Source organism: Nymphaea colorata, chromosome 2 (assembly GCF_008831285.2).
Source record: "Nymphaea colorata isolate Beijing-Zhang1983 chromosome 2, ASM883128v2, whole genome shotgun sequence".
Taxonomy (NCBI): Eukaryota; Viridiplantae; Streptophyta; class Magnoliopsida; order Nymphaeales; family Nymphaeaceae; genus Nymphaea; species Nymphaea colorata.
Genome location: NC_045139.1, coordinates 7534840 through 7649963, shown reverse-complemented (window position 1 = coordinate 7649963; position 115124 = coordinate 7534840). Strand labels below are relative to the sequence as shown.

Below are 115124 nucleotides of genomic sequence, written 5' to 3'. Positions count from 1 at the left end.
AAAATGAATTTTTAAATGTTAGCTACTTAACAACTGTACAAGCACAGACGTACACAGCTGAGTAATGGCAATTGAAATGGCGATGGTAATGGGGACAACGAGAAGAGATAAATGATAATGGACTCAGAATAGACGATGGAGCAAGGAAATGGACCAATCCGTAAGTGTTCTACTTGGATCAGCTTATGAAAGCTCAATTATAAGCATCCCAGAAACAAATTAAAAATCTCAAGAGAGACAAACTCGTCCACGCATCATACTAACCAACTCAAGTACATATATTGTCGTGTATAAGGTCGTCAGTGTATGCTCTATGTACAAAAGATGCAAACATTATATTACACTATCATATAAAAAACCACATAGCAATACTATGGTCTGAACAAAAGGTTTCATAATGAGCTCAGTATACGGTGGAGCCATGACCAGTTCACTTCAGCTTGTTTACCGGCTGTAGTGAGTCCATGCACGCTGGAGGCAATGACAGTGGTAGAAATGGCAACAACCTAACAAAGGGCTACAGAAGCCCCGCTCAAACAGTAAAAACAGACCAAATCTAGCCCCGTTGCGTTCAGACTTGAGTCCAAGGGCATGATTTCTGCAACAACCGAATAAAAGACGGCCAGTCTGAGGTCTGCGTTTATGTTCAAATTTAAATGAAGTAGAAACTTGAACCTAAATAAAAATGACTGTACTCTGGTCTGCGTTTATGTTCAAATTTAAATGAAGTAGAAACTTGAACCTAAATAAAAATGACTATACTAAATCAGATCCAATTTGCTACACCAAATCCTATAGAATTTAGACTCAGGTTGGCAGATAGATAGACCCAAACCTTCCAAGTCAGTAAAAAAACGACCTCAACGTCATAGCACCGCTGCCAATGATCATGATAGATTTTTCTTGCATGAAAGCGATTAAAGAACTGAAAGCACGCCTAAAAGAAGAACAAGGATGTTTAAACCAAGGTTTTCTAAACTTCCTACCAAGAGCCATTGACATATTGGTCAACACCTTGTAACCATTACAAAATCATCCCCACCTCTAGCATTTCAACTTAGACCTAGGATTGAGTTTGCCAACAAAAAGGTAAATGGCCGGAGATTATCTTCGAAAGATGAAAGGAGAGAAGTTATACAAATAGAATGGCGAATAAATACTTACAACATAGCATAGACTTATTTACTAAGCACATAATTAGATAAGCAGCCAACCATGGCCAGTGTAGCAAAAAAAACAGAATTTTCCTTGGAAATCAAATGCCAAAATAGGTTTGTGAATCACAATTAAACATTGATGACATTACGTGCATTTAGATAAGCAAAAAAAGTGTCATCCTGGAACACAAATTCTTGTTTGATAAAGGGGGATGTTCTAAATGTTGTTCTTAAAACAACAATCAAATGCTGGACACAATCACATCATATTTCCTAAACCAAGAAAATGATGTTCATGTTTGGAATGTGTTTCAAGAACACAACAACCTTATTCTCAAACACCATCTTAGGCTAGATAGGCACACCAACTTAAACAGACGAGATCTGGACCAAATTTGCACATATCTGGACCCAAGAGAACCCAGCTCTTTTCGCACCCTTACGCTGCATCATGATCTAACTAAATCTGATTTGGAAAAAATAAGCACCTTTATTTCAACAACCTTCATCCAAGATATTTCAATCTTCATCCAAGATATTTCAGAAATAAAAGCAAACACAACCAAATTACACTCTTCTAGTGCACTATTGAAAATGTGCAGGCAAAAATGCACTTGAATGAATTACCATTTCGAACTGCCATCTAAATTTCCATCACCAACAAGGCAATCAGATTCACATGCATATATCACACAAAGCAATCAAAGAATCACAAAAATTGATACATATCCTTGTTTGGTCACTTCTACTCCCAATACGTCAGTGAGCATGTCCCACCAAATAGTTCAATGGTAAAGAATCCTTTATCCCCAAAATAGTAAAAATCAGCCAACTACTAATAAAGAGAAAAGAAAGAAGATTTTGCAGTCTTAATCACTACAACAGACCCAACCAAGCCAACGACATGGCGATCACAGAATTTTACCTGTACAAGCAGTACAAAAATGATGCAGACACTAGGAAAAAAACAATTGAACTCATGAGCTACAACAAGGAATGTCATTGAATTGTGACTGTGAAGCCAATAGTTGCCAGCATGGCCCTACAGTGATCATGCCTTTGGCACTGAACGGATATCATCACCAGATTCCAGAAACAAATGAAGCAATCATGAATCTTCGCAGAGGAATGCAGACAAACAAAGTGCACAGGCTGACAGAAAGGTAAACAACAGCCAGTTACAAACTTATCCCAAAAGTTACAGGGCACCACATTACATAAACTCCCATTTACAACAGCAGTCCCTCGTTTCTGACCTTACATGGACGGGGAATACAAATGAGCAGGTATTTTAAAGCTATACAAAATCAAGAACATAATAGCATCTACGTTCAGAATCCAAGTACAAAGCAAAGTAGGCTCCAGCCTTAGTATAAAAGAATCCATAAGCATGTACAATTGATTTCCAACAGTGGCTCAAAGTACATAACCGATCACTGTATCTCCAGATTAGTGGTAATACCAGCTATCCAGACAGTGCATGATATCTTCCTTCCCGAACTTACAAGATCCCAAACCACCTTAACAACAAAGACAGGAAAAGAGTACAAATCCCACCCAGATAGCGTGCTATATATATATTAGGAGGGCAAATGATCAGTCACGTACATATATAACCCAATGGTAACCCTGAATCCAATTACAAGGCAACCCAGACACCCATCTTTGTTGGGAGGAGGGATCACAAACATCATGGTGCCTGACCCTACACACCAAGTGTCAAAGAACACTACATGGCAATTGGAACATTACATACAATTTGTCGGATGTCTCGGAAGAGACAGAACAGTACATATAATTGGAGGAAAGATGTACAATCTCTGACATTTCCACATCCCATATTACTGCGGTCAGCACAAACCCACATCTAGTAAGATGCAAGATAGAGAGGAAGCCCTGAAAAGACTCTCAGACATCCAGAGAGCAAATCTAAACAGGGTTGGACATGCAATCATCCAGATTGACAGAAATGAAGCCACTCAGTAAGGCATTGTAAGGAGCATGCCGAAAGAAACGCCAAAAGAAATGAGGTACTTAAAAGGCCAGTTTGTGAAAAACTGAAAACAGAAATGCAGTAAACATGCATAGATGAATAAGAAAATATTCTATAGATAAAAAGATTATCTAAAACAGCCAGAACCATTTTAAAATTTAAAAATTTCAATCACAATAGAGGAGTGGAATATGAACACCATAAAGGTGAATGCAATTACAAGTTTTTCAAGCTTTAACTATAGAATAGTCGAACCTTAATGAACATCATTTTTTCAAAAACTCCTTTAACCACTCTACAGTTGCAAAGCTTAAGCAACCAGCATCCCAACCTTGGATAGGGTCTCAATTATCATTTCACAGTATTGCCAAAAAACTCTCACAAAACCACTATCATAAATGAGAAGCCATAAGAGATGTAATACCATCTTCTTGGCATGGCTCATAGTCGTGTAAAGTTTTTTTACTTTAGATCATCAACATAATTTAAAAAAGGCTGGATGCTCATGATATGCTATTGAACAGGAAGGTCTAGTAAGATCAAAGATCATCCCCTTGCTTGAAAGTAAAAAAATTAAATAAGTAAATACAATGATAGAGAAATATTTAATAGAATAGAACATTGCAAATGGCCACTTATTGATAGTGAACATAAAATCAGTGCTCCAGTCAAGAAGGCATCAACTGCCAAGTCTTTAAGAGAAGTTACACTCGTTAAATTCAGCAAAAACAACAGCACCGCACACTGGCTAGGACCCACCAATGTTAACCAAAAGACACATAAAGGAGTTGACTTGGACAGATGAACCAGCCTGGACTAACTTATATTGCCCCATTGTGAATCATGAAATGGGGTTCAGAAGCAGATCAACATGCTGATATTAATGTATTCCAGTCACAACATAGCTTAGATTACTAAAAGTAGTCTCAGAATTCCTGGAGCTTCTCTTCCAAGTAAATTATAATATTTGTAAGCCGAGAAAGTGCACTTATTTTGTGAAACGAAAATAAACAAATAAATAAATATATTTTACCAAGCGTCATATAATTCATAAAACAAAAGGAACCAAGGCAATCTATTGCTACCCCCATATAAACAGGGTTGGACATGCAACAACCCAGCCCACTCCCACACCAAACCCAGACACTTGGTCTGGCAGATCTCACCAACTCTCTAGCAGCTTTAGTTCCAACCCCAATAAGGCTAGGAACCAAGGCAACCTATCGCTACCCCCATATAAGCCTTTGAGGATTTATAATAAACTTCAGTAAGGGACTAAATTCCCCACACATGAGGTGTTACGAACTTGCAATCCACCCCCTTAGGATGCGCATCCAACGCATGTGGAGCCCTAGGTCAAGGTGTTGAACTGTGCTTTAATCGGGTTTGGGTTCCTAGTTTGGCGGATCCCAACCCGCCTCATAGCAGCATCCATTGCAACCTCAAAAAGGCTACAAACCATGACAACTTATTGCTAAACCAACCTTCTTATAATCACTTGAAGATTTTCAATAATCTTCAATACATGACTAAACTCCCCACCAGCCACAATTCAAAAAGCCAGAGGATTTATGACAATCACAAGGCTTCCATATATGATGATTAAAAAGAGATATCACCCATGGGACAACCATGATAGTATAGTCTTACCCTAACAAATAATTGACCATGTACTACAACAACTCATTAATAGGTACAGAACAAAAATTAACTACCAGTGCACTGTCCATCAATGAGTTTACAACTGATTCATCTGTCACCAAGAAGACAGGAAAGAGGGCACAAGATATCTTCTTTCTACATATCATAAAGAAACATATCATCTGAACAGAAACAAGGTAGAAGCAACCATCCGAATAGAACGTGAGAAGAAAAAAGGGAAAACATGAAATTACTAACATTTTGGTTCTCCTACAAACTCCAGAAAATCGCAAAACAATAATAGGAAACAAGAAGCAGCCGTTGTAGACAGCATAGTAGCCTATTATATTCAAGAACTAGCTGGTAGCCACCTCCATTTTCAAATAAACGGAAGTTTCTCATTTGATATTATTGGTTCTTTTGTAGGCTGCAACTTGTGGAGTGACAAAAATATATGTACAAGAGAATAAAACAAGAAATTAAACTCTTTCATTTAGAAGCAAAGCAACACAATATCACAAAATGAAACCATTAATTATATACTAAAGTGTAAAGAGATTGCACATGGTGAAAGGAAATCCATGGCAAGTGGAATCTAAGTTGCTGCATCACTAAAGGAATACTCTCCCACGACTAGAAATATGGCTAAAAATTACATACAGCTTGAAAAAACACCTGCATTGAATCATTGTGCATCTCAGACAAATGAAATAATGAAACAACCTAAAATATATTGGAGATCATAGCTCAACATCTTCAGTAGAAAGTTCAGCGATTACCAAATAATAGATGCAGCAATACCAATAAGCAGCTCAATTCCACATTCCTTTAAAAAAATGGTACAAAGCCACCATGTGCTTTCTTCAAATATGCTACATTAGAATGCACTTAGTTCAACTTCCACATTCAAAAGTGAATCTGATTTGCAATCAAGTAAGCATCCTACATGCCTAGTTTGCCAATATTCAAAAAGTGAAGGGCAAAAAGGCGTTGGAACATACAATGACCATTAACAATATGGAAGGAGAGAGCAGAATTATGTGACCGTTCACAGATTACATATGTTTAAGTTCCAGCTTATGAACCTGGCGCAGAAACCCCAGTTTTAGATCAGAACCAAACCGTAGATAAAGCAAGTAGACTACTGCCCAAGCCAACACTAGTAAATCAAATACACTAACTGTTTGAAACTACCAAGTACCTCCATCACTCAAGTCCATCAGCTGGGTTCATGTAATGTTTTGGATGAAGATAAAAGAAATAACTAGCAAAGAGAGATGCACCCTCTCTAGCAACACTATGAGAAACTTAGTGTTTGAACCCTGATGCAACAATTCTGCCGACTGTGTTGCCACCAGAAGTCAGCAGGAAGGAGCAAGTTCGTCTTGCCACCAAGGAAGATTGAAGCCTCGAAAGTCACTCTCACCACCCTGGCAGCAGTAAAAAAGTTGGTGCAGTGAGCAAGTGGAACTTAAGGGAAATACTGCTACCCTCTCACATGATTATGATAGACCGTCAGCCCAAATATGACCAAAACTGAGAAATTCTTCATTCAGATGGCAGGCGTCTCCTCTTCACATAGTCTACATCCTTAGGTCGAGACCGTTTTTCTTCTTCTTGCGACATCCTAGTTTTGCTTCTAGATCTTGTGGAGGAAGACCTTCCTCCCTCCCAAACTTCCTCGTTGTCCCAATCTCGTTCTCTGTGTCCATGAGAGCGTTTTTCTTCTTCTTGTGACATCCTAGTTTTGCTTCTAGACCTTGAAGAGGAAGACCTTCCCTTATCCCAATCTTCCCCGTTGTCCCAATCTCGTTCTCTGTGTCTGTGATCCGAATACCCTTCTTTGTCGTCCCTGTATCTATGACGGTCCCAATCTGCCTCTTTATCAGCACGGTGTCTCCTATCAGAATCACACTCCGAACCAGCTCTCTCCTTGTCTCTTGACGTGTTTCCTGATCTTCCACCTCTGTCCTGGCTCTCGCCATACGCATGATCAGAAGCTCCATCGTCGCCATAGCTAGACTCCCTCGTTCTTCCATGCTCCTCATGTGTCCACCCTCCCATTGATGGATCAGTCCACATCCCGGCAGGATGCCCGTCCATTCCAGGAGTACCCATCATCCCCATTCCATTAGCAGCCATTCCACGACCAAAGAATGCCGGGTTGACATGAGGCGCCACACCAGGAAGAGCGACAGCATTGTTGACGGCTGGAAATGTCGGCATCATCCCGGGAAATCCAGGGGCAGGGAAACCACCATAGATACCTCCCCGGCCCATGTGTGAACCGTATGTTGGATCAAAACCAGGTCCCATCAGCCCCTGCGGATGCATCAAGGCGGCCGGCGGGCCACCCACTGCAGGGCCACCAAAAGCACCAGCCATCATGCTTTTCCCAACACCAGAACCACCACTGCCTCCGCCCGCGCCGCCACCACCCATATTTCCTTTAGCCCTGTTTTGCATATAATTCCCACCTTGACCTCTGTTCTGCATCCCCTGCCCACCTCTTCCAGAACCCATCCTGCCGTAGTTCCGGTTATCACCATTGCCTCCTTGATAATTCCACCCACCATTCCTATTACCATCGTTGTTGTTAGCACCAACCCGCCTTCCCTGCTGCTGACCTTGAGCCTGTGCCTGCGTCTTGTTGAGATAAGCAGCGCCCATCTGCCTCAGATTCTGCTGGGTAGCGAAGACGACGACGCAAGCGCGGCCATTGAAGACGTGGCTGTTCATCCCTTCCTTACAAGCAGCAGCTGCTGCAGCGTCGTAAAACTCTACCTGGCAGTATCCTTTGGACTTGCCACTAGCTCTCTCGTCAAAGAATTTGATCTCTTTAACCTTCCCATACTTAGAAAGCTCGCTCTCGAGCTCCGCGTCCGTCGTCCACCAATGCAATTCCCCGACGAACAGCATCGTGTTGCCATTGCTCTCCACAATCGGCGGCATCTGCTGCTGCTGCTGCTGCTGCTGCTGGGGCGGTAGCGGCGGCGGCAGCTGCTGCATCTGCTGTTGCGGCTGCATCTGCTGCTGAGGCTGCTGCTGGGGCTGCATCTGCATTTGCATATGTATCTGCTGTGGCTGCTGCATCTGCTGCAGTGTCGGCCGGCTAGCAACAATGCCAGGACCTCTGTTGACCCCTCCGGGCATAGATGCCGGCCCCCCAGCCATGTTGTCCCCTTGCTCAGGGACCCCAGCACCCATCGGCTTTACCTGAGGAATGGATCCACGATGCTCCAAATTCCCAGTCAATGGATCAAGAGGAATTTCCGACGCCCTAGCTTTCGGGGCAGCGTAATTGTTATTAACGGAGGAGAACACACCGACGCCGCCGATGCCGGTGTTCGAGCCCTTCCCATCATGAAACCCAACGCCTGGAATGTTGACTCCCCCTCCTGGGGGTTCCGAAGGCCTAAATCCGGAGTTACCGACAACAGATGATGACGGATCAACAAGGGGTGCAGGAGGGGGTTGAAGTCCATTCGGCATAGGATGTAGTTTGGAGCGATTAGGGTTAGGGTTGGGAGGATGGTGCTGCTGGATGGAGTTCATAAAACCCTCGCCGACGTTGACGTCGTTGTATAGATCGTCGTAGTCATCGTCCTCGCCGAGAAGCTCGTCCTCCGCCAGCGCCGAGATGGCGCCGCCACCGGGATACTGGAGCTTCTGGCCTCTGCCGGAGGCATAGTCCTCGTCCTCGTAGTCCAATTGCTCCTCCGACATCGGGTCCATTGTCGGTTGCGGAGAACAGGTGAAAAGGTAAGATAGAAGGAGCAAGGGAGCCGAAGAGAGGGATCAGAAGAGAGAGAAAGACAAACAAGGCGAGAGAGAGCTAGAGGATGGTAGGCGCTTTCTCTCCTCAACCATTTTCCCTTGTACCAACTTCCGGATTAGTGCTCTCCTTGTTTACCGTGGTTCCTCTTCCACATCGTTGAAGGAGGAAAGAGGTATCGGACGATGGATTGGAGGTGGTGGGACCGGGACGGATAGGTGTCTGCGCAGTTGGTATTACAGGCGATCGATCAGCGAAGGGAAGTGAAGAAGAAGACTTTGACGGACTTTGAAATCTTATGCTCTCTCCCCACTTATTCTCTCAACCTAAGTTCGGACCCAAATCTCGTTTTTGGGAGACCAAGATTGAAGGGAGGAAGCTGTTCTTAATAATTTCGGGCTTTTCTAAGAAAACATGATATATCACAAATTAGTAAACGACCTAGAAACAAGCATAGCTCCTGAGTTTATGCCGTTGACATCTCCAAAATTTCAAACAATAAAATTTTTAAATCTATATTCTTAAAAATCATATGTGAATCTTTGCTTGAAAGAACCTTTAATTCTTTTTTTCCATATTTGAAAAACACGATTTTGACAACGTTTATAAAATGATGTGAATAATGGGTCTACAAATAGGGCAGGACAGTTTTTTATATAAATTAAACTAAAATTTTTGAAATTTATATATAAACTTTAGAAGTTTTTAAAATCTAAGGTGGAGCCTGCCGGCCCCCTGCCTCCGCCCATGTGAAACAAGTTTGGCAACGCTAGAAAATGCATGCAAAGTTACAAGTTCTTGGTTGTGGCCTTCTACACAACCGTATATAGTACTGACTGCCTACTGATACATACTCATTGATGACGTCACCATATGAGATAGTGATATTTCATATTTAAATCCACTCATATTGGACGTTAGATGCTTCCGAATGACTAAAATTTAAAATTTTATCACAAATAAAAGTTGACACATTCGCATTGACGATGGTTTATGGCAAAACAATGGTTTAATGATTTATAGTCCCTTTGACAACAAAATTAAAATTTAGCTATCTAGCAACTATCCAACATCCGGCAGCATTAACTTTTCTACGTATGAATATATAAAATAAATAAAATTTTAGGGAAAGTGAAATTAATCATCAACCAATTACACCCACTAATCTAACCAAACGAGGCATCACTCTTCTTCATACACACATTGAACCAAAACAACAAGCACCTACTGAATGTTGACCTATTGAAACTAGTAACCAGTCGCTTACTAGCCATTGACCCGAGCTAGTGTATCAACCCGAGAGGGCGTCGCTGTGTCAAGAACGTCAATCTATTGTAACGCAAAAAGGTAACGCAAAAAGGAGGTCATTGATCTGCAAATTGAACTATATTATGGGTAGTATTTCAAAGCACCAAAAACATGTCCTATGTCATATATTATAGAAGGACAAAAAGTTAGAGAATAGCTTAATAATCTATATTTAGTGGTGAATGTCTTTAAGTTCACTAAAAAATAGAACAAATGGTCTTACTTTTCTGTTTTTAATAGATATGGAGTTATGATTACTTATAACATTCATATACTGTTTTTCAAATTATAAAATTGATAGATATGGAGTACTTATAACATTCATATACTGTTTTTCAAATTATGAAAGTGACGCTAAGAAGGATAAGAAACATGATAATCAACATGACCGATACAAGATTTGATGGTTCATTTATCGCTAGATTCAAAACACTTTTCCAAGTCAAAATTTACTTGATAATTCAATTGCTATTTCAATTAGCTTTGGATAAGGTTTTTCGTTGGTTTTAAAAAACATGATCATCACAAGTAAGAATAATCATGATCTGTTTGGTAAGATTAGTTAAGAGGAGGCTTGCCTTTTCGAGTACGGATTTGGATTAGCTAGCTTGATGCTATATATATATATATATATATATTATTTTATTTAAAAATACATATGTAATAATAAAATTGTTTTAGTTGTTTTGCAAACGTTCAGCTAATTATTCCAATGGCATATATATATATATATTTGATTAAAAAACATATTTTGATAACATTGATAAGACAACATCAATATTACATTCTTAAAATTCCACCCATATGGTGTTTACATTAGCTAATAGGATCCCGCCTTTTTAAGAACAGTAATATACATGTTTATTTCACTAAAAAATACTTTAAAAGCACTAATTTATGCAGATTCTATTCTAATTGGCCAGGTACGACTCACCAGAATCCAACAAACCGGCTACAACAAAATCATACTGTTCCGGTTCGTATTTTTTGAACTAACTTGTTGTTTTTGTATACACCAGTAGACGGAGATAGGCATTGAATCTTTGTCAAAGCGAAGCCGTCACTGGCGACCCAGTTACTCGGCGTGAATTGACGGCTTCTCCGCTTTTTTGTTCTCTTCAGACGTTCGAGGTTCTCTCTCGCACCAGTGTCGCGCCCTTTTCTTTCGCTCTACATCGTCTTCTTCTTCCTCCTCTTAATAAGGTAGGCGCTCTTCTATTTTTCCCTTATTTGGGTGATTACGATGGGGCTTTGAAAATGGGGAGTACCAGTCCCGTTTTGGACCGTCGGCCTTATTGCGTACTGTACAACAACGAGTCTGCTTAAATGCAGAATATTTGCAGACTATGGCGTATTTCTTCCATTCTGTCTCTCACAACTATATTTTCTTTAACTCTCTCGATTTTTCTCTGCGTAAATGGGATGATTGAGGAAAAAAATGAGCATCCTCTCAGTTTTGAGGAAGAAAGAAGCGTTTAGAGCTGCAAATGGGTCGGATTTGGTGTTGAAGATTCTGTCATTTTTTGCTGTGTTGAATGTATTTCAACCCTACTTGCAACTGTGTAAAAGTTTTATAAACATTCGAACGTTTTTTCATTTTATAATTAGTAAACCAGCTTTGAAAGGGGTAAGTTTCTCGCACAAAATGGTAATTCTGTACCGGCTGCTTTGTTTGGTATGAGCCGTGTCTTGATTTTTTTCTTTTTGTTGCGCAGTAAATAGATAAATGATCGAAGCATCGAACTTTGGTGCATTCTGAGCCATTGATTTCAAACCAGAAATGTTTTTGTTAAATTAACAATTATGGGAAAACACTCTTGAACCCATGTGAGAGTGGTGGAGAAACCCTCGAAGCCCCCCTCAACTTCAAGAGGTACCACTCAGCTTTGGGCAAGAGCAACGGTACTCATGAAAAGAGATTTATTTACAATCAGTTGAAATATCTCAAAGAGGGTTATAGCATATCTGGGTCTCAGCAAAACTTCGGTGGGAGATCAAGATCTTCGTAACATCTTAAAAGAACTTCCTGTCCTTGACGAAATTTGTTTACTGCATATGGAATAAAAATTTTCTAAAGGTGGGTGACATCTGGTTTTAACATATCTGGTTCATGCTCTTACACTTTAGATCCTTTGTTTCTAGTTTCCTTTATGTCCTTTCTACATCATTTGACAGAATTGATGATGAATGTGTCATATTCTGCTAGGTTTATTTTTTATGAATATGCCATATTCTGCTAGGTTTATTTTTTTCAATTTCTATTTAGTTGACAGGTTGCTGGCAACGGTAACCGTTTTTGTCCTGAATTTTTTGTCTTCGGCGATCAAACTGTAGATATTTGTCTATAGATTTTTGTGTCTTCCCATCACACACAGGTAGGATATTTTTGTCTGTGGACTTTTGTATGTGTCATCCATTGTATTTTATTCATAGATTTCTATCCATGGGTTTCCGACTGTGGCCATCAAATGCCACCATGCTCTCTTCCACTTACCACGACCACCACCACCACCACCGTCCTGCCTTCCCTCCTCTGGGCACTATTGCTGATGATTCTCTGTTCCCACAGTCCTGCCTCCTCTCTTCTTGGTGCCTTGGAAACATCCATATGTACTTTTCTCCATAACTTTAGTTAGTTTTATGTTCATTTGGGCATGTACAGGAAACTACTCTCAGCTCCCATCTGAAGCCCTTCGCCTTGCTACTGCCCATGTGTTGATTTTCCAAGAAACAGTTGAAAAAGTACTCGTGGCCGGTGAGCATTTCGGCCTCTGCTTTTCAATGGAAGAGAAGAGTGAAAAAAAGCCCTCCCCTTTTACTTCTTCGTCAGTGTATAAGGACAACAGCAAAACTGTGGAAGAGTGTCAAGACATGATCCAGAGGAGCTTCCGGAGTAATACCCTTATCGTCATTCTCCTTCTATCCTTCAATTTATTTGTTTGTTTGTTTCTTCTTCTTATGGTAATGATAGCAAGTAAATTCCCATTCTGTTTTATGGTAGTTCTAGACAGTTACCATAGTCATGGGATGTACTTGTTGACACAAGCATTGGTTATTGTCTTCTTCATCGTTTAGGCCCAACGGTGAAGTTCCTGAGGGAGCATCTGGAGAAGTCAGGGTGTCATGTGCAGGATAGATTCATCAAAGCAGTTGAGTGTGATAAGAAGATAAGTGGCGGGTATGTTCGAGGCGAAGGGGTATGTGTTATCTCTTGCATTGCACTCTTGAATCTCGTTGCCTTCAAGGCTTTGTGTCATTTAGGAATAGATTGCAAGGTGATCTGAAAGTGAAAATCGATATATTGTTTACTTGGGAGATATGGTTAAGCATTTTTATGCCAATTGTTTTGGCCACCTGACTCAATGCTTGCTCCTGCCTGGTTCACGCTTATTTCTCTAGCCAAAAGAGTCCACACATGAATCAAAAGGTACAACATGGGAAGTTAGTGTGATTAAGCCATTAAGACAAAAAGTCAAAAGATCAGACCCCATGCTTTGTCGACTAAACACCAAAACCTGGTCTGAAATCTATGGGGGCAACTTAAAACCAAGTTTCCAGATCAGCTTTTTGAGAATCCAAGTTTCCAACATGTTGTCCGAGGGACTCTATGGCTGAATCAGCTTGCAATGAGTTGCAGACAAGTCTTTGAATCTTAACGCAACAACACATATACAATATCAAACAAATGCATTTGATTTATTTTTTGTCATCTAATTGCAGAATGTATTTTCGTTTTGGTGTGAGTTACTGGCTTTTGTTTATATATATATATATATATCCTTAACTACATCGTTTAAGAGGTGACAAGGTAACCCTTTCCTTTTTTTTTTCCTTAGATCTTGGTTTGCAGTAACCATCTGAGCCTCCAAGACGAGGTTGACCAAGTGGTGATCCATGAATTGATTCATGCATATGATGATTGTCGGGCTGCAAACTTGGACTGGACAAACTGTGCTCATCATGCATGCAGTGAGGTACTGGCTTAAAGGACAATCCCTTTTTAGTGGCAGTATCTGATGTATATTCCCATGCATAATTTTTTGCTTTCTCTTCAATTAAAATTTGAGAATATATCAAGTAATAAAATTTTTTGGAACTCACTTCTTTCTCTTAATATTTCTTGGGTGGATGTCAGATACGTGCAGGTCATCTAAGTGGTGATTGTCACTACAAACGTGAATTTTTGAGGGGATATATGAAAATACGAGGCCATGAACCAGTATGTACATATACTTGGAGCTTAATATGTGTGATGTTTTTCAGAATGTCTTATATATTCCATGAAAGCACCAAACATATCAGTTAATGAAAAGCTAAATGAATTGTGTGCAACTTTGGTTAAAGGACATCTATCAGTTAAAACATTTTTGGAGAACTTAATTCTGTCTGTCTTAAACAGCAATAACTTACCTTAAATTGCTGTTGATTGCTTGAGCTTTATTCCATGCCATCTGAATTTATTGTAAAGAGTTTTATTTTGTTTCAGCTTTTCCTGTCTCAATGGTATATAATATGTTACATGCACCACTTAAACTTTGTAAAGATGGACTAGCAAATAGTCTGAGCCCGAAGAAAATCTTGCCCTATTCACTCTTGGACTTCTTCATGTTTCCTGTTATTATAATTGAGTAAATCTAAGTTTCTGCTTTTTATGCTAGTCTTTTGGAGTCTATAATATTGGCATAAGTTATAGACAGCAAATTTTTAAAGCACCTTTCATTCTCCTATCATGGGAGTTTCTTCTATATGTAATATCATATTTGATTCTTTCATCTGCCTTTAAATAATGTGATGCACTGCAGCTGACTTGCTCATTTTGAACCTCTTTCAATTTGGAATTTTGCTATCTCTGTTCCACTTTTCCTGCTGGAACTGTTAGTACTTTTCTTTTTTCTGTTCCAGATGTAAAATTTGCCAACCTTTGTAGTGTCTCAATTTTGCTAAAAGCTGCATCACCTGTAAGGGAAATTAGTTATAGGACCAGAATGGCAGCACGTAAGTTGCATTTTCTATAAAGTAATATGCTCAGAGGATCTATTTTGCTAATCAGCATTTTCAGTATTGTAGACATGATGTGGAAATCCATGCATAGAATGTTGCTAGTTACTGAATTAGATAAAGTTAAAAGTAAAACTTGATTGAACATTTAGAAGCTTGAATAAGTTTTACAACAGGAAAAGAGGAAAAGGAAAAAGGATACTAATATATATTTATCTAAAATTTGAAACTAATGTTAGAAAAGCTACTGAAGTGATGAAACACATTAGATATCTGTCTTTTTTCTTGTGAAGCACACACATACAAGTAAGACTGGCATGGAATTGAAGAAAAAAGAGAAGAAGAAGGATTTCTGGTGCTGATCTCAAAAATATTCTTGCCTAAATTGTGCTTGTGTATTTTGGCCGTGGTGAGGCAGTTTATGAGTTGCCCCAGCAAATTCTACCTAGGTCCTTTCTTTAATTAGCTGCTTATTCCTGCTCTTATGTTCTCATCTTTGGTTATGTAAATAAATCCTTTATGCCATCAAAGCTAAGCTTGACCTTCAAGTTGATCTCTGGGGCTCCTAATAGCATTGCCATTTGCCACATATATCGTGTACGGGTATTATACGGCAATGAATTTCTCGGGTATAATACAGTAAATTTATATATCTTAGGAAAATCTTGGCAAATTTTTTAAAAATCTAAAACATTTAATAAATCCTGAAAATTATAAAAAAATAAAAATTAATAAAAATACAAAAAAACATTTAAAATATGTGTTTTTCACTTTTTTTATTTTCTGGCATTTAAAAAAAAAGACGTATCTTGCTGTTTTATACAGCTGACTTATTTTTCGTGTATTATACACATTTTTTTTTAAAAAAATGCGTTTTTTGTGACAATGCGGCTGATAGTCACTAAAATCTACTGTTTCATCTCTTTCTTGCCAGATTCTCATTTCATTAATCTCTTTGTAGTCCTTTTGTCATTATTTTTCTTAGACGAAAGAGATCGAGCATTGGACTTTTTATGAACTAAAATTTTTATAATAGACACATTTTTCAAAAGCACTGATCTTCATAGCTTATGATGCATCATGATAAAAGTGTTGTTAGCAGCTTTACCTCCGTATCGTCCTATTTCTTGCAAATCCTAGTGGGAATTTGCTCATCTTGGACATTGAACATTGCATTTTTATGTTGCAAAGGTGATCAAAGACTTGGTGCCTGGAAATGTTGTACAGACTACAGAGGTTATTGTACAATACTTGCCTTAAGACCCAAAAAGGGCATTATGTTACAGCCCCAAATCTAGATACGGGGATGTCCCATAAATCACGTATCATATGATACAGGTTCAATGGATAGAAAAGGAGACCCAATATCCCATCACTTTGGGCTTTAAAAAGCCCTTTTCTCCTTGTAAACACCATTAGGAGTCGAATGAGGGTAATCTCTTGCTGGTTTAAGGTAGAAAACATCAATTTGATGAAAGATTTGCACACAAGAAATGTGTGTGGCAGATGGATGGTCTAATACATAGTATAACATTGATAAACTCTTATATGCTATTGTGTTCTTGAAATGAATTAATTACTAGATACTCCCAAGACTTGTGATGTTTGATTCATGGTTTTGATGATATTGTGAAAGAAGTTGGCTGGACAACATTGTGCAGTTTATTACAGATAATGTGACAAATTATTGAGTTGCAGGTAAATTGTTGACCGACGAATATGGGTCATTCTTTTGGACTTCAGGTGCTGATTATTGTGTGAATCTAATGCTTAATAATCATGTGAGATGAAATCAATTGTTGAAAGATGTTAAGATGTCAAAAGATACATCTGTAGTCATGCTTATGTGTTGAATCTGATAAAAAAAATTTAAACATGGAGCCAAATTGATTAGACCTGCACAAACTAGATTTGCTACAACTGTATGAAGTGTAGTCAAGTAAGAAAATCCTTTAAATCAGATGTTCTCCAGTAATGAACGGGCTGCCACATGCCCATAAGAGAAAGTTTTGTGCTGTTGTGGATATATTATCCCCGATGGATGTTGGGCATCATGTGTGAAGTTATTGAACTTCAATATCCTGTTGCTCAAAATCCTCAGGTTTGTTGATAGTGGAGACAAGCCTGTCATAGGGTACCTCTACGAAGCTGTGGAAAAACAAAAGAGATCATGAGGTAGAACTTGGAGGGAAAAAGATGTTATGCATACCTTTATGAAACGTTATAAATCGGAGGTGAACTGGGCAACTTCATCAATCCCTTCATGTACCTTGAGATATTCTTCCACATTGAAAAAAAACAGAGAGGTTACCAAAGGCTTGTTATACTGTATCAAAATATTAGCGATAGAACCTAGCGAGCTTTAAGCACTAAATTATGAAATTAAGAAAGTGATACATTGACCGCTGCAACAGTTAAGCAAAGCAACATATAATTAGGTTCAAGATTATAATTTTCTTATGCTACTCTCCAGAACAGAAGAGTGTTCAAAAGTCAGTCTTCAGGTTTAACTTACCGAGTAAAACATGCCAAGGCATAGGTGAAGAAAATTCAGTTTCAATTGTGGGGCAGCTGTTTTTAGGGGATTGACCTGGATAAGCGCTAATGCAAATGGATCAAAACAAGAGTAATGGTGGTGAGAAGGAAGTAGATGAAACAGGTTCATTTAGGTATTCAAGGATGTGGTTAGCTGCAGACTTTTCTCGATGTGTGATGGTAGAGCATTTTGAAGTTTGAAGCTTGTATCATCTCCAATTCTGTCTTACTGTGGCTTTTTACTCTGACAGCCAAGCTGAAATTTCCATTGTGGCCATTAGGGGCTGACATACAGTGTAATGGTGAAGTAGATCTGAGATCAAAGGTCCATTTTTGAAAGAGTATCAAAATCTGTATTCCACTTGGGATTTGGTTCTGTAGGATGTAAAGCTTGTTTGGGTGAAAACTCTTGGCTTATGTAACACGGAGCTGCTGAAAGAAATGCTGCACTTGCTTCATGTCAGATGCCACTTGGTGCGATGCACCACAGGTGCTTATCGCCATCTTCAGAGGTTCACCTTCCTCATGATTCACCAGCAGCTTCCATCTCATCTCTCTTTGCTTCTGGCGTCCGACTACATCACTGTGAAAGGCGTCATCTCTCCCACTCTCTTGTTGCGCCCCCCTTCTCAGTTTCCCTTTCATCCCGTTGTCCCTCTTTTTAGAAGGACAAGACCTTCATGCATCTCTCTCTCTCTCTCTCATTTTTCCCATTCTTTAGAAGGTTGACGCCCTCACACCCTCAAATAACATAAAAGTTTGGATTAAAATGGCCCTAGGAAAAATGTTTATTTACAACCCTGGTGTCAAAAGAGAATAAAACATGGATAAATAAGGTGATGAAATAGTTATAGGACAGATTGTATACATAAGTAGACAGAAAGGGGTTGGAATTTGTGGATAATTTCACACACACACACATATATACATACATCCTCATCATACCTGCACCCAAGTTTGTTTGAAAATTACTGCATCCACACCCCACACCTTTGGGACATAGCTCTTGGCAACATACAAGTTCCTTTTAAGAAGACAGTGGGGTAGGTTTATCTAGGACTTAACTAAATTGTCATATAGGATGCATTTGATATCCAGGTTGCTCAACTGCCTATCAGGGGAAGATCTTTAAATGACTGACGTCTATCATTTGCTTACTTTTCAAACAACGCTTTTTCTGCCCAAGGCAAGAATGTAGTTGTGAAGTGAAGATGGGATGGTCAATTGATAGGTCAAATGGGAATAAACCAATAAAATTACATTTGATTTCATAAATGTGATTATCTCATTAAATAACGGAGCCCATGGCAATCTGAAGAAATCTTTATCTTGTGCTTGATCGGTCATTTTCAAATGTTGAAATAAAATGCCAATACTGTTTTTGGAAGGAATTTCACTTTGCAATTTGCACCATTGACCATTGCTCTTGTTAGACAGTTTATCGTTCCTTGCCAATTAAATCTTAGTTAGATCTAACAATTTCTGGATTACATGACTATCTGGGAAACATTATGACGGGCAGAGGCAAGGACTGCCTCAGTGTTTCAGGAATTGGTGGCCAAACTTCTGCAGGGTGCAGTTATGGGGTTTTCTCTTTTTTGGTTAAGCCTTTCTGAAATTTTGAGCTGATGTCTTAAAGATGTCAAATTGCAGTGAACTGGACCAAATAAAACTCTCTTTTAAAGCCCTAAGGTTGTCATTCAGTAAACTGGACTGAAGAAAACTAGCCCTTCAAGTCCTACATGCTCTTCTAGGATGTAAACTTTAAATTTTCAGCTTTGTCATCATATCTACATCCATTTGCACAAAGACCTCCTATGATCAATAACCTTAGCTAGGAGTCCAATGGAACTCTTCAACAGTTGAATATTAGATCTTGCTGTAAACTACTTCTGCTGACCTCTACACACAGTAAATTTATGAATAATAAGACGGGAAACTGTCCTAAGCATTTAAATTGTTTATATGAAACTATGTAATTTTTCTTTCTTGTAATCCTGGCGAGTGCTAGTGAACGTGTTTTGGCTTAAACTTGGACGAATGTTACTTCTAACTTTCATGATGTTTCCCATGTGCAAAGGAATGTGTGCGAAGACGTGTTCTGAAGTCTGTACTGGCAAACCCGTATTGTTCAGAATCAGCTGCCAAGGATGCAATGGATGCCGTTTGGGATGTCTGTTACAATGATACAAAGCCATTTGACAGGGCTCCATAGGATTCATGTTGTGTCCAAGCTACATGCAGTTGCAGCAGCTTTGTTTTGTGGCACTTCATTGAAACCCCAATTTTTCCCTTGATGCCTGATGGAGTTTTCATCTGCACATAAAATTGCTGACATTTATTCTTTCTCCCATTTTTGCAAAATTATTTTGGCTTCATCTCACATAGTCCATTTATTGGTCAATTGTATTTTCTGCAACACTAAATCATCTTGAATTTTGTGAGCCTATAGGGAGTATCTTTGAGAAGTGTTGACATACAGATGCATGTATTTATGCTGAGGTTCTTTGCTGAGGGCTCGTTTATGCAACTATTGATAGCTTTTTATTTACCTTCTGCTGGTATCTTCACATGTCATTACCTTTCGTTCCCTTTTAAGGATAATAATAGATCCACTGCAGACATACCTTGCTATAATTGTTTCATATTTATGGTTCTGCTTTAAATTTCAAGAAGTCATTTTCGTGGAAAATTTTCTCCAAGTGTTATTGCCGCCTCAAGCAAGTTCTTGCTTGTTTAAGCTTTCAAACTCTTGCTGATTTTGCCCAGGCTTCCAACAAGGATTTGTTTAAGCTTTTTGATCTGTAACGTACTAATGAATGTAGGGGCTTAAAAGAGGTAGGCTTCATGTCCAATTCCGATATTAGAGTTTTAATCAGATCTGAAATTTAGGTTTGGAGTGCGTCATCTAAAATAAAGTTTTGGATTCAAATTTTCTATATATTTGTGAATTCAAATCCATTTGTAGTCTTACATTACATGTAAAAGTAGATGCCAAATGTGCAATGGGATCTCATTTGAAGTTTTTACTATTTAATCAAACTGGACGGCTGGGTTGGTTCTCAAACTTTACCAATCGGTTCAATTCATGATGATGGGTCTCATGGTCATTTTCTTTGAAGTTGACACCAAGTATTTAGTTCTTGCCTCCTGAGCTGGGTTGCCTCCTGAGCTGGGCTGCCGATGGGTACCCAATATCTGGCCTGACATGGGCCCAGGCTTGGGTACCGTCGTGGATTAGACGGGTTTCAACTTTCAACCCGTCTAGCTTTGCCCGGCCTTCAAGGGCCCAGTTGGCCGGTTAGGTCGAATTGACCTCAACGATTTCTGTTTCACTTCACGTTGTGTGAAGAACAGAGAAAGCAAAGGAGTTCTTGCTGCCGTCAACTCCTCTCCCCCTTTCAATTTGCATGCTGGCCTCGCCGTCACCACCATCAGCGCTTGACGTTGCTGCCTCTCATCCTTCCCCCATTCTCATTTCCCTCGCCTAATTCCCTCATCCTGACTGTCTGTGGGCTTGCGGCTACTGCCGGCGTCGCCACTCACCAGGCTGGGCTGGGCGAGGCCTATCTTGGGGTTCTCCTTCAGATTTGGCCATTTTATGAAGTCTTTGGTAGCGACTTAGTGACCTTTTCCACCTTTTGCGGCTATCCTATGGATCCATACCCCGTTTTTCAAAGATCGAGTGCTTTGATCTATTTATTTATTTTTGGCTCTGCACTACTTACACTGATCACATCATCCACACTAATCTAATGACTTACAGAGCATTGGTTTGCCATTTCCACTTGATTTATTTCTTTACCCTTTTCACTTCCTGGTGACGATTAAGGTCCTTCAACTACCCTTCGCACCACCATTTTTATTAATTTGATTCAGTTGCAGGATGGTTGAACAAATTGTATGCAATTATACTCAGAAGCGAATGTTTTAATCTGGAAAGTTAGACGGCGTGGTCAACGTTCAAATCGATTAGGATTTTGATAACACGAAGATTAGTTGTCATATAATCCATAGAACAGTCGGTAAAAAGATCATTAAAAGTAATTTATTACTTCAAGAACCTTGTGTAGCTAGATAATGATCATCCACAATGCCGATGCTTTGCATAAAGGTTACATATCCATGGCCCGTATGCAAATTGCAGACTGCATCCAACTTTGCCGTTGAGTCTGCTCATGCGTCTGTGCAATCTTAGTGTTGGAAACATAAAATATGCGTAAAATAGTGCTTCTCAGATATACAAAAAAAAAATTTAAGGGCCAGTAAAACATGAAAGAGTATGAAGCATGAGATCGCACTAGTGGCCATCTGTCAAAGCTGATCATCTCATGAAGTTGCCTCTAAGCTGCCCGCATTAAAAGTCAGTTTATCAAATCAAAGGGCTATTTAATTTTTCTACCTGTCATTAGAAGCATCCATGTGGACCAAGTCATAAGAGAGGAAAGAAAGGCGCGTGAAATCGTTGACCCCTTAACGAGACCAACAATCAATAATAATAATTTTGGCAGTCTCTCTCCCTCTCTCTCCTTCTCTCGGTAAACAAGACCAGTAAATAAACATATATTTAACTAATGGCACTTGTACAGTAATACTCTGACCCAACCAAGCTGAACAATAAAAATCTCCAGCTCAGTTTACTAAATGAGCTGCTTCTTCCCGGCATAATCACTACGTGAAACCTCTTAACTGGGGACTAGCAACCACGATTTATTACCTGACAAAGAATATGGATGAAGCAGACCGAATCGAACTGAAGCCTTATACACCTAGATGAACAGCTATAGTACAACCCCCCCGAGGGCCCAACCTTCATTAGAAAAAAATATAATTAGAAAGCCTCTCTCACAAGGATGTAGCTCCACACGGACAAAATTGTCTATTTTCAGAACTGGTGATCAGTTGCAGGCATCAGCCATTTCAGCATCAATACATCCCCTTGAACACTGGATTTGTACGGCAGATACTTGCACCATATTCCTCATACTCGGCTTTGGTATGGCAAGCCTGTCCACAAGAGGATCCTTCAGTTAAGCTTTTCCAAAGTCATATGGTCATTAGTTAAGGTAGTTTGAAATCCTATTGAAATAAAGAACTGAAGATCCACAATGATCTAAACTCTAAAGAATGTCAAAAAATGAATTGAAGATAAAAGCTTGGGTATCAGTCCTTCACTGAAGCAGAGAAATTTATCATTTCTAGCTGTCTAAATAGGAAACATGGATCCAGAGGTATCCAATTAAAATACATGACAGCCAGAGTATATGCTCCAGGTAGAGGGTGTTTAAATTGAGAGAAAATGGTAGAACTGGAACTCTGCCATTCCACAGTGCTCCTCGGAGAACAGAAATGGGCCAGTCTGTGCATTTTCCTGCTTCATGTAGAATGTGTTCTTGGCATTACAGGGTTCCAAATTGATGCACCTGCACCATTCTGTGAACACAAGGAACTGGATGTCAGTTCCTTGCATCCTGCAGAATTGGTTTCAAATGCCCTCTAAGAGTTTATAGAATTTCAAACTGTTAATATACACATGGCAGGTTTAAAACATCAAGATAGACAAAAAAGACTATCAGAGGATATGAAACTTACATTGTAAAATTCAGGTGTTGATGCAAGAACTGAACCTCCGAACCACACAGCAAACCGCTGGATTGGATGGCTTACTACATTGACTTCTAATGGCTGTGACTGGAAGAAGAAATCCAATAGTGAGAACATTCACATGGAAACAAGCACATCACAACCAAGAATATAGGAAACAAATGCTCACTTTCACTTCAGTTCCAAGTCGAGCATTGGATGCAGTTACACGAGCATCTACAATCTTCTTTATGTCGCGCTGCAACCTCCTATGGAAGTCCTTGAACATGGTTGATCCTCCAGATAATACAATGTTCTGTGACCATGTTTTCAGATCAAGTAATTGTCGAATAGTGAAACAAATTCAGTAAATCAACCTGGCCATAGCATTCACCCCAGACATTGAACACCAACCTTATAGAGGGCCCTTCTAGTGTCAATTGGTGATGACTGTATACACTTGTCAATTACAACAGGTAAAGGGGTGGCGAATTCACTACTATAAATCTCAGGATGAAAGAAAACCTGCATAGTTATACAAAAGCTAAATCTCAATGTTCATGGTATATCAATGCAATGACTTGCACTACAGGAGGCTTTTTTTTTTTTCTCTCTCTCTCTCTTCTTTTTTCCCCCCAAATCTAATGATAAAAACGTGAACTCCATGGGAAAATAAAACATACCATCTACATGATTTTGACATATATATTGGATTTTATAAACATTTAAAACGTAACAGTCAGAATTTTCAGCCTATAAAATCCAATCAACATGTAGAATCTATTTACATGGTTAAATTTGCAAAAAATGAAACAAAATAAGGATCAATGTTGTGGTTGTCATCGTATGATGAACATGATCTACTAAGATAATATCAAGAACAAGATAAAGGTGGGTCAGTACCTCAGGACCCAGAAAGCGCTCATATCCAATATCACATGAATATGGTGCACCTGTCTTTGATTTAACACCAGTCCATCGTTTAATATGCTTAGAGGGCTCACGATCATGTTTTCCAAACTCCTGCAATTATGTAGAACAATTAAACATTGTTATGTATGAGTTTCCAGAACAAAGGACATTAAACATGTCTCCAGGTGGTAGAATTTAAGATGATATGGAAGGGTCAAATATTTTTCTGGAGCAAAAACAAAGAGATGGGCCAATAGAACAAACTAATAAAACCATGTAACCTGTAAGCAGATTGAATTTCCAAAAAACTTGGTCTCTTAAAAGTATGTCTCAGACATGATAATAACAAGTAAAATACCTTGACAATATCTGAACAAGTGTAGCAATATGTTTCTTTCACCTTTCGGGCTACTTCCAATGAATCTTCAGGTGGTATATGCTCCCCCCTTTCCTATAAATGAGTTCCATACATGCCACATTAGTTATATAAAGAGCACAAAAGAAATACACCAACACTCAAATAAGTGGACACAGCCGGAGCAAAGACATCTAACATTTGAAGCAGAAAGGGAAAGAGATCCTAAAAAACTTATCTTGCTGGATCATAACTAGTTAAAAAAAAAGGTGATAGCTGTACATATTTGATCAACCTTGTAGCTTACACAGGAAATGTGCACTAGATTAGGTAATTTTTATGTTTAGTTTTTTGACTTTTTTGCCAAAACTGGTGTTTTTCACCAGATGAAATTTCTGAATATTCAGATCAAGCAAAAAAACCCACTTGAATCTTGAAGTGGTTAGAATGGTAAGAGGACAAACTGGTCAGAACTAACAATTGCAATAACATAGAACTGTACAATATCATGTATTCAACTTCTTGGCTTATTATATGAAAAGGTTGAAATTGATGCCTAATAGATAAAGACAGGTTACCTAATGGATAAAGACAGGTTACCAAGCTGTTATATAAAATGGATTACTTTTGTAGAAAGGACCACCACTGTAATGTGTTCATTTTGAGGTGAATGAAGTTAAGATCTACATCCATGGCATCCGATAAAAGAAAAGGGAAATAAGATACAGAATGTGAGGCAATAAAGTTAAACTAGATAACAACAGTAGCAGTAAATGACTGAACCCGAAATAAATTTTGGCTATGAAACTACAAAATTGTAGAACGCCATTTTGATTTTAACCCTTTGAAGTGTAGACTGCAGAATCAGGGAACCCAATTAAAATATGCAAAAAATCACAGAAAAACACATTGAATATAGAAAGAGTACCACAAAAAAAAAGAGAAAAATTAAATACTATGCATGATGATAAAGATGGTGAACACCATTATCTGCTTGATATACAATGATGATGACAATTCCATTATCTTACTCATCAAGAGATCATTTCAGCATCCATAGCCAAAGAGAAAAAGCTAGTGTCAGTTAATGGTAACTACCCATATTGCAAATCCCACCACACATAAATGGATTAAATAATTTCAAATCTTATCAGAGGCCATGCTGGAGCTGCGTCCTTTTCTAACTCAATCTTCTTTCACAACCTTCGCATTTAAGCAAACCTCAGGATAACTATCCTAATGTAACATAAGCTGAAGGTTATGAAACAAAGAACATGCATGCGACTTACATCTTGCACTTACTACACCTAGTAAAAGACAGGCATAACAAAGAAAGGAAAAGATAGTATTGCTGTTTCAGTTGAAATATGTCATACATTACAAACCAACGACCAACGGGAACCTCTGCACATGAATGTAACTGCAGAGAGAACATTGTCATGAACTCCAATATGACTTGTATACATAAGGCCACGTTTGATGGCCTGGATTTTTTTGGGGGGGAATTTTTTCAAGGGTAAATTCTCCACGGTAAACTGACAGAAAGGAAAATTTCCCTTTTTCTTGTTTCAGGCCATGTTTGATGGCATCAAGAAATTAAAAAAATATCATAACAAATATGCATATCAGGAATGTTAACCAGCTGAGGGGGAAGGGCGAGATAGAGAGAGACAGCATCACACCTAGACTGCAAAATGAAAATCTTTGATGAATGGCGTCATGGTTGCAGGTAGAAGCAGGTCGTCGGAGGAAAAGGGACAACGAACGATGAAAGAACAACAATTCAGAGTTGCTTCCTTTCACCCCCAAAATCACAAAAAGAGACATCGGATATCAAAATCAGGTCTTCAAAGTAGAAACAATGGCGAAGTGGACAATGTCGCCGGAGGAGGAAAATAACAAGCCGCTGGGAATAGTAGCAGGGTATTTTGCTGGAACAGCACAATGCCGCCGGAAGAGGGATAAAACACGGCAATCCAACCCTAGATAGTCCAATAGATGCATTTATCTCCGGAAACAGATGGGTCGATCATCGGAAGCTGAGGAACAAGCTCCGAATCGATGTTTGGAACAATAGCTTTTGCGGAGAAAAGGAGAACGAAGTAGAGATGGGGCGAAAGAGGGGAATGGAACGAGCTTACCTGTGAAGAAATGCGATCGCCCAACCGGCTCTGTGATGAGAAGAGAATCGAAGGAGCTCGGTTCGAACGGAGGAGGAAGATGTGATAGCGAGGGAGAAAGTGCTCGGTCGATCGGCAGATGAAGAGGCCGGCTTTGTGATGAAAAGGGGATAGAAGAAGCTCCGTCGATCGAAGGAGGAAGCAGCAGTAGCGAGGGAGAAAGAGCTCGGTCGATCGGCGGTGGCGAGGGAGAGGAGCGCGCACGATGGAAGAAGCCCCAACGGACAAAAAAAAAATCGTCGAAAAAAAGTCGGACCCCCACGGGTCCGACTTTTTTCCGGGGTAAATTTACCCTGAAAATCGACTTTTAGCACGGTAAATTTTCTCACGTTTGATGGTGCTGGTTGAAACCGTACAAAAAAGAAAAAACCCCCTCGATGAACAGTATTTTTCTTAGCCATCAAACGTGGCCTAAGGGAATACAGTAATTGAAGTAAAACTGGAAAATCTGCATAAAAAATTGGATACTTATACACGGAGGAAGAATGCTAGCAATAAACATTGATCATAAAGAGATTCTAAAAGATAACATTATCAAAGCAAAACTCCTAAAAAAAATACCCTGATAACATTGTGAATTTCAGTTCTGCCATGTACCAGATGATTGCAGTTCACAAAAATAAGATCTCTACCTTCAATAGTTGTTGAATAAAAAGGGTTATATCTTTTCCAGTAATAGGAATAGACTTGATACTGCTCCCAATGACATATCCGTCTGCTACCGGCACAATGTGCGTAGCTCCATCACCAACATCGACAACAACACCAGTCATCTCACACTGATAAAGCAAGACCGATAAACAGTCAAGAAACATATATCTATGAAAGTGTGTAAGATTTTTGAGTATATGTGAAAACTGAATATGCATAAAAAATATTAGTGAAGGAAGCACTAATTTTAGATCTTGACAGTCATTGAAACAAGAACAAGTTTTTGAGTCATAAGGCAATGAAGAGTAACTACTTAGGAAATATGCAAAATAAACACGGTTAGCATGCATTTATCATTATACGCCAGCCCAATGGAAAGAGTAAACATGTCTTTGTTATCCTAATTATTTCTCCAGAAGTTGGAAGGGAGCTGCAAGAATCACATGCACCCATTGATGTGGGAAAGTAGTGAGCACCTACTCAATAACTTATTTTTCACCAAGTATCTTGGCCCCTAATGGGCCAGCAGTAACCTGATATCCACTCCAAGAAACTCTGCAATTAAAAGAACACATTTATATGGATCTACCAATTAATGAAACCTTTAAGATATCAAATCTCTAAAATGACGAGCCAACAATGATCATATGCCCAGTAAATTGTCATATAAACACTTAATTATTGCTTTCCTTAACAAAGTTAAATAGATGGATTTTGATAGCACAGACAATAATGTCTCACGTGTGACAAGACACAAACACTATGTAAGATGCCTACAGCCTATTACTAACCTTTGAAGTTGTATATCCAGCAGCAAGAGCAAGGACAGGCTGCACTGCAATGTAAAGTCCAGGGACATTAAATGTTTCAAACATGATTTCTCCTGTATATTCTCGGTTTTCAGGAGCAGTCAATGGGCTCTCTGTCAACAGAAAGTAGTGATCCTCCGGATCGCAGCGCAAATAGTTGAATATACATTGCTGCCAGAACCTCTCCATTGTGTCCCAATTCTCTACCTAAGAGGAAGCTTAAGGTCAACAAAGCATTCAAGAACAAAATAAAAAAAAATTGCCTGCAGATATCCATCCAAAGAACAATGCATTAACCATGTGGTTTGTCAATCTAAAATGTGAAATCCACTACCTGGCCATAATGAATAGGGTAACTGAGATTGTACGTGCTGCTTGCTTTAGCTCTTTGCAAGGCTTCCTCACCAATGAAGAAATCAAGATCTGCCATAACACCTGCATTGTGTTGCGCTAACCAGTTCCCTTTACCAGAACTCCTCGATGGATTTAAAAAGGACTCATTTACAGCCACGACCGTAGGAATGATGAAAGAAGGCTCAACATTACCAGCAAAACCCATCTTGGTATACCTGATAAGAGAATCATCAATAGATTTACAAGGAAAAAAAAGACAAGTGCAGTAGAAAATAGAAACAGTTGACAATTCAAATGACAAAATGCATATAATTGCAATTGTACAGAAAACGAAGAGAGATGCATGAAAAATCGACTAAAGCATTCCATGAGATAGATGCACAAAAAACTCATGTGAAATAATCAACTGACAATGAGAAAGTGTGTACAAGTTCAATGGAAAATTTTCAAAGGCAAAAATACTTTTGTTTAACCCAAGTTGATGCAGCACTAAAAGCCAAAAAAGTAGCAAAAACCTAATATAAAACAGTATTTAGACTCAGACTGTGACATGCATATTTTGTAGATATGGGAACACAACCACATTTCTTCAGGACTTTTCTGTTACAAACAGAAAAAATTGAGGAAAACCTAAGTTGTCAAAGAGCTTGTTCAAGATCCTAAAAGACTAGCAGACAACAAAGCGGACTGCTTAACTAATTCGACCAAATAGTTGCTGGCCAGAACATAGATTGGGACAGTCAACTCAATCGCCTAGTTGGACTAGTAGGTAGAATAATCGGGATTTTGACTACCAAGCATTGTCATAAAGATATTTTTTTTAAGAAAAAATAGAAAAAGCAAAATAAACCCAAAAAAGTGAAAGAAAATAATGATATTTTGAAACAAACGCCAAATTGGAATCACATTTTTTTATCTTTATTCATAAAAATAAAATATATTTCAATTTTTTTTAGGACAAATAAATTTCTTGATTAGTACCCAAGAAAAAACTATCCAATGTATCCATCACAAACCCAAGAACAACATTTGTGATAATGCTACAAAGACATAAACATGCTCAATATTTCGTGGTATAAAAAAACATGCTTAAGTTCGGACTTATTTTATTTAACCACCTAATTACATCTGAAACATGAAGTTAAATGAAAGAAATTCAAACTGAATGGTGTCCAGCTAAGAGTTGAGTTTTCCATAAAAAAATTATTGCAAATACAGGGTATAGAGATTGAGAAGGAACACACATCTTCATGCCATATAGGCTTGAAGGGGAATCAAACAGAAAATGTAGATTTTCCCTTCTCTTGAAGTTCTGGAATTAAAAGGAAATGCTGGAAGCCATAGGTTTCCAAGTGAAAAGGCAACATAAAAGCAGAGAAACATTAAAAGGTGAATCCAAAAAACTCAGATTGAGAAGTACAAAGAAACAATGGGAACACACGTTAGGTTGACTAACTATTGTCCAAACTCCATGCGCAAAATTTTATACCATCACAATGCCATCTAGAGAAATTGTAGGTCTTGTCTTTTGCAACAATCTGATTATATACAAATTTGTGTTGCATATGGATTGACCACCAAAACAAAGCCTATGAGCATCCTAGATCCAGTAAAGACATTATCTCCTAATGCTCTGGTATACTTGCAAGCAACAGATAAACTCTAATCCTAAAATTAATGATTTCTGCAGACATTCTCATGGAATGCGGCATGTGAGCATATATGTTTCTTATAATGAGAACAAGCTCCCAGTGTACATTTTATTGATCCATTTTTTAACAGATTTTCTGAAGACCCTTTGTTTCACAAATAGTATTGTTGGAGTTACCTTTTCAAAGGAATCACAGTTTCTTAGTTACAGAACCATGTTGCTTTTAGTAGAAGAGCACTTCTCATCTTCCCCATTCCATGAAATGGAGCATAATTGAATTACATGCTATGTAACACCAATGCTTCTATAAATGCAGAAGGCTGAGTTCATATATACAGGTGAAGTTGCAGACAATGAGGATCCCATAGTTGAATATATTAAAAGGTCTTACAGTTAAACATTTGACAGTCCATCAGTTTCATTATTTTTCTTTTCTTTCTTTTTATAATTGTTCTTCTTCCTCTTCCTTTTCCATATTAAACATAGTCCAAGTTTTGATCTCAATCATTCAGGTTGATAATGAGACTAGACATATTCTATTTATCATTATTGTGTTTTTATGTTATGCACCTGTGCCTGTCCATATACTCATCCTATACCCCTATACCCATGTTTTTAAGTCAGCATGTAGCAACACTTGCACCTGCACCCACAACCGCGGTGCTACCTATGTGACATAGATAATATATGAAGCAAGCATTTTGACAGCATTCAAGCTTCCATCTTCATACATAGTTTAAGAACTTCATGTAACCATGTAAATATGAAAGAGAAAACATCCTCCAATATCAAGCTTTTAAGAACTCATGTAACCAAGTAAATATGAAAGAGAAAACATTTATTGCAGGAGCAGAGACACACAAACTAGGGTTGGCACAAACTAAACCAGTAACAGCACTCTCAAGTACAACCACATAATGAACAAATCTCAAGTCCTTGCACATGCCATTTGAGGCCAATTAAAACGAAAAAAATATGCTGCTTCCAACACCATAACACAAAAATGAAAGAAAATAATGCAGGTCACTGTATTCTAGGTCCAAAACAATTATTTTCACCAACCTCATACATCAAGAAACAACTGAAGTGAAGGTGGTCTGCACTTTGGTATTCTAAAATCCTCAACATGGTCCCACTCAAAATAAATAATATTTCTTTCTAGGTCATGTCAGGAGCTGTATATACAAGCAATCCATTTTTTTCCCTTGAAGCTTTTTCAAATTAAAACATGTGCCTCAATGGGTCAAGTTAGCACATGCATTCTGAAGCTTGAGCACAAAAATTGCAGCTTCAAGGTGGTGGAGACACACAAATTATTGATCAAAGTTAGGGTGGGCAACTACACACCCAGACTTGAAGTATTCAGTTCTTTTGCATCTTCTACTGTAGGAAGTTGAAGTAATCTGCAGCATTTTTTTCATTATCCTCTTAAATGAACTTGAAGAATTTGATACGGAAGAAATCAGAAACTGGATTATTCTCAAACTGACTTTTTAGGAACCTATCAGGCTTTCCTTCTTTAGGCCATAGTTTCATTAAGTTGATACTCACAGGGAGTTAAGAAATGCAACCAGTGGTGAAAAAGGCACAACAAATGTTTTCAGTTCAAAGTTCCTTGAGTATCAGATAAGTTGCAGCTACCATCAGTAAGCTTTAAGTAGCCTACTGGACTGGCATAAGAAAAGCTACTAAAACATGCAAATAATGAACATATGACTTAATTCATTCATGAAGTCTTCCCATTCGTAGCGAAACAAAATATCCGAAGGGCCTCCCAGCATATAACAAGCATTCCGCTCTACAGATCCCTCAAACCCCACTAACCAGCCATACAGTAAATGCGAGAGAAGTTACATGAATTATCATTTCCGATGCCTACTTTTCTGTTTTCCTCGTTTCTTTATGTACTCTATTATAAGGCATAAAACGCCACACATTTCAATGAGAACTTTCAAATCGAGAAACAAAATCAAGTACATCAGACCACAACTCTGAGCCATCTCTAGTCGATTTCAAACAAAAGCAGGTGGCGTGAATTAAAATAGAAGCATTATATACTGTCATCTGCGCGTTTCAGTTTGTCCAAATACCAGAAACTTCTTTGAAAATACGCTCAAGGAGAGAGATTGATCTCCCCGAGATTTCCACTAGAAGTTCAGCGGAGCAATATCTACTCCTACTCAACGAACCAATTCTCCTATTCGACAAAAATCAGGAAGAATTCTCAAAAAACGAGAAGAAAGAAGAAAGCAGGCATGCTCATAAATGGCGGAAAACCCTAAGCCCAGCGCAAAATTACACCCAAAAGCGACGAATCTCAATTCAGGAGAACGAAAACGACGTCAAGAAAGAAGCAACGGAAGGCGAAACTCACCCGGTTCCATTATCAATGACGACGGCAGGGCGAGTGGTGGCGTCCATCCAGATTCAGAGAGGTTGAGGAAGACCCTGGATCTATGGTCGAGATGCAGAGTTGGTCGACGGCGGCGGCGGTGGTGCTGCTGCTGCTATGAACCAACCAAAGCATCTGTCGGCTCAAATTCAGGCCGAACTCTTTACCAGAATCGAGAAGCTCTCCTCCCAACCAAACACCACCAGGAGATCTTGCCTTCGACTCCACGCAAACCCATCAACCCCCCACCAAAGAAAAATCACAATCTCTTGACGTCTCCTCCGCTTTCTCTTTCTCTTTCGTCCTCTGCTTTTCCCCTTTCGAGTGATCCCCAATACGTTCCCATCTGCATTACAACACCCTTTTTCGAATATTTTATTCTAAACCGAATCTCTTCTTTCCATTTTTGTCTCTCTCCCCCGCTGTCTCCCTGCTGAATCTGTGAATTAGCAAGGACTAGAAGTAGAACCAATCAACCACTCTCTCTCTTCGTGGAATCCTGTTCTTGATGTTGGTAGGGAAGAGGATTGATTCTGTTGGCCTGTAAAGGCAAGAGAAGGGCGAAGAAAAGAGGAACACGACTAGATCACTTGTCGCCGTTCTAATTTCTGAGTTTGGTGATGTAACCCCAGCAGCCACCCTGCCAAGTCTACCATCACTTTTTCTCTCCTCACCACGTCTACCACCTCCCCCTCTCTCATCTGAATTTTCGTCGGAATCTTTTCAGGGAGGATCGTCACAAGGACACGTGAACAGAAAAGGACATCTGCTCGACTCGGAAATTCGAGTTCTTTAGCTCAAAGTGGAGTCTGTTCAAATCTTAAGAGCGTTTAATCCACTGCATAGGGCAAAGCAGATCTATGCTCTGAGCAAGAGAATTCTCGATTTCTAGGAATGCCGAAAAGGAATTGTTTACATCTTAAGGAAAAAAAAGGGTATTCTTTCTCCAAGCAGAACGCCCTCTTATTTTACGATTTTGAACAGACGACAAAGTTTGTGTGATTTCTCACATAATAAATGAAAAAGTCGAAAGTTCGATTCCGCAATGGGACACATAAAATTCTTAAGAAGTTTCTCAGTGGCCAAGAAAAAATATCTATCCATATCATTGTGCCCGTGAAATGTACTTGATGAAAAATCAGACCAACAAAATAGCCAAGCATGTCAGACCATATTTATTTTATCTATCTCAGACTAAAAAAATATCTGTGAAACTATCCCCAAGTTAAAATATGATCGAAGTTGACGACTGTAAATCAACTTCAACTTGACGTAAACTTTTTATGTTATTATCTTCTTGGTGGTACGAATTCATCTTTGTCATTAAACAAAAATTAAAACGAAACCTACGCTGATCCGGCTTCACGTGATATAAAACTTTTTTTTTTTAATTAAAAGGGGAGGTTTGATTTTAGAGGGCCACATATCTTTGGCATCCTTGTAGAACATTATGCTTTTGATATGAGACTTTTAAAACTGAAAAATATATATGCCGTGGGAAAGGCAATTTTTAAGATAAATACTTATTACCGTTGTTTCTAAAATAGATTATAGATAGCTTGAATCGCTTGGCTCGAATCAATATACTTGTAGGAAAAAAACATCTTCAAATGATGGTATGAATTAGGCAGTATTCTATATTTCCGGTGAGCAATAGGTTCAATATTACCACTTGACATGAGGCTTGAAGGATCCTTACTCATCAAAAAAAAAAAAAAACCTTAACTTTAACTTTTTGATCTACATTGGTATTGGTCAGTACACTTTTCAACTTAAATGTCGCGCCCTACCATTAATGTATAAGAGCATAGCATCGATATGAATCAAATTTAAGACTTATCTTCCTACATGCCCATAACTTGACTAGTTACGCTATGCCTTTTGAAACTAATCTTTATCGATATTAAAATTGACCCTTCTTCCCTTTATCAGTTTGTTTATAATTAATACGTAATATTGGTCATATATCTTCCTCATTCAATGATTAATTTCGACATTTAAAGATAAGAGTTCCTAACTTATATTTTAATATCAGCTGGCCGACAATACATGTCAGCTGATATGAGCCTATATAATGTGAACGGATACGGGCCGTGTCATACGATGTTACTATAATGATATTTGGGACTAACCATAGAGCAGGGCAGGGGCAGAATCAAGTGTGGCAATTGCCCACACGGAGTTACAGGAAAAAAAAACTCATTTTTATATTGACACTTTAAGGTCATTTTTTTCATTTCTTTAAAAATTTAAAATTTATTACTGATGCCGTATAATATATATATTTTTTTACTGTGCCCCTGCCATAAACATAAATCTAATAAGTAGAATGAAATTAATGACTGGCTGATTGACTGGCAGCAACGTTATCGAACATGCGCAGCTACCACCTGTTTGATGAGGCAGCCCTGATTCCAATCAGGTCATCTATTGGATGACTTCTATGAAGGTCAAAAAATGTAGTTGATATATTGAAAGGAAGATGGAAACCAATTATGCTGCGAGAACCTTTAACATGCATGGGGACGCCATTTTTTTTTCTAGTTCTATTTATTTTTTTGTCAAGCTGGAAAGAAACTCGACGTACGGTGGACTCCCTTAGGACCAATAATGAAAAATATTCATTGGTTTCCTTTGGTTGTATAGAGAGAGATCATGTTTAAGGATATCAATGGATCAGATTCAGATTGATTATACTACCAAATTGTGTCACAAAACTCGGATATGAAAATAAGTTTTTAATCAATCGGATCAGATTAAGATTTAGAAAGTGACATCTCACTGATTCCATCGAATTCGAATTCAGATTTGGTTTTAGATAGATGCGAATATGATACATTTTGGAAGTTGTTTTTTGATATATAATGATGCGGTTCATATTTGGTTCTTATTCAAAAATAAGATTCGAATTTGGCTATGAATTTAAGTCGGATTCAAATTGAAATGTCGGATTTCAAATTTATAATCGAATTCAGACATGGTATAAACTTTTTCTTAATTCACGTTCAAATTTGAATATGTAAATGCCCAATAAATCAAATATGGTAAAGAGTATGCCTAAATGCACATATAACTTCGGTTTATGTAAGGAGTAAATCACATGAGAATTGAACTATGTATGCGTGCCTCACGGTAGAACCCCACTGAGGCAAGCATTTTGAGTCGCAATCAAAGAATTCAATCAACTGATTGCTTCACATATTAACACAACTGTCACTTGAGGCAGTTTACTACTACGGCCTAGTTCATGACATAAAGGATAGTCAATACCAATAGGTTGTTTGACAAGAAAAACATTAATGTGTTATAAAAACTTATGCTCCTACAACACATCTTGCAAGAATATTGTATTCATGTTCTAGGAAATGTCATGGTTTAGTTGGGCATGTTCCAACCTGCTCTCTAACAGCTTCAAGTTTTCACCTAAAAAAACTACAAATTAGGACAATCAATGGTTCAATTCATGTCTAAACTTTTGGAATGTTAAAAAAAATATATGATACTTACGAAGTATGTTCTTAGATCCAACAATTAAATAATCACCCCATATTTTTCAAAACATAAATAGTGTCCTTAGAATATATACTTCAAAAATGCAATATTCTTCTTATTAAAAACAGTGTTTGTATTTTTGGGTAGGAAGGAAATGACACGAGGGGGAGGGGGGGTGTTCAGTCATTTTTGAAAACAGTGTTTTCCGAAAACCAATTTTTCTGAAAACTCTGTCTTCAGGTCCCCCAACAGGTTGAAAAATGAGTTTTGCAAGCAAAACAGCTCCAAAACTCCTTTTTTTTATCATGCATCCAAACACACCTTAAGACAAGCGACATCACCTATATTCTTATGTGTTAGCAGGAAAATCAAACTGAAACATGATTCTTGCACTTGGAGAGGACAGTATTCGAGATTCTAAACAGGTAGGCACCTTCAGCGCAGGGGACTCTTAGCACGAGCAAAACCAAAGAAAGAAAAAAATGTCACCGAATCGATCATAAAATAAGTAAATGTGTTCACCTAACTGATCGATTAACTAGGTGGAGTATCCGAGCACTCTCTCATATATAAAACACAGCCATTTATATGTCAACTCTGGGAATAGTTGATTCTCCACAGAGGAGGTGATTCCCCTGATCCAGCACTCGATTCTTGTAGTTTACGGTGCTTCTCGAGTCACATCCATGTGGTGAACAGGCGGCCGTCTTCTTACACCCGAGTAGTCCTGCGACCACCAACTACCAGCGCCCATCGTCTCCTTCCTCCCTCCTCCCTGCTTGCCTCCTAGTGCAGGTTGAACATGTTCCTGCTGGTGCTGGTGCTGGTGCTGAGCCCTCTCTAGCGCCACTGATCCATCTGCATGGACACCAACTAACAGAAAATATATATATATAGAAACTTAATATGAGAGAGATCTAGAGAGAGACAGAGGTACCTCTTCCTGCTTCAATGGTAGACAGTGGCAGACTTAGCAGAAGGCCTAGAATGAAAATGTTTGCTACCATCATCAAAGGATGGATTGCTTACACTTTCTTTAGAAAATTTTTGGCACTACTCTTGCCAACTATATAAAATTTGTAACCTTGGCAGTACCTATATCCGTAGCTTCCTAAGGCCTGCGGATGCTCAATATAATATCTTCTGCAGTTCTTTCCAATGCGGCTCGGGCTTGGCGCCAGTCACACTATAAAATTCGATTGATTAGGTGCAAAAGTGTTCTTGAAGATCATGTTCTGACCAAAGTAGGGATCTGTGAACGCTCGGATCCCGATAATTTTGTATGCTTAAGGCGAAACTTAAATTGAACAATTGGTCCAAAAAACAAACTATTCCATCATGAAATCCTATTGATCACGTTCCAAATACAAGCCTCGGAAACAAGCTTCGACCAACCTATAAGATGTACTAATCCGCTCATATTTGGATACCAAGTTGCGGAGATTCATGAGAACTGGTGTGGGCAATTCATTGAAATGCTTGAAATTACAACATGATAACTCAAAAATTAAAATAAGATGCTTACACTAGACATGTGCTAGTAACTCAAGTATTCCTTAGCGACAAAATCCTGGCTCCGTGTAGCTAAGTTTAAATACACTAAAAAAGAAATTTGGATGAACTGGGTACATCCAAATATCCTAATAATTTAGGCCCATGCACCAAAGACACAGAATATGGTTTATAGGGACCGGCAATATTTGTTTGTTTTAGTTACTGATTTTCAATTCAGGACCATTTGTTAACCGAATATTCTGTGTCACGGGTCACCAACTTCTTCCAAATATCAGAAGTAGACTAATGCCAGCTTCTCAGAAAAAGCTGCCAGATTAAACTTGATGGATGGTATCCATTTCGACTGTGTTTGTATTTTACCTCATTCACTATAAACACACTATTGTTTCAAACAAAAAGGATCCGTGCACCCTTGAACAACACTGACCGGGTCCAGGACTTTTCAAGTCTGGATTTTTCGCTGTTTTTATTACTAAAATTACTTTATTGTGCTTTCAAACACGTTAAGAAACAAAGGTTATATTACCATCTCAGGAAAAGAACTAGCTAACTGGTTCGGTTGTTGAGAGCAACGGTGGCAAAAGATGGGTCATTACCTATGCACTCTGAAAGAGTACTTGTCACTCATCAAGTTATTAATGACTGGACGAAACAAAGAAATAACCCCTCACGTGCAAAATTATAGAAGATCTCCTTTAAGATCAAACAATTCCATCGAATTGAGTATGATTGTATTTGTAATAGCATCTACTATACCAGGAATATCAATGAACCCAATTATTGCAATTGCTCAGGATACCCTACCCGGTTACGGATTTTGACTGACAAGTAATAAACAACCTTGTTAGTTTGATTCTTATGGGTGCTACTTTTCTAAATTACAAACAGTGGTGGGTACGTGATGCTTAGTTGACGGTTGTTCCGCTTCCTGCACAGATCCTAAATCAACTCTAACCTTGATGGCAAAAAGAAAATGAGAAGGGCTTCGGCTATTGGGGGTGTCCCATACCCCACTATTAGGAATATTTGAAAAAAAAAAGATATCCCTCCTGAATTGCAGGAATCTTTCTTTGTCTTTCAGGATATTGTAATTATATCAATACCGGCAATTCATCTTACAAATCATATTGAGGACAACAGGTGAGGGGGTCCTGCCAAATAGATGAATCCAAAATAAAATCTGAGAATAGCTAAAATTCAAAAAATATGATAAAAATAATAGGATCAGCATCTATCTGGAGCTGTCTCTATTGATAACAGGTTTACCTAATTTCACTCTTTCCACAAGAAATGAAAAACAAATAGTTATTTGATTTTGAATTTATTGACTTAATTTTTTTTTCTTGGGATATGGGTATTAAGCTAGCAATGAGGCGACTGGTAGTGGAACCAAACAGACTTGACGATCTTCATCACCCTCAACAGTCACTAAAGCATGTCTATTGTTTGTTTGTTCAATGGTGATAGCCACCCAAGTCCAAAAAGTATTTACTTTTAGCCTTCAAAGCATTATTGATATGCTTGCATGTGCCAGCCTCATAGATGAAAGAATATTCAAGGATAAACCCACTTGATCTCTAGGCATGTGATGGGCAATCAACAGCATGAGGAGAATATGGTGAGGCTTTGCATGTGATAGCTTGTTGGTGACATGTCAAAGGAGGTAAAAAGCACCCACTTAAAAGATTTTTTTTTTTTTCGTTTGCATGGTTTCTTTTTAGATGAATAGAGCAAACATTGAGGATCCAATGCAACATGTATAATTGGTGACTCAACAGTTTGTCGCCCCTTGCCATGGTTGGGACCCACATTGGCATGTTGGAAGGTTCTTATATTGCCATGACATGCACTTCAAGATAAAACAAGTGAGAACCATAGTGCATCTAATCATTTCGCAGTCAAGGATTGCACTTTTGAATCTAGGGATGTTAATGGTTTAGATATTGTTGGATGTTAGATCCGAAAATACTTGGTACAAACACAAATCTGATTATGCTTGAATTAATCAAAGTTGGTACAGGAGAATATCTTTTGTTAAATCTGATGGATATCAGGATTTGGTGACATGAAAAACTTCAAATTGAATTGCACATTTATACATTTGGATCTAAACCTAACCTAATTGAGTCTGGTTAGGGCCCAAGATCTAAACGCAGCGATTGATGGGTACTTCAGTTTCCTTTACATGTGAACCTAGTTTGGTACCCGCACACTAGATGAGAATATTTGGTGGGTGTTTGAAATGCTTCTACATTGTGTTTGACAACCAAACATATTGTTGAGTGAGTAGGAGTATTTCATCCTACAGCCCAATTAGAGACCCAAAGTTTTCATCTTTCATCCTATCCTCATAAGGTTTTAGGCATGCTTTTAGTGCTTTGAGGTGACACTTTTGCTATACTTCAACCTACAAATTAAATTCATGGATTCATTCATCAAACGAAGGAATTCAAAAATCCATAATTGAGTTTTTCAATTTTGTTGTTTTCACTTTCATATGAGAATAGCAAAAGGAGAAGGTTTACAGGATTTGCAATGCTGAGATCTAATATTAGATATGGTGAGTAGGGCTGTTCAACGTTGAATCGCTCGATAAACTCAACTCGTTTATTAAACCAGTCGAGTTCGATTTAAGAAATGAACTCGACAACCTAAACAAGTCGAGCTCGAGTTAAGTGGACTCGGCTCTATTAAACTCGGTTAAGCTTGAGAAAAAAAGTATACAAAATACATCTAATAAAATTATAAAAAAAAAAAAACAGATTGTTCAAATGGATATGTTGGTGATTGGAATGTGAGAGACTTCATATTCAAATCTATATGCTGCCTCTTGTTTTTAGAAAATAAACTTTTAATGAAATGTTTGGCTCAAGTTGGAGTTTTAATAACTCTATCAAGTGGAACTCAAGCTAATGAAATCAAACTCGACTCCGGTTCAAACCAAGTTGGAGTTTCTTTTCAAACAGTCAGCGGAGTTGGCTCGATCATGAACAGCCCTAGAGTGGTGAGACAGTAATGAAACATCCCCTAGGAGCTTTAGATAGGACAATAGCTATCATATAGAATTAAGAAATGAAAGCAGAAAACGAAGAAAGTGTACTGGTGAAAAAGAAAAAGACATCTGGGGCATCTTTCAAAAGCCATGTACAGAACAGCATTCAAATCCGTCGGTAGTATGTGACAAAAAGGGGATGTCGTACTACTGACTATGCATTTAATTGTCCGTTTCATAATTATTGGTTCGGAAAGTTTACTCCGTACTTGCAACATGGGTGGTTAGGAGAGTCTAATCGCAACAGGGGACTCGGACTCAAAGAGTTGGAAACACTCTTTTGCTTTGTTTTCATGCTTCGAATTTCAGATCCGGATGATTTGAGATCTTCACATCTCAAATTCAGAGTTTTGAACCAAAATAAGTAATTTTCTTGTTTGAATTGAAAAATGCCGTAGTTACAACAGAAATTTGTGACCAATGTATTTTTAATCAAGGGTTTTAGGAAAGAAACTGTTTTTTTTCGTACACCTTAAATATATAGCTAACAAATTTTCAATTGATCATGAGACATGAGACAGTGACTTGAATATAACTAAACTCAAGTTCACTCAAGTTTTAACACTAAATTAATGTTTCAAAGAGTGAGATACGCACACAGACACCTCGTTTGCCTCCATCCTTAATGGGCTCCTCTCTTGTTGTCTCCTCTCTGTCGCTGTCTACGGGCACCGCTTGTCTTCAGCCGTTGTTTAATCTCCCCCATCCTCATCTTCTCTCCCCCACTCTCCTCTCCTCCTATACTCTTTCTTTGTTGTTTTCTTTCCTTTGTGTTGTTTTTCTCCCTTTTTGTACTTCAATGACTTCTTTGTCACCAAAGCTCAATGAACTTGACCGGCACAAGCTTGACTCATTTAAAGTCAAGTTCAAGCAAAACCATTAACCTCGGTAACTTAAATGAAGGTACCTTGAGCTAAGTAAGCTTGCATAATTTAAGCTCGATTAAGATCGTTTGAAGGTATACAAATATATATGCTTTGAACGTATTTTGTATGAGGCGTTTTTGGTGCAATGGGTGTCCTTAAGCATCGTATGCGACGAGCCTAGCATGCACCCAGAACCTGCATTGTCGTTGTACCTCACCCAGCTCAAATTCCCCTTATTTGGCTGTTACTGGGCTCAGTTCAGACTTGATCTACATTGAGTTTGATCGAGCATGGCTGGACTTGAACTGCAGCCCTATATGGTTTTTATATTTCAACACGTGTGCTATGGTGTTATTTTTTCAAACAGCTTGATTATCCAAAACTTCCCCAAGGGGCATTGCACAAATGAGTGGGCTTGGGGGCGCGTTGAAGACACATCTCCAGTTTGAAACCCGGCTATGTTTTTTGTACAATGAAGGGGTTGAGTCCTTTATACAAGTTCAAGTGTGCAGTAGAATAACTCTCTCAATCACCCGAAACTAGATTATTCAAAATTACAAGAGCTTTTTCGTCGGCACATAGAGCCGTTGCGTATGGAATGATCACAAATGTTCGAAGAGGGAACATGGATGAATTTATTTTCCATATACTTAAATCATAAAATTATAAAAGCACAATAAGTGATACATAAGACATGTTAACCACGAAGAAATGGAAGTAATACAACAATGAGAACGCAACTTGGTAGGAGCCTTAAAAGCACACAATCTTGAGTACTAGTATACCACCCTTAACTAAGAAGCACACTATGTTTGGACATGATCGCTTGCATGTCTATGCTTCATTATGTATAAAACAACATTTGATGAAACCAGCTTTAATGCTTCTTCGTGGTCAATATTAAGACCTGGGAACTTGATTATTAGCGGCCACAGATGTGGAGTTCTTGACAGGATAAGAGGCTTGCATGGCTATGCCGCAAAGGCCGCGCTTGTCCGAGATCCCACGAGCCATTTTTATGTATCCTTGCTCCCCCCACCCAACTCCCCATGAGTTCTTCACAATCCAGTACTTGTCTCCGAGATCGGTTGCCCCATAGCCCACAACTGCAACCCCATGATCCAACTCAGTTCCACAATCTCCTGTGAACACCCCCTGCATGGAAACAACATGCCTGTTACTTGTGTTCAATTAATTGAGATGTCCAGGACACTTTGAAGAGTAATTGAGTTTTAATTTCATGAGCTCATTCTTTTGAATGAAAAAGGTCAGAGTTTGTGCAGTGACGTAAAATAAGAACCTAATTAAGCTCTCCACAAGCAAAGAAATTCAATCCAAGTCCTGTCTTGAGAAAAACTATATGGACTTTAATCTGAAGAAGGTCATTCATTTTCAGAGAATTATGCCATTGAATTCGGAGGTATTGTATACATGTATGTATTAGAATGTCAAATCATATGACTACTTGTGGCACATATGTACATTATTTTGCAAACTCAAAAGCTTCTAATAAGACCAGAATTTGTCCTTTTATACTAAAGCATTAATAATATTTTTGCATATTAACAGAAGGTGTTACCTCCTAAGACATGAGGTTGAGGAATCGTAGATGTGATTAGCTTGAGTTTGAAAAACCTTTGCTTTCATTGTTTGTTTGGTGTAACTTGTGGAGGTTGTTTAGCAGTGAGAACACTTTGTTAGTGTTTCACCTCAGTCTTTTGGGTAGATTTAAGGAACACTTGTTTTAGTATTTCATAAGCCAAATCCTTGATGTTTCTCCTTTTTAATATTTAACACACACACTCAGACACATGGGCTTGCAGAAGGGTGGAAATCAGTTGACAAAGTAAACTTGCCCTAGGATGGGTTCAGTCTGATACCTCAGAGTAGAATTGGAAGGCAGAGCCGCTGGCGTCGATTGCGACAGAGATAGGTTGATGAGCGGCGGCCTGCATCAGTGCTGCCTCGTTGTTCGTGGGCACATTTTGATGTCCATCAATGGTCACATCATGCATATTCATCTATGAAAAATATACATACACATATTCATATCAATGAGAAGGCCTTATGTCGATTTGGAAATAACGAAGAGCACTAAAGATGACGGCAGTGAAGAAGGTCAGCAGTCTGTATTGGAGCTGATAATTAACTTTTGTACTTACCTTGAGTGCATCACATTTGCCATTCTGAGCCTTGTATGGGTAGTTCTCCTCTGTCGTGATCCCCCCATTTTGCTTGATGAACTCAAAAGCATACTCCATGAGCCCTCCATTGCAACCTTGGTTGGCCTTGTTATCGCAGTCGATCAGTTCCTGCTCGGACAGGGACACCAACTTGTTGGTTTTTATCTGATTAATGCCCTCCACGGCGACGACAGTCGAAAACGCCCAGCAGCTCCCTGATTCATCCAGTCACAATTTGCTCAATATATGATCAATTATATTCCACATATAATTAAAGTGGCAACCAACTATAATAAACTTGAGTGTGTGGAGAATTGATAGCCAAACTAAATGATTCAGTTCACCATCTGTCTGCTCGAACCAAGCAAACTTTGTAACAAATTTCTCTATTACGAAAGGTGCTCGCAAGATGTTCAAGTTAAAAGAGGTCAATAATATGATATTGATGATATATATCTCTCCTGGTATATATGACCTAGCTACTAGGGTTTGATGAAGAAATGACTACTAGTGGCGAGGATATCATCTGATAAGATAACTATTTTAAGGTCAGAAATATGCTAAGAGTGCCCAAAATATGATTACATGTTATGAACTAATTAACTAATTAGAGAGATTCATGCCGACCCCAGAAACAGCATGAACTATAGGAGTGAATAACTAACAGCATGGATAGGTTTCCCTCTCTAGTTATGGCTTCTTGTTATTCAAAAAATGATAATAAATTGAACTGTAACATGGTATTGGAAAAGGATAAAAACTCACCACAGTGCCCCTGGTCCTTTACTCCAGTAACAGCTCCACGGGCCCTCCAGTCGATGGACGGCGGGAGGTTGTCGGCTTCCGCGTACATGAAGCTGTCATCGCCATGTGGAGCCTCCGGCGCTGCCCTGAGCCTATTGACTCTCGACCCGGCATAGAACCGCCTGAACTCCTCGTTGGTCATGTCGCCGAACCGGTTGAGCTGAAGCTTGTAAGAGGCGCCACCCTTCTTATTGAAAGAGTGCACAAACTTCGCATTTTGCTTGAAAACATTGAACCTCTTGTGCTTCTCATAGTAACCTCGTGACACATTGTGGTGGCTCCTCCACCTGTCATACAATCCCCAAACGCTCTCGTCGCTTGTCAAATCATTTTCGTCGATCCGGAAGCCGAGACCGACTTCAAAACCAATGAGAGCAAAGCACAACAAGAGCAAAACAAGCCTCCCCATTTGGACCCCTTGAGAGGAGAAACAAGAGGAATTGGTATAGATAAGAATTGGGGAGAGGGGATTGATAGAATAAATAATTGAAGTATAGAGAGGGAGATGGGTGTTGGGTGGTGGGGATCTGCAATGGCTAGTGCTGCATTTATATAGGGAAGAACCAATGGCCCTTACTGGTGAATGAGGACACTCCTCTATAGTGTGCAATAAATGAGGGTTAGTGTGAAGATTCCTTGTATAGGGCAAGGAATGGCATCTCTTGTTGGTTAAGTAAAAGATGAGTGGATTCTCTTGGGGAGTGAGGTCAGTGAAGCTACTGGTTTGTGGAATTGGTTGTTGGGATTTGGAGGATGCGAGGGAGAGATGATGCAGGGGCTTCTAGTTTCTACCTTTAGAACGAGACCTACAGTGGCCACGACAGTTTACAGGACGTAGCTCTCTGTTGTGCAGAGCTAAGCGCTTCCGTTACGCCGTTGCGCAACAATAGCCGCAAAAGGTGACCGCTCTCTCGGACTGAGTTGCCTCTATTTGGACACCTTACGCCTTCAATGTTGGCGTCATGCTTCCGGCTGGCTTTAAATTTGGTTTCTTGTGAGAGAGAGGGATTGTGAGAGAGAGGGAGAGAGATTCAGTTATGTTAATTGAGTTGCCAAAATTGTAAAGTCCATGAAGGGAGAAAATGGGGTAAAAGGAGTAAGTCTAGTCTTAATCCTCATTGGAGCAACAGTAAAAGCCTTTGAGGTTTGACTTGCCATCCCAACGGCAGTTGGTGGCATGAAAATCGGCAGCAGATCTCACTGTCCTGACTCTTTTCCTACTGACATGTTTAGTAGATGGAATGTTAAAGATTGTGGTTAGTGTGGTTTCTTTTTTTGGATGACGGTAGGAGACCCATATACTCTATGGGTACAATGTTTGTTTTTGTTGTCTCAGGGTACTACCTTCTTGCGTTTTAGTATGCAAGTTGGTTAAGGTTGGGCGTCGGGTCTGGTACTTAGAACTTGGCCTGACTTGGGCCCGGGCTTGGGCTCAAAAAAAAAAAAGAAACCGGTTTGGCTCCATAAGTTATCTGGTTGGTTCCGGTGGGCCCAACTAAGCTCGGTTTAGCCCGATAAGATTTTTCTAATACATATTTTATTGATTTATAAATATAATTATATTATTACGATGAATTATATTTATATATTATTTTATATTAAAAATATATATTCTTTAATTTAACCAGGCTAAACTCGGGCTCAGGTTTTAAGTGTCAGGCCGGACCAGCTCAATGCCCAACCTGTAACCCTTCTTTTGCAACATAAAAAAAAGTTAAATTTTAGAATATTTGAAATGAAATTGGCTATCTATCAGTCCCTGCCTGCCTGTTGGGTTGTGCCAACCCTTTTAAAAAAACTAGTATGGTTTTTTTTTTTCTTTTATGGTATTTAGTGGATGTACTCAACGCCCTAAATAGACCAATTTGGGGATCATCCACAACCCAAGTGGCAGGATTATGCAGTCCTAGAAAATAGACCAACTTGGGATCACCCACAATCCAAGTGGTAGGCTACTCCTTAACATAGAGACATTGATCTATTAATAAAAAGGAATATCGAACTGGAAATAAAGACAATTGAGACCTAAACTGAAAAGAAGTGGGATATCAATGGTAGGAGTGCAACTAATTGGAAATGTAATTTGAATTTGAATCCAAGGAGATCCGATCGAAATTCACGTTTGTTAAGTAAAGCACCAACTCATTGAAACGGCAGCCTCGCCGACTCTGTTCACAAACCGAATTTTATAACAGTGGGTGAAGTGCAACCCTCTTGGAATGAGTTGGATAAGGGTTTTATTTGTGACAACCAAACTACTCAAAATAAAACAGGTAATACCATATAGTATATTGTAGAACTGATAATCAGTTAAAATTAATTAATTTCTTACATATATAAGTATCATATGTGTATTTTTAGATGTTTGAGATATCCTTCTCGAGCTCCTTTAACCTTGTTTCTGCTTACATGGTCAAGGTGCTCTGTATTGTATCCTTAGTTGGGCATGGTCGTATGTATTATATTTTTTTAAATTAGTTGGACATGGTCGTATATATCATATTTTCTTAAACAAGAATTGGTATTTTCCAACGCATGTTAGCAGAATATAGTACTGTTCTTGCCTTTAAGAGGGTTGGTACAATGGTTGAAACAGCGGCCAGTTTTCGTTGAAACATGGTATAAGGGCAGCACCCGGGAGATAAAAAATTGGGTAGAAGCTTGGTTATGATATGATAAAATGTTCATTATCCTCACCCAAAAGAACTCAGTGCTTTTCTTATTGAATGACCCCCATAAAGCTACAGCAAAGACTAACAAGCCTCTCTTTAACCACTATTTTATTCCCTTCTAATTACCACATGTCAAGAGTTTTTAAACCGTAGTTGCAGGCCTACGTATGCTGGCATAACTCATTTTCTAATACAAACAAAGCATATTCAATAACCGCACAGCAGAAAATGGTTTTGGAGTTTCCTCATCAAGATAAACAAGGGCCACATGCCTCCAAAGATGCAGATTACAATCCCAGTGAAGGATCTGTGGATTCTTGCAATTAGCAGCTGAGGAAGAAGACATGAAGCTATGCAGAGCAGGATGCCATCATCCACCTCCGGAAGTGAACAGAGTTTGTTATATATCGGCTGCTAACGACACAGACACAACCGTATATGCATTATACAGATGACCCATGTGAGCATGACTCAAGCAGTGAGCTAAAGCTAGGCCTACCATATCTACATACAAAGTATCTGCCGGAAAGGAGTCGGTCTGTCGATTTTTACCGGTTACCGGCACGTATCCAACCGTGTCAGTTTGGTAAACGAAAACAAACAGTATCCAATTAAATAATCAGATCTGAGACGACGTAGAATCTTTTATCTGACTCTGACAGAAATGCTGATTCCGGCGAATATAGAGAACTGAATATAAAATAGTTAGTCACATTCAGTTGCTGACTTTAACCATGCCGACCTGATTGATATGGAAATGGATGCATTCGACGTGTTTGCATCTCTGTGAATACATATAAACGAGAATTAGTAGAGAAAGCACAAGACAACGCAAAATTTAGTTTGATCTTTGTCCTTCATTTCACCTTTAGCTGTTTGATTGTTACAGTTGTCTCTGATAAGATGATGGTGAACTAAGAATATTTCATCATCTATTTTAGCAGAGGTCCAAAAAAGACCTGTACAGATACAGAAACACAGTTTTTCAGTTTTTAACCTTTTGTGATCTCTCGGACCACAGAAGCAGAAGATTGTGATAAGATTTGAACCAATAACCTGATCTTTATGAGCATAAATCTTGATGCCATGTTGAAAGGTGATGAGGCCTTCATAAATGCATCTCGAGATTGAAGTTATAAGGACGTTGGCAGTATAGGTGTCGTAGGTGAATCTTTTGACCTCGCGTGAGTAGGCCCCTATTGATCGTTTCGAATCAATGCGATTGCTCTTTTCGAAAAGCTAGGGATGTCAACAGATATAATACTATCTATGTACTGAGTACCAATTCAATTGGTCGAATGCGATCAGAAAATGATATGAATATGATTTTCTTACGGAATTCATTATTTGATCCTGATGAACATTCAAGTCTAGTTACATGTATAGAAACACCAAGTGGGTTTTGTACTTTATACGTCCCCAATCTAAATCCAAGCCGAAGTCCGAACATAGTATCGTGTGTAAATCAACGTGATATAGAACAAGGTAATAATGATAGAACTGAAGGAGAGAGAGAGATTAGGGCTGCCTTGGAAGAAAGTTTAGGTTAGCAAGAGGCAGAATGGAAAAATAAAACCAAGACGAAATGGTTAAGAGAGGGAGATGAGAACACAACATTCTTTCCAGCCATTGCAAAAGGTAGAAAGAGAAAAAGAAAATATCTAAGTTGTTAGTGAATGATAACACTATCATGGAGGAAGATCAGATTACGGAAGTAGTCACGAGTTTCCTTGAATCTTTCCTGACTTTGGACGTGGCCTCGGGTAACTGTGAATGTTTCAGAGGGTGAGAACAGAATGCTGGCTGCTCCGGTGACTAATAAGGAGATTTGGGAGGTGGTGAAGAGCCTTATAAGGATAGCTCAGCAGTACCAGATGGATTTCTGAACTTTTTCTATCAACAAATGTGAGATACGATTGGGAACAATGTTCGTAAGGAGCATAAATCATACAAATATTATGTTGGTAGCTATGTTTGAAGGGGCTCAGAAGAGAGTGGAAGATTATAGGCCAATCTCAATATGCAATAGCACATATAAAATAATTTCGAAAGTTATTGTGAATAGGATGAAGGAGGTCTTGAGACAGATCATTAGTGACAACCAAGGAGAGTTTGTTAAGGGCAGGGTCATCCATGACCAGATTTTTATGGCTCAAGATATCATTCACTGGTCCTGTAGTAGAAGGGAGGAAGTGGCCACTTTGAAAATGGATTTGGCCAAAGAATGTGATAGTATTTCATCGCCATTCTGGTGTGGGCAACAATATGTGCTTCCACCGCTATTCATAACATGCCCAATTTGATGTAGGCTAGGTTCCGTGTTAGGTACAGGTTCATATGAAAGGTATTTTCATCTTTTTATGTAAAATCATTTTGTAATTTCACCTTTTTATCCTTTAAAGGGGCCCTTCTGGTTTACCATCAAAGACATTTTTTGTTATTTCCAACCCCTAATATGCTATCGAGCCTAACATATAACTTACTCTTCTTTTGATGCATAAACTATGCAAATGTCAATGGTAGAGTTAGAAACTAAAGGCAGAAGCCACATATTTTGCGTTGATCTGATTTATAAATTAAAAACCACAAAATAACATGTTTATGCATGTGTGTCAACAATTTTGGCAAGTCTATGTGATGCCGGAGCCAAGGAGGGACGGGCAGGGGTCACGACCCCACCACCAAATTAAAAAAAATGCATATAATTTTAAAAAAGCTTATGAAAACACTATTGTTGTGCTCTTTCCAAATCTACCACCAACAGCTAATGAGCGAAGAATGCCAATAAAGAAAACCAAGACAAGAAGGCGAGAATAAGAGCAACTGACGGGGGATGTGAGGCCAGCAGGTGATATTTCTGCCAATTTGGAGTCGGCTGACTTGCTGATTCAGGTGGATCGGTTGTGAATCGGTCAGGAATATTAAAAATTATTTTAAAAAGTAAATGAGAATAATATTTTTATAAAAAAGTTTTAAAATTTATTTGTAAAATAGTCGAAACGTGGCACGCGGCATCTATGAATCGGCCATGGAATTGAATCCCTTTGCCACCAATTTTATTTGAATTGAACGATTCTGGTCAATTCTGATAACACTGGCTACATGAGATTTTCCACCGGTGTTGTCCTCGTTAGGTTCGATTGATGGAACTCAACCACATGATTAAAAATAAAACATGAAATAACGAGCTATGGAGCTCCACTTTTAACACATGTAAAAAGAAAATAAATCTTATTAAACAAGAACCGTGAGTTGGTTGTGCCTTTAATGTAATATCTTCATATGATCAATTATACTCAATGCAATTTAAACAGCATTAGCATATCATTAACATGATATTTACAACTAAAGCTGGTGAGGAGCGGTCAATGAAGTGAAGACCTTAAATCAAAGTCCAACCCTTTTATTTAGCACCATGACCCTTTTTCTCACAAAAGGAATAGTTAAATCGAATTCTCATATATATATATATATATTCAGGTGTCTTCAGTGTGCTTCGCAATGCTACTCTACTATACTTTAATTTGCATATTAGTGACCTTCTTTTCGCAACACAAAGGTTGGATGCTCTTACACTCGAACTAGAGACTAGCTGCGAACAACAAGCCGTTGCACCATAAATTATACATCATCAATATATAGAGAAAATCCAAGAAAGTTGAAATTAATACGTATCATGCCAAACAGATTTTTGGACAGGTCTTTAAACAGTATGAATTTTTAGCATCCTGTCCAAATCCAATATGTACTTGGATCTAATTCTGCCCACCTTTCGTAATGGCGCTTGGATCTGGCCCTTAGTATTCAGGTCATTATTCTCATGGGTGAAATTCTCTTGGACAAGGTTGAATTTCCATGGTTCGATTTTTGTATGGATAGCGTGGGAATTTTCTATTGACTGCACCGCTAACTTATAATAAGTGAAAAGAGCGTTAGTAAAATAGTTGGCTTTACCGCCACATACATCTTTGTCAGTAAAATACAATAATTTACTGACATATTTATACCTGGATGTTTCAAAAATGTACACTGACGAGGTAGGCCGTCGGTCAGAATTAGAGATAATATTGAAGTCAGCTGCGTTGGTAAAACTAGCAACGGGCGCTGACGACTACTTGCATCAGTAAAAATCGACGTTTATTGACGACATGAAACCTTCAGTGATGCGCGCTTATAGTAACGAATTTCACAAAACATCAGTAAATATTTATTGACGTTTTTGCTTGTTTTACCAATGTTTTTCATACGTCAATAAAACCCCTTCTTTTGTAATGAACAGTGTTATGAATATTGTTCCAATGGAAGCATATGATTGGCTGATACATGTCGGGTTTGATATATATGGTTTTCATGTTTTTCAATTTTTTGTTTTCTAGATCAATTTAGAACACTTTAATTATTATTTAAATTCAAAAAATTGAAAGTAAGGTGACATATATCGATACATATCCATACTTATGGCTATATGGATGAGCAAACAAATATGGCGCTGACATGGATATTTACGATAAAGGGCGAAAAGGGTCAGTGAGAGAGAGGTCAAAACTTTCTTCACTTGATTTTAGAAGGTGCTTGATAACAAAAACATTGTCTACTTGGAACCCATGTTTTCATAATAAATAATGCAAAATGCTATTTTTGCTTCCTATGAAACTCTATGTGATTACAGATATTAGTTCAAATTTAACAGTGAAAACACTAAACATAATGACACCATGTTTCTTAAAACAATACGGTATTATTGAAACACACTTTATAAGAACATGTGCTCCATTATTTGAGGGCATTTGGCACCAGTAACAATTTGTTACTATTTTAACAAATATTTCATGAATCTACTGTAATCTTTGAGGCATATTCATACAACAAAAAGAAACTGTTACCATGGCAGACGACCCTAATAAACTCAAGTCCAAATACTTTGATAGAAAACTGTAACTATTCGCTCCAAACTAAGTGCCACTATTATGGACCTAACCTCATCTTATTACTAACTTCAATTCACATTCCTAAAAGAACTATAAACCAAGAACATTTCGTGATTAAAATACTCTTTAAAACTTCCCAAAATCTAAAATGTAAAGCCATTTTCTTCGTGGGATACACATGAGGTCTTACTTACAAACTGAAAATCAGTGTCATCTAGAGTTGTACTTTCTTAATCCAACTTACTGCCAAAACTATGTATTCATGGATGCAAGCAATGTCTAAAATCTCAAATCTATTCATGGGTGCAATCAATGTTGAAAAATATCAGATCTATTCTAATTTCTGGACTAATTTTACAAGTTGAAATAACTTCAGGGTCCCATTTCTAGGCCCTGAAATTCTAGTTCAGCATATGCCAAGGCACTCCAGAGAATTCCAGACGATTCAAATGACGAGTATGCGATTGCCAATGTGAGGCTATCATAAATCTTGGAGATCGAATGTGAGGCTGCCATTAATCTTGAAGATGAGGCTGTGGATAAGGTGGGAATCCACTCATCGGCTGTCCATTGGACGCCCTCAGCCCACGTTGGAATAACAACCCCTTCCTCTTGCCTCCTATCCCTACAACCAGAGTTTTGAAGCCCTTCAAGCCAAAAAACCAGAGAGGTGGTGGAGAGGCAGCAGAGGTTGCAGAGAGGTAGAGGAGGAAGATAATCTGCAGCTGATCACTGCTGAAACTTAGGAGGGGGAAGCAACCATCCAATGGCCACCATGATCACCTCATCCATCCTCAACCCCAAGTCCCTGGCTGCACCAAACACACCCCCCACCAACTCCAAACCCATTAAGATCCAACCAGCAGGCCTGGTCCTCCCCCTCCAGAACCTCCCCAAGCCGCTTACCAGCTTGAAAACAGCAACGGGAGCAGTAATTGCCACCTCCCTCCTTTCGCCGCTTTCCGCCTCTGCCGCCGAACAGATCGCCGACGTCGCCGCAGCTGCCGGCGGCGAAGACAACCGCGGTCTGGCTCTCCTCCTCCCCATTATCCCAGCGATTGGGTGGGTGCTCTTCAACATCCTGCAGCCTGCCCTGAACCAGCTCAACAGAATGAGGGAGACCAAGGGGTTGATTGCGGGTGTTGGCATTTCTGCTGCTGCTGCTGCATCTGGGCTGCTCTACGCACCAACCTCAGATGCCCTTGAGATTGCTCAGATCGCTGAGGCTTCTTCCGAAGACAACAGGGGCCTGTTGCTGCTCTTTGTGGTCAGCCCTGCCCTTGCATGGGTGCTCTACAACATCTTGCAGCCCGCGTTGAATCAGCTCAACAGGATGAGATCTGAATGATCTTTGTACTGCTGTGATCTCTGCATGATCTTGAAAAGGAACTTTTTAGGACATTTTGGGGAGTTTTGCATCTGTGAATTTACATGGCTTTCTGGTTAAGCATGACCCTTTCGTCTCGATTACTTCTTGAATTTCTCTGTATATCATGACCTTGAAAGTGCTTTTGTAATATATCAATCATGTCTACTTTTTCCTTTTTCCAAATAATCTGTACCACCTTTCGGGCTCTAAAACTTTGAAGATAAAGACATCACTTAAGAGAAAACTAAGAAGAATGCACAATTCGGTTTGCTTAGTGAAATGTTGAAAACTTGAAGCCTCATTGGGTTATTTAGTCAATCGGGAAAGTCCCAAGTGCATCGAACAGAGAAAGGTTGATCTTACTGCCTTCAACTATGCAGAAGTGGCGATTCCAACAGAATCTCATATTTATGTACATCGAAATAGAGATATAATGAATGCGTCACATCTTCATCGAGCATCACCAAGTCAACCCTTGGCCTTCTCTTGAGATCATAAGGCCGTAAACGTTCGTTCTTTGAAATCTAAGGAAGATTGAAGTCTCTAATGAAGCATAGAATTCAATATGCATGGCCTTTATTTCTTTGCCATAATGTCGAAGCAAGGCCAACAGTTCTCTAGTTGGGAACGGATCGTTACCATAAAAATACTCAATCATTTCTCCCATCATCACCATTGACTACCTCAAGAAGATCAAGTAGGCAGAGTAAGAAATAAGTGTAAGAAGCAGTGCAAAACCCATTAAATGTACTACAAGCTTAAGGGCTTGTTTGGCCATAGAAATAGGCTGTTACTGTCCCCTGAATTTGCCTCAAAGCTTGGGGCGATTCATGAAATACAGTAATATAAGGTTCTATGAATCTACCCTAAGATGCAAAATTATTGCCAAATGTTTTTTAAAGGATCATTTGGTAATGAGAATAATAATAATATATTGTTTCATATATCTACTTAAAAATGGGAAAAATTCAACCAAACAATGCTCTATGAATCTACCCTATTGGCATACAACCGCTAAAAGTTCATGTGCAAACCATTCAGGACATGTTGGGGAGGTGAGACAATTGATTGGACATGTTTGGGAAATAAAGAAATTTTTATGATATTCTCTATAAAACCAGGAAAACTGTTGTATGGCACAAAAATATTGGAGATTTAAAGGCCAAGGGGGCTGATGCGGCTTCTCGTATTACTTTTTATTAAAAATGTTCAATCATTATTATTAGGTTCAGCAGCAAAAAAGAAACGTTTATGAAAAGAGAATGCTATTGCTCTATCAGAAGTGCAACTTTAAAATAGAAAAGCTCAGTTCTCGAGTTAGAAAAAACAAGCTTTTCAAGAAGTTTCAAACGCGTGGAAAAGCATGCAGTTCCGTGCGTTGAAAGCCAGCTTCTGGAAGTTCTAAATTACATGACAGGCTACAGCAAGCGAAAGCTAGCCCAGCCTCTAACAGGATGCTGATAACCTTCTACCCAAGCCAAGGCTTGGCTGATGTCGATTGTCAAAGCCTCAGCAAACAGGCTCAACGTAATCTGGGTTTGCTCCCAATGACGCCGCACCAGATGATGAGCAAATTGCATTGAAGCTACCAATGGAAGAATAAAGGTTTATGCCAGCAATCACCTGGAAAAGAAACATAAAACAACCATGAGCCAAGTTTCTGGTGTGCACTTCATGATGCACATGCGAAACTAAGTTGTGGTTGCGTTCGATTACTGCCAGCTGCAATCTTTACCGTCAAAAAGATCGCAAGATAGCACGGAGGGGTATCAATTAGCATATTCTATGGTCGCCCAGTTACTCCAGCATAATCTTTCACTTGAACAGCAATCTATGTAAGATTTTTTGAGCGCATAGAATACATGAACAATCCTGAAGGCCTTTAATATGTCGGAAACAACTTCTTCTTTTCAGTAAAAGTCAACATGTCATAACCAAGCAACTATGTCCTGCCCTTGTAAAGCTCAGAGAATCATGTTGGCTAAGCAACAAATAAAGAGGTACATGTCAAGAAACGTCTGCAAGTGTTCACAATGAGAATATGGCTTCCTGCAATCAGGCACAACCGCATCAGCTGTTCTCTCTAGACGTCTGCATTGAAGATTTCGTCAAAGCCCCATTGTCAACAAATGCATCCAGCAGCGATTGATCTTTCCAGAATCCAGAGTCAACCAAGTTAATAAAAAGCTTAGGATACATAAGCATAAGCTGGCAAGAAAGCCTTTTCCTTTCTGTATTTAAGGATTTTCCATTTTCCACCTTCTATCGTTGTATAAGATCATCCTCAATCAACCGGTACAAGAATTAACTCAACTCCCACTTTTTTCTTATCAGTTTACTTTTCACTGGATGTTTTATATGAATCACTTTTTGCGTTCCTGAACTTGACCTTTTCGGAACATGAAAGCTCAACGGGGTGGACAAGATGTTACTTCTGCTTCCTTCCTTTTGGTGAACCGCCTGTCTTCCTCATACTCAAGGGCTTGGCATACTGAATCAAATGTCAAACCTACAGTGTTCCTAATAGCAAAAAGTGTACCCACAAAATCATCCCACGAATCTGGAAGAGAATACAGGATAACATGTATTTTTAGATCTTCGTTAAAATCATGTCCAGCAAGAGAAATATCATTAAGTAGGCCCTTCATCGCTGAAATATGCTCCTTAACTGAACCACCTGCCTGCAATTTCAGACAATTGAACTTCCTCATTAGTTCGTTCTTCTCATAGATGGAGAAAGCCGGGTACTTCTTGCCACCTTCTTCATGCATATTTCTTAGTGTATCAGTTCCTTAAACAGTTCTTGAACTGAATGTGGTTACTTCAGAACCAATCTGCACAAACTGTAGATGTATGAATGCATATTATTAGTTGCATGGCAATCAACAAACAGCAGTCACTGTAATGTAGTTATTCTCACAAAAGTATGATACGTAGAGTTAATTCCTTAATCAAATTAGCTAGTCAATTGGAAGGCTGACGGCCATATCTTGTTAACAGCAGTAAAACATAACAGTCTGACCAAGTTAGTAATATGTCCACAACTTCTACCAGCTGTGGACCATGGTGAGGAACAACAGTAAAAGAACCAACCATCTACTTTATTTAGTAATGCAATGAGAAGAATGAAACTTTAACTGTGGGACTCCAATGTCAATGATTCAAGTTTTGTCTTGCAACAACCTTGTACAAACCTGATAATGTCTGGTTATGGTGAAGGAGACCAAACTAAATTTTGATCGACGGTTTCCATCTTTTTGATTGGTATAAGAAGCTGAGTATGGTCGACAAGCCTTCATACAAGACCCTACTACGAACAGACTACAAAGGTGCCATTGAGATCTGCAATTTCTAGATGCCAAAACGTAGAAAGAAAAACTATCACTTTACTGAGTATGGATTGGATCTGGTCCATGTAGTCCTTTATACAATTATTACCCTTGTTTTTTCCCTTCTTAGTAGGTCCAGCCAGACCAGAAAATGGACCTGGTATCAAGATCCAAGCTATGGAACAGTGCTGCAACCTCAACTACACACAAAATATGCTCAAATTTTCATCCAACTGTCATCAGTTTTTTTTTCAAATATGATGGCAAAAAATGATCAAAAAACGAATCACATATGAGAAATAGTACAGCTAGTGATGATCGTTCTGTTCTTTCAATTCTTCAAGCTCAACCACATCATGGAAAACAGCATAGCTCAACCTGCTTACAGATCTAAGAGAAAAACAAAAATTCATGAAGAAGGGTTCGAAAATTCACATCCAAATTCAAAGCTTCAACTCAAGACTATGAAGGAAAGGAAGAAACAAGGTAAAAGAAAAAAAAAAGCAAGAAAGAAAAGGTGGATGAGGAAAACAGAGAGGGAGGGAGACAGATCAGTCCATCAAGCATGAGAAGAAGAAGAAGAACAACGACAAAAGATAGACTGCTATGGAGGCAAGAAGCAGATTAAAGCAAAACACCAAGAAGATGCCGATAACGAAGAAAGCGATCGCACTAAACTAAACGGAGCAAAGTGTAAAATATGTCATTCGCCAATATGCTTACGTCCATTCTGAAGGAAGAGCAGGATTTTCTTATAAAGCAAAGAGACTATAGAGGCGCCACAAAGAAGACAATAAAAGAGAAACTAACAATAAAAGAGAAACTAACAATAAAAGAGATTGAACTCCGATAGAAACATCAACAAAGAAGACAATAAAAGAGATGGATGACATATCACTTTTGCCAAAAGGAAGAGAAGCAGAGAGAATACTGAAGAGATGTCTCAACCTTCAATTACGCACTTCATATGAAAACCAGAAACTCTTCTTTCTTTATCAAAAACCCCCAAAAGCTCATGCATAGAAGAAAAGGAGTCCCATTTCATTCTTTTCTTTTTCTTTCCATCTTTCTTTTCCGGTTGTTGGCTTCTTCAAATAAGCTCCTGAAAACTTAAAAACATGTGGTTCACATTCAAGGCATATTTAACAGAGTTTGCGTACCTCTTTCCTCTCTTTCTTGTTCTTACTTTCCATTTCTTCTCTTCCTTTTATGCTCTGAGAGAGAGAGAACAGAGAGACACAGAAAGAGAATGAAGGCGTCCCCTTGTTAAGTCATCGTCCCTCCATTAACCGTAATAAACCTGCAACGCATAGTGGGAGGTGTTCGCTTATTAAGGAAGGAGGAGGATCAAGCGAAGATTTCTCTTGATGAATCTATCAGATTGGCAACAAATCTGAAAATGGAGATTAATGGGATAGACTGTAATCTAAGTTTTTCTCGATAAGGATTAATTACTAGAGTATCTCTAGGTGGATAAGGATTTGTTAACCTTTTCTCTCTGTCTTTTTTCCTGCCTATCTCGAGTATCTCTCGGTGGCTAAGGATTTGTTAACCTTAGCTCTGTCTATTCTTTGCCTATATAAAGAAGAGCTTGTAACAAAGCATTGTAACATAGGGAAGAACAATAAACAAAGTTTTCTCTCTTTCCTGATGCCGAACCACTTAATATTGTATATTGTGTGCTTCTTTGTCTCTCTAATCTCGTATTACTCTTTGTTTCTCTCCCATTCCATGATTTTAACAGGAGGAGCCGCTGACGGCTTGTTGATCGAAATAGAATGATGTCCACTTCAAACAAGACAAACGGGTCTAAATATCCATACTTCTCAGTGTCTCAGACTCTACTTGATGGAACCCATGTTTTGAGTTGCAAAGGTTGATGAATGATGCATACATGCATACAGAAAAACATTCCAGATGATAAAGGATGATAAAGGAGAGATGATTGACAGAAGAACCAAACAAGCAGAACACTTTGCTTCAACACATAATGCAGAATATCAAGCTTTACGGACCATTTTTCTGATTACTCTTTTGTATTTGCCACCAAGATATTTTTCTCTTTAATTTTTAGATTTGATGCTTAATTAGACAAGAGAAATCAAACGTGCAATAACAACAAATTTGGGATATGTGTAAATCCAAAATTTCAAATGGATATCTTAGAAGTTATTTCTCTTTTTTTTTTTAATTTTAGAGTGATTTTCACTTGGGCGAAAAAAATATGAATTTATGAAATACCACATTGAATCAAACGTGAGTCCGTATAGATGGTAGTTCCGGTTTTATTTTATTACACAAAATGAAAAATGTAAATAAAAAATAATGAAAAAAATATACATCTTTTTTCAATCGTTTGTAAGCAAGGTTGGTAGTTTTATTTAGGGATATTATCATAAGTATGAAAGTGATAAAAGCTAGTTATAGCTAGAAATTTCTTGTTAAGGGGCGCTCTAAGTATAAATTTCAAACTTGAAGGGGGCATTCACATGTAAAAAATGAAAAATTAATGAGGTTTTTATACATAAATAATGTAAGCTTATTGGTCTGGTGTGGGCAATTGCCCACTCTAGCCACAATGTGGCTCCGCCACTGGTTATACCGTCATGGGAATGAATGTAAAAATATTTAAAATTTGATGAAGAAATCAATTAATTTGTTCAAATTGGGGTTGCTTTTAACTTTTAAGAAATGGAATTTGGTTCGATGCGTATTTAGTTTTAAATAAATATCTAATAAACTAATAAGCATCAAGATGACCAATTAAGTTTTCATATGTCGAGTATCCATACTTTTTGAAAATGGGTTCTTAACATACAAATTCGATTTCAAATCAAATTCAATCGATTTCAAATAGGATTCGATTGTGAATTTAAAAGACATATTTGGATATGGAAGAGATTTTTCTTTATTTGCATATGGATTTGACTTCGAATCCAAATATATAAACATATGATAAACTAGATACAATAAAAGGTAAATGTGATTCGAATCTGATCTGTTGACACCTATTGGTTCAAGGTTTATCCCATACAACTGGTTTTTGGCCATAATCAAATATGAGTGGGTTTGCATGTGCATCCGATGCACTCAATGTAAATATATAACATTTTCTAATTTAAACTAAAAATATGAGATTATCATATACTTTTCACTTTGTCCCATCAATAGTATGAAATTACTTTTTCACTTGCTTAGACATGACATTAAGGATGCTAATGGATCATACTTAGATCAGTTACACTCTTAACCATATTTGTTTTTTTCGATGTTCACATATTCAGATTCTAATTCGGATTCGAGTGCTAATGCAGAAAAACATATACAAATCAATCAAGTCTGATTTCACAATTTAAATCAGATATTTGAATTCACGTTCAAATCCGAATTTGAATTTTAAATTGAATTTAACTGACTTTGTTGTTTTGAATCCGAATCCAAATCTGAGTCTAAACTAATCTTTATGTTAAAGTAAATCCGAATCTGATCCAATGTTTATGCATATTTGAATTTGAATATGATCGAATCTCATTCCTTAAATCCGAATCCAATCTAATTTGTTAATTAAATATTTTTAGAAAACCGAAACATTTTTAAAGAACTACAAAGGCATAGTTTTTTGTAAGAATGGACTCTGATAACACTTTTGTAGAATACCTTTAAAAAGCATATAAATACAACCAAGTGAGGATACTTACACTAGTTTAGCATTAATAAACTAATAGAAATATGATTATGCACGTACTAAAATTGAATTACGATCTGCAATAGTTTGTCTGTGTATATTTGTGTTTAACTGTAAAAATTTAGAAAAACTTCAGATCATCCTCCTCTAAACTTATTTAGATGTCAAAGTAAACCAATCCAAATGAGAACTTTCATGTTCTTATAATATAGGGACATAACATATAACCTGCTTGCTAAAATTGAATTACGATCTGCAATAGTTTATCTGTGTATATTTGTGTTTAACTGTAAAAATTTAGAAAAACTTCAGATCATCCTCCTCTAAACTTATTTAGATGTCAAAGTAAACCAATCCAAATGAGAACTTTCATGTTCTTATAATATAGGGACATAACATATAACCTGCTTGGCATGACAGGTTATAACATAAAAACTGTATTCCATATGACTTGAGGGACATTTTCATTATTTTTGAGAGATCTTTTTTGACCTATGTTATGAAGGGTCTTCATTTAGCCAAAGGAGGGTATGTTGGTTAAGAGAAGGCGAAATTAGCCTTGTTTTTACATGTTGGAGTACTGTGATTATTAAGATTTCTTACAACCATACTAAGACGACTCTCTCTCCCTTTCGTGCTCCTCTCCAGGGCGTTCACGCTCGTCTCCACCATGGCGGGAGAGCGAGAGGTAGTTGTCGGCCTGGTTGCGAGATTGAAGGGCTCCGCCGCTTCCTTGGACGATTTCCGCCCTCCCCAAAACGAATCTTCATCGTCTTCAGTCGGCCGGAGGAGTCCCCTTAACCAACACTCCTCAACCAGCAATCAGCCGCTCCCTTCTGCTACTTCCGACCCTACACTGTTTTCTCCTTCCACCGTTTACATGGCACAGCCGCAGAAGGGGCGCAGGGACGCGGTTCCTTCCGTAGAGGATGCCGATGGGAAGGCCATGGTGCAGGTGGGCGACGACGTTGAAGTCGAAGTGAAGCGGAAGGAATCGGGCAAGAGCTTTCCGGTTCTCTCGGGCCTAAACCTCAACGACGATCCACCGGACAGCGAGGGCGAGGACTTCGTGGTAGATGAGGAGCCAAAATGCGCTTCCACCCAAGATGTCCTCTCCAGGTTTGCTGATCTTATTTGTGGATGTTCTCTGTCTCTGTCTCTCTCCCTTTCACCTAATTATGTTAGCTTACTCTCTTTACCCTCTTCCTTTCCTAGTTATGTTAGTTTACCATACCTACTAATTCTGATTATGTTGTATAATCGACAATCTAGAGGGTAAGTGTTATAATTTATTTGCACATGCGTCTCTCTCTCTCTCTCTCTCTCTCTCTCTCTCTCTCTCTCATTTGCAACGAGGCCTACCCATTACTAATAAAGAAGAATCTGTATAATGTTTTAATTTCTAACTTCCAGAAACAATTTTCCCTAATGATATTGGGCCAGTAGTTTCAAATCTTCTAGGAACAAAACGCTTATCCATTGTACATTTTCGTTGTTAAATTTTGTCACGATTAGACACAAGCAGGGTCATTGCATGCCACAATAATTTTCTACTGGTATTAGTATGAAGTGTGTTCTCATATTCTCGAGTTGGTGGGATACACTTTCAATTGTTCAGGGACCAAGACGGCGAACAGCTTTATATGCTTCTCGCTTGATTTTCTGTGGACATGCAATGAGGGTGTAGCTTGCTGTAACCTTTGTCTATTATGAACTCCAATTCTTCTGCAGAAGTTTAGTAAACAACTTCTTTTATGTAATGATAAAAAAACTCATTTATATCATTTGCATTTTTCAAAGTCATCAATGGAAGTGTCTGTATGGCTTGAGAATACTGGACGTGGTATCTTGAATGATTTTTTTTTAATTTCTTTCTCCAATAAAATTTTGCGAGTTTATCTAAATAAGAGAGTTTACTGCAGGGTAGTGAATGAGGAGGGCAAGGTATTGGACGCTAAGCCCTTGATTAGGGATATTGATATAAATGATGTGGAAGATAAATCTTTGAAAGCAGCTAAATGTCATCCCAAACTTAAAAGTGAATATCCTAATGAATCCGGACATGACACAGATGCTGATCAGCAATATCAAGGCGTTTCTACTTCTCAGGAAGAAAAAGTTAGCAGCCTTAAAGCGGTAAGGTTGTAATTAATTTTTCTGTTTAGTGCTTTATAAGAAGAATATCAATGCAGTAACAATTTGTAGCATTTTAGAGAAGTAATTGCTGGGTGGAGAATGACTTTTAGGTTCAAGTGCTACAAATGAGTTGGATGTATTCTCATATTCTATTTGAATTGAATCGTTATTTCTGGATAGGATTCAAGAATGTAATTTGCATTATGGCAGTTTTTTTTTTTCTGATCTTGCTTGGAGTTTAATGAATATTTAAATCAGTTCGATATTGCAATATATACGCAGTGCAGATGATTTTATCATTAGGTATTACTTGGGTCAACATCTTTAATAGGATCCACATCACATAGGTGTGGGTAGTTGGGTGTTTTATCAGTTTTTAATGTGGGCTCTACTCAATATATTATATCAGATCTACGTCACATGGGTGTGCTTTCAGCCTGCACGCTGTGGGTTCTGCATGGATCATATTTGTGCGTGAATATGTGTTTCTAATTCTTATCCATGCTCATTGCTGCTCCTAATTTTATAGGGATTAGTTCATGTTGCACGTAAGATGCCCAAGAATGCTCACATCCATTTCATTCTTGGTCTAATGTACCAGAGGCTGTGTCAACCGCAGAAGGTAAATGTCCAATCTATATTTCAAGTTATTCTAGAGTTTTGTTGACATCAGGTGTTGATATTGTCGAAATACTGCCTAGGCAGTCCTGGCATTTGAGAAAGCAACTGAAATTTTACATCAGTCTGAAGAAGAAGTCAGCAGACCTGAATTGTTAAGTCATGTCCAAATTCACCATGCACAGGTAATCAGTGTCACATAGTTAGTAGAACTAGTTCAAGTGCTGTTCTTTCAACCAAATTCTCAGTCATGTGGCATTACAATCCACCACGGGAGTGACTTTCTTGAAGTCACTACCAATGTTAATATTATTGTCAGTTGTCACTGTGCAGAGCCTTCTGCAAGGTTCTATAGGAGATTGGACAGGCAAAGACAAAGATCTTGAACCACAAGAACTTGATGAACTTATTTTGAAGTTGAAGGAGTCAGTTTCATTAGATGTTAGACAAGCTGCTGTATGGAATGTGCTTGGTCAGATACTTATAAGAACTGGCCGCCTGCAGGTATTAAGCTATGAAATTCTTTTTTGCTTGAAAGGCTGCAATTTCATATGAAATTTTTTAATTTTTCCCTCATGCTTTCAGAGTGCCATTTCAGTGTTATCAGCTCTCCTTACTATTGTGCCAGATTTCTTAGATTCCCTCTGTAACCTTGGTGTTGCACACCTGCAGTGGTGAGAAATGTTATCTTTCCGTTGTTCTTTCTGTCCTTTCTGATCCCATTGACTAGATGTGTCTGCATGGTTTTGGACATGACAAACATGAAATCCATGAACTCTGTCTCAAAATTAAAACAGGAGAGTCGTATGTTTAGATACCCATGATCTATATTTTGCAAATGAACATGAACATGAACATTCGAAGAATGTTATGGCACACTATCATTTATATCAATAAGATTCATTAAAGTTTTTTGTTTTCCTTTTTTGGAGACAATAACTCTTTTTCTGTCTTCCCCATGTCTCTTTATTTTTTTTTTCCGGTTTTGGGTTTTAGTGGCAATTGGGAAGAAGCTGCAAGATGTTTCCAAAAGTTGGTTCTGAAGGATCAAAACCATCCAGGAGCTTTTATCAACTATGGGGCATCGCTTTTGTGTCAACATGGTTCAACTATTGCAGGTATGCAACTAGTATGTTGCTAACTATGTTGCAGCATTCTTCATGTTGAAATGTTCTTACAGTACGTAACTTATACATTTCATTGATGAAATACTTCTTAACTTTTTACTTCTGACTTTAAGGCATTTTCAAGTTTCAAAACTTAGAATTACATATCTCATGCTTGGATGGTTGTAGATCACATAAGCTAGCTCCCAAACAAGTTGTTTATGTTTTATTACAATTTACAACTTCTTAGTGCATGAAACTTCTTGACGCTAAAATTGTCCTTTTTTTGCGGGAGTATGTGACAGAAGTCTTCTAATGCCTAAAACTTCTCCTATTAAGGCCTACTAGTTTTATCAAGCAGTTACTCACATATATGACACATATCCCTTGTGAAATTATTGAAACCTTTTTCCATCTTTGCAACCCAATTTTTTGACTGAGCATCTTGGCATCAATGTTTTTAGTAGCATAGAATCCTCTAACATAATTTTTCTTTCTTTCTGTTCGTTTTTGGAGATGCATGCCCATGATTATATCTGACATTCATATAGTAATGAATATGATTGATGGTTCTCACTAATGTTCATGCTTATCATTCTCCAACTTAAGCACTTCATTTGGTGGCTGCGATGTTCTTTTTTTTTTTTTTCACATGCACTTTTAGAATGGTACATGGGTCGGTCTGTCAATTTTGGCAAATCTTGTCAGACAGAGCCTGAGCCTGAGCCTGAGCCTGTGGCCTTAAGTTTAAGCATTGGAGAGTGCATATGCATGCAGAATAACAGATAAAGACTAATTGAACTTTTTCTTTGTCTTTATGCTTCTTGCACATGGAAATGTATCAGAGTGTTTGGGTTTTCATTTCTATCATTATTATGCATTATGCTGCTAAGTATGATATGTGACAGCTTTTCACATCTCCCAAATCTCAAGGGAGATATATTTATGCATGTCAATTTCTAAATAGACATATTTAGGTTATTACTACTTGTAGTTTTCTGTAATGAATGAACGAACAGAAGCAAGAGAATGTGGAAACATAAGAAGGAAGACAATATTTTTAACGTGGTTCGGCTTAAGCCTACATCTGCGATCTCTAGTTCTCTCTCTCACTCAATGAGCACAAGAGCATAGAGTTGTTTTATCTATGGTATTTGCCTTTACAATGTTGATGGGATTCTGATGCAAGATGAAAGCATAACCAAATTTTGTAATTGGACCCAATTAGAATTTTTAGTATTTGTAAAATGGATCCAGATCTGCAGTCCATCCCTTTCTCTATATAAGGGGACGTTGGATCATTTTGTAGACAGTCAAGAAGTTGAAAGAAATGAAGTGTGTTGTTAGTTTTCTTCTGTTTTTCTTGTTCGATTGATCATTTGCTTGAGTTGCTTGAGTTTTAGTTAGTTTAAGTTTAGCTGTGAGTATAGTTGGATTAAGATTCTTTAATCTTGATTCTTATTGCATTAATTGGTATCAGAGCATTTTTACGCACTTCCGCCCTCTGGTTTGCCCCTTCTGCCTCTGTTTGAGGCGGAAAGGGGGAACCTTGAGCGGCGCCTCGAGCGGTAGCTTGAGGCGCTTGTGGGTTTGGACCGGTCCCTTTTGGGACCGGTTCAAGCCGAACCGGGTTTTGAGCCCGATTCGGTTCCGTTTCGCCCGATTCACGGGTATGAGGGTCCAAACCAGTTGTTTCCATCATTTGATACTGGATCTGATTTGGGGATGCCCATAGATCATATCCAAGATTGCGTTTCTTCTCCAAAGCCACCACTGAAGCCGCTACCTTGATCATTATCAGAAGATAATCGATAGACCACCGCTTTAGCTTATGCAGGTGAGCGGTGGGACCTTTTGTTCAGAAGGTCCAAACCTTGTCTAAACTCTCTAAGGTGAAGAATCATTTTGGCAGAATGAAAGATTTAAACTCGTCGAGGGCGACTTTTCTCCAACTAGGGTAGTCTGATGCAAGATGAAAGCATAACCAAATTTTGTAATTGGACCCAATTAGAATTTTTAGTATTTGTAAAATGGATCCAGATCCGCAGTCCATCCCTTTCTCTATATAAGGGGACGTTGGATCATTTTGTAGACAGTCAAGAAGTTGAAAGAAATGAAGTGTGTTGTTAGTTTTCTTCTGTTCTTCTTGTTCGATTGATCATTTGCTTGAGTTGCTTGAGTTTTAGTTAGTTTAAGTTTAGGTTTAGTTTAGTTGTGAGTGTAGTTGGATTAAGATTCTTTAATCTTGATTCTTATTGCATTAGATTCTCATTTGCATTTGGAAATTTATTTGACGTCCAACTTCCATATTTTCCAAAACTGGATTGAGTAAGCATGACACGTTCCTGATCTCGTCTAGCTCCTTTCTTATCATATGAGATAGCTTCTTCCTTATTGCACAAGATATGGTTGCTATCTCCTTTCTTATCACATGAGATATAGTTACTATCTTTGCGTGAGATCTGATTGATCTTTCCTTCAATGATGAATTGTTCTATAGTTATGGACTTATTTAATGATCACCTGTCAGGTGCTGGAGCTAATGGCAGTGGTGGGACAAATGCATCCCAAAATGCTGCTGCAGTTGTTGCACAGGAGTGTTTTGCTGCAGCATTAAGAACAGACCCAAAAGCGGGTCACCTTTGGGTTAATCTTGCTGATGCATACCATATGGCTGGTGACCGCAGAAGTGCTGGGAAGTGCTTAGAACAGGTATTCATCTCAATCATTTCTCTATAATTCTTGGTCATATTGAACTTGTAAGATGCTTCCCCATTCAAATTGGTCCAGAAACATTGTCCAACTGGAAGAAGAATATGTACATATACAGTTATGTCATGCCATGTTAATTTGTTCACCTTCTTTCTTTATCATGTCTGTTATATCAAAAGTAAGATACTTTAAACTGTTTTTTGTTGTCGAGCCTTTGGTTTGCAGTTTGCAGCTCACTAGTCTTAAACCCTTGACATTTACTTTTGAATTTGTTTGGAATTTGATAAGTTTTTCTTGTTTCCTTTTCTGTGTGTGTTATTCAGGCATGCAAGTTGGAGCCGAGTCGCATGTCTACCAGATATGCAGTTGCTCTACATCGCATCAAAGATGCAGAAAGGACTCAGGATCCCACACAACAGTTACCATTGGCTGCCAATGAGATGGCTTCAATACTTAGGGAAGGTGACCCCGCCATAATTGAACCTCGTATTGCATGGGCAGGGCTTGCAATGGTTCACAGAGCACAACATGAAATTGCAGCTGGTTTTGGATATATAGAGATGGATCTAAAAGAGGTTGAAGAAAGAGCTCTACACACATTGCAGCAGGTACTGTTTACATGGGAACAATAGGAACTTTGCATTAGGGGCCATCATTTTGGCCTTAGTTCCAAAAGTGAGCATCATAATTCACATCGATGGATTTGCTGATGAGGGCTTGCTGACAGTTGTCTAAGTGCTTCCCTTTACCATTATCCCTTACAGCAAAGTAAAGAGCTTAGTTGGACTAAGTAAAGGCCGCCAATTGGAAAAAGCTTCATCTTAATAAATAGCCTGGTTTATATGCAATTTTGCATCCAAAACTGTCTGAGTTTGAAATCCAAGTCCAACTAATACCTGAATGTGGACATGTGAAATTCAGATACTGTTATTTTTGGATTTGGATTTGATTAGAAGCTTCTATTTGTAACTTAGTCTTTATGTACATAAAATCCAATTGTATTGAACTTGCCAATGGGTAGATCCTACTTGATTTGAATTCAAACCATTTATATGATCCTGAATAAGCACTTTTGAACTTAGAATATGAAATAGTTCACCTGTTTGTGGTTATTGCCCTCAATGTGTGGCTCATAGTAGGAAATTCAGATATCCGAAGCCCATTTTTGGAATTGAGACCAATAGTTTGGCCCCTAATGGTAATTTCCTATATTTGATTTATGATAAATATTTTGTCCTCTTTTGTATAGCCCCGATTGTAAGTTCCAGTACTGTTGCCTGTCATGGTAACAAAACATTTTTGTCTGCATGTTTTTGTCCATGTAGGAGTATATTTCTATTCAAACTCTGTTAAATTTGGGTGCTTTGGGTACTAGATCAGTGTATAACCTTAAGTGCTATTTTTTTTTTGGGTTCAATTTCCAAATTGTTGATCCTATTCATTATATTGACTGCTCATTGTTTTCTCAAAAATGGAAACCCCAAAGTCTTTTCCAATTGTAAATGAAGCCAGAACATGGAAAATAGGATCCTTGGTTGGTCTTAGGCATATTTATGGTGATTTTGCTGACTTCTAGTCCTTCAAGTTCTCAATGCTGCCCAAGGTTCTGTCTAAACACTACCATATATTCTGTCTACACACACTACACGCCCCTGCCCACCCACGCACTTAATAGTAAACTTGGGGTAGTTTCTATGCGACTTGAAGCCAGACATGGTCAATATAGCATGACTTAGTTGTTTAAAATGTTTAAATTGTAGGGAGTAGGGTGGAAATAAACCATGAACAACATGTTGATCTGATCATTTATCACAAAAGGAGTAGATCAAAGTTTGCATGGCTTGCTCATTGAGCCTTCATGTCTTCTGCAATGGATCATGATACCATTCTTTTTGTAGGAATATGAATTTGTGTTCACATGCTATCGTTTGGTTAGCATATTGATAAGGTGCTGAAGTTGCTTTTAGCTCAACTGAAATGGATACTGGCCTTTTGCAGTTTCATGTACAGTGTAAATGATAAAGCATTGGATCACATTGCCAACCTTTCCAAAATTTTATTTGAAGAAATGAAATATTCCTTGAGCTATCATAGAAGCATTTTGGAAAAAGAAAAGATATATGCTCACAAATAAGATGGCTTTAAATCACAGGAAAGTAGTTTAAAAGGATTAATTGGTAAACTGTGAAATAAGTATAGTTTTTACTTTTTAGTCTGTACTAGAGATCCATGGCTTTTATCTTCTAATGATCTTTGAGATAAACCTGTTTGCCAAGTGACGGGACTTATGAATATCCTTAAGACTTATGTACAAGGTGGAGTTGAAGGCTTGACGCTTCCCAAGATGTATATTGATTACAAGTATGAGAATATCTGAGAAGTCAGAGTGTGTAAAAGTGTAATTAGAGAGATGGAAAATGATGGTCGAAATAGATTCTAATTAACTAGATTTCATGTTATGAAATATAAGGTCCTCAATTCCAAGAGCGCCTTTTCTAACAGATTACAGGCTTGCTGTTATGACCTTAGTGGAACTTTGACATCATTCTACAAACTTGTCAGTTTTCATCTTACCCAGTGAAACATCTCAGTATGAAATTTCTCTAGGGTACAGCATGTCCTGATCACTTTTCATGTATCCTTTTTATAGGCTATATCTGAAGATCCGGACGATGCCATTCACTGGCACCAGCTTGGCCTGCATTCCCTCTGTACCCTTCAGTTCCAGAATGCGCAAGACTATCTAAAAGCTGCTGTGGCCCGCCGTAAAGACTGCAGCTATGCATGGTCAAATCTTGGTACTCAATACATTGCATTAGCTATATCCTTTTCCATTTTTCATATACATATATGGGCTAGTTAAATTTGTGATTCACTTTAATGTCTAGGAATCTCATTGCAATTGTCTCATGAACCAACACTTGCTGAAGCGGCATATGAACGTGCATTATTATTATCAACAGTGGAACAGTCTCATGTTACTCTTTCCAACCTTGGAAATCTCTACCGTCAACAGAAGCATTTTGATGACGCACGAAAGATGTTTGCAAAAGCCATCGAAAAGCACCCAGGATATGCACCGGCGTACAATAATCTGGGACTTGTATTTGTCGCCGAGGATCGGTGGGCTGATGCGATAGACTGTTTCACTAAAGCTCTTGTTGCTGATCCTCTGCTTGATGCAGCGAAATCAAACCTGATTAAAGCAGTAGCTATATCTAAAATATCCACAGTCCAGGTTCCGACTGATGCCCAAGGAAGTATTCATTGTACAGCTCCATCTGATTCACACGCTACAAGAAATCATTTGCAGCCTTCACCTCATCATACATCCGAGTGAAATATTCTTCCTGTTTCCTGCTGGAACCCTATTGTTGTACTTCTGCTTAAGTGTGGGTAATTTGTTGTTTCTCAAAAAGAAGTTATTCAAGCTATATTTAATATTGTTTGTATTCAATCGAATGTAGATGACCATTCTTTCTCTTTTTCTTCAAAAGCGACTGCAGGAATCTAATCTCTCTCTCTCTCTCTCTCCAAAAGACTTCGGAGTATATAAAAGTAAAAAAAGACTTGCTTAAATCTTGCGGAAGCACAATCATTTTTTAACGTCACGTTTAGGTGTCCGAACTACAGTATATACAACAGAAAAAAGACGGCTGAAATCTTTTGAGACTTGAGTATGCTGTTATTTCACTAAATGTAAGCACCATTTAGTAAAATATTCGTGTGGATTCAATTGTTTCAAGTACGTCGGTGCAGCTAGTTCGGCAGAATTGTGCAGTTCTTGGATTGCCTAAATCTGTATAGTTAGAAAAGTCAGAAAAATCTTGTCTGAAGGACAAGACTTTACAAGGGTTTCAGAAAGCATACAAATTAAAGATTTAGATTCGTATCCATAAATCGAATTTTATGCTTTTTCCTCAAATATGAAAATTCAGACAAGCTGTTTACGTCTGTGCCGTGGCATTGCTAAAAACTCACCAGTGTCTGGAGACAAGGTTGTGTTTTATTACCGTGGATTTGAGCAACCGCGCCTTTTAAGTTCTGACAGTGGGATAGGCCCACGACCTTCGTTAACAAAAAGTTAAGAATGTGTACAAAAACAGACACGGACAGGAACATTACATGAAGGCACATAAGGGATCCCAAAAAAGATCCACCAAAATATCATATAACTGACAAACAGAGTAGACCTTGGGCGCCTACAATTTATCTGTATCAGAGGTCTACCAGGTCATTTCACTCAGAGTAGGAGGAATTGTAAAAACCATACGCCCTGGAAAGCAACTGCCCTCACCATGTCTTAAAAACTGCACCTTCTCCGCTGTTTGGCCGCTAACGAAAGGTGCACATTGGATAGCAGTATTCGAGGTTACCCAACTCTCGATCTCCTAAACTGAACCATCTAAATCAGCGTACTTCGTCTTTTTTAGTGTGTTTCTCTTATCGATAGAAAACCATAGAATGAACTAATTCACCACGGACTTTCTTGGAGCTTACAAACTCAGATGTAATGCTTCTCCTGCTGATTATTCTCTTGTATTTTGTTGTTTACGCACCATAAATTCAAATGACACGTAGGCCTTGATCTTCCACTTCACAATAGAAAGTATGGAAACAAAGTTCCCTAACGAGAGCAAAGAGAATCCGAAGATGAATCCTCTTGGAATTGACGGAATCCTGTCGGAAGCAGTAGACAAACCATCGATGTATCTCACACCCGAACTGCTGCACCTACAGAATTGACAGCTTGCACAAAAAGAGTAATATGAATCAAGACACATAATTGAATTTGTACTGAATGATGACTGCAGTGTTTACAATTTGCTTGGATCTTCTTCACCTCTAGTCCAAACATAGAAGGAAACTCTTGTCAACAACACATCTTCCACAAGATAAATGCCAGAGATTACCTCTCAAAAGCTTAATATTGTTCTAATTCTACATCAAAGCAAGTCTCGCCTTATAAAATAGATGCACATTCTTTTCAATGATTCATACAACGGAATGATGACACTGGATTTCCTTCGACTATATTTATTGGGGTGCGATCTAATCGGCTACCCTTATAATCATAATTACAAATAATCAGGGAGCAGCTAATTGACAACCATGATCTGTTTATCAGACCAGATAAAAATGAAAAGCATTAAGTAGAGAATTTCTCCATCCTCTTCACAAATCGACCCTGCAAGATGAAGTATAGTTCCATCAGAGTTAAATTGTAAGGCGGCTTTTTAACAAATCCGTTTAGACTTTAGAAAGAGAGAGAGAGTAGTTGCCTTCATGCGTGGTCGCTTTTCTGCGTTGAGTTTTCTAACCTCATAACGGATCCTCTTGGAGAAAAGCCTGCTCTGCCTCTTCTCCTTGTACCTCAGCACGCGAGCCTCCCTGCTACCCAATTTGCCTTCCCCACCTTCCTCTGCAGTCGATCCACAGCTCCCGCCGCCACCGTCAGGCACCATCATCCATGTCGCCGCCGCATTTCTCCCGCATGCCATTTCCAAGCTCCCCACCTGCAATGTTTCCACCCTCGGCCATTTCAGCGAGCTTCAAATTAAACTTGTTATCACCTGAAGACTCTCTTCAAGCTAAGAGTTCATGTACAACTTCTCATATCAATGAAACATTTAGGAATTTATCATCTGATCAAGTATATGGCATGGAACAAAATAAGGAGAAGGAAAATGAGTCAACCTTCAGAATCAACCACAAATATGGAAGCGCAGGAAGACAAACTGTGTGTCCCTTCTTAGTGGGGGGAAAAGAATACAAGAATTCCATTTTGGATCATTACTTCAGTAACATGTCTCTCAGTTGTCTTAACGAAACCTATGTAGATCTTTTCCGTCTATTGGTCTCCATGGTTCACAATTCGAATTGGAAAGCCAACCTTGAGAAACTAACTTGCATTTTCCTAACTCCATGCCTTTCCATTTCAAACCAATTGACTCGAGACATTAAAGCAAGAAAGCGATCTTTACCCAAAACACCATATGACGGTGTGTAATTGGCGATCCTCCTCTTGACAAGAGGACTTTCGCAACTAAATGGTAGCTGTGGAATAAAAAGGAATAAAATCCCATCCTCGTCAGGCCGAACGAAAGATGGAGGTAATTAGCAGAAAGGACTAAAATGCACGTTTCAAGTAAACCAGCTTTTGGGCAGTTTACTAGTTGAAGATCGATGTATTATATCCGAAAGTTATTTGTTAAAAGAAGAAGAATCATTACCAGATCACTAGAAAATCTATTTTCAATTACAGATCGCCAATGGCACAGTTTGTTTAGCAAAAGCAACCCATAACTGTGATAGCACACTTAGTTCTGAGAAGGGCGTAGGCTTCTCTTTAAGAGTACGATCCATAAAGGTTGATTTCAATTATAAGCCGAAACAGTGATGGGTGTAAAAAGCTTTTCTGGCTCCAAAAGGAGGGGGTCTATAAGTTTTGCAGATTGATACACAAAATAGAACATGTTGATCATAAATCTTCAGGTTGAACCAGATTCTAACCTCCCAAAAAGGAAATGCCATGAACCAACATCAACTTTTCAATTGGAAACCGACAACAATATTTTGCTTGTGCCGTTTGAGATGCCATATCTACTGGATCTATGTCGCGAGAGAGAGAGAGAGAGAGAGAGAGAGAGAGAGAGAGAGAGACTGACGTTGGTGAGATCGGGCGTCTGAGAATCATCGTCATGGCGAGGGACGGTCTGAGGGCACTCCCCCTCGATGTAGAGCGACCCTTTATCAGACCACGCGTTCAGTACCTCCTCGTAGTCCAACTTCAGCGACAGCCCTTGCTGATGCTGATGCTCCTGATGGTGGTGGTGGTCTTCCACGGGGGAGCACCAGAATCTGCCGCCGCCGCCACCGCTGCTGTTGCTGCTGCAAGCCTCTTCCTCTACTACCACCCTGGGGAAGAACACCCACTGCTCCGGCTCCTCCACCACCCGGCCCCGCTGGCGAAGGGCCGTGAGGGCGAGGGCTCCGTAGCCGTCGGAGTTGTCGTCCAGCCCTCTGCTGTAGTCCGGGAAGGCGGTCGGCGAGGGATCATCGTCGGAGGTGGAGCTGCTGCCGAGGAGGCCGTTCATGGTGGCGTCACCCTCGGAGTCGAGGAACCACGCCACGTTTCCGGCGATGTCCTTGTCCTCCGTCTCCCTACAGGGGTGGTTGACGAGGTTCTCAGGGTGAAGCGGAAAGAGCTTCAGTTCGCTCTCTGACCGTTTGAGCGCCATGAATCACTCAACAACAAGTTTTCCCTTCTGCCGTGCCTCTGCTCAGTCTTGTCCTTCTTCTTCTAGCAACAATTCTGCGGTTACTAAACTGATAAATTATTTTCCTTTTCCCTTTTGTGTTTCTTCTGTGCTTCTTTTCTCTTTCTAGCGATTGATTAAGAGGTCCTTTTCAGGAGAGGAGCGCCATTGTTGCTGGTGGGCCTACGATCCCGTATGCTCTTTACAGTACACCACCTTCCTCCATCTTTTCTTCTTCGCTTGTTGTGCCACAATTATGGCTAATTTTACGTATGGCCATTTCTCTTTATCGTCTGCTCCCCGTCTCTCTGAGGTCAATGGAAAGGGTTGGCCTTTTTCCCAGAAGACGGATTCTTTCTTTTCCTTTTTCTGCATACAGCAGACAGATGGTTTACTGCAGCATTTATTCCAAACAAAGATTTTCGTGACTATTTCCAAGTTTCTAGTTGATATTTTTGCTTATGAACTGCATACTTGTGTTGTGAAGACCCTAGATCGAGTTTCGACCCTTTCATTTTGCTGTTTGAGATTTTTTTATGCCATTGTTCATATAAGGCTTGGCGGTCGAAGTTCACCCGAGATTTTCTCTTAAGGTTCTTCATCATCATAAGAAAAGAAACAGCAACTGTTCTTTATGTATAAGTTCATATAAATCGTTATACATTCAAAAGTATTATATATGTTCACAAATATCTTCTATTTTCTACAGACAAGCCTCTCATAGTCCTTATATGTTAGAACAATTCCTTTTTCTTTTAAATGCTAATATGAAAAACATTCCTATCATAATTTCTTTTGGTGACAATGGAGTAAACCTGACAATAGATGACGTTTTTTTTTCATAAATTGAACAATTAAACTTCGGACATACTCATATACCTTTTTTTTAAAACAAAAACCTGAAATGCATGTTGTACGAAGACGTATTTTAGAAAATGTATATATTTACCAACAAAAAAGAAAAACTATTTGCGGGGAACCATGGTTCCCGAAACCAAGGGACTGAGGTGGAAGAAGTCCAGTGAAATAGTCTCAGTGGCGTATTCGTGATTTCCAGAAACTACGAGGTTAGAAACTTAAAAAGCATTGAACGTAGGACACGAAGGCGGAAGGAGGGGATCGGTGTTATCTTTGCAGAAATATCATCCGAGGAACACGTGTTGACTTCTGATTGGCCGGATACAACGTTATCCAGATTTCTTTGTTCCGTGGTTTGCTGACGTGTGAGATAGTTGCAGTCAGCTCGACTCATCTCGGCGCTGCCGGCTCAGCTTCGAGTGAGATCGGCTCATACCCAAGGGGAAGGCGGACGTAACCGGGTCTCGTCAGATCCAGATTGGAGTTCGAACTTCAATGTACATGAAACCAAATTCGAGCATCATTTAATCAGGTCGAAACATGATATTTGTGTATTTGCTTTAGGCATGCTTTCATCCTTCTTATTTATGGCTTCAAATCAAACATGGACAAAATTTTCACTCCCTAAACATCTCTCTTCCATAAAATGATGTTATCAAATATTGTTACTTTGAAGCAGAGGAAAAGTTATCTTAGCCAGCTTGCTTCTTCAAATTAACAGGTTTTATGTCTAGATGACATAGGTCTGAATCCAGGTCCAGGTAACTCAAGGTTTGTCACGTATCTATACTCGATAATTAGATCCAAAGGCTGCATATCTAATCTGATGCATATATCCAACTTGCAATTGGATCCCGTTGTTTTTATGAAATGCAGTTACTAGTTCGACTTATTTGGATTTGAGTCGGTGGAGCCGAACGAACCGAACAGGGTGGCTCGATCCAAGCCAAGCTGCAGCTGGCTGGAATCTAATGTAAATAATAAAGTGGTCACCTTTTTGACACGAGGGAACTTGGAAAAAGTGCAAAAAAGTGAACCCAAAAGGTCAGGGTGGTGGGGTCCCAGAGGAAGCGCTTTTTTCACGAGCGGAGATACTAACGAGGCTGCAGCGCGACGGTGGGGTCAGGCCACGAGGGGTTGACGGCCACCCGGGTCGACCCAAACGACCCGTCGACGCCATGGACCTACCGGTCTGCCGTGATTGTCATTTGATGGAAGTTAGGGGGCTTGAACTTGACTCGCTAAAGTTCAGCTCGTGAATGAGCTCGAGTCGAGTCATTTTTTTAATGAATTGAGTTTGAGCTCATGAGTCGACCGTTCAAATAATCGAGTTGATGAGTTTGAACTCAACACATAACTGCTGAGTCGAGCTTGAGCCTTAATTGAGTTTGTCGAACCTTAATCAAGTTGATATATTCAATCGAGTTTACGAGTTTGTCGAGCCTTAATCGAATCGAGCTTGAGCTCAACACGTAACAATAAACATCAATTCTATTCAAAATGAGTTTGTCGAACCTTAATCGAGTAGGACTCAAGCTCAACACGTAATGATAAACATCAATTCTATTCAAAATGAGTTCGTCGAGCCTTAATCGAGTAGAGCTCGAGCTCAACACTTAACGATAAATATCAATTTTATTCAAACAAGTTTGTCGACCTTTAATCCAGTTGAGCTCGAGCTCAACACGTAACTGTTGAGTCGAGCTCGAGCTGCTTCCATTGAACAATTCTCGAGCTCGAGTCAAATCGAGGTCAAGGTTTCATTAGTGTAGCCGAGCTCGGGCTGATTGAAGTGGGGTTCGACTCGGCTTGTGTTCACCCCTACTGGTAGTGTTAGCATCTCCCTTTCCCTTTCCTTTACACAGCGTTTGATTGAGATCCGATATATGTCGGATCTTCCCATGAGATTCTCAGTTTAACAAAATAATGAATCTCAAATATGTGGAAAAAGGACTGAAATCCGTGGAGGAGAGAGTCTGTTCTCTTGGGTGGATGTCTCATCCGCGCCAAGGCACTAGTGGTTGAGAGAGAGAGAGAGAGAGATGGCCGGTGAGGGTTTCGACCGACAAAACCCTCAGATTCTACCAATTGTTAGGCAGTTTAGCTTTTCTCGTGTCAAATTTTGAGTCCGTTACTTGTAGTTTGAAAATATGCTTGGTAGTACGGGATGAAGAAATTGACCCTAAAAGTTAATGCACCACAGAAGCCACTGATGATTGTACATGTAGGTGAAGTGACTTTATTATAAGCAAAAGAACTATGAATATGAGATAATCGTCCACTCAAATGGTGAAAATATAATCATATCAAAGTTTATTGAGACAGGAACATGGTGTTCCATTGATTTCATAGGAAAAAAAGAGAGAGAGATAGCACCAAACCATATGTTATCCTTTAAACAGGCCTGTAGACATAACCATACATTTATTTGTAAAGGCTCATCGGCGTGCTAATCTTAACACCCATCTTCAGATTCTTGGCCTTGACCTTTCATGGAGGATATAGAAGAAAAATTGGATGTACATGATCTAATATTAGAAAATCTTTCAAATACAAATGGTTATCTTCCTTCTTCTCTATGTTATTTTTTTTTATATTCTCAAGCTGGAAGTTGCTGTTTCGTATATATATGTGCATGCTTCAATCAAGGTTGACGGTACAAATTGAGTCATCATGATACATGTGGTAGATTTACGTTCGATTCTCTTCTCTATTAATGTAAAACAAAGAAAGTTGTAAAGTTTTTCAAGATAGAACTTCACATATTTTTTTTTTCTTTTTTTTGGTTAGGTGTACAACATTAAAAATGATCTAAAAAATAAATCAAGGTTCATAAAAAAATAGGCGATATAATCGGCGTGAACATAAAAGGACCGGTAGGGCAACATTTGCTTCACACAGTAAATGCGATTCGGACACTTGGTGAGGTACTTTATGACCAAAGTAATGCATGGAAGTACGTAAAGACCAAAATGCCCTTAACCAGTAAAAACGGAACCGCTACAAAGACAAAAAAAAAAAGAGGTGAGAAAAACGTAAAACGTCCAAATTTTTTTTTTTTTTTTTTTAAAACTAAATGCTGAGGATCAGCCCCAGGCAGTTTCCTATTTGAACGAAGTAAGGGCAAATGGACAAGATTCAGGTCAGACAAGGAGTCATATTTAAATTGGATTTACTACTTCAGATTGTTACTGACGATGAATCTATTACAAAAATAGAACAGATTCATGAAACACTGGAGAACATTATAATATAATGTTTTATGTATCTATAAACTTTTTATATAGACTTAGTGGACAGCATCAGTCAGGTACTGTTTCCGAACAACCCTTAAAGTCTCACAATTTAGATCCAGTTTCGTTTGTGTTATAAATGAGGCTCCTAGTATCTAAGCTGCAGAGATCGTACACCTTATGAACTTGCTCGGTCGATTGGGCAGGATGTTATGCTAGGTTGGTCAAAATTCACGGCTAAAGTTTAGAGTCCAAAGTGAACCTACTGTTTATTCTGGTCTGTCTCAGGCCAACCTTTTTTCACGCCTTCATGCTACAATATATATGGCTTTTGACAACTTCCCATGTCTTCTCGTCATTCGGCTTCCAATTTGTTCCATGACCATGAAGTTGATCCCTAATGCACACACACACACACACATATATATAAAACTTATATAGGCAGTTCACACTAAAAAATACATGGGGTTTCATATCTATCGGACATGGAACAGCTCTAGTGCATCGTTTTCTTTTTCTTTATTTCTTTTTTCCCATGATCTTTTTAGGAGGAAGAAATGAAAAATCTACGAACAATGGAGTTATGGTTATATATATATATATATATATATAGACAGTCCATTCAGGAAGGAATTTCAATCCATCGTTATGAGTGGTTAAGAGAAAGATAATAAGAAAAAGATGGACATTTTCATCAACATAGTATTAATTTACACTTTTCTTCTTCTTATTTTTTATATATATTTTTTGTTTTTATTTCAATTATCCATCATGATGGGTTAGACAGCCCAAATGAGTGAGTTGGGTGACTTTGGGTAATGAATGAATGGTGACTCTACACTACAAAATGCTCACTCACTAGGACCATCCGATCCATTGTGATAGAAAAAAGTGTGAACTAACACTTAAATGATGAAAAAGCTCTTCACCCTTTTAAAATTTCAAAGTCATGAAACAGATGGGCCCTCTTGAACAACCGGCGGCAGCAGATGAGGCATGAAACAGTCAGCGCGGGCGAAACAGAGGGAAAGATAAGATCTTGAAGGTCATCAATCTCCTTAAATCCATTTTTCAAACATGTCCAATCTCTAGCTTCAAAAACGCTCTTCTATAGATAACTAAGAAAAATTTCCACCACTTGGATTTAATTTCGTAAGAGATGGGGCACTTAAGTTATTGGAGGGACATTAAAGCTGATAAAACCTGCAGTTGTTAGCTTGAGCCCCAAGGCTTTCTTGTTTGCTAAGGAAGTAACATCTAATCAGGGTGATTTTTGTCGACTTGGTCAAGTTCACGGGTCGTTCTTTTATAGTTGACTGGAGACATCGCGTTGGTGATGCGGCTTAGTTGATCAGACCAACTGAACCATGAGAGCCAGGCTCCCAAATTTTAAAACATGGCTCAATCCACTAGCCTTGATGCACGATCACTATAGATTCATCTTGATAGGGAAATGGTCATGATAAGTTTCTGGTAAAAAGTGCCTGGTGATGAATCTTTTTGACAAAGCTAAAGAAGATGAAGCATTCTATCTGCAAATGGCAATCTCATATGGCCACACCCTTGTCCTTTTCTCTTTGCGAGGTCTGAGTCTAGACCACCCAATTACTGAACCTAGATCCATTGGTCCGCACCTCTGCGTCAAGGATCAAGGTTGATCGCTCGCATGGTGTTTCTCAAATCTTATAGAAGTTGTATACTTAGAGGTTTTGGCTAATTGGATGGGTATATATCAGTTGTATGAACCTGTCCGGCTGTCCCAAAATTAAGGGCAAGCATTTTGGGTAGGTTCTTAAAACAATAGTTCTAGTATTTGATGAACAATATGTAACTATTCTAAAGGGGCCCTTACATGAAAAATTGTATAAGTACATCTTTCTTTGTTGTAAAAGTAATGTGCTGTCAATATTCATAGCAGATTTAATGCCTAGGGCAGGTGCATAAATTATTGTTTGGGCATCCGAATGACTAAAATGTGAACCATGAGGCAGGGTAAAAAACAAAAATGTTCAAAAGACAAAAACGCCCCTTACAATGCCGTTGACCCGAACATCCACGGCATTAGGAAATGATGAGTACAATTGAATAAAGTATCGGTTTTCTTTTATATATAAGGGTATTTTGGTCATTTTGAATTATAAGGTGTCTCGTTAGCCTCTCACACAACTGAAACTTGAATAGTTGAATGATAGTTGTACAAAATACAAAATAGTCTATTGAGTCTAAAAAGTTGGTACAAGAAAATAATGCAACAAAAACTATATAAAATATGAAAAATTTTAAAAACGAAATTTAAAAGCTGCTTGACACCGCCGGGATACTAATTCGTTGGTCATCGATAAATTCCAGTTGGCCGATCGGTCCGATTTTGGTAACACTATTATTCAAAATATTGGGTAGTGAATCGGCCTACACTTCTGTGATCTGAGGTCCATCGGATTTGAAGGCAATCAGATGATTTAATCGGCAGATTCCGGCAGACTTTTCTGGGGACTTTCCGCGCGTCGGCAGGAGACTTGGACCACTGTCGCAGTCATCTTAAAGTGGTCCAACAGATTAGTTTATCAGTTCACGGTAAGCAGGAGATTTCAGATAACTCTTTCCTGCAGATCACGTCTAGTCACGGGTGTGTTGGAGCTTTCGGATTGGTTTCTGCTTGTTCGCTGACAAAGATCTATCGATCCTTGCTAAAAAAGCGCTCTCCATCTCTTCTCTCTCTCTCTCTCTCTCTCTTGTCGTTACTTGTTAGATCTTTGTTCACCAAACAGTTCAAACTTTTGCTGCCATCCTCTTTACTTCCCTCCCGTTTTTTCTCGTGTGAATCAAAGAGAAACTCAGATACATGGGAACGTTAAGGGCATTTGGTAAGCTGAACATTGCGTTCTTTAAAACATAGTGTTTCCGCTATTAAGCGAGCCTTTAAATGCACCTCTCAACTCTTGCAAACATCCCGGCTTACTGTGCTGGAATTCATGCCCGAACTGAATATCTAACCAAACCAACCTTTTAATACTTTCATGTGTGAAATTACATATCTAAAGGATGCAGTGGTGCAGTGGTGAAGCGAGGAATTTTGGGCTGAGGGGCACTAATTAAAAACCTCAGAATCTTAAGGGGCACCACTCCATATAAATAGACAAAATTTTGAGAGTACCAATAAAAAGCAAAGACATAAGAGACTGCATATACGTAGCTCCGCTACTGGGAGGAGGTTATGTGTTCCAGCCAAATACATGTTCTTCCCATCTGCAGGACATGGTTCCCCTGGCCTACTAACAGAAGGCCCTCATCGGGGAGAGAGAGGGCCAAACATGTGTTCGGCCCAAACATGCAAACACGCTGGGGTCGATATGCAACTATTGGCTGAGAAGTTTCCTTTCACCAGCCCGTTTGATTTCTTCCAAAAAATTTACCACAGAAAGGTCTAATGGCAGTGGTGGAGCTAGAAAAATGTCTGGATATTTGAAGAGGTTAGCAAAACAATGAATGAACATAGAATGAAGTTACCCGCACCAGCTCATATGTAGCTCCACTTTTATCTAATGACTTGCTAGAATAGAAAACGCTCTTTACAAAAGATCATGCATCTTCCCAGTTTAGTAAAAGAATATTTCATAAAATCAAGGTTAACTTTAAACCAATAACATAACATAATTTACGCTTGTATTTGAATTAGAAAAAAAAGGCATGCAAAATTTTCAAACCAACAATAGATAGAGGTAGCAGCTCAAACATTTGAGCCGTTTTAAGAGGACACCCTAATATTTGGAATTTTACAAATACGTGCCAAACAACCACCTTCACCTACGTCGCTCATGAAGCATGGATTGCATACACAAATTGATAACCTTACCCTCATGTATTTTGCATTGGTTCCCTACCTCCTTCAGTACTTTAGTTTCATTTTTTCTCAAAAACGAAGTTTGAGCTTGTCCAGAAAGGTCAACTGCAGCCCTGATAGGAGAACATCCATGTGCAATCTAACGTAAGAAAGAAGAAAGGTAAAGTAACAAGATGAGGGAGATATCTCTAACTCAGGGCACTCATTGATAGAATCCAGACATTAAAGCAGCTAATTGTAGACGGATGAGATGTTGAGAGGCTATTTTTAAAATTTTTGAAAAGAATACTTTTCAACTAAAAAATTAGGTGCCTTTTGGCGTGAAACTTTCTTTAATAGAATAAGACCCATGATAGACAGGACAGCCAGAAGCTCTCCAAGTGAAAAAAAAAAAAACAGACCACTTGAAACGTGAAGCAAGCTGATGGTCTTCCCAGTTTAGTCTCCCATCAACGGGTCACCGGGTTCATGTTTGCTGAATAAAGCTCCAACATGGCCATTTATTTCTTGAACCACAAATCTAAACTACAAAATTGACGCATATGGTATCTGCGAACCATGCTCCAAATATCAGCCAGGGGAAGAGAAAGCGGCAGCATTTGCCAACAGAACAACTGAATACAGAAAGGATCATGCAATGCTCTCCTTTCCTTTTGCTTCAGCCAATAGTAGTTGTTGACGAACCCTTTTTATCTCCATCTCCTTCTCCAGTCTCTCCTGCCGTACATTGAGTAACCAAGAAATGCCTCTAGTTTCTAAAAACTAAGAAGAACGTAATAACTTGAACTCAGAAGAATCACACTGGAAGTCTCTCTTTTCTTTTGTAGTTAGCATGCCTTGGTTTCAATCGAGCAACATCCAGACAAAGGAAAACAATACATATGTTTCAAGTTCAAGCCAGTCATATGTCTCCAACTCAAAGTTTACAGAAGCCAGTTTTGAACTTGAGCAAACATGATTGCCAGCAGAGTTGAAGTTGTGTTCATAGTTACTGGAATAACTTAGAAGAAGATAGCCATTCCAATTCCTAGCAACAAAGCCGAATTGTTTAGGAATCTCAATCCTGAGACTGCCAATTTGGAAGTTGTCCACGTCCATGGGTTCCTTTTTCAGAAAATAGGCCTTGAAAATCTTTTTCTACATTATGGCCTTCACTTCTAAAGGCTATTGTTTGTTATTACCTATTTATTAGTGTTTCACTTGATCTATTAAGTTTTTGCTGTTTTATATTGACAGCAGATGGGTTCCGATATGAAAGTCCTCAATTTTGTTCACCGTCTGATTCTGCCGTCAAACTCTGCTTCTCTCTGAATTGGTGAAAATAAGGGAAACCGTTACATGATTTTTATCAGCAGCTAATGGATCACTGGCTGCATGTGACCGGTTAACTTTCATTCATAAACCGTTTTGTTGGGCTTGGACTGTGACCTATTTCAAACTCTTTATAATGATTAACGTCATACTTGTTACAAATAAATCAATCTTGCCATCTGGAGCTCTGAAGGGAACTTCACACTACTAGAAGTTATATGGAAGAACGCCCAACTACAAGTTGACATACTTGTTTGCAGTGGCGGAGCCAGAACAGTCCAACCTCTGGATCTGGGTAGGGCCAAACTAAATTTAAATCTAAAAAATACATAGAGGAATTAAAAAATAATTTTTTTTTCAATGTAAAAGTTTTTTTTTCATTTTACCAGGGTGGGGCCATGGCCTAGGCGCCCCCCCTCCCTCCGCCCCTGCTTGTTTGCATTGATACCAACAACCAAAACATAAGTGTTCTCCCTTCGCAGGAAAATGTTGCTTTTTGGAATTTTCAGAAGAAAGTGTAAAAATGTCGTGATCCCATTGGGAAGAAAATGTGACTTCAAAATATGTGGTTTTTCATAAATATAGCCTTGTTTCATCCAAATGAAGCAGATTTAAAATGGTAGATGTAATTTATTCCCCTTTATCTCATATGCTATTGGAAAAACTTAGTATGGTGAGTCCAATACTTGCGATCTTGGAGAACCTAATATTCGAGGCAGATTTGAGAGCAAAATATTTGAACAAAACCAAAGTATGGAACAAGAGAACAAGGACTTGTTGGCATACCTTTTCCCAGTGAATCTGAATCTGTAAAGATGGAGATGATAGATGCCGACTTAAATTATCTTAAGCCCACACTCCAAGAGCAAAGTTTCATAACTTCAGATCCGTTGTCCCTATGCATCCTTGGGTATGTAATAGTTCTTAAAGATTTTTTATTCCTCCTACCTTTTCCCTCCCACTAGATCTCTCCGAAACATTTGGCATATCTTGCTTTAGTTTGCTTCTGTATTGAATCATGAATCCTATGAAGAATAGTATCTAAAGAAGAGTGACAATGCGGCAATGGCTGAAAGAGTTCAGTTCTTTGGAAAGAATAAGGACATGCCGATTAGTGAAATTTCTTGCTGGGAAAAATGTTGTTGGTTGAAAATTGGTGTACAAGTTTAAAACAAAGCCAGATGAAACAATTGAGCACCAAATCAACAATTTGGGATTGGTTTGAGACTTTTGCTCTACCAGCCCATATGATTGCTATAAAGACAATGGCAGCTGTGGCGACCTCAAAAGGTTGGAACTCATGATTACTTAACTAAAGACTGACATTTTAAGTGGAGATCTTAATAATGAGGTGTGCCTAGAGCTTCCACACAGAATCTTTGATCATAAGGGCATAATATGCAGATTAAAAGGGCCCTATATTGCTTGAAACCTCTTTGATTGAGGTGGTTCCAAAAGTTTTGCTGTAAAATAATTAGGTTTAGAAAGAGGTATTATGAACAAACTTTGTTTCTCATCAACGAAACAAGGAGTCTGTGCTCCTACAAGTGGATGAATGATCATTACTAGAGATGATTTAGAAAAAATTGGACATACAAAAAAGAAGGTTGACACAAATTTTCTAGATGATAGATGTTTCTTTTCAACAGTGATAGGTTTTGTTGTACTGAAATTATGGAGAGAGAGAGAGAGAGTTCCTATAATTCAAATAATTCAAGTTTCACCAGTAATATCAAAATACAAAATTATGACAAAAAAAAGAAAAAGAAAAAGAGAAACCTAAACCTCTGCTCAGCCTTTTTTCTGCTTCAATACTTGCAGGTCTCCACTTTAGGCGATGTCGACCATAGAGGCTGGAGCCTTTCACTTTTCTTACAGTCCACATGAATAATTGATCATGTTGAGCTCCCTCCTGATTCTCTGCTTCCGTAAGAGGTAACATGGAACGATCTCCGTGATGGCCCCAACAACTATCGACAAAGTAACCACTAATGCAGTCTTTTTTCTTCCAGAAAAGCATATCATCCATACAACTGTCACATAGTCAATTGGGATGCATGTAGTGAACAATGTCAATAATGTTTTGAAGACATCTCACCGATGGATGAGGCTGTCTTTGGTGAAGACCACTGATATGGCCATGTTTAGGACCCCTTGAAGTTGCTCATCTGAAGCCTCATAGTCCATTGGGATGGATGTAGTGGACAAAGTCAATAGTGTTCTGAAGACATCCCACCGATGGATGAGCCTGTCTCTAGAGAAGACGACCGATATGGATTGTATGAAAACAATTACAAGTGAGGTGAGCAATGCAACCACGTTAAAAGTGAAGAAGGCCAGAAAGAAAGGGTGGGTCCTCAGGATAGACTTCCCTGCTTGAGGACCATCTTACGTGCACACCACCAGGCGGGTTCAACAACGTCGAGAATGATAGGGTTGCAATGAAGACTCCAGTCACGACAGCTGTGTTTAGGACTCGTCAAGTTGCTCATTCGAAGCCTCATGACGACTGCTTCGTTGAGGATGTCCGGAGAGCCATCTGCCAACTGCTGCAATGGCAGCATGTTTCCTACAGCACATGCATTGACTACTACTACCTCCATCTCGATAACTAGACGGACCTTACATCAATGCAGTTAGCAGATGAAGGAGTTGCGACTTCACAATCTTAGTACAAGCTGGTGCCAATATATATGCACAACATGGTAGATAGCTATGACGTCTCTAATGCAAGTTAACACACTTAAGAATGCCTTAGTCCAATATAGATGTGACTTTCTCTCTAATGTAATGACAATTGATCTTAAAATGTTTGGTTCTCTCATGAAATACAAGGTTTGTAGATGTGCATTGCAGCCATGTTGTCACAAAACATGTCTATTGGCTTGGTAATCCTAAAACCCAACTCTTCAACTAGGTTCTTAGTCCTTGTGAGCTCACTGGCACCAGATGTCATTGCACGGTACTATGCTTCTGCACTAGACTTAACCACCACTCTCTGTTTCTTGCTTTTCCATGCTACTAGTTTTCCTCCGACAAAAACACAATATATTGTGGTAGATCTTCTGTCACTAGTGTCACCTGCCCAATCAACATCAATAAAACCAACAATGTCAATGCTTTTGTTTCTTACGTATCAATGTCCCTGCCTTGGAATACTCTTCATGTATTTTTAGGATGCGATCAACTGCTTTCATGTGAGACTCTCTAGGACTCGGAATGTATCTGCTGATGACATTCATAACGTAAAAAATGTTAGCACGAGTAACAGATAGATATGTCAACTTACCTTCAAGTCATTTGAACCTTTCTTTTTCAACTTGTGGTTCATCGTCACATGACTCAATTTGAGGTATGGTTCAATAAGAGTGTCTGCCGGTCGCCCATTTTTTCAGTCTCTTTTAAAATATCTAATGCATACTTTTTTTGACATAGCAAGATACCTTTGTGTGATTGAGCAACTTCTATGCCAAGAAATTATTTGAGTTTTCTCAATCTTTTATGTCCAAGGTTTTTGTTAAATAGTCTTTCATAATCTAAATGCCTTCTGCGTCATTTCCAGTCACAACTATGTCATCCACGTAAATGAAGACCATAGTGATGTTCCCTCCAAGTTTTTTGACAAATAAACTATTGTCTGTGTGACATTTGTGGTACCATGCTTTTTCCAATGCCTGACTCAACTTTACATACTAATCTCTAGGAGATTGTTTTAAGCCATATATGGTTTTATTGAATTTGCAGATTCTTCATTTCCTTTCATTTGGATGACCTCGAGGTAAAGACATAAATTTCTTCATTGAGTTCTTGTAAAAATGTGTTTTTGACATCTAGTTGATGAAGACTCCAATTCAAGTTGGAAGCAATAGAAAACAATATTCTCAATGTATTCATCATTGCGACAAGAGCAAATGTTTTTTCATAATCCAATCCTTTAGCCACTAGACACACCTTGTATCTTTCCAAGGTTCCTTCGCTTTTGTATTTTACCGTATAATGTCATTTTTACCCCACTATGTTTGTGTTCTTTGATGCAATGAAAACTTCCCATGTTCTGTTTCGCCTTAGAGCTTCTAGCTCTTCGACCATAGCCTTACTCCAATTAGGATGTTCTTGAGCCTCTTGAAATGATTTGTGCTCTTGAATATTATCAAGATTTCTAATAAGCTTGACATGGAAGTTAGAAATTTGATTGGAGGACACATACTTGTTGATTGGGTAGATTTCATAATCTACTAAGCATGAAGGAGCAACCAAATTCTTTCTGATCTTTTGGAGGGGGTTTCATTCTCAACATGAGTTGCATTATTGGTTCTGTGTACATCAACGACAATTATAAACAAGTCATCATAATCATGAAAAGAGGGGTAAGTGGGCTCCCTCTGACTCTTGCCATCAATATTGATGTTAAAGTAAGAGATGGATTCATTGAAATGCACATTACAAGAAATGAAATTGTTTCTAGAGGCATGGTTGTAACAAAGGTACCCTTTACTTTGCATATCATAACCCACAAAAATGCATTTAATAGACCATGGACTTAACTTGTCTCTTTTTGATTGATGTTGCCACACGTGTGTAACACATTCAAACACCTGAAGATGAACAAGCTTAGGTTAAGATCCTATGAGATGCTTGATAGGACTGAGGTAGTTCAACAATTTGCTTGGAGTCCTATTAATAATATAGCATGTTGTGGAAATAACATATTCCAATAATTTTTTGGTACATTCGTCTGAAATAAGAAACTTCTTGCAACTTCGAGTAAATGTCTGTTTTTCTTTTCGGATACACCATTTTGTTGGAGTGTATCTACATAATATGTGTCTTGTATAATACCATGTTCACCAAGAAAGAATTTGAAATCAATTTTTATATTCGATATCATTGTCAATCTTAAACTTTTAATTGTCAATACATATCGAGTTGCAATCATTTTGTAAAAAATTTTAAAGTGAGAGAGTACTTCAGACTTATTTTTCATAAAATAGACCCAAGTAGTCCAAGAAAATCATCAATAGAAAGCACACAGTAACGAAATCCATCCATATAATCAATAGGCACAGGGCCCCAAACATTAGAGTGTATCAAATCAAATGGTTTTTGGCTAATAAAATCAGGTAAAAAAATTTACTACTAGTTATTATAGCAGATTTGCATATTTCTCACTCTCTACATTGAGGCAAAGATTAGGAAATAAATAATCCAAAATTCTAGAAGATGGATGTCCTATCCTTTGATGTCTGATTTCTCCATTGTTGGCATGATTCATAGTTTTTATTTGATAGAGTCCATTGATGGGTTGCCTTTCACCAATTGGCTTCTCAGTTGTCTGATTATGAAAAATAAAATTCATAGCAGAAAATACTACATTGTAATTTAATTCCTTAGTAATTTTAGCAACCGATAGAAGATTGGTAGTAAGCTTAGGCATAACAAACACATTGCTTGTGTAATTTTTGTTAAAAAAATCTATTTTACCTGCTCCTTTCATTGCTATAGGAGCCCCATTGGCAGCAGCTACAAGACAAATATCTCTAGAACGATAATAGGAACTTAAGAGAGAATATTTATTGGCCATGTGATCAGTCACCCCTGAGTCAACTCCCCATTGCAAGTCTTGACCCTCAATGTTATTAACAATAGTAAGGGCCATACCTGTTTTGCTTGTACCTTTGTTCCCTGAGGTAATTGAGTTGCTGGTTGTCCTTTGAACTTTGTTCCAAAGCTTAATGTCCATGAGAGTCAAACTGATGACAGACCTTTTACTTGCAGGTTGACCCAAAAATTTACCAGAAGCCCCATGGGGGGTGAGAGCAAAACACTCATGCCATGGTTGTTTTGTACAGTTTCATCAATGGTCAAGGTGGCAGGGGCCTGAATAACATGAGTTCACCGCCTACAAAATAGTTTCATGCTGTAGGCTGCTAGGAACCAACAGAGAAGAATGCAAAAAAGTTTGGCATAAGGAATAAAGAGAAAACAACAAATAGCAAAGTTGAGTACGTGAGGTAACAAAGCAGGTGAGCTATTAAAGCACTACGTGTATAATACAGAGTAATAGAAACGAAGACAGATGAAGCTTTGCCTGTAAATGTATGAGAAAAATTGGTTGAATTTATGGTACCACTGTGATCATGTCAAAGCTTCAGACCCTACTTTGCTTAATTGTATGCCACATTGAGATACAAGCAGCCATTGCGTGTACAGTGGGGTTCCTTATTACTTTTCCTTCATATGGAGCTTTTTCACCTTTCACGTGGCGGCTGGTGGCCTTAGACTACTGGTGTGTGCCCTAGGGTTCCTTTACTAACCAAATTCTGTTTTGGGTAGCAAAGAAATATGTTCCCATAGGGTTCCTTTACATTAAACCACAGTAAAGGCACCCTATGGGGCCATATTTCTTTGCTACCCAAAGCACAATTTGGTTAGTAAAGGAACCTTAGGGCACTGTACTTAGTAGTTTAAGGCCACAAACCCCCACGTGAAAGGTGAAGAAGCTCCATGTGAAGGAAAAGCAATAAGGAACCCAACTGTACACGCAATGGCTGCTTGTATCTCAATGTGGGATACAATTAATCAAAGTGGGGTATGAAGCTTTGACATGATGACAGTGATACCACACAATTTTTCGCATATATTTATGGGCAAAACTTCATTTGTCTTTGTTTCTTTCTATTACCCTGTATTACACACGTAGTGCTTTTATAGCTCACCTGCTTTTGTTCCCTCATACTCAACTTTGCTATTTGTTGTTTTCTCTTTATTCCTTATGCTAAACTTTTTTGCATTATTCTCAGTTGGTTCCTAGCAGCCTATGGCATGAAACTGTTTTGCAGCTGGTGAACCCGTGTTGTTCAGGCCGGGGTCAACCAGAGGTTTGTCATCAGTTTGATTCTCATGGACATTAAGCTTTGGAACCAAGTTGGTTGTTTTCTCTCCTTCTTCTTCATATCTTTATTATCTTTTTGTAAATTTCTGACTCTCTCTCTCTTCTTCAATTTTCTTCTAAATTCCTCTTCCAATTTTTCCTAACTACAATCCGTCTCCCATTGTTTACATGCTAGCTCATAGATAACTTGTAAGTTTCTCTCTCACAGGCTAGCTCTTCATTCTTTGATTTGGTCATTTAATTTGCCCTTGGGAATATGTTTGGTCCACTTGGTGTTCCAATTGGCCCCTTTGATTATACTTTGTGCCCGTGCATTGTGCTTTTGTTAGTGATATAGCGATTACAGTTCCTCACCCTAATTGCTGTGGAAGTGCAAACTAAAGAAAATTACAATGCAAACTACATAAGTAGAAGACAACATAAAGGAGGAACAGAATTAGGCCTAGACTTCAAGCTTCACTCATGTCTTAAACAGGGTGTTGTACACAATTTGGAACTCCTGGATCCGGGAACAAAATAAAAAGACCTAGACCACAATCAGTAATTAAATGGAAACTAAAATAGAGCCAAAATGAATCCGGTTGTCATTTCTTACCTCTGATTCAGAGATACATAAATATCCAATAAACATTCGACTTTTTATTGACCAACCAAACACGCAGCCGTGCTTTGATTTGAGTCCCAAAATTGGAAAAAGGTTGAACGCATCACTTGCATTATTGTCTCTAGAAATAGCTTGTGCCATTTACTTTACACTTCGCAAATCTGAGTGGCCCGTGCCATTCAAATGATTCTCATTTCAAATTCCAAGATAATTATGACTCGGACCATGTTTTCTTAGCCAGTTCACGACTCAAACAAGCTCCATTCTCATCTAGACGTGCCCAACTATCAAGTTTGCAAGATGCTTACAAGTGGAAAGCTCTGTATATTCAAGACTGCTTCTTTCCCCAATCTCAATGTGGACAGCAAACATCTTGTGGGTTTACCACTTGAAATTCAGTTGCTCCTATAATTGCCTATACACTTTTTGAATAGAAATATTTAAAATTATATCACACAAAAATATTGCATTTAATTAATTAATAAATATTGTTTTTATTGAAAGTTTTTATGTAATCAAGCAAACTATTATAGCTAAGGCATCAACTAAGCAGGATATCTTAAATAATGTATTTATTTAATTGAAAATAATAAAGAAAACACCCCCTATCAACCTCCATTAGATCTTTTTTCATACACACCCATAAATAAAAAAAAGGCCAGTGTAAACCCCAATACAACCACAATGACACCACAGCCGGTCAAACCTAGTTGGCCTGACTAATGCCGAGGGCAGCTGTTACTCTTACTCGGTGGATCTCTGGCTCTTACATTTCTGCACTTGCATATATTCACTTAATGTTAGTTGGTCACCTGTAATATGAGAGCAGAAAGTTCTAGGACATCTGCACGGTTTTGTTGGCATTTCACCTTCATTAGTGACTAATGTTTCCTTTTCTACTTCAAAAACATAAAAAGAAAACCAACTACTGCACACATGAACACTGTTTAAAAAATGACAAAAGCAGGATACGTAATGTAGTTTTTCACCATGGAAGGCCACCATCGGCCTCAAGGATCGATAGGATGAGATTTGATATTTATACTCTTTGTTTTTCATAATCTCTAGATATTTCTCCTTTTTTTTTTGCAACTCCAAGTCAATGGCCCTTTTTGTTGATAACAACACTATTATTATTTTGTTTGGTGTCTTTACCTCCATAGGTATAATTTCCTTATGGATCAGATTATGATCGTTAACGATAATGGCTTTCCTTTTGTTATAAAGGTCCTATTTGATAATGTTAGATATTTTGCATACCGCTTTCCGTTTTCATCCTCCCTCAAACTTAAAGACATTTGAAAAGTCCAAGAGATACTTCAATTGATTTTCGTTTTTTTGCAATGCCTGATGGATGACCCTCCTTGTTGATAACAATGCCATTATTATTTTTCTTGACTTCTTTACCAGCGTAGATGTCATTCCCTTACAGACCACAACATTATTTTTAATAATAACAACCTCCCTCTTGTAGTGAAAATCTTATTTTGTAACTTTAATTACTTTACGTAATGCCTTATATTCTCATCCTCCCTCAAACTAGACAACGTATTTGAAAGTCCAAGTTGTCCTGGAAAAGTTTGGGAAGGTTGAACAAGCCAACTTTTTGTCATAATCCATCCTTTCGTTTTTCATCCTAACTTGATAATCACTATAAGATTAAGATTAATTCATTTGGCATGCAACATGTAGGGATCATCTTGCTTCGATACCATGCTAGAAAACATAACATATACGATAAGTATGAGGTTTAACATAATTTAACAAGACTTTTTGCCAAAGAAGGCTACCATCGACCTTAAAGATCGATTACTTGAGAACACTTTCTCCCTTTGCAAGAAATTTTAAATATTATTATTTTTTTTTTTGGTAATGACAAGTTGATGACCCTACTTATGGATATCAATGTCATCATTATTTTTAATGACATTTTTGCCTATATATATATATATATATATATATATATCATTTCCTTATGGGTTACAACATTATCTATAATGATAATTACGTTCCTTTTTTGTGAATATCCTTGTTGATAACATTAGATAGCTTGCATAACACCTTCTGTCATACAGGCAGAGTTATCAGTCTTTGGGTAAAGCATCATGAAAGGGCTTGCATTACAACAAGTAGAAGGTCTTTGTCACATATTTGGCTGCGGCCTTTCCCTTGTTAATCAAGCTGAAGGCATCATAAGAGGCCTTGCACTACAACAAGGGACAATTTTGGTAGTGGATTCAGCCATCGTTAGACAGTAGATGGCCATTTCTGCGCACTCTTGCTATTGAACAAGTCTCATCAGCGAAAGGCAACCCATTCTCATGACACTGAAAGCTGTCATGATGGATTTTGTCACGATGGCTTTAGGACACAACATCATTCCCAGAGAGTGTAGAAAAGAAATAAAGGGGAAGCTTGTTACGAGTCATCAAACATTGTGTCACTCTTGTAGTTTTTGTTCGAGAAAATTAGTGTCTTTTTTTTTGTCATCAGCAGAAAAACTAATATTATTGGAACTGAAAGGCCTGATCGCATTTAATGTGTTCTACTTAACCATAGTTGCTTTCTCAACAGCATGAAACCTTGAACTGAAGGCCTATTGGGTATCAAAACTTACACTGCCTGAGTAGTATGTTACAAATATGTTATTGGGTGGTTTTGACTCATTAGAAGTGTGTTTTTGGGAGGTTTCAACTCATTAGTAGCCAACTGCGTGTACCTAGCCTACCATTTGATGTTTTCATTCTAATGTACATTTAACTTAACTTCATGATCTTTTCCACAAGTGGTCACAGAAAAGGTTTGGCTATAAAATAAAAGGAGGATAAGCAACCCTAGGGCTCATCTGCCTAGGCCATTTGGACACATGTTGAAACTTCATTGCCGCTCTTGGCAAGGAATAACTTCATTGAAATAAAAAAAAGTATGAGAGTCACATTATAAACCATCTTAGCTATTGAAAGCACAAAAAACGTATTTTATTTGAAAAAAGCACGTCTAAAACATGAAAAACAAGTCAGCTGTATAAAACGTGAAAAAACATGTTTTTCTTTAAACACCAAAAAAATAAAAAACACGAAAAAAGAGTATAATACAAATATAATATGGATATTACACAGGATACAAGTATAATACGGGTATTATATGCATTTTTTCCATTTTTTGTATTTTTTATTAATTTTTATTTTTCTTATAATTTTTAGGATTTATTAAATGTTTTAAAATTTTAAAAAATTCACTGAGATTTCTCGAGATATTTCCGAGATATACAACTTCACCATATTATACTCGAAAAATTCCTCACCGTATAATACCCATGCTTTTTTTTTATGACAATGGTTGAAAGTATCCATATTGATATGGAGATTAAAAGGAAAAGAAAAACCATGCTAATTAATAGCCAAAATGTCATGCCGTCCTTTTATTTTATATTATTCTCAATACTGATACTCCTAATAGTAGCTGTCACTTTTTTCCTACAAACGTAACAACATGGGGCCTCACACCTTCCAATTTCTCTCTTTTTCACCAATTTTAATGTAAATAAAGTGTGAGAGAGAAGACCATATGAATGGAAGCCCTTCCAAGTTCCTACCTGATCCAACTCATTTCCACCCCGAAGGGCTCTTCCCTTGGACACAATAACAAGTTATATTTACTTGGTCTGATATTATTAGTGGGCATTTAAGGGACTACTCTTAGTAACAACATTAAATAATGTATTTTTCTCATTTAGAACCATCTTTTACATTACATGGCAATTTGCTGCTAATATTTTTTTAGTATCCCTCAAACATTTTAATTTTCAAAAGTACTCCGTGTTATGATTAATAGGAACGTCGTTGTGTGGTGGATTAATTTGTGATGAGTCTGATGATTATTTTCTTCTTTATTTGTTACCTAACTTACATACAAGTAAAGCTGTGCAATGGTTCTAGTTAAACTCCCTCGTCTAAGCTTGGATTGTGCTAATAAACGAGTTGAGCTCAAGGTTGAGATAAAAACTTGATTTACAAACGAGTTGAATCTGAGTTACACTAACTTGACTAATTTAAACTCGACTCGACCTGACTAAGGGGATATGTCAGTAATTTTAATAAATTTTAACACCCTTTTCGTGGTTAAAAAGGTGATGTCGATTTCATCTAAAAAAGGTTATATCAATTTCAACCTCAATTTAATGAGTCCAGATCAAGGTCGAACTCAGTTTACCGATTTGAGCTCAAGTTTGCCTCAACTGAACTCAAGCTTGAGCTAAGCAATATGTGACTCAAGCTGAGCTCTAGCTTAGCTTGCTCGTTGTATATCCCTATATTCAAATTCAAAAAGATGCGTAACCTTTCTTTCTAAAAAAAGTAGAATGGAACTCAAACTCATTGGTAGAATCCCAAACGTTAAAGCAGCTAATTGTAGACGGATGAGATGTTGAGACGCTATTTGTAATATTTTGAAAAGAATACTTTTCAACTAAAAAATTAGGTGCCTTTTTTCGTGAAACTTTCTTTAACAGAATAAGACCCTGATAGACAGGACAGCAGAAGCTCGTCGAGTGAAAAAATAAATAAATAATAAAATAACAGACCACTTGAAACGTGAAGCAAGCGGATGGTCCTCCCAGTTTAGTCCTCCCATCAATGGGTCACCGGGTTCATGTTTACTGAATAAAGCTCCAACATGGCCATTTATTTCTTGAACCACAAATCTAAACTACAAAATTGATGCATATGGCATCTGCGAACCATGCCTCAAATATCTGCCAGGGGAAGAGAAAGGGGAAACATTTGCCAACAGAACAACTGAATACAGAAATGCCTCTAGTTTCTCCATCTCCCTCTCCAGTCTCTCTTGCTGCTCATTGAGTAACCAAGAAATGCCTCTAGTTTCTAAAAACTAAGAAGAACGTAATAACTTGAACTCAGAAGAATCACACTGGAAGTCTCTCTTTTCTTTTGTAGTTAGCATGCCTTGGTTTCAATCGAGCAACATCCAGACAAAGGAAAACAATACATATGTTTCAAGTTCAAGCCAGTCATATGTCTCCAACTCAAAGTTTACAGAAGCCAGTTTTGAACTTGAGCAAACATGATTGCCAGCAGAGTTGAAGTTGTGTTCATAGTTACTGGAATAACTTAGAAGAAGATAGCCATTCCAATTCCTAGCAACAAAGCCGAATTGTTTAGGAATCTCAATCCTGAGACTGCCAATTTGGAAGTTGTCCACGTCCATGGGTTCCTTTTTCAGAAAATAGGCCTTGAAAATCTTTTTCTACATTATGGCCTTCACTTCTAAAGGCTATTGTTTGTTATTACCTATTTATTAGTGTTTCACTTGATCTATTAAGTTTTTGCTGTTTTATATTGACAGCAGATGGGTTCCGATATGAAAGTCCTCAATTTTGTTCACCGTCTGATTCTGCCGTCAAACTCTGCTTCTCTCTGAATTGGTGAAAATAAGGGAAACCGTTACATGATTTTTATCAGCAGCTAATGGATCACTGGCTGCATGTGACCGGTTAACTTTCATTCACAGACCTCGCAAATGGGGGTCCGTTTTGTTGGGCTTGGACTGTGACCTATTTCAAACTCTTTATAATGATTAACGTCATACTTGTTACAAATAAATCAATCTTGCCATCTGGAGCTCTGAAGGGAACTTCACACTACAAGAAGTTATATGGAAGAACGCCCAACTACAAGTTGACAACAGTTTTTGAATATACTTGTTTGCATTGATACCAACAACACAGAGATAAGTGCTCTCCCTTCGCAGTAAAATGTTGTTTTTTGGAATTTCAGAAGAAAGTGTACAAATGTTGTGATCCCACTGGGAAGAAAACGTGACTTCAAAACATGTGGTTTTTCACAAATGTAGCGTTGTTTCGTGCAAATGAAGCAGATTTAAAATGGTAGATGTAATTTATTCTTCATTATCTCATGCCATTGGCAACACTTACCATGGTGAGTCCAATACTTGCGATCATGGAGAACTTAATATTCAAGGCAGATTTGAGAGCAAAATATATGAACAAAATCAAAGTATGGAAGAAGAGAACAAGGGATTATTGGCATACGTTTCCCAGTGAATCTGAACCCGTAAAGATGGAGATGATAGATGCCAACTTAAATTATCCTATGCCCACACTGCAAGAGCAAACTTTCAAAACTTCAGATCCATTGTCCCTGTGCATCCTCGGGTATGTCATAGTTCTTAAAGTTTTTTTGATTGCTCCTACCTTTTTTTTTTCCCTCATGAGATCTCTCCAAAACAATGAGCATATCTTGCTTTAGTTTACTTATGTATTGAATCATGAATCTTGTGAAGGATAGTATCAAAAGAATAGTGCCAATGTGCAATGGCTGAAAGAGTTCAGTTCTTTAGAAGAATGAGGACATGCGGTTTAGTGAAATTTCTTGCTGGGGAAAATGTTGTTGGCTGAAAATTGGCCCTCAACTTTAAGACAAAGCCAGATGGAACAATTGAACACCACAATCTATTCAACAATTTGGGATTGGTTTGAGGCTTTTGTTCTTCTAGCCCATATGACTGCTATAAAGACAATGGTAGCTGTGGCAATCTCAAAAGGTTGGAACTCATGATAACTTAATTAAAGACTGACATTTTAAGTGGAGATCTTGATCATGATTTGTGCCTAGAGCTTCCACGCAGAATCTTTGACCCTAAGGGCAAAGTATGCAGATTAAAAGGGCCCTATATTGCTTGAGACCTCTTTGATCGTGGTGGTTTCAAAAGTTCTGCTGTAAAATAATTAGGTTTAGGCAGAGGTATTACGATCGAACTTTGTTCCTCATCAACTAAACAAGGACTCTATGCTCCTACATGTGGATGACATGATCATTATTAGAGATGATTTAGATAAAATTGGTCATACAAAAAGAAGATTGACACAAATTTTCTAGGTGATAGATGTTTTTTTTCAAAGTATTTCCTTGGTCTTGAAGATTCCAACTAAAGAGGAGGACTATACGTCACAGCATAAGTATGAGACAGCTCAAGTGGGCAAGGCCATATTAGCTAGTGACATGATGAAGTTGAAATGTCCAAGAGCGAAATGTGGAACTAAGATCCCTTGATAGGGAGGAGCTTAGGAACCTATGTCACAATGGTACGTGGGCGAGACCCGCGTACCCATACAGAGGTATGGCTAGGTATATTTGGATCTGTTTTGGATTGGATCCAATCGAAACCCAAAAAAAAAACCTTAAAGCTTACCTGCGACACCCAATGCTTCTCCCTAAGTGACATAATTAGTAAGCTTCCTATTTTTAGACAATTCGTATTGAGTTGAACTATTTAAGTATAGTTAGAACTAACAAAACATATGCAGTCCATGTAATAAGTCAGTACTGAGCTCACCTTTTACTACGGTATTTGATGTGCGAGAAATATTATGCACTTAGACTGTTCTTTTCTTCAACAAACTGCCAAGAGCTTAGAGTTTATTATGATGCAGTTCATAATACCAAGAATCCATAATTCCAAGTGGATAAAATTAAGATCGGGTCGGCCTAGCCCAGCCCGACACCCGAAAATCGAGTTTGGGTTTGGCTTGATACCCAACATCTGAGCAAGGGCCCGGTTAAAATAAAAAATATATATTTATAATATAAAATAAATATTTTTCAATCTAAAATATATATTTTAATAATAAAATATATATTATTAAAAAAATAAACCACGTCCCATCGAGCTTACCCGGACCTGCCTGATTTTTTTGGGGCCCAAGACCAGGATAGATTGCGTCGAGTGCAGAGTACCCACCGGGTACCTGGGCCTGATTGGGTTGGGTACCGAGTACCCACCCGAGCCCAATACTTAAGCTTAGATAAAATACATTGGAAATTGAAATAGATGGTTAATAATAAGGTCTAATTTTACTTGAACATGTGAACTCACAGATGCAAATAGTTCTCCAGTTGTCTAGCTCCCTCAAGGCTTATAATATTTCTCCCCGAAACTTTCTCTCACCATGCAACATTTGAGGGGAGTACTGACAAATGCAATTTAGTGTACATATTATCGTACAAAATACAAACATTCTATCAACCAGATAGCTTACAAATTTGCCTATCTTATGTTGTCTAAAAAATGCAACTGACAAAAAAATAGCAAAAGTAATTAAAAAAAAAAACTCTTCTATGCCATCAACCTCACAAAGTATATCGACCACAGTCGAGAGTCGAGAGCGAGCGTGGCATATTTAGCCAACTGACCTTTTTTACTATTCTATCAAACTGAAAGCTAAAATGTAATGGACAAGATCAGCCAGACCATATTTTTGGGTACCATGAGGGACCATCTTTCCTCACTGACAAGCTGCATTTAGACCTCCACTTTGCAACATCCTACTGTCACCGGCAAAGAAGGCTAAAGTTTTATGAAGATGCAACAAAGAAAGCTTGGATGAAATCATCAAACATGCATTATAAATGGTAGGACAACATGTGAAACAAACATGCACAATGTTACGAAGAAAAATGCATTTCTATATATTAAAGTAAACAGTCATTCTTAGTTTGTAAGTATATTAGATGGTGCATGCGAAAGTTGCTTACAAGAGTGAAACATAAAAAAATTGTACAGAATATACAGATAGAATTAGTATGACCATTCAGTAAGATTGTTATGTTCAAATCCTTTGTCAATAAACCATCAATAGATTCAAGCACCGACCAGGATACAAAATTCACATAAAAAGCTTTTTTTTTGTTCCCACAATCTTGCAGTTGGCAATAGATGGCAGAAGCATTACAAACATCAATGGGTGATCTTTGAATAGCTAATTAAATAAGAACAAATAATTCATTCAACAACTTGAGGAAACACAAAGTCATGATTTGCAATGCGTGTGGATGGAACGAGAATAACATGAGCAGAAGAACCCATATCCTCATGTCCGCATCTGGCATTAGATGGGCACTGAAAGAGAGAGGAGAAGGGTTTTCAATCGTGAGAGAATGGAAGCCTGTGATTATGGGTAGGGGCAGAGGCAGGGGGTGCATAATTTTTTTTAAAAATAATTTATTTGTTTTATACAAAAAATTTGAAAAGTTATATTTCGGTCTGTGTCAAAATTTAGAAAGTATAATTCGACCCCCTCATGAAAAATTTCTTACTCCGCCCCTGATTATGAGAGAGGGTTGGGTTAAGTCCTAACGGCATGGGTCGTTTGATTAACTTCTTTATGTTACCAATGGCTTTGGGTCCCGCAACAGTGCTAGGTTTTATTGTAGTGAAATTATGGAGAGAGAGAGAGAGAGAGAGAAAGAGAGACACAAACTTTCAATAATTCAAGTTTTACAAGTAATATGAAAATACACAATTGTGTCAAAAAAAAAAACTAAACCTCCGCCATGTCAACCTTTTTTCTACTTCAAAACTTGCATGCCTGCAGTTTAGGCCATGTCGACCATAGAGAGAGAGAGAGACTCAAACTTTCTGTAATTCAAGTTTTAACAGTAACATCAAAATACAAAATTGTGAAAAAAAAACAACCTAAACCTCTAACATGTCAGCCTTTTTTCAACTTGAATACTTGAGGCCCCGACTTTAAGCCATGTTGACCATAAAGGCCAAAACCTTTCCCTTTCTCTGCAGTCCACACAAATAATTGATCATGTTGAGCTCCCTCCTGATCCTTTGGTTTTGTAAGATGTAACTTGGAACGATAGCCACGATGGCCCCAATAACTATCGACATAGTAACCACTAATGCAGCCTTTTTACTTCTGAACAGGCATTTCATCCTGGCAGCTATCACTTAGTCCATTAGGATTAGACCTGGTCGTCCGGTCGGGTACCTAATGAGTACTTGGTACCCAACCCGATCGGGTACCCAATGAGTACTTGGTACCCAACCCGATCGAGCTGGCCCGAACTTCACACTTAATGAGCCGGCCTGGCCCGATGCCCAAGTTTAGTTATGATGCATGTAGTGGACAAAGTTAACAGTGTTCTGAAGACATACAACCGGTGCATGAGCCTGTCTCTAGTGAAGACCATCGAATTGGACCGTATGAAAACAATTACAAGTGAGGTGAGCAATGCAACCACGTTAAAAGCTAAGAAGGCTGGAAAGAAAGGGTGGGCCCTCATAATAGCCTTCCACCCAAAGACTATGTTTGTGCACACACTTGGCCAGTTCAACAATGTAGAGAATGCCAGAGTTTACGCTTTTCTAGGACCCCATGAAGTTGCTTGTCTGAAGCCTTATGACGACTACTCCACGACCTGTATTCTCGTCCTGTGATGTAGTGGGCCTCACGAAGGCTGACAATGTACTTCAATGGCGATATATTCTGCCCGAGAACAAATAATTTTTTTATTTTATTAAAAATATATATTTTATTGTTAAAAATATATTTTGTATTTAAAAAAATTATTTTATATTAAAAATATTTTTTTATTTTCATTAGGCCGAGGGGGGCCCAAGTTTGGGTTTCGAGCATTAGGCCCGAGCTCGGATTTCAGATATTCGGCTGGCCCGAACTTCACACTTAATGAGCCGGCCTGGCCCGACACCCAAGTTTAGTTACGATGCATGTAGTGGACAAAGTTAATAGTGTTCTGAAGACATCCCACCGATGCATGAGCCTGTCTCTAGTGAAGACCATCGATTTGGACCGTATGAAAACAATTACAAGTGAGGTGAGCAATGCAACAACGTTAAAAGTCAAGAAGGCTGGAAAGAAAGGGTGGGCCCTCAGAATAGCCTTCCACCCGAGGACTATGTTTGTGCACACCACCTAGCCGGTTCAACAACGTAGAGAATGTCAGAGTTTACGCTTTTCTAGGACCCCATTAAGTTGCTCATCTGAAGCCTTATGATGACTACTCCACGACCTGTATTCTCGTCCTGTGATGTAGTGGGCCTCACGAAGGCTGACAATTACTTCAATGGCAATATATTCGGCCCGATAGTAAATAATTTTTTATTTTATTAAAAATATATATTTTATTGTTGAAAATATATTTTGTATTTAAAAAAATTATTTTATATTAAAAATATTTTTTTATTTTCACTAGGCCGGGGGGGCCCAAGTTTGGGTTTCGAGCATTAAGCCCGAGCTCGGATTTCAGATATCCGGCTGGCCCGAACTTCACACTTAATGAGCCGGACTGCCCTGACGCCCAAGTTTAGTTATGATGCATGTAGTGGACAAAGTTAATAGTGTTCTGAAGACATCCCACCGATGCATGAGCGTGTCTCTAGTGAATACCATCGAATTGGACTGTCTGAAAACAATTACAAGTGAGGTGAGCAATGCAACCACGTTAAAATTCAAGAAACCACGTTAAAAGTCAAAAAGGCTGGAAAGAAAGGGTGGGCCCTCAGAATAGCTTTCGACCCGAGGACTATGTTTGTGCACACCACCTGGCAGGTTCAACAATGTAGAGAATGCCAGAGTTTACGCTTTTCTAGGACCCCATGAAGTTGCTCGTCTGAAGCCTTATGACGACACGACCTGTATTCTCGTCATGTGATGTAGTGTTCCTCACGAAGGCTGACAATGTACTTCAATGGCAATATATTCGGCCCGATAACAAATAATTTTTTTATTTTATTAAAAATATATATTTTATTGTTAAAAATATATTTTGTATTTAAAAAAATTATTTTATATTAAAAATATTTTTTTATTTTCATTAGGCCGAGGGGGGCCCAAGTTTGGGTTTCGAGCATTAGGCCCGATTTCGGATTTCAGATGTTCGGCTGGCCCGAACTTCACACTTAATGAGCCGGCCTGGCCCGACACCCAAGTTTAGTTATGATGCATGTAGTGGACAAAGTTAATAGTGTTCTGAAGACTTCCCACCGATGCATGAGCCTGTCTCTAGTGAAGACCATCGAATTGGACCGTATGAAAACAATTACAAGTGAGGTGAGCAATGCAACAACGTTAAAAGTCAAGAAGGCTGGAAAGAAAGGGTGGGCCCTCAGAATAGCCTTCCACTCGAGGACTATGTTTGTGCACACCACCTGGCCGGTTCAACAGCGTAGAGAATGCCAGAGTTTACGCTTTTCTAGGACCCCATTAAGTTGCTCGTCTGAACCCTTATGACGACTACTACACGACCTGTATTCTCGTCCTGTGATGTAGTGGGCCTCACGAAGGCTGACAATTACTTCAATGGCGATATATTCAGCCCGATAATAAATAATTTTTTATTTTATTAAAAATATATATTTAATTGTTGAAAATATATTTTGTATTTAAAAAAATTATTTTATTTTAAAAATATTTTTTTATTTTCACTAGGCCGGGGGGGCCCAAGTTTGGGTTTCGAGCATTAGGCCCGAGCTCGGATTTCAGATATCCGGCTGGCCCCAACTTCACACTTACTGAGCCAGCCTGGCCTGACGCCCAAGTTTAGTTATGATGCATGTAGTGGACAAAGTTAATAGTGTTCTGAAGACATCCCACCGATGCATGAGCGTGTCTCTAGTGAAGACCATCGAATTGGACTGTATGAAAACAATTACAAGTGAGGTGAGCAATGCAACCATGTTAAAATTCAAGAAGCCACGTTAAAAGTCAAGAAGGCTGGAAAGAAAGGGTGGACCCTCATAATATCCTTCCACCCGAGGACTATGTTTGTGCACACCACCTGGCCGGTTCAACAATGTAGAGAATGCCAGAGTTTACGCTTTTCTAGGACCCCATGAAGTTGCTCGTCTGAATCCTTATGACGACTACTCCACGACCTGTATTCTCGTCCTGTGATGTAGTGTGCCTCACAAAGGCTAACAATGTACTTCAATGGCGATATATTCGGCCCGATAACAAATAATTTTTTTATTTTATTAAAAATATATATTTTATTGTTAAAAATATATTTTATATTTAAAAAAATTATTTTATATTAAAAATATTTTTTTATTTTCACTAGGCCGAGGGGGGCCCAAGTTTGGGTTTCAAGCATTAGGCCCGAGCTCGGATTTCAGATATCCGGCTGGACCGAACTTCACACTTAATGAGCCGGCCTGGCCCGACGCCCAAGTTTAGTTATGATGCATGTAGTGGACAAAGTTAATAGTGTTCTGAAGACATCCCACCGATGCATGAGCCTGTCTCTAGTGAAGACCATCGAATTGGACCGTATGAAAACAATTACAAGTGAGGTGAGCAATGCAACCACGTTAAAAGTCAAGAAGGCTGGAAAGAAAGGGTGGACCCTCAGAATAGCCTTCCACCCGAGGACTATGTTTGTGCACACCACCTGGCCGGTTCAACAATGTAGGGAATGCCAGAGTTTACGCTTTTCTAGGACCCCATTAAGTTGCTCGTCTGAAGCCTTATGACGACTCCTCCACGACCTGTATTCTAATCCTGTGATGTAGTGGACCTCACGAAGGCTGACAATGTACTTCAATGGCGATATTCGAAGCCGTCTTCCCCACATTGTCCCGAACGTTTAGACCCGCTACCTTCTTCTTGAGTATGAAGTTTTTCAGTTGCAATGTCCTTAAAAATTAATGCAGCTACTTAGTCAAAGAGATAGTGGGGCAATGTTATCAAAATCAGCTTTTCAATGATGCAGCATGTCATCTTATTTCACATGTTTCCCGTCCCGTGCTATCAAGTAACCAAACTCAGAAACCCCTTCACACATTCAGCAAAATTGAAATGGGTACTAGATTTCCCAATCCATTTTTCCTGGAAACATATTTCCAAAAGCTTATTTTCATTTCAACATTTCCAAAATATCATAGTATACATTAGAGAGACTGATATTACCTTAATTGATCTGCTCATTACATTGTGATGCAGGATTGTTCTTCCTGCATGATCCGATTTTTTCCAAGTCTCTGCAGGTCATACACCAGGAAAATACAAATAAATCCTTCCACTTGACCGGCAGCACATGCGTTGACTACTACCTCCATATCCATGACTGGACAGACCTTACGTCAATGCAGTTAGCAGATGAAGGAAACGGTTTGAGACTTTACAATCTTAGTACGAGCCTGTGCCAATATATATGCACAACGGGTGTAGGCAGCTAGGATATCCAAAAAGCAAGTTAACAAGCTTAAGATTGTGTTAGTTAGGCATTGGTTTATATGGTAAACGAAATTTTCCATGAACGGCAAGCAACTGCATGTACACCCACTACCTATCTTCTAACAACTAATGTCATTATCATTACAAGGGCCATGCCCCCTCTCAAGGTTTCAAAAACAAAAATTTTTTTTACACGTAAGTTTTAAAGAAAAAAATTGTTTTCGCTTATGTTACGACCCGACACACTCTTAAGCTTGGGCCCCTAGTCTGACATGTCCCAACTTGCTTCTTAGTAGTTTTGGTTATAATATAGAAAAGATATAAACCAAAACAACAAACTACCCCCTTTGTTTACTCTTGAAGATCTTTCAAAATATTTAATATGATACCAAACTTTTGTGTTGTTACGGCCCATATATAAAAATTTTAATTTTTTTTTTCAGTTAAGATTTTGAAGCTGAAACTCCAACCTCGGTCAAGTGGAAGCCATTATTTGTATGTTCTTGACATATGATCTACAACAACTTGGTAAAAAAATGGATCAGGCAGGAAGAACAATTCTACACCATAATGAAATATCAAAGAAGGCAGTGTTAGTCTCTAAAAGACCACATTAGTGATGTTAGAAACGTTATGCCCATTCTAGCCGATTCGTTAAAAGGCCGATTCTGCATATTCATTTATTCCAATACAATGAAAGACATGATATTGAAAATATGTTTTTTAGTTCCTAAAATAAGCATTGAATTCCTTTATTCATCACTGATATGACAATGTTTTCTGTATTCATCTGAAGCAAAATATTCCATCTGAAATACATCCCCATGAAAGATACAAGATTGAACAAGAAATGTCTTCATCGTCTTCATACTACTATACTATAAAAGTTCCTACACAAAAAGTTTGTGGTTTCCAAATGGAGAAATTAATAAATTGATAATAATAATGTTTTATAGCCATGATTCGAAATAGTCGTTATATTCTTAAGTAGTTAATTTTTCAAAACCTTGTTCCATTACAGAGTTAGAGAGCGTTGGTTTCCAACAATGGGCTGCCTCCAGTGACCAAAACAAGCTCATAGTAGCAGTTGCATGTAGTGGCAAACGAGAGCTGGGGTTTGTATTTTCTGCATATTTTGTTTTCACTTCTCTATTAATGTAAAACAAAGAAAATTGTAAAGTTTTTCAAGACAGAACTTCACATATACTTTTTTTTTTGATTAGGTGTAGAACATTAAAAAGGATGTAAAAAATAAACCAAGGTTCATAAAAAAATAGGCGATATAATCGGCGTGAACATAAAAGGACCTGTAGGGCAACGTTTGCTTCATTGAGTCCCGACCACAGTAAATGTGATCGGACACTTGGTGAGGTACTTTATGACCAAAGTAATGCACGGAAGTACGTAAAGACTAAAATGCCCTTAGGCCTTAACCAGTAGAAACGAAACCGCTACAAAGACAAAAAAAAAAGGTAGAGAAAAACGTAAAACGTCTAAAAAATATATTTCTTTTTAAAACTAAATGCTGAGGATCTGCCCCAGCCAGTTTCCTATTTGAACGAAGGGCAAATGGACAAGACTCAGGTTAGACAAGGAGTCATATTTAAATTGGATTTGATACTTCAGCTAAATAAAAGAAAAAGTCCAAGACAGAATTGTTGAAGGTCCTGTCGATTGAAGGTAGGTATAGCTTTTAGGTTGTCGGGGAGAGATCTTTAACAAGAGTTTTGGCAATAGTAACATATTGTTACTACCGATACCTAAAAATGGAGCAGATTCATGAAAACACTAGAGAACATTATACTATAATGTTTTATGCATCTATCAACTTTTTATATAAACTTAGTGGATAGCATCACTCAGGTACTGTTTCCGAACAGCCCTTAAGTCTCACAATTCAGATCCAGTTTAGTTTGTGTTATAAATGAGGCCCCTAGGTATGTAAGCTGCAGAGGTCGTACACCTTATGAATTTCATCGGTCGATTGGGCAGGATGTGATTCTAAGTTGGTCCGAATTCATGGCGAAAATTTATAGTCCAAAGTGAAACCACTGTTAATTCTGGTCTGTCTCAGGACAACCTTTTTCACACCTTCATCCTGCAATATATAAGGCTTTTGACAACTTCCCATGTCGTGCATTCTCGTCATTCGACTTCCATTTGGTTCCATGACCATGAAGTTGACCCCTAATGAATTTTTTTTTGTTTTTTTACTTATATAGGCAGTTCACACTAAAAAATACATGAACCCAGGGGTTTCATATCTATCAGACATCGAACAGCTCTAGTGCATCGTTTTCTTTTTCCCTCTTTCCTTTTCCCATGATCTCACAAATTTTAGGAGGAAGAAATGATCATGGGAAATTGAGTTGTACCTTTGTTCCCTGAGGTAATTGAGTTGCTGGTTGTCCTTTGAACTTTGTTCCAAAGCTTAATGTCCATGGGAGTCAAACTGATGACAGACCTTTCACTGGCTGGTTGACCCAAAAATTTACTAGAAGCCCCATGGGGGGGTGAGAGCAAAACACTCATGCCATGGTTGTTTTGTACAGTTTCATCAATGGTCAAGGTGGCAGGGGCCTGAATAACATGAGTTCACTACAAAATAGTTTCATGCCATAGGCTGCTAGGAACCAACAGAGAAGAATGCAAAAAAGTTTGGCATAAGGAATAAAGAGAAAACAACAAATAGCAAAGTTGAGTACGTGAGGTAACAAAGCAGGTGAGCTATTAAAGCACTACGTGTATAATACATAGTAATAGAAACGAAGACAGATGAAGCCCAGCCCGACACCCAAAAATCTAGTTTAGGGTTGGCTTGATACCCGACATCCGAGCAAGGGCCCGGTTAAATTAAAAAATATACATTTAACATGTAAAATAAATATTTTTTAAATCTAAAATATATTTTAATAATAAAATATATATTATTAAAAAAATAAACCAGGTCCCATCCCGAACCTGCCTGATTTTTTTCGGGCCCGAAACCAGGATTGATCGGGTTGAGTACAGAGTACCGATCGGGTACCTGGGCCTGATTGTGTCGGGAACGGAGTACCCACCTGAGCCCAATACTTAGACGTAGATAAAATACATTGGAAATTGAAATAGATGGTTAATAATAAGGTCTAATTTTACTTGAACATCTGAGCTCACAGACGCAAATAGTTCTCCAGGTGTGTAGCTTCCTCAAGGCTTACTATATTTCTGCCCGAAACTTTCTCTCACCATGCGGCATTTGAGGGGAGTACTGACAAATGCAATTTAGTGCACATATTATCGTACAAAATACAAACATTCTATCGACCAGATAGCTTACAAATTTGCCTATCTTATGTTGTCTAAAAAATGCAACTGACAGAAAAATATCAAAAGTAATTAAAAAAAAATCTACTATGCCATCAAACTCACAAAGTATATCGACCACATGTCTTGGTAGCCATGCATCACTCCCTGTTGAGAGCGAGCGTGGCATATTTAGCCAACTGACCTTTTTTACTATTCTGTCAAACTGAAAGCTAAAATGTAATGGACAAGATCAGCCAGACCATATTTTTGGGTACTATGAGTGACCATCTTTCCTCACTGACAAGCTGCTTTTAGACCTCCACTTTGCAACATCCTACTGTCACCCGCAAAGATGGCTAAAGATTAATGAAGATGCAACAAAGAAAGCTTGGATGAAATCATCAAACATGCATTATAAATGGCAGGACAACATGTGACACAAACATGCACAATGTTACGAAGAAGAATGCATTTCTATATATTAATGTAAACAGTCATTCTTAGTTTGTAAGTATATTAGATGTGCACGCAAAAGTTGCTTAGAAGAGTAAAACATAAAAGAATTGTAAAGAATATACAAATAGAATTCGTATGACCATTCAGTAAGATTTTTATGTTCAAATCCTTGTCAATAAACCATCAATAGATTCAAGCACCGATCAGGATGCAAAATTCACATAAAAAACTTTTTTTTTGTTCCCATAATCTTGCAGTTGGCAATAGATGGCAGAAGCATTACAAACAACAATGCGTAGGTCTTTGAATAACTAACTAAATAAGAACAAATAATTCATTCAACAACTTGAGGAAACACAAAGTCATGATTTGCAATGCGTGTAGATGGAACGAGAATAACATGAGCAGAAGAACCCATATCCTCATGTCTGCATCTGTCATTAGAGGGCACTGAAAGAGAGAGACGAAGGGTTTTCAATCGTGAGTGAATGGAAGCCTGTGATTATGAGTAGGGGCAGAGGCAGGGGGCTGCATGGGCCCTGGCCTCACCTCAATTTTTTTTTAAAACAATTTGTTTGTTTTATACTTGAAAAATTATATTAAAACCAGGAAAAATTTAGAAATTTTAATTCGACCTCCCTCATAAAAAATTTCTGATTCTGCCCCTAATTATGAGAGAGGGTTGGGGTTAAGTCCCAACGGCATGGGTCATTTGATTAACTTTTTTATGTTACCGATGGCTTTGGGTCCGGCAACAGTGCTAGGTTTTGTTGTAGTGAAATTATGGAGAGAGAGAGAGAAAGAGAGAGAGAGAGAGAAAGAGAGACGCAAACTTTCAATAATTCAAGTTTTACCAGTAATATGAAAACACAAAATTGTGACAAAAAAAAACCTAAACCTCTGCCATGTCGACCTTTTCTTTACTTCAAAACTTGCATGCCTGCAGTTTAGGCCATATTGACTATATAGAGAGAGAGAGCCTCAAACTTTCTATAATTCAAGTTTCAACGGTAACATCAAAATACAAAATTGTGAAAAAAAAAAAAAAATCTAAACCTCAAACATATCAGCCTTTTTTCTACTTCAATACTTGCAGGCCTCGACTTTAGGCCATGTTGACCATAGAGGCCGAAGCCTTTCACTTTCTCTGCACTCCACACAAATAATTGATTAGAGCTCCCTCCTGATCCTTTGGTTTTGTAAGATGTAACTTGGAACGATCGCCGTGATGGCCCCAATAACTATCGACATAGTAACCACTAATGCAACCTTTTTACTTCTGAAGAAGCATATCATCCAGGCAGCTGTCACTTACTCCATTAAGATTAGACCTGGTCGTCCGGTTGGGTACCCAATGAGTACTTGGTACCCAACCCGATCGGGCCCGGGCTCGAAAAAACTGGCCTAGGCCAACCTGATAATGTATTATTATCGGGCCGGCTGGGGTCGACTCGATGGGGGCTATATTCGGCCCGATAACAAAATAATTTTTTATTAAATATATAATTTTATTGTTAAAAATATATTTTGTATTTAAAAAAATTATTTTATATTTAAAATATTTTTTTTATTGTCACTAGGCCGAGGGGGGACCAAGCTTGGGTTTCGAGCATAGAGAGAGAGAGAGAGAGAGAGACTCAAACCTTCTTTAATTCAAGTTTCAAAAGTAACATCAAAATACAAAATTGTGAACAAAAAAAAAACCTAAACCTCAAACATGTTAGCCTTTTTTCTACTTCAATATTTGTAGGCCACGACTTTAGGCCATGTTGACCATAGAGGCCGAAGCCTTTCACTTTTTCTGCAGTCCACACAAATAATTGTTCAGAGCTCCTTCCTGATCCTTTGGTTTGGTAAGATGTAACTTGGAACGATAGCCGTGATGGCCCCAATAACTATCGATATAGTAACCACTAATGCAGCCTTTTTACTTCTGAAGAAGCATATCATCCAGGCAGCTGTCACTTACTCCATTAGGATTAGGCCTACTCGTCCGGTCGGGTACCCGATGAGTACTTTGTACCCAACCCGATCGGGCCCAGGCTTGAAAAAACTGGCCTAGGCCAACCTGATAATGTATCATTATCGGGCCGATTGGGGTCGACTTGATGGGGGCTATATTCGGCCCGATAACAAATAACTTTTTATTACATATATAAATTTTATTGTTAAAAATATATTTTGTCTTAAAAAAAATTATTTTATATTTAAACTATTTTTTTTATTGTCACTAGGCCGAGGGGGAACCAAGCTCGGGTTTCGAGCATAGAGAGAGAGAGAGAGACTCAAACTTTCTATAATTCAAGTTTCAACAGTAACATCAAAATACGAAATTGTGAACAAAAAAAAAAAACCCAAAGCTCAAACATGTCAGCCTTTTTTCTACTTCAATACTTGCTGGCCTCGACCTTAGGCCATGTTGACCATAGAGGCCGAAGCCTTTCACTTTCTCTGCAGTCCACACAAATAATTGATCAGAGCTCCTTCCTGATCCTTTGGTTTTGTAAGATGTAACTTGGAACGATAGCCGTGATGGCCCCAATAATTATCGACATAGTAACCACTAATGCAGCCTTTTTACTTCTGAAGAAGCATATCATCCAGGCAGCTGTCACTTACTCCATTAGGATTAGGCCTAGTTGTCCGGTCGGGTACCTGTTGAGTACTTGGTACCCAACCCGATCGGGCCCGGGCTTGAAAAGACTGGCCTACGCCAACCTAATAATGTATCATTATCGGGCCGACTGGGGTCTACGCGATGGGGGCTATATTCGGCCCGATAACAAATAACTTTTTATTACATATATAAATTCTATTGTTAAAAATATATTTTGTATTTAAAAAAATTATTTTATATTTAAAATATTTTTTTTATTGTCACTAGGCCGAGGGGGGCCCAAGCTCGGGTTTCGAGCATAGAGAGAGAGAGAGACTCAAACTTTCTATAATTCAAGTTTCAACAGTAACATCAAAATACAAAATTGTGGACAAAAAAAAAAAAAAAACCTAAACCTCAAACATGTCAGCCTTTTTTCTACTTGAATACTTGCAGGCCTCGACTTTAGGCCATGTTTACCATAGAGGACGAAGCCTTCACTTTCTCTGCAGTCCACACAAATAATTGATCAGAGCTCCTTCCTGATCCTTTGGTTTTGTAAGATGTAACTTGGAACGATAGCCGTGATGACCCCAATAACTTTCGACATAGTAACCACTAATGCCGCCTTTTTACTTCTGAAAAAGCATATCATCCAGGCAGTTGTCACTTACTCCGTTAGGATTAGGCCTAGTCGTCCGATCGGGTACCCGATGAGCACTTTGTACCCAACCCGATCGGGCCCGGGCTTGAAAAAACTGGCCTAGGCCAACCTGATAATGTATCATTATCGGGCCGACTCGGGTCGACTCGATGGGGGCCATATTCGGCCCGATAACAAATAACTTTTTAATAAATATATAATTTTATTTTTAAAAATATATTTTGTATTTAAAAAAATTATTTTATATTTAAAATATTTTTTTTATTGTCACTAGGCCGAGGGGGAACCAAGCTCGGGTTTCGAGCATAGAGAGAGAGAGACTCAAACTTTCTATAATTCAAGTTTCAACAGTAACATCAAAATACAAAATTGTGAACAAAAAAAAAAAAACCCAAAGCTCAAACATGTCAGCCTTTTTTCTACTTCAATACTTGCTGGCCTCGACCTTAGGCCATGTTGACCATAGAGGCCGAAGCCTTTCACTTTCTCTGCAGTCCACACAAATAATTGATCAGAGCTCCTTCCTGATCCTTTGGTTTTGTAAGATGTAACTTGGAACGATAGCCGTGATGGCCCCAATAATTATCGACATAGTAACCACTAATGCAGCCTTTTTACTTCTGAAGAAGCATATCATCCAGGCAGCTGTCACTTACTCCATTAGGATTAGGCCTAGTTGTCCGGTCGGGTACCCGTTGAGTACTTGGTACCCAACCCGATCGGGCCCGGGCTTGAAAAGACTGGCCTACGCCAACCTAATAATGTATCATTATCGGGCCGACTGGGGTCTACGCGATGGGGGCTATATTCGGCCCGATAACAAATAACTTTTTATTACATATATAAATTCTATTGTTAAAAATATATTTTGTATTTAAAAAAATTATTTTATATTTAAAATATTTTTTTTATTGTCACTAGGCCGAGGGGGGCCCAAGCTCGGGTTTCGAGCATAGAGAGAGAGAGAGAGACTCAAACTTTCTATAATTCAAGTTTCAACAGTAACATCAAAATACAAAATTGTGGACAAAAAAAAAAAAACCTAAACCTCAAACATGTCAGCCTTTTTTGTACTTGAATACTTGCAGGCCTCGACTTTAGGCCATGTTGACCATAGAGGACGAAGCCTTCACTTTCTCTGCAGTCCACACAAATAATTGATCAGAGCTCCTTCCTGATCCTTTGGTTTTGTAAGATGTAACTTGGAACCATAGCCGTGATGACCCCAATAACTTTCGACATAGTAACCACTAAAGCCGCCTTTTTACTTCTGAAAAAGCATATCATCCAGGCAGTTGTCACTTACTCCGTTAGGATTAGGCCTAGTCGTCCGATCGGGTACCCGATGAGTACTTTGTACCCAACCCGATCGGGCCCAGGCTTGAAAAAACTGGCCTAGGCCAACCTGATAATGTATCATGATCGGGCCGACTCGGGTCGACTCGATGGGGGCCATATTCGGCCCGATAACAAATAACTTTTTAATAAATATATAATTTTTTTGTTAAAAATATATTTTGTATTTAAAAAAATTATTTTATATTTAAAATATTTTTTTTATTGTCACTAGGCCGAGGGGGAACCAAGCTCGGGTTTCGAGCATAGAGAGAGAGAGAGAGACTCAAACTTTCTATAATTCAAGTTTCAACAGTAACATCAAAATACAAAATTGTGAACAAAAAAAAAAAACCCAAAGCTCAAACATGTCAGCCTTTTTTCTACTTCAATACTTGTTGGCCTCGACCTTAGGCCATGTTGACCATAGAGGCCGAAGCCTTTCACTTTCTCTGCAGTCCACACAAATAATTGATCAGAGCTCCTTCCTGATCCTTTGGTTTTGTAAGATGTAACTTGGAACGATAGCCGTGATGGCCCCAATAATTATCGACATAGTAACCACTAATGCAGCCTTTTTACTTCTGAAAAAGCATATCATCCAGGCAGCTGTCACTTACTCCATTAGGATTAGGCCTAGTTGTCCGGTCGGGTACCCGATGAGTACTTGGTACCCAACCCGATCGGGCCCGGGCTTGAAAAGACTGGCCTACGCCAACCTAATAATGTATCATTATCGGGCCGACTGGGGTCGACTCGATGGGGGCTATATTCGGCCCGATAACAAATAACTTTTTATTAAATATATAATTTTATTGTTAATAATATATTTTGTATTTAAAAAAATTATTTTATATTTAAAATATTTTTTTTATTGTCACTAGGCCGAGAGCGGCCCAAGCTCGGGTTTCGAGCATAGAGAGAGAGAGAGACTCAAACTTTCTATAATTCAAGTTCAACAGTAACATCAAAATACAAAATTGTGAACAAAAAAAAAAACCTAAACCTCAAACATGTGAGCTTTTTTTCTACTTCAATACTTGCAGGCCTCGACTTTAGGCCATGTTGAACAAAGAGGCCGAAGCCTTTCACTTTCTCTGCAGTCTACACAAATAATTGATCAGAGCTCCTTCCTGATCCTTTGGTTTTGTAAGATGTAACTTGGAACGATAGCCGTGATGGCCCCAATAACTATCGACATAGTAACCACTAATGCAGCCTTTTTACTTCTGAAGAAGCATATCATCCAAGCAGTTGTCACTTACTCCATTAAGATTAGGCATAGTCGTCCGGTCCGGTACCCGATGAGTACTTGGTACCCAACCTGATGGGGCTTGTACTTGAAAAGACTGGCATAGGCCAACCTAATAATGTATCATTATCGGGCCGACTGGGGTCGACTCGATGGGGGCTATATTCGGCCCGATAACAAACAACTTTTTATTACATATATAGGTTTTTTTGTTAAAAATATATTTTGTATTTAAAAAAATTATTTTATATTTAAAATATTTTTTTATTGGCACTAGGCCGAGGGGGGGCCCAATCTTGGGTTTAGAGCATAGAGAGAGAGAGAGAGAGACTCAAACTTTCTATAATTCAAGTTTCAACAGTAACATCAAAATATAAAAATTGTGAACAAAAAAAAAAAAACCTAAACCTCAAACATGTGAGCTTTTTTTCTACTTCAATACTTGCAGGCCTCGACTTTAGGCCATGTTGAACAAAGAGGCCGAAGCCTTTCACTTTCTCTGCAGTCCACACAAATAATTGATCAGAGCTCCTTCCTGATCCTTTGGTTTTGTAAGATGTAACTTGGAACGATAGCGGTGATGGCCCCAATAATTATCGACATAGTAACCACTAATGCAGCCTTTTTACTTCTGAAGAAGCATATCATCCAGGCAGCTGTCACTTACTCCATTAGGATTAGGCCTAGTTGTCCGGTCGGGTACCCGATGAGTACTTGGTACCCAACCCGATCGGGCCCGGGCTTGAAAAGA

At 38.5% G+C, this 115124-nt stretch overlaps 7 protein-coding genes across 10 annotated transcripts; 3 read left to right on the top strand and 4 right to left on the bottom strand.

Annotated features, from left to right (window-relative positions):
- Positions 1–5581: 5581 nt before the first annotated feature.
- Positions 5582–8879, bottom strand: LOC116248136 (uncharacterized). The gene is made up of 2 exons (XM_031620751.2): positions 5793–8879; positions 5582–5663 (listed from the first exon to the last, which is right to left on the bottom strand). The coding sequence occupies exon 1, from the start codon at positions 8524–8526 to the stop codon at positions 6340–6342; it is 2187 nt and encodes a 728-aa protein (XP_031476611.1). The 5' UTR covers positions 8527–8879; the 3' UTR covers positions 5582–5663; positions 5793–6339.
- Positions 8880–10890: 2011 nt separating this feature from the next.
- On the top strand, positions 10891–19958 carry LOC116248106 (uncharacterized). Of its 2 annotated transcripts, none has more exons than XM_031620709.2 (6): positions 10891–11077; positions 12537–12767; positions 12950–13071; positions 13711–13848; positions 14010–14093; positions 19488–19958. In XM_031620709.2, exons 2-6 carry the CDS (start codon positions 12656–12658, stop codon positions 19620–19622), a joined length of 591 nt encoding a protein of 196 aa, XP_031476569.1. In that variant the 5' UTR covers positions 10891–11077; positions 12537–12655; the 3' UTR covers positions 19623–19958. The 2 variants fall into 2 exon arrangements, with proteins under 2 accessions (XP_031476569.1, XP_049932164.1); XM_050076207.1 differs by lacking the exon at positions 10891–11077 and adding an exon at positions 11100–11951.
- A 1994-nt stretch (positions 19959–21952) lies between these two features.
- On the bottom strand, positions 21953–33242 carry LOC116248505 (actin-related protein 3). 2 transcript variants are annotated; one of them, XM_031621334.2, is made up of 10 exons: positions 32277–33239; positions 28232–28466; positions 27880–28104; positions 27070–27216; positions 24261–24353; positions 23894–24013; positions 23405–23515; positions 23181–23306; positions 23000–23098; positions 21953–22414 (listed from the first exon to the last, which is right to left on the bottom strand). In XM_031621334.2, exons 1-10 carry the CDS (start codon positions 32321–32323, stop codon positions 22334–22336), a joined length of 1284 nt encoding a protein of 427 aa, XP_031477194.1. In that variant the 5' UTR covers positions 32324–33239; the 3' UTR covers positions 21953–22333. The 2 variants fall into 2 exon arrangements, with proteins under 2 accessions (XP_031477194.1, XP_031477196.1); XM_031621336.2 differs by lacking the exon at positions 21953–22414 and adding an exon at positions 22523–22840 and having other exon boundaries at positions 32277–33242.
- Positions 33243–41842: 8600 nt separating this feature from the next.
- LOC116247108 (vignain-like) lies at positions 41843–44976 on the bottom strand. Its single transcript, XM_031619072.2, has 4 exons — positions 44168–44976; positions 43382–43617; positions 43100–43240; positions 41843–42374 (listed from the first exon to the last, which is right to left on the bottom strand). Exons 1-4 carry the CDS (start codon positions 44613–44615, stop codon positions 42120–42122), a joined length of 1080 nt encoding a protein of 359 aa, XP_031474932.1. The 5' UTR covers positions 44616–44976; the 3' UTR covers positions 41843–42119.
- Positions 44977–52416: 7440 nt separating this feature from the next.
- Positions 52417–53331, top strand: LOC116247074 (photosystem II core complex proteins psbY, chloroplastic). The gene has a single exon (XM_031619027.2). The coding sequence runs from the start codon at positions 52573–52575 to the stop codon at positions 53152–53154; it is 582 nt and encodes a 193-aa protein (XP_031474887.1). The 5' UTR covers positions 52417–52572; the 3' UTR covers positions 53155–53331.
- A 7469-nt stretch (positions 53332–60800) lies between these two features.
- Positions 60801–70227, top strand: LOC116248735 (uncharacterized). The gene is made up of 11 exons (XM_031621696.2): positions 60801–61308; positions 62112–62325; positions 62855–62947; positions 63027–63128; positions 63277–63447; positions 63529–63617; positions 63940–64061; positions 66580–66761; positions 67085–67369; positions 69412–69559; positions 69650–70227. The coding sequence occupies exons 1-11, from the start codon at positions 60860–60862 to the stop codon at positions 70099–70101; spliced, it is 2307 nt and encodes a 768-aa protein (XP_031477556.1). The 5' UTR covers positions 60801–60859; the 3' UTR covers positions 70102–70227.
- Positions 70228–71530: 1303 nt separating this feature from the next.
- On the bottom strand, positions 71531–74302 carry LOC116247120 (uncharacterized). Of its 2 annotated transcripts, none has more exons than XM_031619093.2 (3): positions 73430–74302; positions 72083–72277; positions 71531–71949 (listed from the first exon to the last, which is right to left on the bottom strand). In XM_031619093.2, exons 1-3 carry the CDS (start codon positions 74000–74002, stop codon positions 71911–71913), a joined length of 807 nt encoding a protein of 268 aa, XP_031474953.1. In that variant the 5' UTR covers positions 74003–74302; the 3' UTR covers positions 71531–71910. The 2 variants fall into 2 exon arrangements, with proteins under 2 accessions (XP_031474953.1, XP_031474952.1); XM_031619092.2 differs by having other exon boundaries at positions 72044–72277; positions 73430–74299.
- Between the last annotated feature and the right edge of the window lie 40822 nt (positions 74303–115124).

What these genes read in the sequence shown, in the direction of transcription:
- LOC116248735 (XM_031621696.2), top strand. Translation starts at nt 60,860, where the DNA reads ATGGCGGGAGAGCGAGAGGTAGTTGTCGGCCTGGTTGCGAGATTGAAG. An exon ending in ACCCAAGATGTCCTCTCCAG is followed by an intron (nt 61,309 to 62,111) that starts GTTTGCTGATCT and finishes AGTTTACTGCAG; the next exon opens with GGTAGTGAATGAGGAGGGCA. An exon ending in GGCTGTGTCAACCGCAGAAG is followed by an intron (nt 62,948 to 63,026) that starts GTAAATGTCCAA and finishes AATACTGCCTAG; the next exon opens with GCAGTCCTGGCATTTGAGAA.
- LOC116248505 (XM_031621334.2), bottom strand. Translation starts at nt 32,323, where the DNA reads ATGGACGCCACCACTCGCCCTGCCGTCGTCATTGATAATGGAACCGG. An exon ending in CTGGATATACAACTTCAAAG is followed by an intron (nt 27,217 to 27,879) that starts GTTAGTAATAGG and finishes TTGCTTTATCAG; the next exon opens with TGTGAGATGACTGGTGTTGT. An exon ending in CTAGAAGGGCCCTCTATAAG is followed by an intron (nt 23,307 to 23,404) that starts GTTGGTGTTCAA and finishes ACATGGTCACAG; the next exon opens with AACATTGTATTATCTGGAGG.
- LOC116248136 (XM_031620751.2), bottom strand. Translation starts at nt 8,526, where the DNA reads ATGGACCCGATGTCGGAGGAGCAATTGGACTACGAGGACGAGGACTAT.
- LOC116247120 (XM_031619092.2), bottom strand. Translation starts at nt 74,002, where the DNA reads ATGGCGCTCAAACGGTCAGAGAGCGAACTGAAGCTCTTTCCGCTTCAC. An exon ending in AGACGCCCGATCTCACCAAC is followed by an intron (nt 72,278 to 73,429) that starts GTCAGTCTCTCT and finishes GAAACATTGCAG; the next exon opens with GTGGGGAGCTTGGAAATGGC. An exon ending in AAAAGCGACCACGCATGAAG is followed by an intron (nt 71,950 to 72,043) that starts GCAACTACTCTC and finishes TTCATCTTGCAG; the next exon opens with GGTCGATTTGTGAAGAGGAT.
- LOC116248106 (XM_031620709.2), top strand. Translation starts at nt 12,656, where the DNA reads ATGGAAGAGAAGAGTGAAAAAAAGCCCTCCCCTTTTACTTCTTCGTCA. An exon ending in GATCCAGAGGAGCTTCCGGA is followed by an intron (nt 12,768 to 12,949) that starts GTAATACCCTTA and finishes TTCATCGTTTAG; the next exon opens with GCCCAACGGTGAAGTTCCTG. An exon ending in GGTATGTTCGAGGCGAAGGG is followed by an intron (nt 13,072 to 13,710) that starts GTATGTGTTATC and finishes TTTTTTCCTTAG; the next exon opens with ATCTTGGTTTGCAGTAACCA.
- LOC116247074 (XM_031619027.2), top strand. Translation starts at nt 52,573, where the DNA reads ATGGCCACCATGATCACCTCATCCATCCTCAACCCCAAGTCCCTGGCT.
- LOC116247108 (XM_031619072.2), bottom strand. Translation starts at nt 44,615, where the DNA reads ATGGGGAGGCTTGTTTTGCTCTTGTTGTGCTTTGCTCTCATTGGTTTT. An exon ending in AAAGGACCAGGGGCACTGTG is followed by an intron (nt 43,618 to 44,167) that starts GTGAGTTTTTAT and finishes TGGATGAATCAG; the next exon opens with GGAGCTGCTGGGCGTTTTCG. An exon ending in GCAAATGTGATGCACTCAAG is followed by an intron (nt 43,241 to 43,381) that starts GTAAGTACAAAA and finishes TATTTTTCATAG; the next exon opens with ATGAATATGCATGATGTGAC.